At 40.5% G+C, this 120,394-nt stretch overlaps 1 protein-coding gene across 1 annotated transcript; it reads right to left on the bottom strand.

Annotated features, from left to right (window-relative positions):
• Positions 1–34,710: 34,710 nt before the first annotated feature.
• On the bottom strand, positions 34,711–94,812 carry LOC128643315 (EH domain-binding protein 1-like). Its single transcript, XM_053696252.1, has 4 exons — positions 94,315–94,812; positions 69,275–69,453; positions 36,747–36,883; positions 34,711–35,327 (listed from the first exon to the last, which is right to left on the bottom strand). Exons 1-4 carry the CDS (start codon positions 94,330–94,332, stop codon positions 35,206–35,208), a joined length of 456 nt encoding a protein of 151 aa, XP_053552227.1. The 5' UTR covers positions 94,333–94,812; the 3' UTR covers positions 34,711–35,205.
• Between the last annotated feature and the right edge of the window lie 25,582 nt (positions 94,813–120,394).

Below are 120,394 nucleotides of genomic sequence, written 5' to 3'. Positions count from 1 at the left end.
TTGGACTTACTTGCTTCCATAGTAAACTTAAGAGATTCATGTGCCGAATTAAGTTTTGATACAAATTGTATCAAGCCATCATCACTACCAGTCCAAACAAAGAAGACGTCATCTATGTAACGGTACCAGCCTAAGACAGATTTTTTATAGTCTTCATCTTTATAGACCACATCCTCCTCAAACTTCCCTACAAATAAGTTTGCATATGTAGGTGTTACGTTTGAGCCCATGGCTGTTCCTTGTTTTTGGACATAGAATGTATCTTCAAAATAGAAAATTTTTTCATATAAAATGATCTTTAAGAGATCTTTGATAAGTCTCCTTTCATTCGGTGAATACAAATTGTCCCCTTCTCTAAGAAATAGAATACTCCCTCTATTCCTAATTCATGAGGAATCGAGGTATAGAGACTGGCTATTGTCCATTGTGACCAGTTTGGCTATTCATAGGGGACCACCAATGGAGATACTCTTCCACGAAAGTCAGTCGTGTCCTGTAAATACGAACTTAAATAACCTAATAAAGGTCTGATGAGTTGATCTACGAATACTTGCTAATGGTTGGAACATTGAATCCGTACCCGCGACAATAGTCGACCGGGAGGATCAATAAGTCTTTTATGTATTTTTGGGTAAATACATAAAATACCGGTATAATCGGAATGTTCTTTTGATCAGAATTTCGCCTGTTTCTTAGTAATTATATCAGAGGCTAAAGCTTCCTCAATTATCTTGCTAATTTTGTTCTTTTACCCTCGGTGAAGGGTCAGCCGTCAATTTAGCAATAATTCTCTGTATCCTGTAATTGGCGGAGGACCTCCTCCTTATATTTGTTCTTATGCATGATAACCAGGGCACCCGCCCTTGTCGACTGGATTCAGGATCAAGTCCTCATTTTTCTGAATGGATATCAGTGCTAATTTCTCTTGTTTGGAGATGTTTAGACTTCATTTTTGTGCGGAAATTTCTTTTAAATTTTTCAAAATCTTTTTTAATTAGGGTAATATATGCTTCAACTGAAGCATTCGTGTGGGGAGGATTAAAAGTACTCTTGGGTCTAATATTTTGTACATGGAATTGAAAGGGACTGGTAGGCTCAGTGATGTTAACGTCTCCTAGGGGAGGAAACACCGGAGATACAACATACCAGATCTCAACCCGACAGAATCGGAGGGAGCAGAGAGTTTAGTAGTTAACATATCAGGGATTGAGATAAGTGAGGCAATCAAAGGGGTATTACAAAAGGGATTATCCTTTGTCCCTACTACAACCCAGACTTTTTTGAATTAGAATGTGATCTTCATCGTTTTTTTAGGAACTTGAGATTAAAGAGTTCTTCTTTGCGAACAAAGGAGACGTTAACATCACTGAGCCTACCAGTCCCTTTCAATTCCATGTACAAAATATTAGACCCAAGAGTACTTTTAATCCTCCCCACACGAATGCTTCAGTTGAAGCATATATTACCCTAATTAAAAAAGATTTTGAAAAATTTAAAAGAAATTTCCGCACAAAAATGAAGTCTAACATCTCCAAACAAGAGAAATTAGCACTGATATCCATTCAGAAAAATGAGGACTTGATCCTGAAGCCAGCTGACAAGGGCGGTGCCCTGGTTATCATGCATAAGAACAAATATAAGGAGGAGGTCCTCCGCCAATTACAGGATACAGAGAATTATGCTAAATTGACGGCTGACCCTTCACCGAGGGTAAAGAACAAAATTAGCAAGATAATTGAGGAAGCTTTAGCCTCTGATATCATTACTAAGAAACAGGCGAAATTCCTGATCAAAGAACATCCGATTATACCGGTATTTTATGTATTACCCAAAATACATAAAAGACTTATTGATCCTCCCGGTCGACCTATTGTCGCGGGTACGGATTCAATGTTCCAACCATTAGCAGTATTCGTAGATCAACTCATCAGACCTTTATTAGGTTATTTAAGTTCGTATTTACAGGACACGACTGACTTTCTGTGGAAGATATCTCCATTGGTGGTCCCTATGAATAGCCAACTGGTCACAATGGACATAGCCAGTCTCTATACCTCGATTCCTCATGAATTAGGAATAGAGGGAGTATTCTATTTCTTAGAGAAGGACAATTTGTATTCACCGAATGAAAGGAGACTTATCAAAGATCTCTTAAAGATCATTTTATATGAAAAAAATTTTCTATTTGAAGATACATTCTATGTCCAAAAACAAGGAACAGCCATGGGCTCAAACGTAGCACCTACATATGCAAACTTATTTGTAGGGAAGTTTGAGGAGGATGTGGTCTATAAAGATGAAGACTATAAAAAATCTGTCTTAGGCTGGTACCGTTACATAGATGACGTCTTCTTTGTTTGGACTGGTAGTGATGATGGCTTGATACAATTTGTATCAAAACTTAATTCGGCACATGAATCTCTTAAGTTTACTATGGAAGCAAGTAAGTCCAAAGTGAGCTTTTTAGACACCATGATATCGATCACAGATCAGAAACTCAGAAGTGATTTATTCTCCAAAGAAACGGATCGGAATAATACCTTACGGTATGAAAGTTTCCATCCCCCTTCTCTGATTAAGAACCTCCCATTAGGCCAATTACTGCGGACTAAAAGGATTGTGGATGATCCAGGAATTTGCCTACAGAGACTGGATGAAATGTCTAAAAAAATTTTAGACAGAGGATATCCAGTGCATATTCTGGAAGATAACATGAATAAAGTACTGAACATTGACAGGGCTAGTTTATTGAGTAAGACTACTCGTGAAGTTAAAAAAATTTCAGTGCCCTTTGTGAGTCATTTTGGTTCACATAGCAAGGTCTTCAAAAGGATAATCTTACAACATTGGCACCTGTTAAGGGAGGATACACAGGTGGGCAAGATCTTTAAAGAGACTCCACTATTCTCTTTTCGGAGAAATAAAAACCTGAAAGATGAATTAATACGGGCTGATTGGGGTTCCATGAGAAAACCAACTACAATTAATAAGAAAGGCTCCTTTTCTTGCATGAACTGTGCCCTCTGCCATTCTATGTTACAAGGGGATCATATTACCCACCCCTTATCAGGTAAAAGGATTCCGATCAATGGCAGGTTCTCCTGCAATTCTAAATATGTTATATATGTTATTAAGTGCCCATGTGGCCTAGCATATGTAGGAGAGACCACACAGACTGTCCGTGATAGGATACGCCAGCATAAAGCAGCCATAGGCAAGGATGACGAGGATGCACCTGTGGCCCATCATTTCACCCGATTGGCACACAACAAGAGCCAATTAAGGTTTCAAGTGATTGATGGGGTCTCCCCCTTACGGAGGGGAGGTGACAGACAGAAAATACTATTCCGTAAGGAGGCATTATGGATTAAAAAATTGGATACCATGGTCCCTAGAGGTCTTAATAGAGACATTTCCTGGGGAAATTTTATCTGAGCTTTTCAATAGTTCTTAATTGGCGAATTTCCTTCTCTGAATATGTCCTCTCTAAAAGATGAAAAACTGAAGAGAGGTAGGAAAGGGTATGAAGAATTGCGATGCTTTGGACATGAAAATCCAACAATACACATGGTATAGAGCCATGATAAAGGTTCAAACAAATTATAACTTGTGGACACTTAGATCCAATAACGGTAGTCCTGCGATATCTACGTAGGATGTATGGGAGCTAGTTTCCTTTGGATAGAATTAACCATCTATCCTATAAATACGTTGAAGCAGAATCGATGACATAAGGGCAGTTCCTTCTGTAGGACTCATTTGTTATAGAAATTAGAACTGCGAGAAACACATAGAATAGGGTAGGAAAAGGCTCTTTGAGACCCTTGGGATATGCTTTGTCTGAGCCGATTAATTGATTCTTTGGACAGAGAGATGCAATAATGTACATGGTCCGGATATACACTAACTCTAGTAGTTTCTTTTATATGATTCATTTGTTAGAAATATCATATTTGTGAGAATCAGCATAGAATAGGGTCAGAAAGAGGGCCTTTGAGACATGCGTTGCCTTAACCGACTGCATATAGTCTCCCTAATTTTTTACACAAATAGGATATCCCGTAGCGGGACCCCCGGTATTGAACAAATTACACTCAATATGAAATATTAACTTATACTGATTAAACACGCTGTGCGCGGAATATTGATGAGAGGGAATGTTTCGTTTAAGGTACAGCGGTTGGATCTTGAAGGTGTCATATATTGACATATTCTCACTGGGGAGTTATGTGGAGCCTATTTAGTACCTGCTCGGCAGCGATCACCAGCTATTCGTGAGTCTTAGATTCATTCGTTTTCTATCTCAGCAATGCTTTCACAAACACGAGTGTAGAATGTGACGTTAGAGTGGGGGTGTGTATGCGAGTAGCCAATGAGATTACTATTGATTCTATTTAAGTCACACCTCCACCCCATTACCTGTAAATTCCTTGAGAAAGGGGCGGAGTCCCGAAACGCGCGTCGGAACGAGGAGACGCCACCACAGCTACCTGGATATCGTGCTATCTAAGCCACAGAAATTGCGAGGTGAGACTAGATACCCATACGGGGGGCCCATAGAAACCACACTGAAGACAGAGAGTCTCACGGCACTATCGACATATGCACATATACGCTGAAGGAGGTAACACCACTGTTCAAGCATTTGCTTTGTTTACAACACATTCACAACACATTAATGGTCACGAACTGCCACGAGGGTATGAGATACTCGCAGTTTTGGTGAAAAGGAAAATGTGGAGTGTGATATATCCTCTGCTATAAAGGGACAGTGCACAATACCGTGAGTGAAGTGTGAAAAGGGTGTGTGTTTGGGCCGTTAATACGTTCACAGCTCCCCGCAACATAATGTATGGCCAGTAGCACGTCAGGTTAAAGGGACATCTGAACCAAAAGATTTCAACAATTACAAGATTTGTCACTATAGCCGTTACCAGCATTCACTATGATGGATTACAAATACCATAATATATCATGTCTCCTGTGACCACCTTTATACAGTGGCAAGTAGACAAATTGCTGATGGTTTCAAACAGATACATATTGTTACAGCTGGAGGCTTTATAACGAATGAGACATTCTTGTTTTGGGAGTTGCCACAATTAATACGAGACACTCTTGGTTAATATAATACTACAGAGTTGAAGATTGAGTGGACACTCGCAATGGTTCTTGATCCTTTGAGGTCCTGAGTGGGTGGTGTCGTAATATTCACTCTCTGGGGACGCCCTGGGAGTGACATTGCATTTATTTTTCTGATGATTGTTTTTGCTTTGATGTTTTTCTTTATTTTGATGAGGGTTAGATACGAATGTGTTTGGTGGATGGGGTATGTGTGGATTTGAGTGAACTTACACCTGATGTTTCCTTGATACTCATGATTGCTTTTTGTGAAAGATCAATTTTGATCATATCTTTTGTTGAAGAATAAAACTTTTTGACTCTAAGACTCAGTGGCTGGGAATTTTGAAATTTTGTACTATTATTCAGTCTTTGACCGGACTTTATCCCGTGCCTGAGCGCACTAACTAGAAAGGGTGGTGCGGTCACACTTTATGGTATACATAAATATATATGTATATACAAATAGTAACACATAAATATATATGTATATACACATAGTAACACATAAATATATATGTATATACACATAGTAACAAATAAATATATATGTATATACACATAATAATGCATACATATATAAGTATATACACATAATAACACATAAATATATATGTATATACACATAGTAACACATAAATATATATGTATATACACATAGTAACACATAAATATATATGTATATACACATAGTAACACATAAATATATATGTATATACAAATAGTAACACATAAATATATATGTATATACAAATAGTAACACATAAATATATATGTATATACACATAGTAACAAATAAATATATATGTATATACACATAATAATGCATACATATATAAGTATATACACATAATAACACATAAATATATATGTATATACACATACTAACACATAAATATATATGTATATACACATAGTAACACATAAATATATATGTATATACACATAGTAACACATAAATATATATATGTATATATATATACACAGTAACACATAAATATATATGTATATAATGTATATACACATAGTAACACATAAATGTATATGTATATACACATAGTAACACATAAATATATATGTATATACACATAGTAACAAATATATATATATGTATATACACATACTAACACATAAATATATATGTATACACACATAGTAACACATAAATATATATGTATATACACATAGTAACACATAAATATATATATGTATATACACATAGTAACACATAAATGTATATGTATATACACATAGTAACACATAAATATATAGGTATATACACATAGTAGCACAAAAATATATATGTATATACACATAGCAGCACATAAATATATATATATGTATATATACATAGTAACACATAAATATATATGTTTATACACATACTAACACATAAATATATGTATATACACATAGTAACACATAAATATATAGGTATATACACATAGTAGCACATAAATATATATATGTATATATACATAGTAACACATAAATATATATGTCTATACACATACTAATACATAAATATATATGTATATACACATAGTAACACCTAAATATATATGTATATACACATAGTAACACAAATATATATGTATATACACACATATGAAACACATAAATATATATGTATATACACATAGTAACACATAAATATATATGTATATACACATAATAACACATAAATATATATATGTATATACACATAGTAACACATAAAACATAATTTATGTAAGAACTTACCTGATAAATTCATTTCTTTCATATTAGCAAGAGTCCATGAGCTAGTGACGTATGGGATATACATTCCTACCAGGAGGGGCAAAGTTTCCCAAACCTCAAAATGCCTATAAATACACCCCTCACCACACCCACAAATCAGTTTAACGCATAGCCAAGAAGTGGGGTGATAAGAAAAAAAGTGCGAAAGCATAAAAAATAAGAAATTGGAATAATTTTGCTTTATACAAAAAAATCATAACCACCACAAAAAGGGTGGGCCTCATGGACTCTTGCTAATATGAAAGAAATGAATTTATCAGGTAAGTTCTTACATAAATTATGTTTTCTTTCATGTAATTAGCAAGAGTCCATGAGCTAGTGACGTATGGGACAATGACTACCCAAGATGTGGATCTTCCACGCAAGAGTCACTAGAGAGGGAGGGATAAAATAAAGACAGCCAATTCCGCTGAAAATAATCCACACCCAAATTAAAGTTTAAATCTTATAATGAAAAAAACTGAAATTATAAGCAGAAGAATCAAACTGAAACAGCTGCCTGAAGTACTTTTCTACCAAAAACTGCTTCAGAAGAAGAAAACACATCAAAATGGTAGAATTTAGTAAAAGTATGCAAAGAAGACCAAGTTGCTGCTTTGCAAATTTGATCAACCGAAGCTTCATTCCTAAACGCCCAGGAAGAAGAAACTGACCTAGTAGAATGAGCTGTAATCCTTTGAGGAGGAGTTTTACCCGACTCGACATAGGCATGATGAATTAAAGATTTTAACCAAGATGACAAAGAAATGGCAGAGGCCTTCTGACCTTTCCAAGAACCGGAAAAGATAACAAATAGACTAGAAGTCTTTCGGAAATTCTTAGTAGCTTCAACATAATATTTCAAAGCTCTAACTACATCCAAAGAATGCAATGATTTCTCCTTAGAATTCTTAGGATTAGGACATAATGAAGGAACCACAATTTCTCTACTAATGTTGTTAGAATTCACAACCTTAGGTAAAAATTTAAAAGAAGTTCGCAACACCGCCTTATCCTGATGAAAAATCAGAAAAGGAGACTCACAAGAAAGAGCAGATAATTCAGAAACTCTTCTAGCAGAAGAGATGGCCAAAAGAAACAAAACTTTCCAAGAAAGTAATTTAATGTCCAATGAATGCATAGGTTCAAACGGAGGAGCTTGAAGAGCCCCCAGAACCAAATTCAAACTCCAAGGAGGAGAAATTGACTTAATGACAGGTTTTATACGAACCAAAGCTTGTACAAAACAATGAATATCAGGAAGATTAGCAATCATTCTGTGAAAAAGAACAGAAAGAGCAGAGATTTGTCCTTTCAAGGAACTTGCAGACAAACCTATATCCAAACCATCCTGAAGAAACTGTAAAATTCTCGGAATTCTAAAAGAATGCCAGGAAAAATGATGAGAAAGACACCAAGAAATGTAAGTCTTCCAGACTCTATAATATATCTTCCTAGATACAGATTTATGAGCCTGTAACATAGTATTAATCACAGAGTCAGAGAAACCTCTTTGACTAAGAATCAAGCGTTCAATCTCCATACCTTTAAATTTAAGGATTTGAGATCCTGATGGAAAAAAGGACCTTGCGACAGAAGGTCTGGTCTTAACGGAAGAGTCCACGGTTGGCAAGAGGCCATCCGGACAAGATCCGCATACCAAAACCTGTGAGGCCATGCTGGAGCCACCAGCAGAACAAACGAGCATTCCTTCAGAATCTTGGAGATTACTCTTGGAAGAAGAACTAGAGGCGGAAAGAGATAGGCAGGATGATACTTCCAAGGAATTGACAATGCATCCACTGCTTCCGCCTGAGGATCCCTGGATCTGGACAGATACCTGGGAAGTTTCTTGTTTAGATGAGAAGCCATCAGATCTATTTCTGGAAGTCCCCACATTTGAACAATCTGAAGAAATACCTCTGGGTGAAGAGACCATTCGCCCGGATGTAACGTTTGGCGACTGAGATAATCCGCTTCCCAATTGTCTATACCTGGGATATGAACCGCAGAAACTAGACAGGAGCTGGATTCCGCCCATACCAGTATTCGAGATACTTCTTTCATAGCCAGAGGACTGTGAGTCCCTCCTTGATGATTGATGTATGCCACAGTTGTGACATTGTCTGTCTGAAAACAAATGAACGATTTAGAAGAGGCCATGACTGAAGAGCTCTGAAAATTGCACGGAGTTCCAAAATATTGATTGGTAATCTCACCTCCTGAGATTCCCAAACCCCTTGTGCTGTCAGAGACCCCCAAACAGCTCCCCAACCTGTCAGACTTGCATCTGTTGAAATTACAGTCCAGGTCGGAAGAACAAAAGAAGCCCCCTGAACTAAACGATGGTGATCTGTCCACCACGTCAGAGAGTGTCGTACAATCGGTTTTAAAGATATTAATTGAGATATCTTTGTGTAATCCCTGCACCACTGGTTCAGGATACAGAGCTGAAGAGGTCGCATGTGAAAACGAGCAAAGGGGATCGCGTCCGATGCAGCAGTCATAAGACCTAGAATTTCCATGCATAAGGATACCGAAGGGAATGATTGAGATTGAAGGTTTCGACAAGCTGAGATCAATTTTAGACGTCTCTTGTCTGTCAGAGACAGAGTCATGGACACTGAATCTATCTGGAAACCTAAAAAGATTACCCTTGTCTGAGGAATCAATGAACTTTTCGGTAAATTGATCCTCCAACCATGATCTTGAAGAAACAACACAAGTCGATTCGTATGAGATTCTGCTAAATGTGAAGACGGAGCAAGTACCAAGATATCGTCCAATTAAGGAAATACCACAATACCCTGTTCTCTGATTACAGACAGAAGGGCACCGAGAACCTTTGTAAAAATTCTTGGAGCTGTTGCTAGGCCAAACGGCAGAGCCACAAACTGGTAATGCTTGTCTAGGAAAGAGAATCTCAGAAACTGATAGTGATCTGGATGAATCGGAATATGCAGACATGCATCCTGTAAATCTATTGTGACATATAATGCCCTTGCTGAACAAAAGGCAGGATAGTCCTTATAGTTACCATTTTGAATGTTGGTATCCTTACATAACGATTCAATATTTTTAGATCCAGAACTGGTCTGAAGGAATTCTCCTTCTTTGGTACAATGAAGAGATTTGAATAAAACCCCAGCCCCTGTTCCAGAACTGGAACTGGCATAATTACTCCAGCCAACTCTAGATCTGAAACACATTTCAGAAATGCTTGAGCTTTCGCTGGATTTACTGGGACACGGGAAAGAAAAAATCTCTTTGCAGGAGGCCTTATCTTGAAGCCAATTCTGTACCCTTCTGAAACAATGTTCTGAATCCAAAGATTGTGAATTGAATTGATCCAAATGTCTTTGAAAAAACGTAATTTGCCCCCTACCAGCTGGGCTGGAATGAGGGCCGTACCTTCATGTGGACTTGGGAGCTGGCTTTGGTTTTCTAAAAGGCTTGGATTTATTCCAGACTGGAGATGGTTTCCAAACTGATACCGCTCCTGTGGGTGAAGGATCAGGCTTTTGTTCCTTATTGTGACGAAAGGAACGAAAACGATTATTAGACCTAAATTTACCTTTAGATTTTTTATCCTGTGGTAAAAAAGTTCCTTTCCCTCCAGTAACAGTTGAGATAATAGAATCCAACTGAGAACCAAATAATTTATTACCCTGGAAAGAAAGGGAAAGCAAAGTTGACTTAGAAGACATATCAGCATTCCAAGTTTTAAGCCATAAAGCTCTTCTAGCTAAAATAGCTAGAGACATATACCTGACATCGACTCTAATGATATCAAAGATGGCATCACAAATAAAGTTATTAGCATGTTGAAGAAGATTAACAATGCTATGAGAATTATGATCTGTTACTTGTTGCGCTAAAGCTTCTAACCAAAAAGTTGAAGCTGCAGCAACATCCGCTAAAGATATAGCTGGTCTAAGAAGATTACCTGAACATAAGTAAGCCTTTCTTAGAAAGGATTCAATCTTCCTATCTAAAGGATCCTTAAAGGAAGTACTATCTGCCGTAGGAATAGTAGTACGTTTAGCAAGAGTAGAGATAGCCCCATCAACCTTAGGGATTTTGTCCCAAAACTCTAATCTGTCAGATGGCACAGGATATAATTGCTTAAAACGTTTAGAAGGAGTAAATGAATTACCCAAATTATTCCATTGCCTGGAGATTACTTCAGAAATAGCATCAGGGACAGGAAAAACTTCTGGAATAACTACAGGAGATTTAAAAACCTTATTTAAACGTTTAGATTTAGTATCAAGAGGACCAGAATCCTCTATTTCTAATGCAATTAAGACTTCTTTACGTAAAGAACGAATAAATTCCATTTTAAATAAATATGAAGATTTATCAGCATCAACCTCTGAGACAGAATCCTCTGAACCAGAGGAACCATTATCAGAATCAGAATGATGATGTTCATTTAAAGATTCATCTGAAAAATTAGAAGTTTTAAAAGACCTTTTACGTTTACTAGAAGGAGGAATAACAGACATGGCCTTCTTAATGGATTTAGAAACAAAATCTCTTATGTTAACAGGAACACTCTGAGTATTAGATGTTGATGGAACAACAACAGGTAATGTGACATTACTAAAGGAAATATTATCTGCATTAACAAGTTTGTCATGACATTCATTACAAACAACAGCTGCTAAATGCTTTTGGCGCCAAAAAATGATGCCACATCCGGAACGCCGACACTTTTGGCACAAAAAAACGTCAAAAATGACGCAACTTCCGGCGACACGTATGACGCCGGAAACAGAAAAAAAATTTTGCGCCAAAAAAGTCAGCGCCAAGAATGACGCAATAAAATGAAGCATTTTCAGCCCCCGCGAGCCTAACAGCCCACAGGGAAAAAAGTCAAATTTTAAGGTAAGAAAAAAAATTGATTTATTCATATGCATTAACCCAAATATGAAACTGACTGTCTGAAATAAGGAACGTTGAACATTCTGAGTCAAGGCAAATAAATGTTTGAATACATATATTTAGAACTTTATATAAAAGTGCCCAACCATAGCTTAGAGTGTCACAGAAAATAAGACTTACTTACCCCAGGACACTCATCTACATGTAGTAGAAAGCCAAACCAGTACTGAAACGAGAATCAGTAGAGGTAATGGTATATATAAGAGTATATCGTCGATCTGAAAAGGGAGGTAAGAGATGAATCTCTACGACTGATAATAGAGAACCTATGAAATAGACCCCGTAGAAGGAGATCATTGAATTCAAATAGGCAATACTCTCCTCACATCCCTCTGACATTCACTGCACGCTGAGAGGAAAACCGGGCTCCAACCTGCTGCGGAGCGCATATCAACGTAGAATCTAGCACAAACTTACTTCACCACCTCCATAGGAGGCAAAGTTTGTAAAACTGATTTGTGGGTGTGGTGAGGGGTGTATTTATAGGCATTTTGAGGTTTGGGAAACTTTGCCCCTCCTGGTAGGAATGTATATCCCATACGTCACTAGCTCATGGACTCTTGCTAATTACATGAAAGAAATATATATATGTATATACACATAGTAACACATAAATATATATATGTATATACACATAGTAACACATAAATATATACATGTATATACACATAGTAACACATAAATATATATGTATATACACATATGAAACACAAATATATATGTATATACACATATGAAACACATAAATATATATGTATATACACATACTAACACATAAATACTCTACATATGTATATACACATATTAAACACATAAATATATATGTATATACACATATCAAACACATAAATATATATGTATATGCACATATTAAACACATAAATATGTATGTATATACACATATGAAACACATAAATATATATGTATATACACATATTAATACATAAATATATATGTATATACACATATCAATACATAAATATATATGTATATACACATATCAATACATAAATATATATGTATATACACATACTAACACAAATATATATGTACAGTATATACACATAGTAACAAATAAATATATATGTATATACACTTAGTAACACACACACATATATATATATATATATATATATATATATACATACAAAACACGGTGGGGTCAGCACTCTCAGGCCGGACCGGATACACATCCTATGACCCTGCAACATGCACAGCCCTGGGTGCAAACCAGCACTCTCAGGAAGCTGCACTGTCACCAGAGCCACAGGCAGTTAACCCCAGTCAGGCCTGGGTGCAAGGCCCAAACAGGGAAAATTACAAAAAAATAATACATTCATATAACACAGAAAAAGTCTAGCACTCACTCACAAGCTCTCAACTAAGATAAAAACAAAATTTATGCTTACCTGATAAATTTATTTCTCTTGTGGTGTATCCAGTCCACGGATTCATCCATTACTTGTGGGATATTCTCCTACCCAACAGGAAGCTGCAAGAGGATCACCCACAGCAGAGCTGTCTATATAGCTCCTCCCCTAACTGCCACCTCCAAGTCATTCGACCGAAGACAAGCAAGAGAAAGGAGAAACTATAGGGTGCAGTGGTGACTGTAGTTTAAAAATAAAAAACACCTGCCTTAAAAGGACAGGGCGGGCCGTGGACTGGATACACCACAAGAGAAATAAATTTATCAGGTAAGCATAAATTTTGTTTTCTCTTGTAAGGTGTATCCAGTCCACGGATTCATCCATTACTTGTGGGATACCAATACCAAAGCTATAGGACACGGATGAAGGGAGGGACAAGGCAGGTGCTTAAACGGAAGGCACCACTGCCTGTAAGACCTTTCTCCCAAAAATAGCCTCTGAAGAAGCAAAAGTATCAAATTTGTAGAATTTAGAAAAAGTATGAAGCGAAGACCAAGTCGCCGCCTTACAAATCTGTTCAACAGAAGCCTCATTTTTAAAGGCCCATGTGGAAGCCACCGCTCTAGTGGAATGAGCTGTAATTCTTACAGGAGGCTGTTGGCCAGCAGTCTCATAAGCTAAGCGGATTATACTTCTTAACCAAAAAGAAAGAGAAGTTGCTGAAGACTTTTGGCCTTTCCTCTGTCCAGAGTAGACAACAAACAATGCAGATGTTTGACGAAAATCTTTAGTAGCTTGTAAATAAAACTTTAAAGCACAAACCACGTCAAGATTGTGTAATAGACATTCCTTCTTTGAAGAAGGATTAGGACACAGTGACGGAACAACAATCTCTTGATTGATATTCTTATTGGATACCACCTTAGGAAGAAACCCAGGTTTGGTACGCAAAATTACCTTATCTGCATGGAAGATCAGATAAGGGGAATCACACTGCAAGGCAGATAACTCTGAAACTCTTCGAGCCGAAGAGATAGCTACCAAGAACAGAACTTTCCAAGATAAAAGCTTGATATCTATGGAATGCAGAGGTTCAAACGGAACCCCTTGAAGAACTTTAAGAACTAAATTTAAACTCCATGGCAGAGCAACAGGTTTAAACACAGGCTTGGTTCTAACTAAAGCCTGACAAAACACCTGAACGTCTGGAACATCCGCCAGACGCTTGTGCAAAAGAATAGACAGAGCAGAAATCTGTCCCTTTAAGGAACTAGCTGACAATCCCTTCTCCAATCCTTCTTGGAGAAAAGACAATATCCTGGTAATCCTGACTTTACTCCATGAGTAACCCTTGGATTCACACCAATGAAGATATTTACACCATATCTTATGATAGATTTTCCTGGTGACAGGCTTTTGAGCCTGAATTAAGGTATCAATGACCGACTCAGAAAAACCACGTTTTGACAAAATCAAGCGTTCAATCTCCAAGCAGTCAGACGCAGAGAAATTAGATTTGGATGTTTGAAGGGACCTTGAAGTAGAAGGTCCTGCCTCAGCAGCAAAGTCCAAGGTGGAAAGGATGACATGTCCACCAGATCTGCGTACCAAGTCCTGCGTGGCCACGCAGGAGCTATCAAAATCACCAAAGCTCTCTCCTGCTTGATCTTGGCAATCAGACGAGGGAGCAGAGGAAATGGTGGAAACACATAAGCCAGGTTGAAAGACCAAGGTGCTGCTAGAGCATCTATCAGCGCTGCCTTGGGATCCCTGGACCTGAACCCGTAACAAGGAAGCTTGGCGTTCTGACGAGACGCCATGAGATCCAGTTCTGGTTTGCACCAAAGTTGAATCAACTGTGCAAACACCTCCGGATGGAGTTTCCACTCCCCCGGATGAAAAGTCTGTCAAGTTAGAAAATCCGCCTCCCAGTTCTCTACTCCTGGGATATGGATAGCTGATAGATGGCAAGAGTGAACCTCTGCCCATAGAATTATTTTTGAAACCTCCAACATTGCTAGGGAACTCCTTGTTCCCCCTTGATGGTTGATGTAAGCTACAGTCGTGATGTTGTCCGACTGAAATCTGATGAACCTGACCGCAGCTAGCTGAGGCCAAGCCTGAAGAGCATTGAATATCGCTCTTAGTTCCAGAATGTTTATCGGAAGGAGTGTCTCCTCCTGAGTCCACAAGCCCTGAGCCTTCAGGGAGTTCCAGACTGTCGTTACTATTGTCCAATCTGGCCTGCGGAAGGTCATACCCTTGGACAGATGGACCCGAGATAACCACCAGAGAAGAGAATCCCTGGTCTCTTGATCCAGATTTAGTAGAGGGGACAAATCTGTGTAATCCCCATTCCACTGACTGAGCATGCAGAGTTGCAGCGGTCTGAGATGTAGGCGGGCAAACGGCACTATGTCCATTGCCGCTACCATTAAGCCGATTACTTCCATACACTGAGCCATTGAAGGGCGAGAAGTAGAATAAAGAACATGGCAGGAATTTAGAAGTTTTGACAACCTGGCTTCTGTCAGGTAAATCTTCATTTCTACAGAATCTATCAGAGTTCCTAGGAAGGAAACTCTTGTGAGAGGGGATAGAGAACTTTTTTCTTCGTTCACTTTCCACCCATGTGACCTCAGAAATGCCAGAACAATGTCCGTGTGAGACCTGGCAACTTGAAAAGTCGACGCCTGTATCAGAATGTTGTCTGAGTAAGGGGCTACTGCTATAGCCCGCGGCCTTAGGACCGCTAGAAGGGACCCTAGAACCTTTGTAAAGATTCTTGGTGCTGTGGCCAACCCGAAGGGAAGAGCCACAAACTGGTAGTGCCTGTATTGACCCTCCTGGGTCATAGGAAGGATGGTTCGAATAGTCTCCATCTTAAAGGATGAGACTCTGAGAAATTTGTTTAAGATCTTGAGATCTAAGATTGGTATGAATGTTCCTCTTTCTTGGGAACAACAAACAGATTTGAATAAAAGCCCTGTCCCTGTTCCTCCTGCGGAACTGGGTGGATCACTCCCATAACTAGGAGGTCTTGAACACAATGTAAGAATGCCTCTAGTGAGAGATGAAATCTCCCTTTTGGGGGAGGTTTTGAATTCCAGAAGATAACCCTTGGACACAATTTCCAATGCCCAGGGATCCTGGACATCTCTTGCCCAAGCCTGGGCGAAGAGAGAGAGTCTGCCCCCTACTAGATCCGTTTCCGGATCGGAGGCTGCTCCTTCATGCTGTCTTAGAGGCAGCAGCAGGCTTCTTGGCCTGTTTCCCCTTGTTCCAAGCCTGGTTAGGTCTCCAGACCGGCTTAGACTGGGCAAAAGTTCCCTCTTGTTTTGTGTTAGAGGAAGTTGAAGCTGCGCCACTCTTGAAGTTTCGAAAGGGCCGAAAACTAGACTGTTTGGTCCTTAATTTGTTGGACCTGTCTTGAGGAAGGGCGTGACCTTTTCCTCCAGTGATGTCAGAAATGATCTCCTTCAGTCCAGGCCCGAATAGGATCTGTCCTTTGAAGGGAATGTTGAGAAGTTTAGACTTTGAAGTCACGTCAGCTGACCAGGATTTAAGCCATAGCGCCCTACGCGCCTGAATAGCAAAACCTGAATTTTTAGCCGTTCACTTGGTTAAATGAACAACGGTGTCAGAAACAAATTAATTGGCTAGCTTAAGGGCCCTAAGCTTGTCAATAATAACTTCCAACGGGGTTTCAACCTATAGAGCCTCCTCTAGGGACTCAAACCAGAAAGCCGCGGCAGCAGTGACTGAGGCAATGCATGCAAGAGGCTGGAGAATAAAACCTTGTTGAAAATTTTTTTTCTTAAGGTAACCCTCTAATTTTTTATCCATTGGATCTAGAAAAGCACAACTGTCCTCGACAGGGATAGTGGTACGCTTAGCTAGAGTAGAAACTGCTCCCTCCACCTTAGGGACCGTCTGCCATAAGTCCCGTGTAGTGGCGTCTATAGGAAACATCTTTTTAAAAACAGGAGGGGGAGAGAACGGTACACCTGGGCTATCCCATTCCTTAGTAATAATTTCAGAAAACCTTTTAGAGATTGGAAAAACATCAGTGTAAGTAGGTACTGCATAGTATTTATCCAATCTACATAATTTCTCTGGGACTACAATAGTGTGACAGTCATCCAGAGTTTCTAAAACCTCCCTGAGCAATACGCGGAGGTGTTCAAGCTTAAATTTAAATGAAGACATATCAGAATCAGGTTGAAGTATCTTCCCTGAATCAGAAAAATCACCCACAGATTGAAGCTCCCCTGCTTCAGCTTCATTATATTGTGAGGGTGTATCAGAGATAGCTACTAAAGCGTCAGAGAGCTCTGTATTTATTCTAGTCCTAGAGCTGTCTCGCTTTCCTTGCAATCCTGGCAGTTTAGATAATACCTCTGTAAGGGTATGATTCATAACTGCCGCCATGTCTTGCAAGGTATACGCAATGGGCGCGCTACTTGGCGTCCCCTGAGCGGGATTTATAGGATCTGACACGTGGGGAGAGTTAGACAGCATAACTTCCTCCATGTCAATTTCTTCTGGTGATAAATTTTTTAAAGCCAGAATATGGTCTTTGTAATCTATAGTAAAATCAGTGCATTTGGTACACATTCTAAGAGGGGGTTCCACAATGGCTTCTAAACATAATGAACAATGAGTTTCCTCTATGTCAGACATGTTTAAACAGACTAGTAATGAGACCAGCAAGCTTGGAAAACACTTTAATAACTGTGAACAAGCAAAAAATAAAAACGGTACTGTGCCTTTAAGAGAAAAAAACAATCACAGAAACTGCTAAAACAGTGAAAAAAGCAGTAAATCTTATGAAATTACAGTGTGTATAATAGGCTGAAAGAGCATTGCACCCACTTGCAAATGGATGATTAACCCCTTAGTTTCAAAACCGGATCAAAAAAACGATATAAACGTTTTTAAACAGTCACAACCAACTGCCACAGCTCTACTGTGGCCCTACCTGCCCATACAATGACTTTGGAAGGCACAAAAAACCCTTAGAGAGGGCCTATATGTTCAGGGGACTCCTTCAGGGAAGCTGGATGTCTCAAGCTGCAAAAACTAATGGAAAAACATAATTTATGCTTACCTGATAAATGTATTTCTCTTGTAGTGTATCCAGTCCACGGATCATCCATTACTTGTGGGATATTCTCCTTACCAACAGGAAGTTGCAAGAGGATCACCCACAGCAGAGCTGCTATATAGCTCCTCCCCTAACTGTCATATCCAGTCATTCGACCGAAAACAAACAGAGAAAGGAGAAACCATAGGGTGCAGTGGTGACTGTAGTTTAATTAAAATTTAGACCTGCCTTAAAAGGACAGGGCGGGCCGTGGACTGGATACACTACAAGAGAAATAAATTTATCAGGTAAGCATAAATTATGTTTTCTCTTGTTAAGTGTATCCAGTTCACGGATCATCCATTACTTGTGGGATACCAATACCAAAGCTAAAGTACACGGATGATGGGAGAGACAAGGAAGGATTAAGCGGAAGAAACCACTGCCCGAAGAACCTTTCTCCCAAAAACAGCCTCCGAAGAAGCAAAAGTATCAAATTTGTAAAATTTTGAAAAAGTGTGAATAGAAGACCAAGTCGCAGCCTTGCAAATCTGTTCAACAGAGGCCTCATTTTGAAGGCCCATGTGGAAGCCACAGCTCTAGTAGAATGAGCTGTAATCCTTTCAGGGAGCTGCTGTCCAGCAGTCTCATAGGCTAGGCGTATTACGCTCCGAAGCCAAAAGGACAGAGAGGTTGCCGAAGCTTTTTAACCTCTCCTCTGTCCAGAGTAAACGACAAACAGGGAAGATGTTTGACGAAAATCCTTAGTAGCTTGTAAGTAAAACTTCAAGGCACGGACTACGTCCAGATTATGTAAAAGACGTTCCTTCTTTGAAGAAGGATTAGGACACAATGATGGAACAACAATCTCTTGATTGATATTCTTGTTAGAAACCACCTTAGGTAAAAACCCAGGTTTGGTACGCAGAACTACCTTATCTGCATGAAAAATCAGATAAGGAGAATCACATTGTAAGGCAGATAGCTCAGAGACTCTCCGAGCCGAGGAAATAGCCATCAAAACAGAACTTTCCAAGATAAAAGTTTAATATCAATGGAATGAAGGGGTTCAAACGGAACTCCTTGAAGAACTTTAAGAACCAAGTTTAAGCTCCACGGAGGAGCAACAGGTTTAAACACAGGCTTAATTCTAACCAAAGCCTGGCAAAATGCCTGAACGTCTGGAACCTCTGCCAGACGCTTGTGCAAAAGAATAGACAGAGCAGAAATCTGTCCCTTTAAGGAACTAGCTGATAATCCTTTGTCCAAGCCCTCTTGGAGAAAAGACAATATTCTAGGAATCCTAACCTTACTCCATGAGTAATTCTTGGATTCACACCAATAAGGATATTTACTCCATATCTTGTGGTAGATTTTCCTGGTAACAGGCTTTCGTGCCTGTATTAAGGTATCAATGACTGACTCGGAGAAGCCACGCTTTGATAGAATCAAGCGTTCAATCTCTATGCAGTCAGTCTCAGAGAAATTAGATTTGGATGATTGAAAGGACCTTGTATCAGAAGGTCCTGTCTTAGAGGCAGAGTTCATGGTGGAAAGGATGACATGTCCACTAGGTCTGCATACAAAGTCCTGCGTGGCCACGCAGGTGCTTTCAGAATCACCGATGCTCTCTCCTGTTTGATTTTAGCAATCAGTCGAGGGAGCAGAGGAAACAGTGGAAACACATAAGCCAGGTTGAAGAACCAAGGCGCTGCTAGAGCATCTATCAGCGTCGCTTCTGGGTCCCTGGACCTGGATCCGTAACAAGGGAGCTTGGTGTTCTGGCGAGACGCCATGAGATCCAACTCTGGTTTGCCCCAACGATGAATCAATTGAGCAAACACCTCCGGATGGAGTTCCCACTCCCCCGGATGGAAAGTCTGACGACTTAGAAAATCCGCCTCCCAGTTCTCCACGCCTGGGATATGGATTGCTGACAGGTGGCAAGAGTGGGACTCTGCCCAGTGAATTATTTTTGAGACTTCTAACATCGCTAGGGAACTCCTGGTTCCCCCTTGATGGTTGATGTAAGCCACAGTCTTGATGTTGTCCGACTGAAATCTGATGAACCTCAGTGTTGCTAACTGAGGCCAAGCCAGAAGAGCATTGAATATCGCTCTTAACTCCAGAATATTTATTGGAAGGAGTTTCTCCTCCTGAGTCCACGATCCCTGTGCCTTCAGGGAGTTCCAGACTGCACCCCAACCTAGAAGGCTGGCATCTGCATCTGTCCAATCTGGCCTGCGAAAGGTCATAACCTTGGACAGGTGGACCTGAGACAACCACCAGAGAAGAGAATCTCTGGTCTCTTGATCCAGATTTAGTAGAGGGGACAAATCTGTGTAATCCCCATTCCACTGACTCAGCATGCATAATTGCAGCGGTCTGAGATGTAGGCGCGCAAATGTCACTATGTCCATTGCCGCTACCATTAAGCCGATTACCTCCATACACTGAGCCACCGAAGGGCGCGAAATGGAGTGAAGAACACGGCAAGCATTTAGAAGTTTTGATAACCTGGACTCCGTCAGGTAAATTTTCATTTCTACAGAATCTGTAAGAGTCCCTAAGAAGGAGACTCTTATGAGTGGGGATAGAGAACTCTTTTCCTCGTTCACTTTCCACCCGTGCAACCTCAGAAATGCCAGAACTATATCTGTATGAGACTTAGCAACTTGAAAGTTTGACGCCTGTATCAGGATGTCGTCTAGATACGGAGCTACCGCTATGCCTCGCGGTCTAAGAACCGCCAGAAGTGAGCCCAGAACCTTTGTAAAGATTCTCGGGGCTGTAGCCAACCCGAAGGTAATGCCTGTCTAGAAAGGCAAACCTTAGAAACCGATGATGGTCTTTGTGAATCGGTATGTGAAGGTAGGCATCCTTTAGGTCCACTGTGGTCATGTACTGACCCTCTTGGATCATGGGTAGGATGTTCCGAATAGTTTCCATTTTGAAAGATGGAACTCTGAGGAATTTGTTTAAGATCTTTAGATCCAAAATTGGTCTGAAGGTTCCCTCTTTTTTGGGAACCACAAACAGAATTGAATAAAAACCCTGTCCTTGTTCCGTCCGCGGAACTGGATGGATCACTCCCATAATTAGGAGGTCTTGCACACAGCGTAGGAATGCCTCTGTCTTTATCTGATTTGCAGATAGCCTTGAAAGATGAAATCTCCCTTGTGGAGGGGAAGCTTTTAAGTCCAGAAGATATCCCTGAGATATGATCTTCAACATCTCTTGCCCATGCCTGGGCGAAGAGAGAAAGTCTGCCCCCTATTAGATCCGACGCCGGATAGGGGGCCGTTCCTTCATGCTATCTTAGAGGCAGCAGCAGGCTTTCTGGCCTGCTTGCCTTTGTTCCAGGACTGGTTAGGTTTCCAGGCCTACTTAGATTGAGCAAAAGTTCCCTCTTGCTTTGAAGCGGAGGAAGTTGATGCTGCACCTGCCTTGAAATTTCGAAAGGCACGAAAATTAGACTGTTTGGCCTTTGATTTGGCCCTGTCCTGAGGAAGGGTATGACCCTTACATCCAGTAATGTCAGCAATAATTTCCTTCAAACCAGGCCGGAATAAGGTCTGCCCCTTGAAAGGAATGTTGAGTAATTTAGACTTCGAAGTCACGTCAGCTGACCAGGATTTAAGCCATAGCGCCCTACGCGCCTGGATGGCGAATCCGGAATTCTTAGCCGTTAGTTTAGTCAAATGAACAATGGCATCAGAAACAAATGAGTTAGCTAGCTTAAGTGTTCTAAGCTTGTCAATAATTTCAGTCAATGGAGCTGTATGGATGGCCTCTTTCAGGGCCTCAAACCAGAATGCCGCCGGGGCCGTGACAGGCGCTATGCATGCAAGGGGCTGTAAAATAAAACCTTGTTGAATAAACATTTTCTTAAGGTAACCCTCCAATTTTTTATCCATTGGATCTGAAAAAGCACAACTGTCCTCAACCGGGATAGTGGTACGCTTTGCTAAAGTAGAGACTGCTCCCTCCACCTTAGGGACCGTCTTCCATAAGTCCCGTGTAGTGGCGTCTATTGGAAACATTTTTCTAAATATAGGAGGTGGGGAAAAGGGTACACCGGGTCTATCCCACTCCTTGCTAATAATTTCTGTAAGCCTTTTAGGTATAGGAAAAACATCAGTACACACCGGCACCGCATAGTATTTATCCAGCCTACACAATTTCTCTGGTACTGCAACTGTGTTACAGTCATTTAGAGCAGCTAATACCTCCCCAAGCAATACACGGAGGTTCTCAAGCTTAAATTTAAAATTAGAAATCTCTGAATCAGGTTTCCCCAAATCAGAGACGTCACCCACAGACTGAAGCTCTTCGTCCTCATGATCTGCATATTGTGACGCAGTATCAGACATGGCCCTTATAGCATCTGCGCGCTCTGTATTTCTCCTAACCCCAGAGCAATCGCACTTGCCTCTTAATTCAGGCAACCTGGATAATACCTCTGACAGGGTATTATTCATGATTGCAGCCATGTCCTGCAAGGTAATCGCTATGGGCGTCCCTGATGCAATTGGCGCCATTTTAGCGTGCATCCCCTGAGCGGGAGGCGAAGGGTCTGACAAGTGGGGAGAGTTAGTCGGCATAACTTCCCCCTAGTCAGAATCTTCTGGTGATATTTCTTTTATAGTTAAAGACTGATCTTTACTGTTTAAGGTGAAATCAATACATTTAGTACACATTCTCCTATGGGGCTCCACCATGGCTTTCAAACATAATGAACAAGTTGTTTCCTCTGTGTCAGACATGTTTAAACAGACTAGCAATGAGACTAGCAAGCTTGGAAAACACTTTAAACAAGTTTACAAGCAATATAAAAAACGTTACTGCACCTTTAAGAAACACAAATTTTTGCCAAAATTTGAAATAACAGTGAAAAAAGGCAGTTACACTAACAAAATTTTTACAGTGTATGTAACAAGTTAGCAGAGCATTGCACCCACTTGCAAATGGATGATTAACCCCTTAATACCAAACACAGAATAATAACTGACAAAAACGTTTTTTTTGTTTTTTTTTTTTAAATAGTCACAACAACTGCCACAGCTCTACTGTGGCTTGTTACCTCCCTCAAAAACGACTTTGAAGCCTTTTGAGCCCTCCAGAGATATCCTGGATCATGCAGGAAGAAGCTGGATGTCTGTGTCTGTAATTTTTGCTGCACAAAAAAAACCCTCCCACTCATATTACAACAGTGGAAAGTCAGGAAACTGTTACTAGGCAGAATTCAAGCCAGCCATGTGGAAAAAAACTAGGCCCCAATAAGTTTTATCACCAAACATATATAAAAACGATTAAACATGCCAGCAAACGTTTTATATTACATTTTTATAAGAGTATGTATCTCTATTAATAAGCCTGATACCAGTAGCTCTCACTGCATTTAAGGCTTTACTTACATTAGTTCAGTATCAGCAGCATTTTCTAGCAAATTCCATCCCTAGAAATATATTAACTGCACATACCTTATTGCAGGATAACCTGCACGCCATTCCCTCTCTGAAGTTACCTCACTCCTCAGAAAATGTGAGAACAGCCATGGATCTTAGTTACTTCTGCTAAGATCATAGAAAACGCAGGCAGATTCTTCTTCTAAATACTGCCTGAGATAAACAGTACAGTCCGGTACCATTTAAAAATAACAAACTTTTGATTGAAGAATAAACTAAGTATAAAACACCACACTCCTCTTACGACCTCCATCTTGGTTGAGGCTTGCAAGAGAATGACTGGATATGACAGTTAGGGGAGGAGCTATATAGCAGCTCTGCTGTGGGTGATCCTCTTGCAACTTCCTGTTGGTAAGGAGAATATCCCACAAGTAATGGATGATCCGTGGACTGGATACACTTAACAAGAGAAATAGGCCCCTCCCAACCTGTACTCACAGTGAGAGGGCCTTAAAAAACTATCCCTAGGCAAAATCTAGTCAGCCATGTGGAAAAACTGGGCCCCAGAATAAAGTTTTATCACCAATATGAAATAAACGTTTATACACCTCAAGCAAACGTTATATCTATTCAGTAATGTGAGCAAATAATAAAAATATTACCCTTTACAGCAAGCATGATACCAGTCGTTATTAAATCACTGTAATCAGGCTTACCTTAAATAAATCCAGTATTGTCAGCATTTTCTAGCATATCATTTCTCTAGAAAAATTTAAAACTGAACATACCTTAGAGCAGGAGACACTGCACGCTATTCCCCCAGCTGAAGTTACCCATCTCTTAAGTTATGTGTGAGAACAGCAATGGATCTTAGTTACAACCTGCTAAGATCATCAAAGACCACAGGCAGACTCTTCTTCAACTTTCTGCCTGAGGCTAAAATAGTACAACTCCGGTACCATTTGAAAATAACAAACTTTTGATTGAAGATAAACTACATTAATGCAACACATCTCTCTAGCTACTTCCCTTGTTGAGAGCTGCAAGAGAATGACTGGGAGGTGGCAGTTAGGGGAGGAGCTATATAGACAGCTCTGCTGTGGGTGATCCTCTTGCAGCTTCCTGGTGGGAAGGAGAATATCCCACAAGTAATGGATGAATCCGTGGACTGGATACACCTTACAAGAGAAAAGCAGCAATGGAAGAGTTAGTTACCACATCTGGCCAAATGGGAAAAGACCAGGTACCTCATCACGGTCTCTTCCAAAAAAACCTGGGTCCCTAAACAGCAACACAATGCAGGCTCACAATCAAACAACTGTGAGATTACATAAGCCTGTGCACCCTCCATTTTTTCACAGTTGCTTCTTTTCACAGTTGTTTGATTGTGAGCCTGCATTGTGTGGCTGTTTAGGGACCCAGGTTTTTGGAAGAGACCTTGACGAGGTACCTGGGCTTTTCCCATTTGGCCAGATGCGGTAACTAATTCTTTCATTGCTGCTTTTTATCTTAGTTGAGAGCTTGTGAGTGAGTGCTAGACTTTTTCTGTGTTATATTAATATATACATATATATATATATATATATACACACACACATAGTAACACATAAATATATATATACACATAGTAACACATAAATATATATATGTATACACATAGTAACACATAAATATATAAGTATATACACATAATAACATATAAATTTATATGTATATACACATACTAACACATATATATGTATATACAAATATTAAACACATATATATATATACATATATGAAACACATAAATATATATGTATATACACATAATAATACATAAATATATATGTATGTACACATAGTAACACATAAATATATAGGTATATACACATAGTAGCTCATAAATATAAATGTATATACACATAGTAACACATACATATATATGTATATACACATATTAACACATAAATATATATGTATATACACATAGTAACACATAAATATATATGTATATACACATAGTAACACATAAATATATATGTATATATACACATAGTAACACATAAATATATATGTATATACACATAATAACACAAATATATATGTATATACACCTAGTAACACATAAATATATATGTATATACACATAGTAACACATAAATATATATGTATATACGCATAGTAACACATAAATATATATGTATATATACATAATAACACAAATATATATGTATATACACATAGTAACACATAAATATATATGTATATACACATAGTAACACATAAATATATATGTATATACACATAATAACACATAAATATATATGTATATACACATACTGACACATAAATATATATGTATATACACATATTAACACATAAATATATATGTATATACACATAGTAACACATAAATATATATGTATATACACATAGTAACACATAAATATATATGTATATGCACATAGCAACACATAAATATATATGTATATACACATAATAACACAAATATATATGTATATACACATAATAACACATAATATATGTATATACACATAGTAACACATAAATATATGTATATACACATAGTAACACATACATATATCTTTATATACAGGGAGTGCAGAATTATTAGGCAAATGAGTATTTTGACCACATCATCCTCTTTATGCATGTTGTCTTACTCCAAGCTGTATAGGCTCGAAAGCCTACTACCAATTAAGCATATTAGGGGATGTGCATCTCTGTAATGAGAAGGGGTGTGGTCTAATGACATCAACACCCTATATCAGGTGTGCATAATTATTAGGCAACTTCTTTTCCTTTGGCAAAATGGGTCAAAAGAAGGACTTGACAGGCTCAGAAAAGTCAAAAATAGTGAGATATCTTGCAGAGGGATGCAGCACTCTTAAAATTGCAAAGCTTCTGAAGCGTGATCATCGAACAATCAAGCGTTTCATTCAAAATAGTCAACAGGGTCGCAAGAAGCGTGTGGAAAAGGCGCAAAATAACTGCCCATGAACTGAGAAAAGTCAAGCGTGCAGCTGCCAAGATGCCACTTGCCACCAGTTTGGCCATATTTCAGAGCTGCAACATCACTGGAGTGCCCAAAAGCACAAGGTGTGCAATACTCAGAGACATGGCCAAGGTAAGAAAGGCTGAAAGACGACCACCACTGAACAAGACACACAAGCTGAAACGTCAAGACTGGGCCAAGAAATATCTCAAGACTGATTTTTCTAAGGTTTTATGGACTGATGAAATGAGAGTGAGTCTTGATGGGCCAGATGGATGGGCCCGTGGCTGGATTGGTAAAGGGCAGAGAGCTCCAGTCCGACTCAGACGCCAGCAAGGTGGAGGTGGAGTACTGGTTTGGGCTGGTATCATCAAAGATGAGCTTGTGGGTCCTTTTCGGGTTGAGGATGGAGTCAAGCTCAACTCCCAGTCCTACTGCCAGTTTCTGGAAGACACCTTCTTCAAGCAGTGGTACAGGAAGAAGTCTGCATCCTTCAAGAAAAACATGATTTTCATGCAGGACAATGCTCCATCACACGCGTCCAAGTACTCCACAGCGTGGCTGGCAAGAAAGGGTATAAAAGAAGAAAATCTAATGACATGGCCTCCTTGTTCACCTGATCTGAACCCCATTGAGAACCTGTGGTCCATCATCAAATGTGAGATTTACAAGGAGGGAAAACAGTACACCTCTCTGAACAGTGTCTGGGAGGCTGTGGTTGCTGCTGCACGCAATGTTGATGGTGAACAGATCAAAACACTGACAGAATCCATGGATGGCAGGCTTTTGAGTGTCCTTGCAAAGAAAGGTGGCTATATTGGTCACTGATTTGTTTTTGTTTTGTTTTTGAATGTCAGAAATGTATATTTGTGAATGTTGAGATGTTATATTGGTTTCACTGGTAAAAATAAATAATTGAAATGGGTATATATTTGTTTTTTGTTAAGTTGCCTAATAATTATGCACAGTAATAGTCACCTGCACACACAGATATCCCCCTAAAATAGCTATAACTAAAAACAAACTAAAAACTACTTCCAAAACTATTCAGCTTTGATATTAATGAGTTTTTTGGGTTCATTGAGAACAGGGTTGTTGTTCAATAATAAAATTAATCCTCAAAAATACAATTTGCCTAATAATTCTGCACTCCCTGTACACATAGTAACAAATAAATATATATGTATATACACATAGTAACACATAAATATATATGTATATACACATAGAAACACATAAATATATATGTATATACACATAGTAACACATAAATATATCTTTATATACACATAGTAACACATAAATATATATGTATATACACATAACACATAAATATATATGTATATACACACAATAACACGTAAATATATATGTATATACACATAGTAACATAAATATATATGTATATACACATAGTAACACATAAATATATATGTATATACACATAGTAACACATAAATATATATGTATATACACATAGTAACACATAAATATATATGTATATACACATAGTAACACATAAATATATATGTATATACACATAGTAACACATAAATATATATGTATATACACATAATAACATAAATATATATGTATATACACATAGTAACACATAAATATATATGCATATACACATAGTAACACATAAATATATATGTATATACACATAGTAACACATAAATATATATGTATATACACATAGTAACACATAAATATATATGTATATACACATAGTAACACATAAATATATATGCATATACACATAGTAACACATAAATATATATGTATATACACATAGTAACACATAAATATATATGTATATACACATAGTAACACATAAATATATATGTATATACACATAATAACATAAATATATATGTATATACACATAATAACACATAAATATATATGTATATACACATAATAACACATAAATATATATGTATATACACATAATAACACATAAATATATATGTATATACACATAGTAACACATAAATATATATGTATATACACATACTAACACATAAATATATATGTATATACATATAATAATACATAAATATATATGTATATACACATACTAACACATAAATATATATGTATATACACATAATAATACATAAATATATATATGTATATACACATAGTAACACATAAATATATATGTATATACACATAATAACACATAAATATATAAGTATATACACATAGAAACACATAAATATATATGTATATACACATAATAACACATAAATATATATGTATATAAACATAGTAACACATAAATATATATGTATATACACATAGTAACACATAAATATATATGTATATACACATACTAACACATAAATATATATGTATATACACATAGTAACACATTAATATATATGTATATATACATAGTAACACATAAATATATATGTATATAAACATAATAACACATAAATATATATATATATACACACATAATAACACATAAATATATATATATATGTATATACACATAGTAACACATAAATATATATGAATATACACATAGTAACACATAAATATATATGTATATACACATAATAGCACATAAATATATATGTATATACACATAATAACACATAAATATATATGTATATACACATAATAACACGTAAATATATATGTATATAAACATAATAACACATAAATATATATGTATATACACATAGTAACACATAAATATATATATGTATATACACATATAAACACATACATATATATGTATATACACATAATAGCACATAAATATATATGTATATACACATAATAGCACATAAATATATATGTATATACACATAATAACACATAAATATATATGTATATACACATAATAACACGTAAATATATATGTATATAAACATAATAACACATAAATATATATGTATATACACATACTGACACATAAATATATATGTATATACACATAGTAACACATAAATATATATGTATATACAAATAGTAACACATAAATATATATGTATATACACATAGTAACACATAAATATATATGTATATACACATAGTAACACATAAATATATATGTATATACACATAATAACACATAAATATATATGTATATACACATAGTAACACATAAATATATATGTATATACACATAATAACACATAAATATATATATGTATATACACATAATAACACATAAATATATATGTATATACACATAGTAACACATAAATATATATGTATATACACATAGTAACACATAAATATATATATATATGTATATACACATAGTAACACATAAATATATATGAATATACACATAGTAACACATACATATATATGTATATACACATAATAACACATAAATATATATGTATATACACATACTAACACATTAATATATATGTATATACACATAATAACACATAAATATATATGTATATACACATACTAACACATAAATATATATGTATATACACATAGTAACACATAAATATATATGTATATACACATAGTAACACATAAATATATATATATATACACATACTAACACATAAATATATATGTATATACACATAGTAACACATAAATATATATGTATATACACATAATAACACATAAATATATATATGTATATACACATAATAACACATAAATATATATGTATATACACATATTAACACATAAATATATATGTATATACACATAGTAACACATAAATATATATGTATATACACATAATAACACATAAATATATATGTATATACACATAGTAACACATAAATATATATGTATATACACATAATAACACATAAATATATATGTATATACACATAGTAACACATAAATATATATGTATATACACATAATAACACATAAATATATATGTATATACACATAGTAACACATAAATATATATGTATATACACATAGTAACACATAAATATATATGTATATACACATAGTAACACATAAATATATATGTATATACACATAGTAACACATAAATATATATGTATATACACATAGTAACACATAAATATATATGTATATACACATAGTAACACATAAATATATCTGTATATACACATAGAACACATAAATATATATGTATATACACATAGTATCACATAAATATATATGTATATACACATACTAACACATAAATATATATATGTATATACACATAATAACACATAAATATATATGTATATACACATAGTAACACATAAATATATATGTATATACACATAATAACATAAATATATATGTATATACACATAATAACACATAAATATATATGTATATACACATAATAACACATAAATATATATGTATATACACATAATAACACATAAATATATATGTATATACACATAGTAACACATAAATATATATGTATATACACATACTAACACATAAATATATATGTATATACATATAATAATACATAAATATATATGTATATACACATACTAACACATAAATATATATGTATATACACATAATAATACATAAATATATATATGTATATACACATAGTAACACATAAATATATATGTATATACACATAATAACACATAAATATATAAGTATATACACATAGAAACACATAAATATATATGTATATACACATAATAACACATAAATATATATGTATATAAACATAGTAACACATAAATATATATGTATATACACATAGTAACACATAAATATATATGTATATACACATACTAACACATAAATATATATGTATATACACATAGTAACACATTAATATATATGTATATATACATAGTAACACATAAATATATATGTATATAAACATAATAACACATAAATATATATATATATATACACACATAATAACACATAAATATATATATATATGTATATACACATAGTAACACATAAATATATATGAATATACACATAGTAACACATAAATATATATGTATATACACATAATAGCACATAAATATATATGTATATACACATAATAACACATAAATATATATGTATATACACATAATAACACGTAAATATATATGTATATAAACATAATAACACATAAATATATATGTATATACACATAGTAACACATAAATATATATATGTATATACACATATAAACACATACATATATATGTATATACACATAATAGCACATAAATATATATGTATATACACATAATAGCACATAAATATATATGTATATACACATAATAACACATAAATATATATGTATATACACATAATAACACGTAAATATATATGTATATAAACATAATAACACATAAATATATATGTATATACACATACTGACACATAAATATATATGTATATACACATAGTAACACATAAATATATATGTATATACAAATAGTAACACATAAATATATATGTATATACACATAGTAACACATAAATATATATGTATATACACATAGTAACACATAAATATATATGTATATACACATAATAACACATAAATATATATGTATATACACATAGTAACACATAAATATATATGTATATACACATAATAACACATAAATATATATATGTATATACACATAATAACACATAAATATATATGTATATACACATAGTAACACATAAATATATATGTATATACACATAGTAACACATAAATATATATATATATGTATATACACATAGTAACACATAAATATATATGAATATACACATAGTAACACATACATATATATGTATATACACATAATAACACATAAATATATATGTATATACACATACTAACACATTAATATATATGTATATACACATAATAACACATAAATATATATGTATATACACATACTAACACATAAATATATATGTATATACACATAGTAACACATAAATATATATGTATATACACATAGTAACACATAAATATATATATATATACACATACTAACACATAAATATATATGTATATACACATAGTAACACATAAATATATATGTATATACACATAATAACACATAAATATATATATGTATATACACATAATAACACATAAATATATATGTATATACACATATTAACACATAAATATATATGTATATACACATAGTAACACATAAATATATATGTATATACACATAATAACACATAAATATATATGTATATACACATAGTAACACATAAATATATATGTATATACACATAATAACACATAAATATATATGTATATACACATAGTAACACATAAATATATATGTATATACACATAATAACACATAAATATATATGTATATACACATAGTAACACATAAATATATATGTATATACACATAGTAACACATAAATATATATGTATATACACATAGTAACACATAAATATATATGTATATACACATAGTAACACATAAATATATATGTATATACACATAGTAACACATAAATATATATGTATATACACATAGTAACACATAAATATATCTGTATATACACATAGAACACATAAATATATATGTATATACACATAGTATCACATAAATATATATGTATATACACATACTAACACATAAATATATATATGTATATACACATAATAACACATAAATATATATGTATATACACATAGTAACACATAAATATATATATGTATATACACATAATAACACATAAATATATATGTATATACACATAGTAACACATAAATATATATGTATATACACATAATAACACATAAATATATATGTATATACACATAGTGACACATAAATATATATGTATATACACACAGTAACACATAAATATATATGTATATACACATAGTAACACATAAATATATATGTATATACACATAGTAACACATAAATATATATGTATATACACACAGTAACACATAAATATATATGTATATACACATAGTAACACATAAATATATATGTATATACACACAGTAACACATAAATATATATGTATATACACATAGTAACACATAAATATATATGTATATACACATAATAACACATAAATATATATATGTATATACACATATTAACACATAAATATATATGTATATACACATAATAACATAAATATATATGTATATACACATAATAACACATAAATATATATGTATATACACATAGTAACACATAAATATATATGTATATACACATAGTAACACATAAATATATATGTATATACACATACTAACACATAAATATATATGTATATACACATACTAACACATAAATATATATGTATATACACATAGTAACACATAAATATATATGTATATACACATACTAACACATAAATATATATGTATATACACATAGAAACACATAAATATATATGTATATACACATAATAACACATAAATATATATGTATATACACATAACACATAAATATATATGTATATACACATAATAACACATAAATATATATGTATATACACATAACACATAAATATATATGTATATACACATAGTAACACATAAATATATATGTATATACACATAACAACACATAAATATATATGTATATACACATAGTAACACATAAATATATATGTATATACACATAATAACACATAAATATATATGTATATACACATAATAACACATAAATATATATGTATATACACATACTAACACATAAATTTATATGTATATACACATAATAACACATAAATATATATGTATATACACATAGTAACACATGAATATATATGTATATACACATAGTAACACATAAATATATATGTATATACACATAGTAACACATAAATATATATGTATATACACATAGTAACACATAAATATATATGTATATACACATACTAACACATAAATATATATGTATATACACATAGTAACACATAAATATATATGTATATACACATACTAACACATAAATATATATGTATATACACATAGTAACACATAAATATATATGTATATACAGTAAGCATATACATATATATTTACAGGGAACACACAGTTCCCATAGACCGCAATGTAAAGGAACTTTTCAGTGCTGTTTTTTTTTTGGTTTTTTTTTAAACAAGCTTTATTGTAAGAAAGAGTACCATACAACAATGGCAGTAATAAAAGATACATTGACAATTATTGTTCTGTAATGGATGTGTAATACCCCTGCCGTGTCGTACGGCTTTAGTCCTTGATAAATTCATCATAATATAGTCCAGTATCTTTAGGATAGAGGTGGGATTGGAATTCCATGATTTTGAGCTTGTTATACAACAGTTTTCATTTTTATGACAAGAACAACATTGGTATTCTTAATAATAACTCTAAGGGGTAGATTTATGAAAGTGCGAGCGGACATGATATGATGTAGCGCATTTATCATTGCACCAGCAGTTCTTGTGAAGCATTGTGAAGCATTGACTGCGTTTCCCTTCTTCTGTTTTAGTGCAGTAATTTTATTAAAAAATAAAGATGCTACAATTATTATTTTTTTAATAAAATACATGAACGGACTTCTATTAGTGTCTTTTTATCGTTGCATACTAATATAAATACACCATTGACAGGCACATGACCATGTTAAACAAGAGGAGAAGGGTAAAAAGAGAAAGGCAGAGAGACAGTTTACCTGAGAAGACTTCGGAAATTATGTTTTTAACATAACCTAGAGAAAAGAGAGCACAGAGAGAGATAAAAGAAAGGTTTTAAAGAAAAGATAAAAAGTGCGATAAAGAAAAGAGACAGAAAAGTAACATGACTGAAATTATTTTCTTTTGGAAGCTGTTACTGTTGGGGTAAAACCCGTTACAAGGTAGAAAGTGACCGGTTGAGGGATATGTGGTCACACAAGGGTCACAATTATCTCAAATTTACTGGATGAAATGTGACAAACATGGCTGACACTCACAGGGACTGCCATCAAGAAATTATTGAAATAAGGGGCTGGCCTATGATATACGAGGTGCTCCCCATAGGAAGTAATGACGTTTCCTGGAAAGGGGAACTTCTCTAGGGAGGGGGAAGTTAGCAGAGGACACAGTATAAAAACTAAATACTGCAGCTAATACACATCAGATTACACTGCTGTCAGTGTACAGTAACTTAATGTTGTCGCTATTTTTGTATGCATGTGTTTTCTGTTAGGTTAATAAGCGTTTTTCCGTATTTGACACATTTTCGACTACTCTTTTTTAGTTAGCAAGATAAAACAGCAAGATCTGCAGGTGAAAAATGTTTAGTTTAGAGAATATGCCAGACCTTAAAGGGACATAAAAATCCCAAATTTTTTCTTTCATGATTCAGAGAGACAATACAATTTTCCACTTTACTTCTATTATCAAATTTGCTTCGTTCTCTTGTTATTCTTTGAGATACCTAGGTAGATGTCTGAAGCACCACATGACAGGAAATAGTGCTCCCCTCTAGTGCTCTTGCAAAACTCCTGCCATATAGTGTTCCAGACAAGTGCCCCCTCCCAAACTTACCTTCCTGCTTTTCAACAAAGGATAACAAAAAAACAAAGAAACATAGGTTATAAAAATACATTGGAAAGTTGTTTAAAATTGTATTTTCTATATGAATCATGAATAAAAACAATGGGGTTTTATTTCCCTTTAAGTAGAAATTTCAGCTGTGAACACGGAAGTCCCCAAACAGAGGTTAGGAAACTCATTTCACAATAAGGATAACATTATGCTTTGTAAGTATGGATTTCACAGCATTTGTTTTTTTGCATGCGCGGTTAGTTTAATTAAATATCAACTGCGTGCATTAAATTTAAAGTTATTTCTGTGTAATTTCAACACAAATTTTCCATTAAATACAATTTTTTGCAGAACAATTTTTTTTAATGCGATTTAACTTTTTTTTCAAAATTTAATTAATTAAATTTTTAAATTATGATTTTTGTAAGCCCTATTGTAATGTGTGAGTGACCTGTTGTCCTCAAGATAAAAACTGCCTTGATAGAATTCCTCTACAGGCTTCATAGTACTGGTCAGATTCCTTAGAATATCTCAGAAGCCCAGAGAACTTTAGATAACTGCGCTAAAAGTGTCTGAAGTCGTTAAGGGGGATAGTTCACCTCGATAAATATTCCCTAGAGGATTCCTGCCGGGTCGTGGCTTCTCGTCATCTTCATCATCATTAAAGTCATCGAGATCAGCGATATCAGTGGGCTTCAGACTCAGAAGGCTGGCAATGCTTTGCATATCATCATCACTGAAGAAAAGGACCAAAGATCAGAAATGTAACCACATCACCGTATGAAAAAACACGGGGTGCTTTACAATGCATTAAACTCACTGTTTTAAAGGCATTTTCCTATTTCAGAGCAAACACCAATTGAAAACTTCCATGAGTATGTATATGAAACCAATCAGAGCCCAGATAAAAATGTGCTTGTGCAGTGCTGTAAACATTCACTGTGCTTGTAGAAATGCATACAGAAAGAAAGGCGCTCTACCAGGGACGAACAACAGCTTGGTAGCTTGTCCTATGGCGACTTAAAAACCCAGAAGCAGCCTCTTTTAGCCCAGTTGTGCTTTTCGCAGAGAAGAACTTTCCTGTATACAATAATGTACAGTATAGGTACTGAAGAATGCAAAACACGCTTAAGTCTCTGGTGAGTGGGAAAAGCACGATTAGAGGAAATCTAAGCAGCTTAATTACTTTACACTATGCTTAATCAGACATAATAAGGGGATTTAGTGTTTAAAGCTGATTTAATTATCATAAGAATAAACAATAATAGGTTTTAACACAATCAGACAATAAATAATTGTTTACACCAATAAAAACACAAACCCAATAGGACCACAGAACCAAGGACATTAGTAATGCAGTGATTGGTCTTTATAGATCCCGGCCATGTGGATCCAAGAACCTTAAAGGGATATTCCAGCCAAAATTGGAAACCACAAAGGTGCATTTCGGTATTGAACAGAAGCATTTTTGTAATATACATTCATTAGCAAAAATGCTTCTAATAAAAGCTTTAGCTGTTTCAAACGTGTATTTAAGTATGCACCGTGCACCAGCATTTTACACAAGGCACTTACTCAGAGAGCCTAAAATGCTTGTACCATCTGGTAATGACTCAAAATGTTAACACTAAAACAGTGATAACTAGAAGCATTTTTGCCAATACCTGTATATTGCAAATAAGCTTCTATTTAAAGATGCAATAAATCTATGTGCATTTAAATTTTGACTGGAATGTCCCTTTAACTACATAGTCTATGATACAGATACATTATCCTTACTATTACTACAATTAGTGCAGAAACCAAATCATTACCGTACTGAACCTACACACAAAACAGTGAAAACTAAGGTGTTAATTGTGTTCATCTGGACATTAGCAGTTAAAAACAACTGTTGGTAAAAATAACACCATATGGCAGTTTACAAAGCTGTTGGACTTTCATTTGGGTTCGGCATACCAAACTAGAAACGATCATTTGTGCACAGTTCACACTGAGCTCATTAATAGCTTGTTGTGTGCAGCCGTTAATGGCATCAGATTTTTAGAGCCCCTGGAAATTTGACCTAAGTGTTACAAAGTTATCATCACCACTGTAAACTACACCTAAGTGTCCTAAAGTTATCACCACTGGAAACTAGACCTAAGTGTCCTAAAGTTATCATCACCACTGGAAACTAGACCTAAGTGTCCTAAAGTTATAATCACCGCTGTAAACTAGACCTAAGTGTCCTAAAGTTATCATCACCACTGAAAAATAGACCTAAGTGTCCTAAAGTTATCATCACCACTGGAAACTAGACCTAAGTGTCCTAAAGTTATCATCACCACTGGAAACTATACCTAAGTGTCCTAAAGTTATCATCACCGCTGTAAACTAGACCTAAGTGTCCTAAAGTTATCATCACCACTGAAAAATAGACCTAAGTTTTACAAAGTTATCATCACCACTGAAAACTACACTTAAGTGTTATAACGTTATCACCACTGGAGACTAGACCTGAGTGTTATAAAGTTAGCACCACTGGAGGCTAGACCCGAGTGTTATAAAGTTATCACCACTGGAGACTAGACCTGAGTGTTATAAAGTTATCACCACTGGAGACTAGACCTGAGTGTTATAAAGTTATCACCACTGGAGACTAGACCTGAGTGTTATAAAGTTATCACCACTGGAGACTAGACCCGAGTGTTATAAAGTTATCATTATCACTGGAAACTAGACTTATGTGTAATAAAGTTATCACAATCACTGGAAACTACACTTAAGTGTTATAAAGTTATCACCACTAGAGACTAGACCTAAGTTTTACAAAGTTACCATCACCACTGAAAACTACACTTAAGTGTTATAACGTTATCACCACTAGAGACTAGACCTGAGTGTTATAAAGTTATCACCACTGGAGACTAGATCTGAGTGTTACAAAGTTATCATTATCACTGGAAACTAGACTTATGTGTAATAAAGTTATCACCATCACTGGAAACTAGACCTAAGTGTCCTAAAGTTATTATCACCACTGGAAAATAGACCTAAGTGTTACAAAGTTATCATCACCACTGGAAACTAGACTTAAGTGTTATAAAGTTATCAGCACTGGAAACTAGACCTGAGTGTTATAAAGTTATCAAGAAAAGGAAAGTGTGGAGTGATATGTAGATAGGACTCAACTAGCTTCCCCAAATCTGATATGCTCCCAATATCAGATGTATAGAAATGTGCAAGTAGTGATGGGTGTGGGGAGCGCTCTAAAAGAGCTGTGAGTATAAACTATGATTTGAAGTGTGTATACACTGTGATAGAATGTGTATGGATTTACCAAATATAATTTCTTTGAATAAATATAATTACTTTGAATCATAAATTTTTGTGTGGTTCTGGTGTTATATAGTGTCTCTCCAAAAAATGTGAACAAATAAACAATCAAAAACAAAACGTTGATTCTTAAAATTCTTCAAGGACAATTTTATAAAATCCTTCTATTTATTCAAAATGTGTATGCTCGGTGTATTATCACTGTACCTTTAGATAAATTGATGTGCCTCTAAATAAATTGATACACAAATTGTGCTTCAAAATGGATAGACCAACAAATCGTTATGAATTTGAAACGTGATGAATTTAAAACGTGATGAATTTAAATGAATAAACAAACAAATCGTGATGAAAAAAATTACTTAACTTCTAGATGAATAAACAAACAAATCGTGATAAATTTAAAAAACTTTACTAAGATAAAAAACAGTATAAGATCGTTTCAATCGTATTTTATGGTTATACCATACAATGAATCTGTTTAGAGCATGTGGGGGTACATCTTTATCGTAAAACAATGCTAAAAGTTCGGATTTTTAATCCTTATGGTGGAAGTTCGGATTTGTAATCCTTATGGTTTTCTTAAGTTGTGGCCACAACCAATTTTAAAACAGTTAAAATCCAAATGTAGTACTGTGCTGTTGTTAATTTTGCAGTTTATTCTCCCCCTAACCGGACCTCTGATATTCCTTACCTCCGTGTTTTCTTTGTATTACCTTGGGTTCTGGGAAGAGTGCTTTTTGTAAGTAGGTCGAGTTCTCCAAGCGGCTTTGCCGCTGTTTGAATTTCCTCCGCAACTACTTCCTACCCTGATGTGCGTGTGACGTTGACGTTGTACACGGAGGACCAATCAGGCAACCGGATCGTGGGGGGAGTGTTTCTTGTACTGGAGCCAATCTTTCCACACTCGATGTCAGGTTTTCTACGCGTTTCAGCGCCGTAACTTGCGCCTTTATCAAGACTGTCAAGATACAGTCTTGATAAAGGCGCAAGTTACGGCGCTGAAACGCGTAGAAAACCTGACATCGAGTGTGGAAAGATTGGCTCCAGTACAAGAAACACTCCCCCCACGATCCGGTTGCCTGATTGGTCCTCCGTGTACAACGTCAACGTCACACGCACATCAGGGTAGGAAGTAGTTGCGGAGGAAATTCAAACAGCGGCAAAGCCGCTTGGAGAACTCGACCTACTTACAAAAAGCACTCTTCCCAGAACCCAAGGTAATACAAAGAAAACACGGAGGTAAGGAATATCAGAGGTCCGGTTAGGGGGAGAATAAACTGCAAAATTAACAACAGCACAGTACTACATTTGGATTTTAACTGTTTTAAAATTGGTTGTGGCCACAACTTAAGAAAACCATAAGGATTACAAATCCGAACTTCCACCATAAGGATTAAAAATCCGAACTTTTAGCATTGTTTTACGATAAAGATGTACCCCCACATGCTCTAAACAGATTCATTGTATGGTATAACCATAAAATACGATTGAAACGATCTTATACTGTTTTTTATCTTAGTAAAGTTTTTTAAATTTATCACGATTTGTTTGTTTATTCATCTAGAAGTTAAGTCATTTTTTTCATCACGATTTGTTTGTTTATTCATTTAAATTCATCACGTTTTAAATTCATCACGTTTCAAATTCATAACGATTTGTTGGTCTATCCATTTTGAAGCACAATTTGTGTATCAATTTATTTAGAGGCACATCAATTTATCTAAAGGTACAGTGATAATACACCGAGCATACACATTTTGAATAAATAGAAGGATTTTATAAAATTGTCCTTGAAGAATTTTAAGAATCAACGTTTTGTTTTTGATTGTTTATTTGTTCACATTTTTTGGAGAGACACTATATAACACCAGAACCACACAAAAATTTATGATTCAAAGTAATTATATTTATTCAAAGAAATTATATTTGGTAAATCCATACACATTCTATCACAGTGTATACACACTTCAAATCATAGTTTATACTCACAGCTCTTTTAGAGCGCTCCCCACACCCATCACTACTTGCACATTGTTATAAAGTTATCATTATCACTGGAAACTAGACCTAAGTGTTATAAAGTTATCACCATCACTGGAAACTAGACCTAAGTGTTATAAAGTTATCACCATCACTGGAAACTAGACCTGAGTGTTACAAAGTTATCATCACCACTGGAAACTAGACTTATGTGTTATAAAGTTATCATTATCACTGGAAACTAGACCTAAGTGTTATAAAGTTATCACCACCACTGGAAACTAGACCTGAGTGTTACAAAGTTATCATCACCACTGGAAACTAGACTTATGTGTTATAAAGTTATCACCATCACTGAAAACTAGACCTAAGTGTTATAAAGTTATCACCACCACTGGAAACTAGACCTGAGTGTTAGAAAATTATCACCATCACTGGAAACTAGACATAAGTGTTATAAAGTTATCACCACTAGAGGCTAGACCTAAGTGTTATAAAGTTATCACCACTGGAGGCTAGACCTAAGTGTTATAAAGTTAGCAACATCACTGGAAACTAGACCTAAGTGTTATAAAGTTATCACCACTGGAGGCTAGACCTAAGTGTTACAAAGTTATCACCATCACTGGAAACTAGACCTAAGTGTTATAAAGTTATCACCACTGGAGGCTAGACCTAAGTGTTACAAAGTTATCACCATCACTGGAAACTAGACCTAAGTGTTATACAGTTATCACCACTGGAGGCTAGACCTAAGTGTTATAAAGTTATCACCATCACTGGAAACTAGACCTAAGTGTTATACAGTTATCACCACTGGAGGCTAGACCTGAGTGTTACAAAGTTATCGCCATCACTGGAAACTAGACCTAAGTGTTATAAAGTTATCACCACTGGAGGCTAGACCTGAGTTTTATAAAGTTATCACCATCACTGGAAACTAGACCTAAGTGTTATAAAGTTATCACCACTGGAGGCTAGACCTGAGTATTATAAAGTTATCACCATCACTGGAAACTAGACCTAAGTGTTATAAAGTTATCACCACTGGAGGCTAGACCTGAGTGGTATAAAGTTATCACCACCACTGGAAACTAGACCTAAGTGTTATAAAGTTATCACCACTGGAGGCTAGACCTGAGTGTTATAAAATTATCACCACTGGAGGCTAGACCTAAGTGTTATAAAGTTATCCCCACTGGAGGCTAGACTTAAGTGTTATAAAGTTATAACCATCACTGGAAACTAGACCTAAGTGTTATAAAGTTATCACCATCACTGGAAACTAGACCTGAGTGTTATAAAGTTATCACCATCACTGGAAACTAGACCTAAGTGTTATAAAGTTATGACCATCACTGGAAACTAGACCTAGGTGTTATAAAGTTATCACCACTGGAGGCTAGACCTAAGTGTTATAAAGTTATCACCAATAGAGGCTAGACCTGAGTGTTATAAAGTTATCACCTCTGGAGGCTAGACCTAAGTGTTATAAAGTTATCACCATCACTGGAAAATAGACCTAAGTGTTATAAAGTTATCACCACTGGAGGCTAGACCTAGGTGTTATAAAGTTATCGCCACTGGATGCTAGACCTGAGTGTTATAAAGTAATCACCACTGGAGGCTAGACCTAAGTGTTATAAAGTTATCACCATCACTGGAAAATAGACCTAAGTGTTACAAAGTTATCATCACCACTCAAAACTACACTTAAGTGTTATAAAGTTATCACCACTGGAGACTAGACCTGAGTGTTATAAAGTTATCACCATCACTGGAAACTAGACCTAAGTGTTATAAAGTTATGACCATCACTGGAAACTAGACCTAAGTGTTATAAAGTTATCATCACCACTCAAAACTACACTTAAGTGTTATAAAGTTATCACCACTGGAGACTAGACCTGAGTGTTATAAAGTTAGCATTATCACTGGAAATTAGACTTATGTGTAATAAAGTTACCACCATCACTGGAAACTAGACCTGAGTGTTACAAAGTTATCATCACCACTGGAAACTAGACCTGAGTGTTATAAAGTTATCACCATCACTGGAAACTAGACCTAAGTGTTATAAAGTTATGACCATCACTGGAAACTAGACCTAAGTGTTATAAAGTTATCACCACTGGAGGCTAGACCTGAGTGTTATAAAGTTATCACCATCACTGGAAACTAGACCTAAGTGTTATAAAGTTATCACCATCACTGGAAACTAGACCTAAGTGTTATAAAGTTATCACCATCACTGGAAACTAGACCTAAGTGTTATAAAGTTATACAATATATAATAAAGATAGAAAAAATACCAGGGTATATAAGATTACCCTAGAACAGCAAGGGATAAATAAACGGCACACATAAGAGACTTTCAAAAATTTATTAATAATAAGTTCCCAAAATACACTTCAGTATATAGCAATATCTTATCTGTCAATTTCAGTCACCACTAAAGACAGCAAAATCTAAAACATTTAAAGTGCACTGAGACCTAATTCTTTCCCTATACTATAAATCTCAGAAAAAACATCATAAACAATCAGGGGTTAGCCAGAAAACTTATGTTTATAATGAATTGTACATAGAATCTAATGTTTATAAGACATATATAGTAGGTAGGAAAAATACATGTTATATATATGGCTGCAGTCCAAACAGGGGTGAACTATATTGTATATAGAAAAGCGCTTTTTTCCTTTTTGGTATATACCAGGGAATCTCCTCTTAAGGCAAATGGATATGCCGCAGTTAGTGCTGCTGTATAGGGAGTCTCTAGCAAGTATAGCAATTCAGTTGGAAAACACAGCATATACTTAGCTTAAGTCCTCCGGTTTTTGTTGCTTCCACTTTTCTTCTGCTTGCAAGCACCTGTGATGATTGCTTGGCGTGTGACGTCAACAGACAGTGGGAGTGGTGTAGCGTCACCAGGGACTGTGAGTGGCTGTAAACGGAAGGATCCAGTTGAATCAATCTTTACGTTGTCAGTTTTGCCAAGAGCTTTGACAAAAGGCTGTATCACAATGTTATATGTATGTTCACCTATCGTATAGGCACATCTTCCATTGCACTCCAATAGCACACTCCTCAAACCACTTACTCCACTGTCGGAGTCACACCAGGAAAATTCGTAGCTCACTTGAAATGTACAGCTGCATGTATAGAGCCAAAATGTCTCTGAAGAAACATGAGATTCAGGGAATAGGTCTAGTCAGGTGCACTAGAAATTCTGGCCCACGGTACATTCGACAGGTACCTGGGTTCTCATAAACACATAGTGCCAACGCACGTTTCTCCCCCACCTCCAGTATGTGTTACAGGGGATCATCAGGGCATATAGAGTCCTCAATGGACTTCCTCTTTTATGCAGATATCTAATTGCTTACAGGTGTTTTTTCCCAAGTATCCTTGCAACACCTTAAAGCTGTATCACTTTTAACCCTGTATCAAAAAGCCTCTCAAAACTCAAAATTGTGTTAGAAAGTAATAGCTACATATATGTTGGTTCAACCTAATTCCTGGTTACCCCCAATACTTTCAATTACACAACAGAAGAGAGATAGAAATTACTCTCTATCCTGGCGCACACTTCAAACAGATGTTTATTATATTTAAAACGAATGAAAATTTATAAAAAGTGGACAAATTCAAGCTTATCATTTAAACCTTTTGGGAACCTAGTTCCCAGTCTGTAGATCCATTTCGCCTCTTTTTGCAGGAGGACCCTATCATTATTGCCACCACGTCCATTTGTGATGCCTTTATCTATTATGATAAATTTCAATGAATCTACATTTTTATTATGTACATTACAAAAATGCCTAGCAACGTTAGTTTCTCTGGAGTGGAGAATATCGTCTCTGTGCTCCTGTACTCGGTCCTTCACCAATCTTTTCGTTTTTCCAACATAGAAGACCGGACAGGAGCACCGCAGTTGAAAACTGTCATTAAATCAAGAAAATTGTCCACTTTTTATAAATTTTCATTCGTTTTAAATATAATAAACATCTGTTTGAAGTGTGCGCCAGGATAGAGAGTAATTTCTATCTCTCTTCTGTTGTGTAATTGAAAGTATTGGGGGTAACCAGGAATTAGGTTGAACCAACATATATGTAGCTATTACTTTCTAACACAATTTTGAGTTTTGAGAGGCTTTTTGATACAGGGTTAAAAGTGATACAGCTTTAAGGTGTTGCAAGGATACTTGGGAAAAAACACCTGTAAGCAATTAGATATCTGCATAAAAGAGGAAGTCCATTGAGGACTCTATATGCCCTGATGATCCCCTGTAACACATACTGGAGGTGGGGGAGAAACGTGCGTTGGCACTATGTGTTTATGAGAACCCAGGTACCTGTCGAATGTACCGTGGGCCAGAATTTCTAGTGCACCTGACTAGACCTATTCCCTGAATCTCATGTTTCTTCAGAGACATTTTGGCTCTATACATGCAGCTGTACATTTCAAGTGAGCTACGAATTTTCCTGGTGTGACTCCGACAGTGGAGTAAGTGGTTTGAGGAGTGTGCTATTGGAGTGCAATGGAAGATGTGCCTATACGATTGTCAGGATATACATCTCTGCCATATACACTATCCTTGGTTGTACTGTCCCTTTAAGGATCACTGCTTCTCATACCTGTCTCCACCCTATTTAAGGCACACCTGTTTCACTCATTCTTTGCTTAGTATTGTTATACACTTCAATTGCCTAGCCAGTTTTGTCTGAACTCTGCTCACTCAAATTTGCTACCAGCAAGTTTTTCTTTGGATTCAAGTTTTCTCACGAACTTTGCTGCTGTTGCTTTTTACTTGCAACCTTCAGTTTCCTCTGAAACTCCTGTGATTTACTAACCTCCACTTCAATTGTTTTCTTACAATTACCTTGGACGCTACTGCTCCTGTCTCAGCACTTCCACGGAGCTCCGCAACTACCGCGGTGACGTCACACGCCAGCTGCTCTCTCTCTCGCTACTCAGCTCTAGCCTGCTCTTCCGACTACGCTGTAAGTGTTACTACTTCTGACTCTCAGCCTTGATATGTGCCAGCACTATAACGCTTACCATTATAATATTCTCAAAATGCATATGTCTTCTTGTCAGTGTTCTTTTGTTTATTAACATTGTTCCAACCTTCGCATATATCTACTCTCATATGTGAAGCTCCAAGTTTACTTACACAAGCCTGCTGACACTTCATATAATTACTGATCGTTCATTCTGACCATTTATCTCCTATAAATTTGGGTATTCTGATTAACATCTTACCGGAGGAACTGTGTTTCATGTTTTCACTGCAGACTAGAGTGTAGCCACTCTTTTCAGCCTGCAATAGGGTTAACATAGCGAATCTCCTCCTTTACATTAATTACAGCCTGCTGATACAGGAAAGCCGCCTTCACACATCCTGTGACTATTGTGGTTTTCAGTATCTTCTTGCTACATACACTCTCTATTGTTGCCACCTTCCATCTCAGCAGTTGTGATTCACCTGACCTGTTCAAAATACTGTGTCTTTATTTTAGATTTCCTAAACGAGTGTGACAGAATACTAAGCCCTTTTAAAACCTATGGATCCAGCTGAGATTAACACTCACATGCAGGCATTAACACAAAGAGTAGATTTGTTAACAAATGGTTTAAACGCATTAAAAGTGGAGAATGATAACCTTAAAGCATACATTAGGGATGTAGTAGACAAAAGAACACCTATATATGAACCCCAGGTTAGTCCTCCAGATTGTTTCCATGGAGACAGGACTCTCTACAGAGAGTTTAAAAATGCATGCCTGTTATTGTTTGCTTTGAGACCTCATACCTACCCAAACGATAGGATTAGAGTACTCACGACCATATCTTACCTTAGAGGTGAACCCCGTACATGGGCAAACACTTACTTTGAGAATAATGAAGAGATATTGAATTCTTTGGATAATTTTTTTGTCTCAATGGATCAATTGTATGAGGATCCATACAAACAGCTTACAGCTGAAAACGCCATGCGTGGCCTTAAGCAAAAGAAGAGGGTAGTCGAAGACTACATCACAGAATTTAAAAAATGGGCAAAGGACTCTCAATGGAACAATCTGTCCCTTAGGAACCAGTTCAGACTCGGCCTCTCTGAGGGAATAAAAGACGAGTTGTCTCGCACAGATATCCCAGATACCTTAGAAGACCTCATGTCACTTAGTATTACAATAGATAGGCGCCTCAGGGAAAGGTACCAAGAAAAGACTGGGCATGACTCTAACCCTAGGAAAACTTCCTACCCCACACATGCCTCTTCCTTACACAAAAACACCCCTGAACCCATGGACATTGCCTTCATCAAAGGTCCTCTGTCTCCTCAAGAGAAGCTCAGACGTCGTTCCAATAATCTATGCCTGTACTGTGCCTCTGACGAACACACTGTGAAAGACTGCCCTTCTCTCCTAAAACAAAACAAGGGTAAGACCTTAACAGACTTTTATTGTTGTACTACTCAACAGAGTTCAGTTACTTACATAAAAATCCCTCTTCTGTTACAGTGGGAACAACTTCGTCTTCACGCCACCGCGATAATTGATTCTGGTGCCACGGCTTCTTATATAGATAAGGAATTTTGCACTGTAAATAAAATACCACTGATGCAGAAACAGTCTCCTGTTTATTTGAGAGGGATAGATGGAAAAAATATTTCTTCTGGGCCTGTTGAATTTCATACCATACCCCTACTTGTGGTCTCTCATGATCAGCATAGAGAATATCTCTCTTTCGATGTAATAAATTGCCCGGTCTCTCAGGTGGTTTTGGGGATGCAATGGTTGCATGCACACAACCCCCAGATAGACTGGTCCAATTCCACACTTAATTACAATTCATCATACTGCCAAAGTACTTGTCTCCCCAGTACAGTATTACAAATTTCTGACACTCCGGACATACCACCCATACCAGAGGTTTATAGCGATTTTTCTGATGTTTTTAGCAAAAAGGAGGCAGAGAGTCTGCCTCCACATAGAAAATACGACTGCCCCATAGACATACTCCCTGGGTCAGAGATCCCGATTGGGCACATATTTCCCTTATCTCATACTGAGCTAAAACACCTAAAGACATATTTAGAAGAGAACCTTAGAAAAGGGTTCATCCGACCCTCGACCTCGCCGGCTGGGGCCGGAATATTTTTTGTTAAAAACAAAGACGGCACTCTTAGACCTATAGTCGATTACCGTCAGCTAAATAAAATTACGGTAAAAAACCGCTACCCTTTACCCCTCATACCAGAGCTTATTGAGAGACTAGAGGGAGCTAAGTTTTTTACAAAATTGGATTTAAGGGGTGCTTACAACCTTCTCCGAATAAGATCAGGAGACGAATGGCTGACTGCGTTCCGAACCCGTTATGGTTTATTCGAGTACGTAGTCATGCCATTCGGGTTGTGTAATGCGCCTGCTGCTTTTCAGCACTTAATAAATGATCTTTTTAGAGACCTCCTTGATGTCAACATAGTCATATACTTAGATGATATTCTCATCTACTCTAAAACTTTAGAACAGCACATTCTACATGTGAGGCAAGTTCTTTCCCGGCTTAGAAGCAATTTCCTCTATGCAAAAGCTGAAAAATGTGTTTTCAATTCCCAGACCATATCTTTCCTTGGATATGAAATATCCCCTTCAGGAATTTTTATGGAGAATAAAAAAATTGAAGCAGTACTGAACTGGCCTACCCCAAAGACCAGACGCCAGGTTCAATCCTTTATGGGTTTCGCAAACTTCTACCGTAAGTTTATCAAAGATTTTTCTAAACTGGCAACTCCTCTAACCACACTCACAAAAGTCAAGATTCCATTCAAGTGGACTCAAGACTGTCAATCAGCTTTTAATACACTCAAACAGAAATTCACCAGTGCACCCATTCTACGTTTTCCTGACCCAAAACTTCAGTTCATTTTAGAGGTTGATGCATCCAACTTCGCAATTGGAGCAGTACTATCACAACGGGAGAATCTAGATAAACCTCTCCATCCTGTCGGTTTTTATTCCAGGACCTTAAACATCTCTGAACAAAACTATCCTATCGGGGATAAAGAACTACTTGCAATTAAACTATCCCTGGAACATTGGCGACATCTTTTAGAGGGTACTACCTACCCTACTCTCATCTATACTGATCACCGTAACCTTCAGTATTTAAAAACCTCCCGAACACTCACCTCCCGTCAAGTTAGATGGAATTTGTTTTTCTCACGTTTTAATTTCCTTATTACCTATCGACCTTCAACAAAAAATCAGAAAGCTGATGCACTTTCTCGCATACCACCTGAGTCCATCTCACAACCATCTCAACAAAGTATAATTCCTTCGGAAAATTTCCTCTGTTTCACATACGACACCAGGCCTATTATTCATACCGAACAACAGAAGGATTCTTTAAAACCACTACAGGAACTACAGTTGAAGTCCGATGGATGTTATTATCATGGCTCCCGTTTATACATTCCTCCCATACTCCGTCTACCTCTGCTGGAATCATTACATGACTCTCCACTCGCTGGTCACCCTGGTATAAAAAAGACCCTGGAATTAGCGAAAAGGAGTTATTGGTGGCCAAATATGACTGCCGATGTATCCCAACATGTCCACTCCTGCAGCATTTGTACCATATCAAAAAGGAATAAACAACCACCATATGGTCTTTTACTGCCTTTACCTACTCCTAAGACACCGTGGTCCGAAATTGCTCTCGATTTTATAGTCGACCTACCTCTTTCCTCAAGGAACAACACCATCATGGTTGTAGTGGATCTTTTCACAAAAATGTGTCATTTTATCCCGTACCATAAACTACCTACTTCAATAGAAACTGTTCAGCTTCTTATTTCTAATGTCATCAAGCTGCATGGCCTGCCAAAGACCGTTTTAAGTGACAGAGGCACTCAATTCTCCAGTAAACTCTGGTCGGAGTTCTGCAAACTCTTCCATATTGACAGGCGGCTTACAACCGCATACCATCCCCAGTCAAATGGACAGACCGAACGCTGTAACCAATGGCTGGAACAATTCCTAAGGTCTTTTTGTTCTTCTGAACAACATCTTTGGGCGGACTTACTACCATACGCTGAATTTTGCTATAACAACACCTTACATGCCACCACTAATCAAACTCCATTCTACTCAAATTACGGATTTCATCCAACATTCCAATTGTATCCTACTCAAGATTCTTCTTCTCCTTCAATCGCTGAGCTTTCCCAAAGCATTTCCTCGAATTTCACTCGTATTGAATCCTCCATTGAAAACGCAAAAAGGCTCTATAAACGGTACTACGACAGACGCAGGACAGCTCCTCCAAAATATGAAGTAGGTGACTTGGTATGGCTTTCTACAAAACATTTACGTATGAACACTCCATGCAGGAAGTTATCCCCACTCTTTGTTGGTCCTTATCCCATAGCTCATATCGTCAATGCCAATGCTGTTCGTCTCACCCTACCTCCTACTATGAAAATCCACCCGACATTTCATGTCTCCCTTCTGAAACCTTACCGGGCAGTGAGGGGTTCCGCCTCATCTTCTTCTCTTCCTCTGGTTTCTGTCGACCCTGATATCGAATATGAGGTTCAATCCATCAAAGATTCCCGCATGATGAATGGGGTTTTACAGTACCTGGTAAGCTGGAAGGGTTACCCACCTGATGAGGATTCTTGGGAACCCTCTGTTAACATCTCCGCACCCAGGTTGGTGTCTCGTTTTCATCAACGGAATCCCGACTCTCCTGGACCCTGAGCTCCGGAGTCGCTCTTTGAAGGGGGGATCCTGTCAGGATATACATCTCTGCCATATACACTATCCTTGGTTGTACTGTCCCTTTAAGGATCACTGCTTCTCATACCTGTCTCCACCCTATTTAAGGCACACCTGTTTCACTCATTCTTTGCTTAGTATTGTTATACACTTCAATTGCCTAGCCAGTTTTGTCTGAACTCTGCTCACTCAAATTTGCTACCAGCAAGTTTTTCTTTGGATTCAAGTTTTCTCACGAACTTTGCTGCTGTTGCTTTTTACTTGCAACCTTCAGTTTCCTCTGAAACTCCTGTGATTTACTAACCTCCACTTCAATTGTTTTCTTACAATTACCTTGGACGCTACTGCTCCTGTCTCAGCACTTCCACGGAGCTCCGCAACTACCGCGGTGACGTCACACGCCAGCTGCTCTCTCTCTCGCTACTCAGCTCTAGCCTGCTCTTCCGACTACGCTGTAAGTGTTACTACTTCTGACTCTCAGCCTTGATATGTGCCAGCACTATAACGCTTACCATTATAATATTCTCAAAATGCATATGTCTTCTTGTCAGTGTTCTTTTGTTTATTAACATTGTTCCAACCTTCGCATATATCTACTCTCATATGTGAAGCTCCAAGTTTACTTACACAAGCCTGCTGACACTTCATATAATTACTGATCGTTCATTCTGACCATTTATCTCCTATAAATTTGGGTATTCTGATTAACATCTTACCGGAGGAACTGTGTTTCATGTTTTCACTGCAGACTAGAGTGTAGCCACTCTTTTCAGCCTGCAATAGGGTTAACATAGCGAATCTCCTCCTTTACATTAATTACAGCCTGCTGATACAGGAAAGCCGCCTTCACACATCCTGTGACTATTGTGGTTTTCAGTATCTTCTTGCTACATACACTCTCTATTGTTGCCACCTTCCATCTCAGCAGTTGTGATTCACCTGACCTGTTCAAAATACTGTGTCTTTATTTTAGATTTCCTAAACGAGTGTGACAACGATAGGTGAACATACATATAACATTGTGATACAGCCTTTTGTCAAAGCTCTTGGCAAAACTGACAACGTAAAGATTGATTCAACTGGATCCTTCCGTTTACAGCCACTCACAGTCCCTGGTGACGCTACACCACTCCCACTGTCTGTTGACGTCACACGCCAAGCAATCATCACAGGTGCTTGCAAGCAGAAGAAAAGTGGAAACAACAAAAACCGGAGGACTTAAGCTAAGTATATGCTGTGTTTTCCAACTGAATTACTATACTTGCTAGAGACTCCCTATACAGCAGCACTAACTGCGGCATATCCATTTGCCTTAAGAGGAGATTCCCTGGTATATACCAAAAAGGAAAAAAGCGCTTTTCTATATACAATATAGTTCACCCCTGTTTGGACTGCAGCCATATATATAACATGTATTTTGCCTACCTACTATATATGTCCTATAAACATTAGATTCTATGTACAATTCGTTATAAACATAAGTTTTCTGGCTAACCCCTGATTGTTTATGATGTTTTTTCTGAGATTTATAGTATAGGGAAAGAATTAGGTCTCAGTGCACTTTAAATGTTTTAGATTTTGCTGTCTTTAGTGGTGACTGAAATTGACAGATAAGATATTGCTATATACTGAAGTGTATTTTGGGAACTTATTATTAATAAATTTTTGAAAGTCTCTTATGTGTGCCGTTTATTTATCCCTTGCTGTTCTAGGGTAATCTTATATACCCTGGTATTTTTTCTATCTTTATTATATATTGTATATTTACTATAAGGGTGGCACCATTTAGAGCAAATTAGCAATATTACCTACTCTCTCACACCCCCTACATTTTTTTGTTATAAAGTTATCATCACCACTGGAAACTAGACCTGAGTGTTATAAAGTTATCACCACCACTGGAAACTAGACCTAAGTGTTATAAAGTTATCACCACCACTGGAAACTAGACCTGAGTGTTATAAAGATATCACCACTGGAGGCTAGACCTAAGTGTTATAAAGTTATCACCATCACTGGAAACTAGACCTAAGTGTTATAAAGTTATCACCACTGGAGGCTAGACCTGAGTGTTATAAAGTTATCACCATCACTGAAAAGTAGACCTGAGTGTTATAAAGTTATCACCATCACTGGAAACGAGACCTAAGTGTTATAAAGTTATCACCACTGGAGGCTAGACCTGAGTGTTATAAAGTTATCACCATCACTGGAAACTAGACCTGAATGTTATAAAGTTATCACCATCACTGGAAAATAGACCTAAGTGTTATAAAGTTATCACCACTGGAGGCTAGACCTACGTGTTATAAAGTTATGTCATGACCCAGCCTGGAATTGAACCTGGGACCTGTTTCTATTTCTGCTGCTGTTCTTTCCCAGCCTGTTGTCTTGCCTCTCTGCCACCAGATGGCTTGATCACAGGCTAAGAATATTGGGTTTTTCGGTTTGCTGCAACTTTGGCTCTCTGGCTTCACCTACTTACCAGCTGAAACAAACCAGATAATCGGTAGCCTGCTATATCTGGGAGGTTTGCTGGCAGTTCTGGGCCTTGACATTGAGTGTTATACTCTGAAAGAACCTCTGGTCCTGTTTCCTGAGTGAAATACAGATTTGTTGGATTTCCTGGTTCCTGATTTCTGCTTCATTTCCTGACTACTCTTCTGGATATTCCCTTGGCACTGTGTTTCGTTTTTGGACTGATTTCCTGGCAATTGATCTTGCCTAATTCTCTATTTCCTAAAGACTGACTCAGGTACTTTTGCTTGCTTGTTACCTGATACTATAGAGTTCCAGTTTGCAGTCTATGCAAGTTTCCTGTTTGTTACTACAGTGTTCCAGTCTACAGCATATGCAAGTATCCTGTATGTTATTACAAAGCGCAGCATTCCTGCCTGTTATTACACAGTTCCAGTCTACAGCATATGCAAGTATCCTGCCTGTTATTACAAACCTTTGCATTCCTGCCTGTTATTACACAGTTCCAGTCTACAGCATATGCAAGTATCCTGCCTGTTATACAAAGCACTGCATTCCTGCCTGTTATTACACAGTTCCAGTCTACAGCATATGCAAGTATCTTGCCTGTTATGCAAAGCACTGCATTCCTGCCTGTTATTATACAGTTCCAGTCTACAGCATATGCAAGTATCCTGCCTGTTATACAAAGCTCTGCATTCCTGCCTGTTATTACACAGTTCCAGTCTACAGCATATGCAAGTATCCTGCCTGTTATACAAAGCACTGCATTCCTGCCTGTTATTACACAGTTCCAGTCTACAGCATATGCAAGTATCCTGCCTGTTATACAAAGCACTGCATTCCTGCCTGTTATTACACAGTTCCAGTCTACAGAATATGCAAGTATCCTGCCTGTTATACAAAGCGCTGCATTCCTGCCTGTTATTACACAGTTCCAGTCTACAGCATATGCAAGTATCCTGCCTGTTATTACAAAGCACTGCATTCCAGCCTGTTATTACACAGTTCCAATCTACAGCATATGCAAGTATCCTGTCTGTTATTACATAGATCTGTATTCCTATCTAATACTACAGCCTATAGACATTGCCCTGCATATCTCTGCATTGCTAATTATCCTATAAATAAAACCATCACCTTTATTTCCTAAAACCTTGTACCTGTTTAATTATGCCAAAAAGGAAAGACACACGCAGACAAAACACAACTTTAACCCCAGAACCTGACACCTCTGCACAACAGCTCCCACCTCCTGAACCTGCTCCCTTGCAGAGTATGACAAGTTATCACCACTGGAGCCTAGACCTGAATGTTATAAAGTTATCACCATCACTGGAAATTAGACCTGAGTGTTATAAAGTTATCATTATCATTGGAAACTAGACCTAAGTGTTATAACGTTATCACCATCACTGGAAACTAGACCTCAGTGTTATAAAGTTATCACCATCACTGGAAACTAGACCTAAGTGTTATAAAGTTATCGCCACTGGAGGCTAGACCTGAGTGTTATAAAGTTATCACCACTGGAGGCTAAACCTAAGTGTTATTAAGTTATCACCATCACTGGAAACTAGACCTGAGTTTTATAAAGTTATCACCATCACTGGAAACTAGACCTAAGTGTTATAAAGTTATCACCATCACTGGAAACTAGACCTAAGTGTTATAAAGTTATCACCATGACTGGAAACTAGACCTAAGTGTTATAAAGTTATCACCACTGGAGGCTAGACCTGAGTGTTAAAGTTATCACCATCGGGGCGGTCCTAGGATCTGTAGTGGCACGCTTGGCGTAGGCGCACATAAGGAGCGCTGAGGCGAGGGACACGCAGGAGAACGCTGTCAGCGGATCCGGCGGAAGAGATCGAGAGACGGGAGACCAGTGCAGAGAGACGGAAGTGGCGTTCGGAATCCACAGCCGACGGCGGACAGTCTCACTCCCTGGCCCCCGCAAGCGGCTAGATCTCTTGCTTGGCAGGATGGGAGGTTGAGGAGAGGCGGCTGAGAGAGAAAACAAGGTAGTGGATATTGGCTTGGCGCACTGATCCCCCCCCGATAGGCAGCAGTAAGTGTTTGTTCCCTCCCAAACTTGCTGATATATTTGTGGGGGAAGGGATTATTTTTGCTCAGCTATTGCCCTCCTCAAGCACTCACATTCTGTGCCGCGAGAGTGGTCACCAATAAGGCGACTTGCTAGGACTTAAGCCATAGATAACATCAATGGCTACTAAAGCCCCAGGAATTTAGGGCTGTGGAATGATAAGGGTTGTCTCCCCCCCCCCCCCCATCAGCTATAAGCTTAAGCTCAGAAGTCAAGAATTTAAAGCAGTAAAATTACTAGCACATTATAGCCCAAAAAGCACACTGGAAGAACAGACACCCGGCCATCACAGAAATCAGCGTGCTGGGTTGCTGTTAAAAGGTCCAGCCTGCTCCCAAAGGCACACAGGAGTGCCGCTATGCTTGTGAGTACCACTCTGAAGACTAATTAAGGATATATGTACTGGTTATGATAGAGTCACACATATGTGGTCTGTATTATGTCTCCCTTTCTCATTTATGTACTGGAGGAACACAGATATACTGCGTCTGAGGTCAGCGTGCTGGACTGCTGTAAAAGGTCTAGCTTGCAACAATTGGCACAAGAGAGTGCCGCTGTCTTTGTGAGTACCCTGTAACTACTTTGTACATATTTTATGACTGCCTTTCTATCGGATTTACACAGGGTTCTGTTTTCTTGTCCCCCTTGTATGTTTACTCACACTTGGAAGAACGCCAACATTTTCCAGGAGATAGTCAGCATGCTGAACTGCTGCTAAAGGTTCAGCCCGCATCTACTAGCACACCTGGGTGCCATTGGAACATGTGAGTACCCTGTATGGCCTTAGTCTAGGTCCATGTGGCGCCCCCTTTCTTTTTTGTCCCAACAGAATCGCTGGAGCAGAGATTGAGGAACACTCAGGTCATGGATAAGGACTCTCCTTAAAATCTCAGAGGAAATATCTAGGGGAAGAAAGAATACCTACTTGCTACTAAGTCTATTGGGACATTTGGGACTGTGCTGGCACGGAATCTAATTAAGTATCACACTTATTTTATGCAAGTTTTGAAGGACTGTCAGATTTTTTGTTCTTGTTTATTCACTGATTCAGAGTAATGCACTGTATAACTATTGTATGCTAGTTAGGAAGATAGTATATTGGGGTAAGTCGAATATTTTTTTACACATTAGAATTTATAGCACAATTACACACACAAATAGCCATCTGCTATTGGAAACAGCGGGACATGTTGGATTGAATTTGTTTGGAACCTAATTAAGTATTATACTTTTTTACTTTGTACGGTATATGCACTGAGGGATTATTATACCTATTGTATTCGTTCGCATATCGGTTTTGAATTATGCACTATATACATCAGTCAGGAGGATAGCACTTGGGGGTAAGTTGGGAAAAGGAGGAAAGGAAGAGAAATTGTTATTTTTTTCTTTTTTTCTAAGCTCTGTTTAAATACTAGAATACATATAGTAACTCTGAAGATAAAAGAGGAGAGGGTAGCAGGAGCACTGCAGCTGCTAAAAGGCTAATAAAAAGGAGGATAGTGATAGAGGGAGACATAAGTACTAGGAAGTCATATAGGGAAGGTAGGAACAGTTGTGCCACGTCTCTTATGGATAAATATATCTCAGTGACCTCTGGCATTAAAGCAGTAAATATGACAGGGAGAAGGCAACAAGAGAAAAAGCAACCCAGACGAAGTACAAAACTAAGCTCAGAAACCTCGCAGGAGGTGGGGCCTGATTTGATAACAAATACTGAGTTGTTGAAACAAATGAGCGCACTTTTTATGCCTAAGTTTGATGCTATACAGAACACTATAGAGTCAATATCGCAGGAAACAAAACAAATATTGGCTAGGGTAGGCCTAGTGGAACAGCGCATCTCAGATCTAGAGGACAGGGATATTGAGAAGGATCAGGAATTAATAGGAATACGGAAGCAGGTTAAATTCTTAACTGATAAAGTGGAGGATCTCGAAAACAGATGGAGGAGAAATAACTTGAGAATAATTGGTATATCTGAAACCCTTCTAGAAAAGGATTTGTTACACTTTGCAGCGGTTCAGCTACCCTCTATACTATGTATATCTGAGGGAGAGCAAGCTTTATCAGTTGAACGGGCACATAGGATCAGGGTCTTCAGGCAGCAGGAGGAAGGTAAGGATAGATCTAGACCTATTATTATTATTAAGTACTTAAACTTTCAGGACAAGGTTAAGATACTAAGAGCCTTCAGGCTTCAAAAGAATGTTATGTATCAAAATAAGAAATTTCTCGCTTGAGACCTCCATCAGGAGAAAACAGTGTGCGCCCCTATGCTCTCGCTTAATACAGGAAGGCAGATCAGTTAGGCAATCTGAATATGGAATTGTTAGATAAAGACGAAGGGGGGGGGGGGAGGGTGAGGGAGGGATGCGTGACAGAGTATGGGTGTATAGGTTACTCTTGTTTTCTCTTTTTTTTTTTTTCCTCTTCCTTCTCCTTTCTCTCGCTTTCTCTCGTTCATGGATTCACCTCCACTGTATAAGCGACAATGACTGGGAAGTATAACATAGGCTCATGGAACGTGGGGGGCTTCACCTCACCGATTAAAAGGAAGATGGTCTTACAATATTTGAATAAACTAAAGGTAGATATAGGTATATTGCAGGAAACACATTTGAATGGTATAGAAAGTCAGAAATTAAGATGGGGATGGGTAGGGGAGGTAGTGTGCGCCCCGGGTAATCGGAGGAAGAAGAGAGTGGCTATTTTGTTCAGGAAGAACATACAATACCAGATTCTCAAAAAGGAAATAGATCCCCATGGCAGGTTCATTATTTTGAAGGTGGAAATTGGGGGAAAAATAATCATACTGTGTAACGTATATATGGTCCAAATGAAAAGAAAGGCCCTTTTGGAACTCGTTGCAAACCAAATTGGCAAGATTAGGACAGAACATTGTAATAGGAGGAGACCTAAATATGGTGGCATCTGAAATTATTGATAGGAAAAGGACGGGGATTAGGGAACAATTGGGAAATAGGGATTCTAGAATTTTTAAAAAACTGTGTTACAACTTGGATTTATTGGATATTTGGAGAAATAACTTCCTGGATACCCAAGAATATACTTGTCTGTCTAAAGCACATAAATCATTCTCGCGGATCGACATGTTTTTAATTAGTAAAAACCTATTCTCTATAGTTCAAAAGATAACAATTACCCCAATTACAATATCGGATCATGCACCAATACTGCTACGTTTAGTAGCAAACGGTAACAGCTCACCTGGGAATAAAAAATTTTTTCCGAAATACTTATACACAAATCTCAGATTTCTAAATTTTTTATGTAGTAAATGGGACGAATATGTTCTCAACAATAAAGATTCAGTTAAGAGTAAGGAAATATTTTGGCAGGCCTTTAAGGCCTTGATTCTTGGTGAAATTTTGGCCTTTCTTGTTAGAAGAAAGAGAATAAATAACAAGTATTGGATGCAACTCACTAATCAAATAGCGAATAAATATCAAAGGTATTTGCAAAACAATAGCAATGAGAACTGGAAGCAATACGTAGATGCCAAAAAACAGAGGGATGCTTGGTGTGTTCTAAAAGAGACACAATCTGAAATTAAAAGGAACAGTAAATTTATGTCTTATGGTAATAAAACTGGGAAATTTTTGGCCAATATGGTTAAGTCTCAAAAAGGATGTAAGCCTATAACAATGATTAAAGTCAAGGACAAAATAGTTAGTCAGCCCTCAGAAATCATTCAGGAGTTTCAACAGTACTTTAAAAAATTGTATGGGGATAGGGAGGTAGACCAAGAGGAAAAACAGAATTTATGCTTACCTGATAAATTACTTTCTCCAACGGTGTGTCCGGTCCACGGCGTCATCCATTACTTGTGGGATATTCTCTTCCCTAACAGGAAATGGCAAAGAGCACAGCAAAAGCTGTCCATATAGCCCCTCCTTGGCCCCCCCAGTCATTCGACCGACGGTTAGGAGAAAAAAAGGAGAAACTATAGGGTGCCGTGGTGACTGTAGTGTATAGAGAAAGACATTTTTCAAACCTGATTAAAAAACCAGGGCGGGCCGTGGACCGGACACACCGTTGGAGAAAGTAATTCAGGTAAGCATAAATTCTGTTTTCTCCAACATTGGTGTGTCCGGTCCACGGCGTCATCCATTACTTGTGGGAACCAATACCAAAGCTTTAGGACACGGATGAAGGGAGGGAGCAAATCAGGTTACCTAAACGGAAGGCACCACGGCTTGCAAGACCTTTCTCCCAAAAGCAGCCTCCGAAGAAGCAAAAGTATCAAATTTGTAAAATTTGGCAAAAGTGTGCAGAGAAGACCAAGTCGCTGCCTTACATATCTGATCAACAGAAGCCTCGTTCTTGAAGGCCCATGTGGAAGCCACAGCTCTAGTGGAGGGAGCTGTGATTCGTTCAGGAGGCTGCCGTCCGGCAGTCTCATAAGCCAATCGGATAATGCTTTTCAGCCAGAAAGACAGAGAGGTAGCCGTAGCTTTTTGTCCTCTCCTCTTACCAGAGTAAACGACAAACAAAGATGAGGTTTGTCTAAAATCCTTAGTTGCTTCTAAATAGAACTTTAAAGCACGAACTACATCTAAATTGTGTAACAAACGTTCCTTCTTTGAAACTGGATTCGGACACAGAGAAGGAACAACTATTTCCTGGTTAATATTCCTGTTAGAAACAACTTTCGGAAGAAAACCAGGCTTAGTACGCAAAACGACCTTATCTGCATGGAACACCAGATAGGGTGGATTACACTGCAAAGCAGATAATTCAGAAACTCTTCTTGCAGAAGAAATAGCAACCAAAAACAGAACTTTCCAAGATAGTAACTTAATATCTATGGAATGTAGAGGTTCAAACGGAACCCCTTGAAGAACTGAAAGAACTAAATTTAGATTCCAAGGAGGAGTCAAAGGTCTGTAAACAGGCTTGATTCTGACCAAAGCCTGTACAAAAGCTTGTATATCTGGCACAGCTGCCAGTCGTTTGTGTAACAAGACAGATAAAGCAGAAATCTGTCCTTTTAGAGAACTCGCTGACAATCCCTTATCCAAACCGTCTTGAAGAAAGGACAGGATTTTAGGAATTTTAATCTTACTCCAGGAGAATCCCTTGGATTCACACCAACAGATATATCTTTTCCATATTTTATTGTAAATCTTTCTAGTCACAGGTTTTCTGGCTTGGACCAGAGTATCTATCACAGAATCTGAAAACCCACGCTTGGATAAAATCAAACGTTCAATTTCCAAGCAGTCAGCTGTAGAGAAACTAGATTTGGATGTTCAAATGGACCTTGTATTAGAAGATCCTGTCTCAAAGGTAGCTTCCATGGTGGAGCCGATGACATATTCACCAGGTCTGCATACCAAGTCCTACGCGGCCACGCAGGAGCTATCAGAATCACTGAGGCCTTCTCCTGTTTGATCCCGGCTACAAGCCTGGGGAGGAGAGGGAACGGTGGAAACGCATAAGCTAGGTTGAACGACCAAGGCGCCACTAATGCATCCACTAGAGTCGCCTTGGGATCCCTGGATCTGGACCCGTAGCAAGGAACCTTGAAGTTCTGACGTGATGCCATCAGATCCATGTCTGGAATGCCCCATAATTGAGTCAACTGGGCAAACACCTCCGGGTGGAGTTCCCACTCCCCCGGATGGAAGTCTGACGACTCAGGTAATCCGCCTCCCAGTTGTCTACTCCTGGGATGTGGATTGCAGATAGGTGGCAGGAGTGATCCTCCGCCCATTTGATGATTTTGGATACCTCTCTCATCGCCAAGGAACTCTTTGTTCCCCCCTGATGATTGATGTAAGCTACAGTCGTCATGTTGTCCGACTGGAATCTTATGAATCCGGCCTTCGCTAGTTGAGGCCAAGCCTGGAGAGCATTGAATATTGCTCTCAGTTCCAGTATGTTTATCGGAAGAAGAGACTCTTCCCGAGACCATAGACCCTGAGCTTTCAGGGAGTCCCAGACCGCGCCCCAGCCTAATAGACTGGCGTCGGTCATGACAATGACCCACTTTGGTCTGCGGAAACTCATTCCCTGAGACAGGTGATCCTGGGACAACCACCAACGGAGTGAGTCTCTGGTTATCTGGTCTACTTGAATCTTTGGGGACAAGTCTGTATAATCCCCATTCCACTGCTTGAGCATGCACAGTTGTAATGGTCTTAGATTAATTCGAGCAAAAGGAACTATATCCATTGCTGCCACCATCAACCCTACGACTTCCATGCACTGAGCTTTGGAAGGCTGTAGAATAGAGAGAAGAACTTGACAAGCGTTTCGAAGCTTTGACTTTCTGACTTCTGTCAAGAAGATCTTCATTTCTAAAGAATCTATTATTGTTCCCAAAAAGGGAACTCTTGTCGACGGATACAGGGAACTCTTTTCTACGTTCACCTTCCACCCGTGAGATCTGAGAAAGGCTAGAACGATGTCTGTATGAGCCTTTGCCTTGGAAAGAGACGACGCTTGAATTAGAATGTCATCCAGGTAAGGTGCCACTGCAATGCCCCTTGGTCTTAGAACCGCTAGAAGGGACCCGAGCAATTTTGTGAAAATTCTGGGAGCAGTGGCTAGTCCGAATGGAAGAGCCACGAACTGATAATGTTTGTCCAGAAAGGTGAACCTTAGGAACTGATGATGATCTTTGTGGATAGGAATATGTAGATACGCATCCTTTAAATCCACGGTAGTCATGTATTGACCCTCCTGGATTGCAGGTAAAATTGTTCGAATGGTTTCCATTTTGAACGATGGTGTATCACTCTCATCTTTAACAGGTCTTCTACACAATGTAAGAATGCCTGTTTCTTTATTTGGTTTGAAGATAAGTGAGAAATGTGGAACCTTCCCCTTGGGGGTAGTTCCTTGAATTCTAGAAGATAACCCTGAGAGACTATAGTGCCCAGGGATCCTGAACATCTCTTGCCCAAGCCTGAGCAAAGAGAGAGAGTCTGCCCCCTACTAGATCCGGTCCCGGATCGGGGGCTACCCCTTCATGCTGTTTTGGTAGCAGCAGCAGGCTTCTTGGCTTGTTTACCCTTGTTCCAGCCTTGCATTGGTTTCCAAGCTGGTTTAGTCTGGGAAGCGTTACCCTCTTGTCTAGAGGCTGAAGTTGCGAAAGGAACGAAAATTTGACTTATTCTTAGCCTTGAAAGGCCTATCTTGTGGGAGGGCATGGCCCTTTCCCCCAGTGATATCTGAAATAATTTCCTTCAATTCTGGCCCAAAAAGGGTCTTACCTTTGAAAGGAATATTAAGCAATTTTGTCTTGGAAGATACATCCGCCGACCAAGACTTTAGCCAGAGCGCTCTACGCGCCACAATTGCAAACCCTGAATTTTTCGCCGCTAATTTCGCTAACTGCAAAGCGGCATCTAAAATAAAGGAATTAGCTAACTTAAGTGCGTGAATTCTGTCCATGACCTCCTCATATGGAGTCTCCCTACTGAGCGACTTTTCCAGTTCCTCGAACCAGAACCACGCCGCTGTAGTGACAGGAATAATGCACGAAATAGGTTGAAGGAGGTATCCTTGCTGTACAAAAATCTTTTTAAGCAAACCCTCCAATTTTTTATCCATAGGATCTTTGAAAGCACAATTGTCCTCAATGGGAATGGTCGTGCGTTTGGCTAGTGTAGAAACCGCCCCCTCGACCTTAGGGACTGTTTGCCATGTGTCCTTCCTGGGGTCAACCATGGGAAACAATTTCTTAAATATAGGAGGAGGGACAAAAGGTATGCCTGGCTTCTCCCACTCCTTATTCACAATGTCCGCCACCCTTTTAGGTATCGGAAAGGCATCAGGGTGCACCGGGACCTCTAGGAACTTGTCCATCTTGCACAATTTTTCTGGGATGACCAGATTGTCTCAATCATCCAGAGTAGATAGCACCTCCTTAAGTAATGCGAGGAGATGCTCTAATTTAAATTTAAATGTCACAACATCAGGTTCTGCCTGCTGAGAAATTCTTCCTGTATCAGAAATTTCTCCATCTGACAAACCATCCCTCACTGCCACTTCAGACTGGTGTGAGGGTATGACAGATAAATTATCATCAGCGCCTACAGCGCTCTACAGTGTTTAAAACAGAGCAATCGCGCTTTCTCTGAAATGCTGGCATTTTGGATAAAATATTAGCTATGGAGTTATCCATTACTGCCGTCAATTGTTGCATAGTAACAAGCATTGGCGCGCTAGAAGTACTAGGGGTCGCCTGCGCGGGCATAACTGGTATAGACACAGAAGGAGAGGATGCAGAACTATCCCTACTTCCTTCATCTGAGGAATCATCCTGGGCAACTTGACTAAATGTGACAGTGCTGTCCTTACTTTGTTTGGACGCTATGGCACAATTATCACATACATTTGAAGGAGCAACCACCTTGGCCTCCATACATACAGAACATGACTTATCTGAAGGTACAGACATGTTAAACAGGCTTAAACTGGTTAATAAATCACAAAAAACGTTTTTAAACAAAACCGTTACTGTCTCTTTAAATGTTAAACAGGGCACACTTTATTACTGAATATGTGAAAAACTATGAAGGAATTATCCAAACTTTACCAAAATTTCACCACAGTGTCTTAATGCATTCAAAGTATTGCACCCCAATTTTGAAGCTGTTAACCCTTAAAATGCGGAAACCGGAGCCGTTTTGCAATTTAACCCCACTACAGTCCCAGCCACAGCCTTTGCTGCGACTTCACTTATCCCAGGGGGGTATACGATACCAATTCCAGCCTTCTAGAAACGTTTTCTGTGGATTCCAGACCCACACACATGCAGCTGCATGTACTGCACTCAAAAGAAACTGCGCAATAATGGCGCGAAAATGAGGCTCTGCCTACTACAGAGAAAGGCCCTTCCTGACTGGGAAGGTGTCTTGACTAGTGCCTGGCGATAAAAACGTCCCCCAAATATTAAAAAGTTTGAAATCCACTTCAAAACCTTAATAATAACTTAGTTCACTCATACATCCAGACCAAACTGGATTTATGAAAGGTAGAACATTAGTTAAAAATCTCAGGAAGTTGGAGGTAGTGATAAGTTATTGTGACATGACAATCAAAGAAGGCCTATTCTCAGCAAAAGATGCAGCAGTAATAACCATAGATACACAGAAGGCCTTTGATTCTCTGATCTGGGACCATATGTTCATAACACTAGAGAAGTTTGGATTCAGAGGTAACTTTGTAAATGTTCTCTCTATGCTGTACACTGCACCCATAGCTGCGTTAGTTGTCAACTCTATAGTGTCAGATAAATTTTTCTTGCAACGGGGTACAAGGCAGGGGTGTCCCATTTCACCCCTGCTCTTTAATTTATCGTTGGAACCACTGGCTATATATTTTCGGGAAAGGTTGGAGGGAATTGATATTGGTGGCTCTAAAATTCAGCAAGCTATATATGCAGATGATCTCCTCATCTTTAAGCAAAATTTGGAAAATAACTTATACCTGATCATTGATATCCTGGATAGATTTCAGTCCTTTACAGGATTTGCAATCAATAAGGATAAATCGGAAATACTGTGGCTAATAAAGGGTAGAAACCCACCTGCAACTCCGTTTAAAGAGGCAAAAGAATACATTACGTATTTAGGAATTAAGTTTGCATCAGACCCGAGGAACTGGTATAAATTAAATTTTCCAACACTTATTAGTTCCCTCGAGAAAAATATAGAGAAGTGGTTGAACCTACCTCTATCTCTGACTGGTAGAGTTCAGCTAATCAAAATGATTTCACTACCCAAATTTTTATATACATTTCAAGCACTGCCACTTTTATTATTGAAAAAAGATAATTAATAAAAATATAAGACGATTTATTTGGAAGGATAGAAGGTCCAGAATAGCATTTAAACGTATGTGTGCAAGGAAGGAGGGGGGGGACTAGCCATTCCGGATATAGAGGCATATAACATAGCGGCTAATATAAAGTATGTTATCGATTGGTTCCAAGGAACAAACAACTTCTCGATGTATGATGTGGAGGAAGGGCTGGTTGCGCCTTTTTCCCTCAAAGCTCTTGCTCACATGCCCACATCCAAGATCCCTAAAGAGCTAAGACAATTAACAATTATAAATCAGCCAATTAGAGCTTGGAGGAAATTTTGTGCAAAAATAGGCTTTGACTATAGGGCCTCCCCTTATTTAACTATAAGGGGGAACCCAGATTTCCTGGCAGGGTACGATTCGTTAAGATTTGGAACTTGGACGGAGGCAGGGATTAGTTACATGATTCAGTTGGTTAATTTAGAGGAAAATAGAGTGAAAACCTTTGATGAATGTAAATGCGAATTTGGGATTCTCAATTCCCAGTTCTTTGCCTACCTGCAAGTTCGTCATTATGCCGAGCAAATTTTGAAAAGAGCAAATCTGGACTGGCAAAATAAAGTCTTAAAAAATATATTACTTTTATTCAGAATAGGGAAACTCTCTATCTCGCCGATTTATACCTCAATGCTAAGTAATCAAGAGCAGAGTAACGTCAGATACCTCACTTTAATCTGGAAAGACCTTTTTGATAGGGAGTCAGAATCAGAGATACTGACAAGCTCTATTAGGAGGGCAGCCAAAGCCATGAGCGGGGAATACTATAGAGAACAACAATTTAAGATCTTGTATAAATTTTATAGTACTCCCAAGCTGAGATCATATTGGTCTAATGAGAGGGAGACCCTAATATGTGTCAGATGCAAATTTTGCTTAGCAAACCTCATTCACTTGTTATGGTCATGCCCAGTAATACAGAGATTTTGGGGTAAAATTTCATTCTGGGCCTCCAAAATCTTTAAGAGTTATATACATCTCAATAGGCAGAATGTGTTTTTCTTAACATCATTAGAGGAAGTGGGGGAGATCTCCCTCCTACTAAATACGGCTATTCTTATAGGTAGGAAAATAATTTTGAAAAACTGGCAGTCTCAGAAAGAACCCAAGTTTTCCGAATTTAAGAATGGGGTAGTTCATCAACTATTCTTAGAACATGCTAAAATACAAATGGAAATGGAGGTTAATATAGAGAGATTTTTTGATAAATGTGGAAAATTCATCAAAACACTTGATAACAAAACTCAGAAATGAATTATATCTCCTTTCAGGGACTCTTTATTTATGCAGGAAGCAAACTTAAGGGGGGACTGGCTATCCGTAATATAGTATTATATATAAGAGGGGGGGAGGGAAGGGAGAGGAAATTTACTTTTTCTCTTTTTTGTGTGTTTTTTTTTTTTTTCTTTTTTCCTCTTCTTCTTGTGTCTTTTGTGGATGGTTGATGGAGAATGAATGATAAGGGAATATGAGAACTAGCTAAGAGTAGATCATAATGCACAGTATAAGATGAAGGAATTTAAAGACAAGATGAAGGGAATTGCTCTCAATGTTCATTATACAACAAAGTGAGTTGGTTTATATAGGAGTTAGTGTTTTCCCCTCTCTTTTTTCTTTTCTTTTCTGTAAATACCTTCTCCTTACATTTGGCCTGGAAGTATTCCTATGTGGGTTTTGTAGGAAATCAAAAAAGTTTTGAGTTTTTTTTTTCTTTTTTTTTTTTTTTTTATGGGATGCGCCCTGCGTGGCAAGACAACATCTGGCCCTGTGTGGCACAGAAAACATTGAATTTCTTTACCTTTAATGTTTATATGTAATGTTATATATTGCTGGCAATAAATAAATATAAAAAAAAAAAAAAAAAAGTTATCACCATCACTGGAAACTAGACCTGAGTGTTATAAAGTTATCCCCATCACTGGAAACTAGACCTGAGTGTTATAAAGTTATCATTATCATTGGAAACTAGACTTATGTGTTATAAAGTTATCAACATCACTGGAAACTAGACCTGAGTGTTATAAAGTTATCATTATCATTGGAAACTAGACCTAAGTGTTATAAAGTTATCAACATCAGTGGAAACTAGACCTGAGTGTTATAAAGTTATCATTATCATTGGAAACTAGACCTAAGTGTTATAAAGTTATCACCATCACTAGAAACTAGACCTAAGTGTTATAAAGTTATCACCATCACTGGAAACTAGACCTAAGTGTTATAAAGTTATCACCATCACTGGAAACTAGACCTAAGTGTTATAAAGTTATCACCATCACTGGAAACTAGACCTGAGTTTTATAAAGTTATTACCATCACTGGAAACTAGACTTAAGTGTTATAAAGTTATCAACATCACTGGAAACTAGACCTAAGTTTTATAAAGTTATCATTATCATTGGAAACTAGACCTAAGTGTTATAAAGTTATCACCACTGGAAACTAGACCTGAGTGTTATAAAGTTATCATCACCACTGGAAAATAGACCTGAGTGTTATAAAGTTATCATCACCACTGGAAACTAGACCTAAGTGTTATAAAGTTATCACCACTGGAAACTAGACCTGAGTGTTATAAAGTTATCACCACTGGAAACTAGACCTGAGTGTTATAAAGTTATCACCACTGGAAACTAGACCTGAGTGTTATAAAGTTATCACCACTGGAAACTAGACCTGAGTGTTATAAAGTTATCACCACTGGAAACTAGACCTGAGTGTTATAAAGTTATCATCACCACTGGAAACTAGACCTGAGTTTTATAAAGTTATCACCATCACTGGAAACTAGACCTGAGTTTTATAAAGTTATCACCATCACTGGAAACTACACCTGAGTGTTATAAAGTTATCACCATCACTGGAAATGAGACGTAAGTGTTATAAAGTTATCACCATCACTGGAAACGAGACCTAAGTGTTATAAAGTTATCACCATCACTGGAAATTAGACCTAAGTGTTATAAAGTTATCACCATCACTGGAAACTAGACCTAAGTGTTATAAAGTTATCACCACTGGAGGCTAGACCTAAGTGTTACAAAGTTATCGCCACTGGAGGCTAGACCTGAGTGTTACAAAGTTATCGCCACTGGAAACTAGACCTGAGTGTTATAAAGTTATCACCATCACTGGAAACTAGACCTAAGTGTTATAAAGTTATCACCATCACTGGAAACTAGACCTGAGTGTTATAAAGTTATCACCATCACTGGAAACTAGACCTGAGTGTTATAAAGTTATCACCATCACTGGAAACTAGACCTGAGTGTTATAAAGTTATCACCATCACTGGAAACTAGACCTGAGTGTTATAAAGTTATCACCATCACTGGAAACTAGACCTGAGTGTTATAAAGGTTTGCTTTAGGTTTGAAATAATTTCCAGGGCAAGGAAATGCAATGTGACATCTCAAGCAATTATCATTAGACTATATAGCATCACAGAACTTGAATATCGATTGTGTCTAAAGCTCAACACAGTAATGGCACTTTCATTTACAGCTTAATCGTTATTGTATTACATTCACAACTAAAACTCTACACTGAACATTGTAAGTCCTCTGAATTATGATCTTTTAACCAAAGTAAAAGAGACTCAAGTTAATTGACTCACGTAGCTTTGCCCTCTCGCAACAGAGTGCAAGTGATGCTGAGAGTCAGCATGGCTGACACCACCTTGACAGATCGAGGAGTGAACGTTAGCTTTATTTCTCGTGGCGCAGGGGACACAGCTGCATATTTGCGCAGGTCAATAGGGGCAACAGCCAGTAGCTTTTTATGTCCACGTGACTCCTGTAGAGCAGGAAAAAAAAGAAAATTAATCAAAAGTTAAGTAAGTCACCGATCAGAATATAAGAGAATAGACCGATAGCTAAATGTTATTATAAGGGTGTTATTTGGTAACAAACATATTATACATAGGTAATTATCTGTACATTATTACAGTGAAAACAAGACACATTTTCTATATTTGGATACTGGCTGTTACTTTTTTTTGTTTCTTTTATTTGAGGAACAGCTCGGTGCATCATTGGTCATATACGATAACCAATATGTCTGACTAAGACAGTTAATAAACAATACAAACACACAATTTCCAAAGGTAGAGAGCGCTTAGCTCCAATGTCCAATATGTAACAGTCTTACTTGTATGTAAAATGATAGTATATCACAGCAATTGATCTCTTCAATAAAGTGCTCAGTGCGGGTGTAGTAGACACAGGGTTTCTTACTACAGCTTTCTTAACAATCAGGCCATTTGTCCGACGGCCAAGTTCCAAAACTACTCCTCCAGTCTGAAAGCGCAACAGAGAAACACCCCACAATAGTGTAATAAGTCAATAGATCGCTTGTCACGATCAGGATGAAAAAGGCAACAATTACAGTGTGTCCTGTGTGTGTATATATATATATATATATATAAAACAAAGCTGATGAGCCCAGCACACTATAAAGTTCCAACCACCGTGGTGCTCTTCAAATCAAATAACAGTCATGCAGGTTTCAGGAAAAGCACTCCTCCGGATTTTAACAAACATAAACATTTATTGGTATAAACGTTTTCGGGATTTATGTTGTATCTGAGGACGGGGGCAACCTCGAAAACGTTTATACCAATAAATGTTTATGTTTGTTAAAATCCGGAGGAGTGCTTTTCCTGAAACCTGCATGTCTATATATACTGTATATATACATAATATATATATTTATATATATATATATATATATATATTCACTATCGTGTCACATCGAAGTTTGGCTCCTCCTTGAGTTTCCTCCTAGTGTTTTTCTTTAAGGTGGACATATATCCTGGCTACACACAGGACACGCTGCAATTGTTACCTTTTTCCTCTTGACCGTGACAACAAGCGATGAGCGTTCTAACAGCGCATGCGCGCATTTGTTTGAGCAGCAAATTCCGACACTACAGCTTCCAAGTCAGAATCTGCTCCCTCTGACTGCGCATGATACTGAATGACATAATCACATTCCACACATTCCTATTTAACATATGTGGAGTGCAATTACGTCATACAGAGCATGCGCAGTAAGAAGGAGCAGATTCTAATAGAACACCGGTGTTCTAAAATAAGTTGTCTACCGCATAGGAATGTGTATACCACGTCACTTCCAGTGACGTGAATCAGCTGCTGGAGGCTTGTGGCGCTCACTGCGCATGCTCTAGAGGCCCAACCTCATTAAAACAGCTGATTTAAACTACGCAACGGGTAGCAATGAAGAGCGCAGCTGCATGACGCGCCAGTGTAGGCGGAGGAGATGGCAGCAGTTACCCATCGGTATAGGCTGACTGACAGCAAACTGGGAGTGACAGCAACAAGCAGCTGTTTAAGGCAACTTATTTTAGAACAACGGTGATAACATGGGGCATATCCAGCTGTGTGGCACTTGCCTGATGCGATGCAGCCAAACACCCCACACTCTTCACGGATACCCAGCTCCTCAAACTCCAGTGCACACAAGTGGGACTCCAATCTGAATGAGCCCTCACTTCCTGAGCGAGTAGTAAGGTGAATGGCAGGGTGCAAACATCACCCCGGGGCCGCTGTGTATGGGAGGAGGGGGAGACAGAAAAAGAGGACTCTTGGGACAAAACTGGGACCGAGAGTAAAAACAAACAGAATATATAGATAAGTGTAATTTATTAGAGCAGGCTTGTTGTAATATAAAAGGTAAGTTTGTTGATGCAGGGACTTTTACGTAACAGAAGATGTAAAAGGACCTAAAATGTAGCGAACATGCTTCTCCTGATTTAGGTCTGCTCATGAAACAGTATACATCTGGATTATGGAAGTTTCTTACAGACGTAACTATTGGAAACAGCTGTTTGTAGGAGGTTGGGCCTCTTGCGCATGCGCACCCCTCCAGCAGCTAATTACACGTCACCGGAAGTGACGTGATGGACACATTCCCATGGTAGACAACTTATTTTAGAACACCGGCTCGGAACATCAAACAGCTGAGAGACTGTTGTGGAGTGGACTCCTTTCTGCGGTTCCTATTTTGGATACTATGAGCTTGTATTTTTCTGTTTATGAGTAGATTAGTGTATGTAATAAACCTCATTTTTGCTTGACATATTCACTTATTGTGGGGTGTTTCTCTCTTGCGCTTTCAGACTGGAGTAGTAGTTAATAAATAATGTATCTAATAAAAAAATGGTCAGTTATTTTGTGTGGCTTTAGGGCTTCAGGGTGTGGAAGTGTTTTTAATTTTTGACCACACCCCATATACAGTGTCGCTCTCTTAGTAACCCCAATTTTAGATCACCATATGGAGAGTCCAGCACGATTATCCAACAGTGGGTGAATTCTATTTGTTGTAAAGATCACTAGGACCCAATGCTATTGCTGGAATGTGGAAATCAATGATTAGTATAACAGTGAACAAATAGGGAGACATTTATTTGCATGCATCACTAAAAGTTATGGATAGGGTAATAAATACAGGCTGGCATCATTAGATGTTATGGATAGGGTGAAACACACAGATTGGCATCATTAGTTGTCATAGATAAGGTGACACACACAGGCTTGCATCATTAGATGTCATGGATAGTGTGACACACACAGGCTTGCATCATCAGATGTCATGGATAAGGTGACACACACAGGCTTGCATAATCAGATGTCATGGATAAGGTGACACACACAGGCTAGCATCATTAGATGTCATGGATAAAGTAACACACACAAGCTAGTATAATTAGATGTCATGGATAGATTGACACACACAGGCTAGCATCATTAGATGTCATGGATTGGGTGACACATACAGGCTTGCATCATCAGATGTCATGGATAAGGTGACACACACACAGGCTAGAATCATTAGATGTCATGGATAGGGTGACACACACATGCTAGCATCATTAGATGTAATGGTTACTGTGACACATACAGGCTTGCATCATTAGATGTCATGGATAGGGTGACACACACATGCTAGCATCATTAGATGTAATGGATACGGTGACACATACAGGCTTGCATCATTAGATGACATGGATAGGGTGGCACACATAGGCTTGCATCATCAGATGTCATGGATAAGGTGACACACACAGGCTTGCATCATCAGATGTCATGGATAAGGTGACACACACAGGCTAGCATCATTAGATGTCATGGATAAAGTAACACACACAAGCTAGTATAATTAGATGTCATGGATAGATTGACACACACAGGCTAGCATCATTAGACGTCATGGATTGGGTGACACATACAGGCTTGCATCATCAGATGTCATGGATAAGGTTACACACACAGGCTAGAATCATTAGATGTCATGGATAGGGTGACACACACATGCTAGCATCATTAGATGTAATGGTTACGGTGACACATACAGGCTTGCATCATTAGATGTCATGGATAGGGTGACAGACACATGCTAGCATCATTAGATGTAATGGATACGGTGACACATACAGGCTTGCATCATTAGATGACATGGATAGGGTGGCACACATAGGCTAGCATCATTAGATGTCATGGATAGGGTGACACACACAGGCTAGCATCATTAGATGTCATGGATAGGGTGGCACACACAGGCTACCATCATTAGATGTCATGGATAAGGTGACACACACAGGCTTGCATCAATAGATGTCATGGATAGGGTGACACACACAGGCTAGCATCATTAGACGTCATGGATAGGGTGACACACACAGGCTAGTATCATAAGATGCCATGGATAGATTGACACACACAGGCTAGCATCATTAGATGTCATGAATAGGGTGACATACACAGGCTAGCATCATTAGATGTCATGGATAAGGTGACACACACAGGCTAGCATCATTAGACGTCATGGATAGGGTGACACACACAGGCTAGTATCATAAGATGCCATGGATAGATTGACACACACAGGCTAGCATCATTAGATGTCATGAATAGGGTGACATACACAGGCTAGCATCATTAGATGTCATGGATAAGGTGACACACACAGGCTAGTATCATAAGATGCCATGGATAGATTGACACACACAGGCTAGCATCATTAGATGTCATGGATAGATTGACACACACAGGCTAGCATCATTAGATGTCATGGATAGGGTGACATACACAGGCTAGCATCATTAGATGTCATGTATAGGGTGACATACACAGGCTAGCATCATTAGATGTCATGGATAAGGTGACACACACAGGCTAGTATCATAAGATGTCATGGATAGATTGACACACACAGGCTAGCATCATTAGATGTCATGGATAGGGTGACACACACAGGCTAGTTCAAAACAATAGGGAATAGGGAGAGAAAAGGGGAAAAGAAGGGGATTAACTAGCACTCTTTCCTAATTAATGAATAACTAGGCTGACTATATCAGCTCACTCAGGTATATAAATTAAATAAGTTAAAAACCAAACTTTAATTAAATGTATTAAAATGGGTAAAGTACAAATCATCTACCCTTAAATAACACACAACCACTACCCATCACCTATGAGAATAAATTAGACCCACTGAAAACCATCCCCCTGTATTCCTGGCCGATAACTGGAATCGTCGGCTTCAGGTGCCAGGGATAGTAAAATCAGTAATCTAGCTGAGTACAAATGCGTTTCGGACACTAACACGGCCTTTTTCAAAGTATATCTTATTGCGGTGAAAGACAAACTGATTGTCGAAGACTCAGGGCTTTTAAACCCCATTGAAAGGCCAGACACGATCACGCCTCTTTATTGACCTATCAGATGAGTTCTGCCTCCGTAGGATGGAGGCGTGCTAGGGATTGGTGCCAATCATATTAGATTCAACATGCTGTGTTGTTTAGCCAATGATCTCTAACTTAGCATACACACCCATACGCTCTTACCATCTCATTGGGAGTAGTATATGTGGGCGTAAACTTGAGTAAGAAATATGTTATGTATTGGCAATACTAGTTGAATGGATACAGTACATGGCAAACGTGAGTGCTTGGTAAACATGGGAAACTTGACATGCACCTTATTAAAATGCACCTTTCAGTGAATTCTTGACCAGCTTTCACACAGATCGCTATTTTTCAATCTTATTATGAAGGGCAATTTTACTGTAGCAGGTTGCATAACACAGTAAATGATTATTTAGTATTACGGATCCTATCTGCGAGTGAAATATTAATGGTTAAACATCCAATCCCACGCACGCACAAATAAACTTACTATACCAAAACAGGCTAAAATGTTTGTTTATATTAGTGTTGTGATGATTGGTAACCAAATGATTTCACAATATTCAGGGTGCATATCAGAGGTTTAAACTTTCTAACTAATATATATATAAATGGAGCTATCAGTCCAAACCATTGTATTAATTATGAATTGTGGTAAAAAGTTATTTATATAACTTCCCCTACGAATAATAAACACTGAGTACATGTGCCAAAGTGATGTCAGTGGAGGTTTGATGTAAACAATAATTGTATATTTAAAAGACCCATATATTCATTATGTACGTGAAGTGAACGTGTTAATGATACACATACTCTGTATGCGTCGAAAGATCACTAAATTGGCAATATATTAATATCGACATAATCTATATACCTCTATTTCCCTGGGACAATGAATTTGTATCAGTGAAATTAAATGTGGTGAAAATTAATAAGCATGTCACATCTCCATATGTGGATAATGAAATTTCCATAAAATTAATTCAATGATGGATGTAAACTCCTATTAAATATATTATTCTATAGAAAGACCCAAAAGATATTATTTTCGTTCAGACCATAGGGCATAACGGATTGTAGTTTGAATATCCATTTCGCTTCTTTCTTTAATAGTACTTGCTCAGTATCACCCCCTCTGATACCTGTTTTGTATGATTCTAAGCCCCAACATTTGAAGGTACTAGTGTTGCCGTTATAGCATTGTAAAAAACATAAATTATGCTTACCTTATTATTTAATTTCCATCTGTGGGAGGAGAGTCCACGGCTTCATTCATTACTTGTGGGAATTAAGAACCTGGCCACCAGGAGGAGGCAAAGACACCACAGCCAAAGGCTTATATATCTCCCCCACTTCCCTCATCCCCCAGTCATTCTGCCAAGGGAACAAGGAACAGTAGGAGAAGTATCAGGGAATAAATGGAACAAAAATAAATTTTGGTCCGCCCACCGGAGAAACGGGCGGGAGCCGTGGACTCTCCTCCCACAAATGGAAATGAAATTATCAGGTAAGCATAATTTATGTTTTCCATCTTAATGGGAACAGAGTCTACAGCTTCATTCATTACTTGTGGGAAACAATTATCCAAGCTCTAGAGGACACTGAATTAAAAAAAACAGGAGGGCAAAAGGAGGCGAACCCTAAATTGAGGGCACCACAGCCTGCAAAACCTTTCTCCCAAAAGCTGCTTCCGCCGAAGCAAAGACATCAAATTTGTAAAATTTAGCAAAAGTATGTAAGGAGGACCAAGTAGCCGCCTTACAAATTTGCTCCATTGAGACCTCATTCTTAAAGGCCCATGAAGAAGCCACAGCCCTAGTTGAGTGAGCTGTAATCTTCTGAGGAGGCTTACGTCCCGCTGTCTCATAGGCCAAGTGAATAATGCTCCTCAACCAAAAAGAAGTGGAAGAGGCCCTCTGCTCCTTGCGCTTCCCCGAATACACCACAAATAAGGACGAAGTCTGTCTGAATTCCTTTGTGGCCTAAAGATAGAATTTCAAGGCTCGAACCACATCCAAATTATGAAGTAACCTTTCATTTGAAGAAGAAGGGTTAGGACATAAGGAAGGAACTACTATTTCCTGATTGATGTTACAATTCGACACAACCTTGGGAAGAAATACCAACCCAGTGCGAAGAACAGCCTTGTTGGCGTGAAAAATCAGGTAAGGAGGCTCACATTACAAGGTCGCCAACTCAGAGACTATGCGTGCCGATGCAATAGCCAATAGGAATAGAACCTTCCAGGAAATAATTTTAATGTCAAGCGACAAGCTGGTCCTCCACACCTTATGATAGATGCACAGAGTAACCAGTTTTCTGGCTTGAATGAGAGTATCAATCACTCTTTCAGAAAAAAACCTCTCTTGGCTAGGACTAAGCGTTCAATCCCCACGCAGTCAGCTTCAGAGAATCAAGATTTTGATGTAGAAAGGGACCCTGAACCAGCAGATCTCTGCGACAGGGTAACCTCCATGGAGGAGACGATAACATCCCCACCAGATCGCAAGTCACATCCTCTGTGGCCACAACAGAGCAATTAGAATAGCCGAAGTTTGTTTCTGCTTGATGGGGCCACTACTCGAGGTAGAAGTGGTAATGGTGGAAATATGTAGACTAGGTTGAACTTCTAAGGCACCGCTAAGGCATCTCTTAGCTCTGCCTGGGTATCCCTAGACCATGGCCCATATATGAGTAGCTTGAAGATGAGTCTGGACGCCATGAGATCTATCTCTGGCGTCCCCCATCTGATGCAGATCTCCACAAACACTTTGCGATGGAGAGACCATTCCCCCGGGACGACCCCAGAAAGGGCCAAGCATTCAGAGTGTTGAAGATCGCTCAAAGTTCCAGGATATTGATTGGGAGAAGCAACTCCTTTCAAGTCCACCCGCCCTGTGCCTTCCTGGCACCCCAAACAGTTCCCCATCCTGACAGACTTGCGTCAGTGGTCACAATCTCCCAGGATGGTCTCAAGAAGGATGTCCCCTGGGACAATTGGTCCGGACAGATCCACCAAGAGAGGGTTTCCCTCGTTCGGTTGTCGAGAGAGATCTGTTGGGATAGATTTGAGTGATCGCCGTTCTATTGTCTCAACATGCACAACTGAAGAGGACGGAGATAGAACCTGTTGTATGGAATGACATCTATGCTGGATACCATGAGCCCAACCACCTCCATACACCGGGCCACAGATGGCCTTGAGGAGGTCTGAATGGCAAGACTGCTGGATGCAATCTTGCAACGTCTCTGATCTGTCAGGAAAATCTTCATGGATATGAAATCTATCATCGTGCCCAAAAATTCCACTCTGTTGCTGGGACCCAGGGAACAATTTCCTACGTTTATCTTCCATCCATGGGATCGAAGGAGAAGAAGAGCCCTTGAATAATCCTCTGCAAGACTGCAGGGTGGAGCCTGGACCAGGATGTCGTCCAGAGAAGGTACCACTGCAATACCTCTGGCTCTCGCCACAGCAAGCATGACTCCCAGAACCTTCATAAAGACTCTTGGGGCAGTCGCCAGGCCAAACGGTAGGGCCACAAACTAGAAGTGTTGGTCCAGAAAGGCAAATCTTAGGAACCTGAAGTGATCCTTGTGGATTGGCACGTGAAGGTAAGCATCCTTCAAATCTATTGTAGTCATGAACTGTCCCACTTGAACTAGGGGCAGAATAGACCTGATCATCTGCATCTTGAACGATGGGACCGACAGAAACTTGTTTAGGTACTTTAGGTCTAGAATCGGACGAAACGTGCCCTCCTTCTTTGGGATCACGAAAAGGTTTGAATAATACCCCAGAACTCTTTCCGCCAGAGGTACTGGTACGATTACCTCGAGAGAGGAGCGATCCCTTATGCACTCCAGAAAGGGGTCTCTCTTCTCTGGTCTTGATGATATGTTTGACAAGAGGAATCTGCCCCTGGGCGGAAGAGTCTTGAACCCTATCCTGTAACCCTGGGAGATGACCTCCAGAAATCAAGGGTCCTGAACATCTCTCATCCAGGCCTCCGCAAAAAGATAGTCTGCCTCCTACGCGATCCATATTGTCTCGGCTGGTTTTTTTGCTCTGCTTGGCCTTGTTCCAAGAATGAGCTGGCTTCCATGATCCCTTGGACTGCTCGGTTTTCACGGCAGGTTGCTGGCGTTGGAACTTGTCTGAACGAAAGGGACGAAAAGTACACCCCTTAGGTTTAGTCTTCTTATCCTGCGGTAGGAAAGCACCGTTGCCTCCCAGGCCCAGACTAAAAAGAACTTTCCCCTGAAAAGGGAGGGATAGTAATCTAGACTTGGAAGTCATGTCCACAGACCATGACTTCAACCACAGAGCCCTACGGGCTTGAACAGAAAAACCTGATGTCTTGGCATTCAGGCGAATAATCTGCATATTTACATCACAGATGAATAACTTAGCTACCCTTAAGGCCTTAATTCATTCCTGTATCTCCTCGAGGGGAGTCTCCACCTCCACCATAGCTGATAGAGTGTCACACCAGTAGGTAGCAGCCCCAGTCACCGCAGCGACCGCCACTCCCGGTTGAAAAACGAACCCTGTGAGCTGAAACATCTTTCTCAACATGGATTCCAATTTTTTTGTCCATGGGCTCCTTGAACGAAGAGCTATCTTCGAGCGGGATAGTTGTGCGCTTAGCGAACGTGAAGATAGCACCATCCAACTTAGGATTGGCCCCCCCGAGCTCAAGCTGAGAGTCCGGAACTTAAAACTATTAGCCATCTTAACGGGGACCAGGAATGTCTGAGGCACCACCCTGTCCTCGTAAAACCTATCTAGCTTAGGGATTGAAGGTTCCTCCGGTATTTTCGGTTCCAGAATCTCTAACGTAGCAAGCACCTCTTTCAACAGAAAGCACAAATGCTCCATCTTAAACTTAAAGTCTGGCTCCTCTGCAGCCGGAGGTCTAGATGTCGCCAATTCCAATCCAGAGAGAGCGTCCTCAGAAGAGTTGGATTCATCTTCATCAGCGGATAATCTATCAGAGACATCCAACGGAGTAGATGACCCCTGGGATGGATAGCTATGTTTCACCTTTTGCTTGCACTTAGCAAGGCGTGGTAAGGCATTGAAGGCCATGGAGACCGCCATTTGTAAGTGCTCAGCGAAATCTGGCGGCCAAAGAGCCCCTCCCCGGGAGGATTAGTAGTGCCCTGGGGAGCTGCATGTGTAATCGGAGATGAATGTAGGGAACGCACCTCGCGGGACGGAGAACCCTTTAGAGGTGGACGGCTCAGTTGTACTAAATATCTTTTTCTTTTTAGATACTGCAATATTATCAAAGCATGTGGAACATAGTTGAGCAGGCGGATCCACCGGAACCTCCTCACGATAAACAAAGGAATTAGATTTGGTTAAAGAGGGAGTACCCTCTAACATATCAGAGTCCTCCATAGCTTGCACCTTTATTATGGACTAGATAGAAATTAAACGGCACCTTTATACCCGAATGGCCGAAGCACTCACCACCTCCTACAGAGAAAACTCTTCGTCTCCTGCAACCGCCGGTCAATGAAAGAGGAAGTTAAAGAGGCCACACCGGGTCACATGGAGTGCCATGCAGGACCACCCCTGCACTATTGAAAAAACGCGCCAAAAAAAGTCTGCGTCGTATCTCTCTAAGGAAACCAGATTGTTCACACATTGACAGAGCCTCATCTCACACATGTCGCAGCATAAAACACAATAAAGAATATTATGCATAAATCCCCCCCTGTTCAATAATCCCCTTTCTGAGGATATTAACCCTTGATTCTATACAGATAAAAGGAGACACACTGTGACCCTGTCTTCTGGTGTTATCAAATGTGTAAAATGAAACAATCTTACCAGAATCTTTGCAGTGGAACAGGAACACTGCCTTCAAGTGTGATAGGGTAGTAGCATCGCTCCTAACATGGACCTGAGTGCAGAAAGCAGGCAGCGAAACTTGTCAATGCTGATTGCTTATGGAGCTGTTAATCTGAATCGGGATAGTTTCGCAAAAAGACTCTCCCTGCATCTCCGGACTCTAACTTTCATCTAAGCTCTCACTGAGAGGCTGACAGAACTACTTAAAAAGCCAGTCCCATTCTGAAGAGTACTACCATCCATAAGAGACTACTCTGAATCTTCCAACACTTCTCTGCCAACCTCCTGTGACGAATAGCAAAGAATGACTGGGGGATGAGGGAAGTGGGGGAGGTATTTAAGCCTTTGGCTGGGGTGTCGTTGCCTCCTCCTGGTGGCCAGGTTTTTAATTCCCACAAGTAATGAATGAAGCCGTGGACTCTCCTCCCATTAAAATGGAAAATGTCTAGCTACGCTGGTAATCTTTTTCTTATTTTCCACATCTTTACGTGCAGTCCTAATGTTACTTAAGTGTTCTGTCATTCTGGTGCCCATACATCTGGTAGTCATTCCTACATATAACAGATTGCAAGTGCATGATAAGCAGTATATCACATTTGTGCTTTTACATTTTACTGACAATGATTGCCTTTGTTCTTAACCATATCCTGGCACAAGCTATAGATCCCTTGTATAAAGGTGTTTTTTTAGTGTTCCTGACTGGGTGCTTCACTGAAAAAAGCTAATATGTGTAAATGCAATGAGGGCTGAGCAAGTAAAAACAACTCTAGCATAGTAGTGTGAAATGGGCCAGCAGCAAAAGGGTTAATATGAACGTCCCAATGTGACAAAATAAATTGTTCTAGTTCCTTAAAGCATTTTGTCTTTAAACAAATTCCCCTTTTTATTGTTTGTGAAAGTGAGTCACTCCAAATGAGGATACAGCTGATGAGCAAATCAAGCATATGTGCGTATGCTCCATTCACTGACCATATTTTCATCTGTGTTTAAAGGGACATTCCGGTCACAATTTAAATGCACATAGATGAATTACATCTTTGAATATAAACATATTTGCAATATAAATGTATTAGCAAAAATGCTTCTAGTAAAAGTTATCAGTGTTTTAGTATTAACATTTGTCTGTGCCCATGCACGTGAAGCATAGCTAGATATTCTCAGTGCACCAGCATTTTATATACTGCAGCTGCGCAGAGCACCAGTGGGGCTTGTATCATGTCAGCAAATTACAAACTGAGTCATTACCAGATGGCACAAGCACCTTAGGCTCTCTGAGCCGGTGCTGTGTATAAAATGCTGGTGCACGGTGCATACTTAAATACACTTTTGAAACAGTTATAACTTTTGCTAGAAGCATTTTTGTGAATACCTGTATATTACAAACATGCTTCTATTCAAAACTGAAATGCACCTGGTACTTTCCAAATTTGTCTGGAATGTCACTTTAACTTTTTTGAAGAAGTTTAACATGTCTATACTATAATTGCACTTGTAACGAGTCTGTCGCCGTCATCAGTTGTGTGCACAGCCAAACGAATCCACCTGGGCTGAGATTACATATGCGGCATCCCCTGCACAAAGTATTAACAAACCACATGCCCGAAGTATTAACAAAAACACCTAACCGCCCGCACCAAACCGCCCAACCACACAGAGTATTAACAAAAACACCTAACCGCCCGCACCAAACCGCCCAACCACAAGGAGTATTAACAAAAACACCTAACCGCCCGCACCAAACCACCCAACCACACAGAGTATTAACAAAAACACCTAACCGCCCGCAATAAACCGCCCAATCACACAGAGTATTAACAAAAACACTTAACCGCCCGCACCAAACCGCCCAACCACACTGAATATTAACAAAAACACTTAACCGCCCGCACGAAGTATTAAACAGCCCGCACAAAGTATTAACAAACCACATGCCCGAAGTATTAACAAAAACACCTAACCGCCTGCACCAAACCACCCAACCACACAAAGTATTAACAAAAACACCTAACCGCCCGCACCAAACCACCCAACCACATGTAGTATTATCAAAAACACCTAACCACCCGCACCAAACCGCCCAACCACACAAAGTATTAACAAAAACACCTAACCACCCGCACCAAACCGCCCAACCACACAAAGTATTAACAAAAACACCTAACCACCCGCACCAAACCGCCCAACCACACGAAGTATTTACAAAAACACCTAACCACCCGCACCAAACCGCCCAACCACACAAAGTATTAACAAAAACACCTAACCGCCCGCACCAAACCGCCCAACCACATGAAGTATTAACAAAAACACCTAACCACCCGCACCAAACCGCCCAACCACACAAAGTATTAACAAAAACACCTAACCGCCCGCACCAAACTGCCCAACCACACGAAGTATTAACAAAAACACCTAACCGCCCGCACCAAACCGCCCAACCACATGAAGTATTAACAAAAACACCTAACCGCCCGCACCAAACCACCCAACCACACAAAGTATTAACAAAAACACCTAACCGCCCGCACCAAACCACCCAACCACATGAAGTATTAACAAAAACACCTAACCGCCCGCACCAAACCGCCCAACCACATGAAGTATTAACAAAAACACCGAACCGCCCGCACCAAACCACCCAACCACACAAAGTATTAACAAAAACACCTAACCGCCCGCACCAAACTGCCCAACCACATGAAGTATTAACAAAAACACCTAACCGCCCGCACCAAACCATCCAACCACACGAAGTATTAACAAAAACACCTAACCGTCCGCACCAAACCGTCCAACCACACGAAGTATTAACAAAAACACCTAACCGCCCGCACCAAACCGTCCAACCACACGAAGTATTAACAAAAACACCTAACCGCCCGCACCAAACCGTCCAACCACACGAAGTATTGACAAAAACACCTAACCGCCCGCACCAAACCGTCCAACCACAGGAAGTATTAACAGAAACACTTAACCGCCCGCACAAAGTATTAAACGGCCCGCACACACGTAGTATTAACAAAAACATCTAACCACCCACACAAAGTATAAAACCAACAGCCCGCACAAAGTTTTAACAAAAACACCTAACTACCCGCACAAAGTATTAACAAACCGTCCGCACGAAGTACGAACGCAATATGTACCTCTCAACCGCCACCGCCCCACAACAATAACTAAATAAAATGTATTAACCTCTAATCCGCCATTCACCCACATCGCAATCTAATAAAGTGATTAACCCCTAATCCACCATTTATTCACAACGCAAATAACCAAATTAAAATATTAAGCCCTAAACCGCAAACCCCCCACAACGCCAAATACCCAATTACACTATTAACCCCTAAACCGCCAAACCCCACAATGCTAAGAATTAATCTAATCGCTATGCCCCCTAATTTAACACCCCCTAAATAAACCCTAATTACATAAAATAAAAAAAGACCATCTTCTTAATAAATTAATTAAAAAGTACCAAAAGTACCAAAATCCTAACTTAAAAATAAAATAAAAAACCTAACATTACACTACAAAAATCTAATATTACAAAAAGCAAAAAAAAATAATCTAAAATTGCAGAAAAAATAAACAAAATTATTTAAAATCATTTTTTAAACCTAATCTAATACCACTATAAAAATAAAAAAAGCCCCCTCCAAAATAAAAACACCCCCTAATCTAACACTACACTACCAATAGCCCTTAAAGGGACATGAAAGACAAATTTTTTCTTTCATGATTTAGACAGAGCATACAATTATAAACAACTTTCTAATTTACTTCTATTATCTATTTTGCTTCATTCTCTTGCTATTCTTTGCTGAAAAGCATATCTAGATATTCTTAGTAGCTGCTGATTGGTAGCTCCACATAGATGCCTCCTCTGATTGGTTCACCATGTGCATCGCTATTTCTTCATTAAAGAATATCTAAAGAATGAAGCAAACTAGGTAATAGAAGTAAATTGGAATGTTGTTTAAAATTATATTCTCTACCTTAATCATGAAAGAAAATGTTTGGGTATAGTGTCCCTTTAAAAGGGCCTTTTGTAGGGCATTGCCCTAAAGTGATCAGCTCTTTTACTTAAATAAAGTACCAATTACCCCTAAAAGTAAACGCCTCACCCACCAAACCCCCCAAAATAAAAAACCTAACATTAAAAAAACCTATGCTACCCATTGCCCCTAAAGGGGCATTTCTATGGGCATTGCCCTTAAAAGGGTAATCAGCTCTTTTGCTGCCCAGTAAAATAAAAAATCCCTAATCTAAAACAAAACACCCCAATTTTTTTTTTTTACCTAAATCTAACCCCGAAATAGGTACTCACCATTTCTGAAGTCCGGAGGTGAAGGTCTTCTTCCGGGCAGCTCCATCTTCATCCAGCGCGGGGGACATCTTCTATCTTCATCTGGAGCGAAGGAGGCGCAGAGTTGAGGTGGCCGCAGAGCAGGAACGGCCAATAGGATTTCAGTAGCTCTCATTCTATTGGCTGATTTGAAAATTTCAGCCAATAGGAACGCAAGGTACCCTAAATATAAAACGGATACCTTGCAGTCAATCTTTAGTGTGCGGCGCCGATGGCATGAAGAGGATCCTCCACGCCGTTCTTGCTCAGCGACCGCTGTTCATGCTCCGCGGCCACCTCCGCTCCACGCCGCCTTTGCTCCGGATGAAGACAGAAGATGTCCGCACGCTAGATGAAGATGGAGCTGCCTGGAAGAAGACCTTCACCTCCGGACTTCAGGAATGGTAAGTAACTATTTCAGGGTTAGACTTAGGTTGTTTTTTTGGGGTGGGTTTATTTTTTAGATTAGGGATTTTTTATTTTAATGGGCAGCAAAAGAGCTGATTGCCCTTTTTACGGCAATGCCCATACAAATGGCCCTTTAGGGGCAATGGGTAGCTTAGGTTTTTTTATTTTGGTGGTTTTGGTGGGGGGCGGGGATTACTTTTAGGGGGTAAGTTGTACTTTTTTTTTAAAAGTAAAAGAGCTGTTTGCTTTAGGGCAATGCCCTACAAAAGGTCATTTTAAGGGCTATTGGTAGTTTAGTGTTAGATTAGGGGGTGTTTTTATTTTGGGGAGGCTTTATTTGTTTTTAAAGGGTTATTAGATTAGGTTTAACTTTCATTATTTTGGATCATTTTGTTTATTTTATTGTAATTTTAGATGTATTTATTTTTTGAAATATTAGAAGGCTAGATTACGAGTTGTGCGTTATGAGTGAAAAAGCATTGTTATGGCTCTTTTTCACTAACGCTGCTATTACGAGTCTTGTAAGTACCGCTGTACCGCACACTTTTTTGGCCGTTACACAACGTAACTACCGCACTTTTCAAAAAGTCATTTTTCAATGGGACTTCCACAGCGCCGGTATTACGAGTTTGCCTGCCCGGCCAAAAAGTGAGCGGTACAGCCTATAACTACAAGATCTGAATCAATTGAAAATCAGTAGTTATGAATTTTATGTTACAAAGCTGTACCATAAAACTCATAAAAAAACTGCTACAAAGTACACTAACACCCATAAACTACCTATTAACCCCTAAACCGAGGCCCTCCCGCATCGCAAACACTAAAATACATTTATTAACCCCTAATATGCCGCTCCGTACATCGCCGCCACTATAATAAACATATTAACCCCTAAACCGCCGCACTCCCGCATCGAAAACACTAGTTAAATATTATTAACCCCCTAAACTGCTGCCACCAATGTCGTCACCACCGACATTCACTTATTAACCCCTAATCTGCTGTCCCCAAAATCGCCGCCAGCTAACTACACTTATTAACCCTACTCTGCTGCCCCCAAAGTCGCCGCCACTATACTAAAGTTATTAACCCTTAAACCTAACCCCAAGTCTAACCCTAACCCTAACGTAACCCTAACACCCACTAACTTTAACATAATTAAAATAATTCCAAATAAAAATTACAATTAATACCTAAATTATTCCTATTTAAAACTAAATAAATACTTACCTTTAAACTAAAACCTAAGATAGCTACAATAGAACTAATAGTTATATTGTATCTAGCTTATGTTTTATTTTTATTTCACAGGCAAGTTTGTATTTATTTTAACTAGGTAGACTAGTTAGTAAATAGTTAACTATTTACTAACTACCAAGCTAAAATAAATACAAAGTTACCTGTAAAATAAAACCTAACTTGTCTTACAGTAAAACCTAACCTTACACTAAAATTAAATAAATTAAATTAAAAAAAAGAAATTATCTAAATTACAAAAAATAATAAACACTAAATTACACAAAATAAAAAAGAAATTATCAAATATTTAAACTAATTACACCTAATCTAATAGCCCTATCAAAATAAAAAAGCCCCCCCAAAATAAAAAAACCTAGCCTACACTAAACTGCCAATGGCCCTTGAAAGGGTCTTTTGAGTGGCATTGCCCCAAAGAAATCATCTCTTTTACCTGCAAAAAAAAAAATACAACCAACCCCCCAACAGTAAAACTCACCACCCACACAACCAACCACCCCCCAAATAAAAACCTACCTAAAAAAACCTAAGCTCCCCATTGCCCTGAAAAGAGCATTTGGATGGGCATTGCCCTTAAAAGGGCATTTAGCTCTTTTACGGTGCCCAAAGTCCCTAATCTAAAAATAAAACCCAGCCAATAAACCCTTAAAAAACCTAACACTAACCCCCGAAGATCCACTTACAGTTTTTGAAGACCGGACATCCATCCTCATCTAGCCAGGAGAAGTCAGGACAGAAGTCTTCATCCAGACGGCATCTTCTATCTTTATCCTTCTGACGCGGAGCGGCTCCATCTTCAAGACATCTGGCGCGGAGCATCCTCTTCTTTCGATGGCTATTGAAGAATGAAGTTTCCCTTTAAATGACGTCATCCAAGATGGCGTCCCTTAAATTCTGATTGGCTGATAGAATTCTATCAGCCAATCAGAATTAAATGGTAAAAAATCCTATTGGCTGATGCAATCTGGCTGAGAGTTTTTTTATTTTAATTTAATCTTAGTTTTTTATGTAATGTTAGGTTTTTTTTATTTTAATTTTAAGTTAGGATTTTTCTATTTTGGTACTTTTTAACTAATTTATTATGAAAATAGTTTTTTTATATTTTAAGTAATTGGGGTTACCTTAGGGGGTGTTAGGTTAGGGGGCTTAGTGATTATTTTAATTCTTAGCGTTGTGGGGAGATGGCGGTTTAGGGGTTAACAGTGTAATTAGGTAGTTGGCGCTGTGGGGGGTTTGCGGTTTCAAAGTTAATAGTGTAATTCGGTAGTTGGCATTGTGGGTTGTTTGGGGGTTTAGGGGTTAATATTGTAATTAGGTTATTTGCGCTGTTGGTGAATATCGGATTAGGGGTTAATCACTTTATTAGGTAGATTGCGATGTGGTGAATGGCGGATTAGGGGTTAATAAATGTATTATGTACTTTGCGATGTGGGGGATGGCGGATTAGGGGTTAATACATTTTATTTAGCGCAGGTGTGTGGGACCGCTGCACTACAGAAAATGGCCCGTTTATACAGGCTTTACCACTAGTAGAAAAATAATGGAATTTGTTTAACAATATACACTTCATTATCCCTTACAATTTGAGAAACTCATTGTAGATTTAAGTAACGTGTGTCTCACTGTGCAGTGATTCTCACAGCAAAAATGGCCGTCCTTATTTGGTTGAATTTTTATTGAGTATTCGTCAGCCCATAAGCCAGGACATAGTTCCTCATTTAAGCCGCTACACTGCAAACTAATAAAGCTAAAAATACTCTGTGCTTCAAATTGCATAAATTTTCTGTTCCCTCTGTTTCCTTTCTGATAAACCTTTGCAAATTCCTTTTTTTTTTTTTTAGTATCTGGCAACTTTGTTTTTGTGGATCTGAGTTTATTGTATAAAAACACTTTTTAAACATGATATTAAAATATTGTTAACTAGTACATGATTGTATATGATGCTGGAAATGTTTAGAAATACATTTCCTATTAAAAGACACAAAGTAATAGCGACTAGAAAGACAAAACAATACTGATTATTTAACGCAATAATTTGCAACCTCAAGGAAGTGCCTTGGCTGTTTAATGTGAACGATTCGTTGATGACTATCATTAAGTCCTGTTTAAATAGGGAACATAATGATTAGTGTGTGAACATTTGCGCAATGAGCTGTGCTTCCGTCTCTAGTGAGACCATTATCATACGAATTGCGTATTACTAAAAAGAAGCGTACATTATGTGAGTGCCTGGCTATAAAGCACAATGCCTAAAATGACAAACAGAAAGCCATTCATTACTGTAATATATTAGAAATGTTTATAGATATAAAACTGATTTCATTGTCAACCTGGACTTGTCATGTGCTGCTAATACCTCTTCCTATACACCCAGCATCTACTGACCTTACCTGCTGCTAATACCTCTTCCTATACACCCAGCACCTACTGACCTTACCTGCTGCTAATAACTCTCCCTATACACCCAGCACCTACTGACCTTACCTGCTGCTAATACCTCTTCCTATACACCCAGCACTTACTGACCTTACCTGCTGCTAATACCTCTCCCTATACACCCAGCATATACTGACCTTACCTGCTGCTGATACCTCTTCCTATACACCCAGCATCTACTGACCTTACCTGCTGATGATACCTCTTCCTATACACCCAGCATCTACTGACCTTACCTGCTGCTAATAACTCTTCCTATACACCCAGCACCTACTGACCTTACCTGCTGCTAATACCTCTTCCTATACACCCAGTACCTACTGACCTTACCTGCTGCTAATACCTCTTCCTATACACCCAGTACCTACTGACCTTACCTGCTGCTAATAACTCTTCATATACACCCAGCACCTACTGACCTTACCTGCTGCTAATAACTCTTCCTATACACCCAGCACCTACTGACCTTACCTGCTGCTAATATCTCTTCCTATACACCCAGTACCTACTGACCTTACCTGCTGCTAATAACTCTTCCTATACACCCAGCACCTACTGACCTTACCTGCTGCTAATATCTCTTCCTATACACCCAGCAACTACTGACCTTACCTGCTGCTAATACCTCTTCCTATACACCCAGCACCTACTGACCTTACCTGCTGCTAATACCTCTTCCTATACACCCAGCACCTACTGACCTTACCTGCTGCTAATACCACTTCCTATACACCCAGCACCTACTGACCTTACCTGCTGCTAATACCTCTTCCTATACACCCAGCACCTACTGACCTTACTTGCTGCTAATACCTCTTCCTATACACCCAGCACTTACTGACCTTACCTGCTGCTAATACCACTTCCTATACACCCAACACCTACTGACCGTACCTGCTGCTAATACCTCTTCCTATACACCCAGCACCTACTGACCTTACCTGCTGCTAATACCTCTTCCTATACACCCAGCACCTACTGACCTTACCTGCTGCTAATACCTCTTCCTATACACCCAGCACCTACTGACCTTACCTGCTGCTAATACGTCTTCCTATACACCCAGTACCTACTGACCTTACCTGCTGCTAATACCTCTTCCTATACACCCAGCACCTACTGACCTTACCTGCTGCTAATACCTCTTCCTATACACCCAGCACCTACTGACCTTACCTGCTGCTAATACCTCTTCCTATACACCCAGCACCTACTGACCTTACCTGCTGCTAATACCTCTTCCTATACACCCAGCACCTACTGACCTTACCTGCTGCTAATGCCTCTTCCTATACACGAAGTACCTACTGACCTTACCTGCTGCTAATACCTCTTCCTATACGCCCAGCACCTACTGACCTTACCTGCTGCTAATACCTCTTCCTATACACACAGCACCTACTGACCTTACCTGCTGCTAATACCTCTTCTTATACACCCAGCACCTACTGACCTTACCTGCTGCTAATACCTCTTCCTATACACCCATCACCTACTGATGTTACCTGCCGCTAATACCTCTTCCTATACACCCATCACCTACTGATGTTACCTGCTGCTAATACCTCTTCCTATACACACAGCACCTACTGACCTTACCTGCTGCTAATACCTCTTCCTATACACCCAGCACCTACTGACCTTACCTGCTGCTAACACCCAGCACTTACTGACCTTACCTGCTGCTAATACCTCTTCCTATACACCCATCACCTACTGATGTTACCTGCCGCTAATACCTCTTCCTATACACCCATCACCTACTGATGTTACCTGCTGCTAATACCTCTTCCTATACACACAGCACCTACTGACCTTACCTGCTGCCAATACCTCTTCTTATACACCCAGCACCTACTGACCTAAACTGCTGATCAATTTCATTGTTTACCCACCTGCAAATCATGTAAAATAATAATTCACAAGTCTATCATTAACCTTTGAGTTTTTCTATCCTAAAGGCAAACTACATCACAAATGTTTGACAAAACCATTTTTTATATCACTCATTTTTTGCTTTACCTACTCCTTTTGGAACCAATGATTATATTGTTTCCAAAAAAGCAAAAACAAAACCCCACACCTTCCCCTGAAGCTCATTAGCCGTATTACTGCTGAAGATGTTATACAAAACAGACACCAACTGATCCGGGCAATGCATTAGTGATCCCCCTCCTCTGAATACACTAATGAAACACTTATGTCTATCACATACAATCTGCATGGAATTCCTGCTTTTGTGTTCTTCAGATGAATGACCTTCATTTGCCTCTAAAAACTCTCCCTAGAATGCTTGTAAACAAACTATAGGCTCTCACCATACGATACCTACAACGTGCTCTCCACCGTTAGTCATTCCTGTGTTATTCTATGTAACTGATTCACTAAAGCTCCCTCCAGCCTCTCCAGCTGCACCAGTTCCTATGTTATTCTATGTAACTGATTCACTAAAGCTCCCTCCAGCCTCTCCAGCTTCACCAGTTCCTGTGTTATTCTATGTAACTGATTCACTAAAGCTCCCTCCAGCCTCTCCAGCTTCACCAGTTCCTATGTTATTCTATGTAACTGATTCACTAAAGCTCTCTCCAGCCTCTCCAGCTTAACCAGTTCCTATGTTATTCTATGTAACTGATTCAATAAAGCTCCCTCCAGCCTCTCCAGCTTCACCAGTTCCTTTGTTATTCTATGTAACTGATTCACTAAAGCTCTCTCCAGCCTATCCAGCTTCACCAGTTCCTGTGTTATTCTATGTAACTGATTCACTAAAGCTCCCTCCAGCCTCTCCAACTTCACCAGTTCCTTTGTTATTCTATGTAACTGATTCACTAAAGCTCTCTCCAGCCTATCCAGCTTCACCAGTTCCTGTGTTATTCTATGTAACTGATTCACTAAAGCTCCCTCCAGCCTCTCCAGCTGCACCAGTTCCTTTGTTATTCTATGTAACTGATTCACTTAAGCTCCCTCCAGCCTCTCCAGCTTCACCAGTTTCTATGTTATTCTATGTAACTGAATCACTAAAGCTCCCTCCAGCCTCTCCAGCTTCACCAGTTCCTATGTTATTCTATGTAACTGATTCACTAAAGCTCATTCCAGCCTCTCCAACTTCACCAGTTCCAATGTTATTCTATGTAACTGATTCACTAAAGCTCCCTCCAGCCCCTCCAACTTCACCAGTTCCTATGTTATTCTATGTAACTGATTCACTAAAGCTCCCTCCAGCCCCTCCAGCTTCACCAGTTCCTATGTTATTCTATGTAACTGATTCACTAAAGCTCCCTTCAGCCTCTCCAGCTTCACCAGTTCCTATGTTATTCTATGTAACTGATTCACTAAAGCTCCCTCCAGCCTCTCCAGCTTCACCAGTTCCTATGTTATTCTATGTAACTGATTCACTAAAGCTCCCTCCAGTCTCTCCAGCTTAACCAGTTCCTATGTTATTCTATGTAACTGATTCACTAAAGCTCTCTACAGCCTCTCCAGCTTCACCAGTTCCTATGTTATTCTATGTAACTGATTCACTAAAGCTCCCTCCAGCCTCTCCAGCTTCACCAGTTCCTATGTTATTCTATGTAACTGATTCACTAAAGCTCCCTCCAGCCTCTCCAGCTTCACCAGTTCCAATGTTATTCTATGTAACTGATTCACTAAAGCTCCCTCCAGCCTCTCCAGCTTCACCAGTTCCTATGTTATTCTATGTTACTGATTCACTAAAGCTCCCTCCAGCTTCACCAGTTCCTATGTTATTCTATGTAACTGATTCACTAAAGCTCCCTCCAGCCTCTCCAGCTTCACCAGTTCCTATGTTATTCTATGTAACTGATTCACTAAAGCCCCCTCCAGCCTCTCCAGCTTCACGAGTTATTATGTTATTCTATGTAACTGATTCACTAAAGCTCCCTCCAGCCTCTCCAGCTTCACCAGTTTCTATGTTATTTTATGTAACCGATTCATTAAAGCTCCCTCCAGCCTCTCCAGCTTCACCAGTTCCTATGTTATTCTATGTAACTGATTCACTAAAGCCCCCTCCAGCCTCTCCAGCTTCACCAGTTTCTATGTTATTTTTTATTTTATTTTTTTAAATAATTTTTTATTGAGGTTTAAAAATCAAAGAAACAAAAAACATCAGGCATGATGAAATACAACCCACATATACCAATGAATAGAAAACCTAGCAAACAAGATGCTGAAATATAGCAAGTCTGTTACATCATGAATATGCCAGAAAAGAAAATACCATAAATAAACCTCACATTTCCTATTTTAGTTACATAAAAAGAGTAAATTTTAAACCTTGTATTCCGAAAAAAAATAAAAATAAGAGCTAATCATAACGCAAAAATTAAACACAGATATTAACTTATTACTGAAAGATCTTAGGTTAGGTGAGATCCTTCTCTCACCAACCATAGTTCGGCCCTATATAATAACATAACAGGGAAGGAGGGAAAGGGAAAAAAAAAAAAAAAAAAAAAAAAGCTCCCTCCAGCTTCACCAGTTCCTATGTTATTCTATGTAACTGATTCACTAAAGCTCCATCCAGCCTCTCCAGCTTCACCAGTTCCTATGTTATTCTATGTAACTGATTCACTAAAGCCCCCTCCAGCCTCTCCAGCTTCACGAGTTATTATGTTATTCTATGTAACTGATTCACTAAAGCTCCCTCCAGCCTCTCCAGCTTCACCAGTTTCTATGTTATTTTATGTAACCGATTCATTAAAGCTCCCTCCAGCCTCTCCAGCTTCACCAGTTCCTATGTTATTCTATGTAACTGATTCACTAAAGCTCCCTCCAGCCTCTCCAGTTCCTATGTTATTCTATGTAACTGATTCACTAAAGCTCCCCTCAGCCTCTCCAGCTTCACCAGTTCCGATGTTATTCTATGTAACTGATTCATTAAGGTTCCCTCCATCCTCTCCAACTTCACCAGTTCCTATATTATTCTATGTAACTGATTCACTAAAGCTCCCTCCAGCCTCTCCAGCTTTACCAGTTCCTATGTTATTCTATGTAACTGATTCACTAAAACTCCCTCCAGCCTCTCTCGCTTCACCAGTTCCTATGTTATTCTATGTAACTGATTCACTAAAGCTCCCTCCAGCCTCTCCAGCTTCACCAGTTCCTATGTTATTCTATGTAACTGATTCACTAAAGCTCCCTCCAGCCTCTCCAGCTTCACCAGCTCCTATGTTATTCTATGTAACTGATTCACTAAAGCTCCCTCCAGCCTCTCCAGCTTCACCAGTTCCTATGTTATTCTATGTAACTGATTCACTAAAGCTCCCTCCAGCCTCTCCAGCTTCACCAGTTCCTATGTTATTCTATGTAACTGATTCACTAAACCTCCCTCCAGCTTCACCAGTTCCTATGTTATTCTATGTAACAGATTCACTAAAGCTCCCTCCAGCCTCTTCGGCTTCACCAGTTCCTATGTTATTCTATGTAACTGATTCACTAAAGCTAGAAAACAAGGTCTCTTTAAAAACAAATTATTTCAGTACAGAGGAATTGGGTCTATGTGCTTGTCAGCCTTCATTGGTTTCTTTATAAATGGGGTAAGAGGAGATGGTGATACAATATACAAAGTGAGTCAGACACTACGCAGAGGCTAAAAGAGAATTAAGATCCGGTACAAACCCCTTCAATCTGGAACATCCATTCCTTCTCTTCAAAGTGATCAGACTGTGGGTCCTGCAAGACAAAGATAAAGATAAAACGCCTGGATCTGTCTCTAGCCCATCATCTGGTCAGCCCTGATTCTAATCACACACAGCAGGTTAAATGTCCCCTCTTCATTACCCTCCTCACTCATGTTAGCTTCCTCTTAATTACCCCCCTCACTCATGTTAGCCCCCTCTTCATTACCCTCCTCACTCATGTTAGCTTCCTCTTCATTACCCTCCTCACTCATGTTAGCTTCCTCTTCATTACCCTCCTCACTCATGTTAGCTTCCTCTTCATTACCCTCCTCACTCATGTTAGCTTCCTCTTCATTACCCTCCTCACTCATGTTAGCTTCCTCTTCATTACCCGCCTCACTCATGTTAGCTTCCTCTTCATTACCCGCCTCACTCATGTTAGCTTCCTCTTAATTACCCCCCTCACTCATGTTAGCCCCCTCTTCATTACCCGCCTCACTCATGTTAGCTTCCTCTTCATTACCCCCCTCAATCATGTTAGCTTCCTCTTCATTACCCCCCTCACTCATGTTAGCTTCCTCTTCATTACCCGACTCACTCATGTTAGCTTCCTCTTCATTACCCCCCTCACTCATGTTAGCTTCCTCTTCATTACCCCCCTCACTCATGTTAGCTCCCTCTTCATTACCCCCCTCACTCATGTTAGCCCCCTCTTCATTACCCGCCTCACTCATGTTAGCTTCCTCTTCATTACCCCCCCTCACTCATGTTAGCTTCCTCTTAATTACCCCCCTCACTCATGTTAGCCCCCTCTTCATTACCCTCCTCACTCATGTTAGCCCCCTCTTCATTACCCTCCTCACTCATGTTAGCTTCCTCTTCATTACCCGCCTCACTTATGTTAGCTTCCTCTTCATTACCCGCCTCACTCATGTTAGCTTCCTCTTCATTACCCTCCTCACTCATGTTAGCCCCCTCTTCATTACCCTCCTCACTCATGTTAGCCCCCTCTTCATTACCCTCCTCACTCATGTTAGCTTCCTCTTCATTACCCGCCTCACTTATGTTAGCTTCCTCTTCATTACCCGCCTCACTCATGTTAGCCCCCTCTTCATTACCCTCCTCACTCATGTTAGCTTCCTCTTCATTACCCACCTCACTCATGTTAGCTTCCTCTTCATTACCCGCCTCACTCATGTTAGCTTCCTCTTCATTACCCGCCTCACTCATGTTAGCTTCCTCTTCATTACCCGCCTCACTCATGTTAGCCCCCTCTTCATTACCCGCCTCACTCATGTTAGCTTCCTCTTCATTACCCGCCTCACTCATGTTAGCCCCCTCTTCATTACCCGCCTCACTCATGTTAGCTTCCTCTTCATTACCCTCCTCACTCATGTTAGCCCCCTCTTCATTACCCTCCTCACTCATGTTAGCTTCCTCTTCATTACCCGCCTCACTTATGTTAGCTTCCTCTTCATTACCCTCCTCACTCATGTTAGCTTCCTTTTCATTACCCTCCTCACTCATGTTAGCTTCCTCTTCATTACCCTCCTCACTCATGTTAGCCCCCTCTTCATTACCCTCCTCACTCATGTTAGCCACCTCTTCATTACCCTCCTCACTCATGTTAGCCCCCTCTTCATTACCCTCCTCACTCATTTTAGCCCCCTCTTCATTACCCGCCTCACTCAAGTTAGCTTCCTCTTCATTACCCTCCTCACTCATGTTAGCTTCCTCTTCATTACCCTCCTCACTCATGTTAGCCCCCTCTTCATTACCCTCCTCACTCATGTTAGCCACCTCTTCATTACCCTCCTCACTCATGTTAGCCCCCTCTTCATTACCCTCCTCACTCATTTTAGCCCCCTCTTCATTACCCGCCTCACTCAAGTTAGCCTCCTCTTCATTACCCTCCTCACTCATGTTAGCTTCCTCTTCATTACCCGCCTCACTCATGATAGCTTCCTCTTCATTACCCCCCTCACTCATGATAGCTTCCTCTTCATTACCCCCCTCACTCATGTTAGCCTCCTCTTCATTACCCTCCTCACTCATGTTAGCCTCCTCTTCATTACCCTCCTCACTCATGTTAGCTTCCTCTTCATTACCCGCCTCACTCATGTTAGCTTCCTCTTCATTACCCACCTCACTCATGTTAGCTTCCTCTTCATTACCCGCCTCACTCATGTTAGCCCCCTCTTCATTACCCGCCTCACTCATGTTAGTTTCCTCTTCATTACCCTCCTCACACATGTTAGCTTCCTCTTCATTACCCGCCTCACTCATGTTAGCCCCCTCTTCATTACCCGCCTCACTCATGTTAGCCCCCTCTTCATTACCCTCCTCACTCATGTTAGCCCCCTCTTCATTACCCGCCTCACTCATGTTAGCTTCCTCTTCATTACCCGCCTCACTCATGTTAGCTTCCTCTTCATTACCCGCCTCACTCATGTTAGCTTCCTCTTCATTACCCTCCTAACTCATGTTAGCTTCCTCTTCATTACCCTCCTCACTCATGTTAGCCTCCTCTTCATTACCCGCCTCACTCATGTTAGCTTCCTCTTCATTACCCTCCTCACTCATGTTAGCTTCCTCTTCATTACCCGCCTCACTCATGTTAGCCCCCTCTTCATTACCCGCCTCACTCATGTTAGCTTCCTCTTCATTACCCTCCTCACTCATGTTAGCCCCCTCTTCATTACCCTCCTCACTCATGTTAGCTTCCTCTTCATTACCCGCCTCACTTATGTTAGCTTCCTCTTCATTACCCTCCTCACTCATGTTAGCTTCCTTTTCATTACCCTCCTCACTCATGTTAGCTTCCTCTTCATTACCCTCCTCACTCATGTTAGCCCCCTCTTCATTACCCTCCTCACTCATGTTAGCCACCTCTTCATTACCCTCCTCACTCATGTTAGCCCCCTCTTCATTACCCTCCTCACTCATTTTAGCCCCCTCTTCATTACCCGCCTCACTCAAGTTAGCTTCCTCTTCATTACCCGCCTCACTCATGTTTACTTCCTCTTTATTACCCTCCTCACTCATGTTAGCCTCCTCTTCATTACCCTCCTCACTCATGTTAGCTTCCTCTTCATTACCCGCCTCACTCATGATAGCTTCCTCTTCATTACCCCCCTCACTCATGTTAGCCTCCTCTTCATTACCCTCCTCACTCATGTTAGCCTCCTCTTCATTACCCTCCTCACTCATGTTAGCTTCCTCTTCATTACCCGCCTCACTCATGTTAGCTTCCTCTTCATTACCCACCTCACTCATGTTAGCTTCCTCTTCATTACCCGCCTCACTCATGTTAGCCCCCTCTTCATTACCCGCCTCACTCATGTTAGTTTCCTCTTCATTACCCTCCTCACACATGTTAGCTTCCTCTTCATTACCCGCCTCACTCATGTTAGCCCCCTCTTCATTACCCGCCTCACTCATGTTAGCCCCCTCTTCATTACCCTCCTCACTCATGTTAGCCCCCTCTTCATTACCCGCCTCACTCATGTTAGCTTCCTCTTCATTACCCGCCTCACTCATGTTAGCTTCCTCTTCATTACCCGCCTCACTCATGTTAGCTTCCTCTTCATTACCCTCCTCACTCATGTTAGCTTCCTCTTCATTACCCTCCTCACTCATGTTAGCCTCCTCTTCATTACCCGCCTCACTCATGTTAGCTTCCTCTTCATTACCCTCCTCACTCATGTTAGCTTCCTCTTCATTACCCGCCTCACTCATGTTAGCTTCCTCTTCATTACCCGCCTCACTCATGTTAGCTTCCTCTTCATTACCCGCCTCACTCATGTTAGCTTCCTCTTCATTACCCGCCTCACTCATGTTAGCCCCCTCTTCATTACCCGCCTCACTCATGTTAGCTTCCTCTTCATTACCCTCCTCACTCATGTTAGCCCCCTCTTCATTACCCTCCTCGCTCATGTTAGCTTCCTCTTCATTACCCTCCTCACTCATGTTAGCTTCCTCTTCATTACCCTCATCACTCATGTTAGCTTCCTCTTCATTACCCGCCTCACTCATGATAGCTTCCTCTTCATTACCCGCCTCACTCATGTTAGCTTCCTCTTCATTACCCACCTCACTCATGTTAGCTTCCTCTTAATTACCCCCCTCACTCATGTTAGCTTCCTCTTCATTAACCGACTCACTCATGTTAGCCCCCTCTTCATTACCCGCCTCACTCATGTTAGCTTCCTCTTCATTACCCTCCTCACTCATGTTAGCTTCCTCTTCATTACCCGCCTCACTCATGTTAGCTTCCTCTTCATTACCCGCCTCACTCATGTTAGCTTCCTCTTCATTACCCGCCTCACTCATGTTAGCTTCCTCTTCATTACCCTCCTCACTCATGTTAGCTTCCTCTTCATTACCCGCCTCACTCATATTAGCTTCCTCTTCATTACCCGCCTCACTCATGTTAGCTTCCTCTTCATTACCCGCCTCACTCATGTTAGCTTCCTCTTCATTACCCGCCTCACTCATGTTAGCTTCCTCTTCATTACCCGCCTCATTCATGTTAGCCCCCTCTTCATTACCCGCCTCACTCATGTTAGCTTCCTCTTCATTACCCTCCTCACTCATGTTAGCCCCCTCTTCATTACCCTCCTCACTCATGTTAGCTTCCTCTTCATTACCCTCCTCACTCATGTTAGCTTCCTCTTCATTACCCTCATCACTCATGTTAGCTTCCTCTTCATTACCCGCCTCACTCATGTTAGCATCCTCTTCATTACCCGCCTCACTCATGTTAGCTTCCTCTTTATTACCCGCCTCACTCATGTTAGCTTCCTCTTCATTACCCGCCTCATTCATGTTAGCTTCCTCTTCATTACCCACCTCACTCATGTTAGCTTCCTCTTCATTACCCCCCTCACTCATGTTAGCTTCCTCTTCATTACCCGCCTCACTCATGTTAGCTTCCTCTTCATTACCCGCCTCACTCATGTTAGCCCCCTCTTCATTACCCTCCTCACTCATGTTAGCTTCCTCTTCATTACCCTCATCACTCATGTTAGCTTCCTCTTCATTACCCGCCTCACTCATGTTAGCTTCCTCTTCATTACCAGCCTCACTCATGTTAGCTTCCTCTTCATTACCCGCCTCACACATGTTAGCCCCCTCTTCATTACCTTCCTCACTCATGTTAGCCCCCTCTTCATTACCCGCCTCACTCATGTTAGCTTCCTCTTCATTACCCGCGTCACTCATGTTAGCTTCCTCTTCATTACCCGCCTCACTCATGTTAGCTTCCTCTTTATTACCCGCCTCACTCATGTTAGCTTCCTCTTCATTACCCGACTCACTCATGTTAGCCCCCTCTTCATTACCCGCCTCACTCATGTTAGCTTCCTCTTCATTACCCTCCTCACTCATGTTAGCTTCCTCTTCATTACCCGCCTCACTCATGTTAGCCCCCTCTTCATTACCCTCCTCACTCATGTTAGCTTCCTCTTCATTGACCGCCTCACTCATGTTAGCTTCCTCTTCATTACCCGCCTCACTCATGTTAGCTTCCTCTTCATTACCCGCCTCACTCATGTTAGCCCCCTCTTCATTACCCTCCTCACTCATGTTAGCCCCCTCTTCATTACCCTCATCACTCATGTTAGCCCCCTCTTCATTAACCACCTCACTCATGTTAGCTTCCTCTTCATTACCCGCCTCACTCATGTTAGCTTCCTCTTCATTACCCTCCTCACTCATGTTAGCTTCCTCTTCATTACCCGCCTCACTCATGTTAGCTTCCTCTTCATTACCCGCCTCACTCATGTTAGCTTCCTCTTAATTACCCCCCTCACTCATGTTAGCCCCCACTTCATTACCCTCCTCACTCATGTTAGCCCCCTCTTCATTACCCTCCTCACTCATGTTAGCTTCCTCTTCATTACCCGCCTCACTCATGTTAGCTTCCTCTTCATTACCCTCCTCACTCATGTTAGCCCCCTCTTCATTACCCTCCTCACTCATGTTAGCCCCCTCTTCATTACCCTCCTCACTCATGTTAGCTTCCTCTTCATTACCCGCCTCACTTATGTTAGCTTCCTCTTCATTACCCGCCTCACTCATGTTAGCCCCCTCTTCATTACCCTCCTCACTCATGTTAGCTTCCTCTTCATTACCCACCTCACTCATGTTAGCTTCCTCTTCATTACCCGCCTCACTCATGTTAGCTTCCTCTTCATTACCCGCCTCACTCATGTTAGCTTCCTCTTCATTACCCGCCTCACTCATGTTAGCCCCCTCTTCATTACCCGCCTCACTCATGTTAGCTTCCTCTTCATTACCCGCCTCACTCATGTTAGCCCCCTCTTCATTACCCGCCTCACTCATGTTAGCTTCCTCTTCATTACCCTCCTCACTCATGTTAGCCCCCTCTTCATTACCCTCCTCACTCATGTTAGCTTCCTCTTCATTACCCGCCTCACTTATGTTAGCTTCCTCTTCATTACCCTCCTCACTCATGTTAGCTTCCTTTTCATTACCCTCCTCACTCATGTTAGCTTCCTCTTCATTACCCTCCTCACTCATGTTAGCCCCCTCTTCATTACCCTCCTCACTCATGTTAGCCACCTCTTCATTACCCTCCTCACTCATGTTAGCCCCCTCTTCATTACCCTCCTCACTCATTTTAGCCCCCTCTTCATTACCCGCCTCACTCAAGTTAGCTTCCTCTTCATTACCCGCCTCACTCATGTTTACTTCCTCTTTATTACCCTCCTCACTCATGTTAGCCTCCTCTTCATTACCCTCCTCACTCATGTTAGCTTCCTCTTCATTACCCGCCTCACTCATGATAGCTTCCTCTTCATTACCCCCCTCACTCATGTTAGCCTCCTCTTCATTACCCTCCTCACTCATGTTAGCCTCCTCTTCATTACCCTCCTCACTCATGTTAGCTTCCTCTTCATTACCCGCCTCACTCATGTTAGCTTCCTCTTCATTACCCACCTCACTCATGTTAGCTTCCTCTTCATTACCCGCCTCACTCATGTTAGCTTCCTCTTCATTACCCGCCTCACTCATGTTAGCCCCCTCTTCATTACCCGCCTCACTCATGTTAGTTTCCTCTTCATTACCCTCCTCACACATGTTAGCTTCCTCTTCATTACCCGCCTCACTCATGTTAGCCCCCTCTTCATTACCCGCCTCACTCATGTTAGCCCCCTCTTCATTACCCTCCTCACTCATGTTAGCCCCCTCTTCATTACCCGCCTCACTCATGTTAGCTTCCTCTTCATTACCCGCCTCACTCATGTTAGCTTCCTCTTCATTACCCGCCTCACTCATGTTAGCTTCCTCTTCATTACCCTCCTAACTCATGTTAGCTTCCTCTTCATTACCCTCCTCACTCATGTTAGCCTCCTCTTCATTACCCGCCTCACTCATGTTAGCTTCCTCTTCATTACCCTCCTCACTCATGTTAGCTTCCTCTTCATTACCCGCCTCACTCATGTTAGCTTCCTCTTCATTACCCGCCTCACTCATGTTAGCTTCCTCTTCATTACCCGCCTCACTCATGTTAGCTTCCTCTTCATTACCCGCCTCACTCATGTTAGCCCCCTCTTCATTACCCGCCTCACTCATGTTAGCTTCCTCTTCATTACCCTCCTCACTCATGTTAGCCCCCTCTTCATTACCCTCCTCACTCATGTTAGCTTCCTCTTCATTACCCTCCTCACTCATGTTAGCTTCCTCTTCATTACCCTCATCACTCATGTTAGCTTCCTCTTCATTACCTGCCTCACTCATGATAGCTTCCTCTTCATTACCCGCCTCACTCATGTTAGCTTCCTCTTCATTACCCACCTCACTCATGTTAGCTTCCTCTTAATTACCCCCCTCACTCATGTTAGCTTCCTCTTCATTAACCGACTCACTCATGTTAGCCCCCTCTTCATTACCCGCCTCACTCATGTTAGCTTCCTCTTCATTACCCTCCTCACTCATGTTAGCTTCCTCTTCATTACCCGCCTCACTCATGTTAGCTTCCTCTTCATTACCCGCCTCACTCATGTTAGCTTCCTCTTCATTACCCGCCTCACTCATGTTAGCTTCCTCTTCATTACCCTCCTCACTCATGTTAGCTTCCTCTTCATTACCCGCCTCACTCATGTTAGCTTCCTCTTCATTACCCGCCTCACTCATGTTAGCTTCCTCTTCATTACCCGCCTCACTCATGTTAGCTTCCTCTTCATTACCCGCCTCACTCATGTTAGCTTCCTCTTCATTACCCGCCTCATTCATGTTAGCCCCCTCTTCATTACCCGCCTCACTCATGTTAGCTTCCTCTTCATTACCCTCCTCACTCATGTTAGCCCCCTCTTCATTACCCTCCTCACTCATGTTAGCTTCCTCTTCATTACCCTCCTCACTCATGTTAGCTTCCTCTTCATTACCCTCATCACTCATGTTAGCTTCCTCTTCATTACCCGCCTCACTCATGTTAGCATCCTCTTCATTACCCGCCTCACTCATGTTAGCTTCCTCTTTATTACCCGCCTCACTCATGTTAGCTTCCTCTTCATTACCCGCCTCATTCATGTTAGCTTCCTCTTCATTACCCACCTCACTCATGTTAGCTTCCACTTCATTACCCCCCTCACTCATGTTAGCTTCCTCTTCATTACCCGCCTCACTCATGTTAGCTTCCTCTTCATTACCCGCCTCACTCATGTTAGCCCCCTCTTCATTACCCTCCTCACTCATGTTAGCTTCCTCTTCATTACCCTCATCACTCATGTTAGCTTCCTCTTCATTACCCGCCTCACTCATGTTAGCTTCCTCTTCATTACCAGCCTCACTCATGTTAGCTTCCTCTTCATTACCCGCCTCACTCATGTTAGCCCCCTCTTCATTACCTTCCTCACTCATGTTAGCCCCCTCTTCATTACCCGCCTCACTCATGTTAGCTTCCTCTTCATTACCCGCGTCACTCATGTTAGCTTCCTCTTCATTACCCGCCTCACTCATGTTAGCTTCCTCTTTATTACCCGCCTCACTCATGTTAGCTTCCTCTTCATTACCCGACTCACTCATGTTAGCCCCCTCTTCATTACCAGCCTCACTCATGTTAGCTTCCTCTTCATTACCCTCCTCACTCATGTTAGCTTCCTCTTCATTACCCGCCTCACTCATGTTAGCCCCCTCTTCATTACCCTCCTCACTCATGTTAGCTTCCTCTTCATTGACCGCCTCACTCATGTTAGCTTCCTCTTCATTACCTGCCTCACTCATGTTAGCTTCCTCTTCATTACCCGCCTCACTCATGTTAGCCCCCTCTTCATTACCCTCCTCACTCATGTTAGCCCCCTCTTCATTACCCTCATCACTCATGTTAGCCCCCTCTTCATTAACCACCTCACTCATGTTAGCTTCCTCTTCATTACCCGCCTCACTCATGTTAGCTTCCTCTTCATTACCCTCCTCACTCATGTTAGCTTCCTCTTCATTACCCGCCTCACTCATGTTAGCCCCCTCTTCATTACCCGCCTCACTCATGTTAGCCCCCTCTTCATTACCCTCCTCACTCATGTTTGCTTCCTCTTTATTACCCGCCTCACTCATGTTAGCTTCCTCTTCATTACCCGCCTCACTCATGTTAGCTTCCTCTTCATTACCCGCCTCACTCATGTTAGCTTCCTCTTCATTACCCGCCTCACTCATGTTAGCTTCCTCTTCATTACCCGCCTCACTCATGTTAGCTTCCTCTTCATTACCCTCCTCACTCATGTTAGCTTCCTCTTCATTACCCTCCTCACTCATGTTAGCCTCCTCTTCATTACCCGCCTCACTCATGTTAGCTTCCTCTTCATTACCCTCCTCACTCATGTTAGCTTCCTCTTCATTACCCTCCTCACTCATGTTAGCCCCCTCTTCATTACCCTCCTCACTCATGTTAGCTTCCTCTTCATTACCCACCTCACTCATGTTAGCTTCCTATTCATTACCCTCCTCACTCATGTTAGTCCCCTCTTCAGTAACCTCCTCCATCATGTTAGCTTCCTCTTCATTACCCACCTCACTCATGTTAGCTTCCTCTTCATTACCCGCCTCACTCATGTTAGCCTCCTCTTCATTACCCTCCTCACTCATGTTAGCCCCCTCTTCATTAACCTCCTCCATCATGTTAGCTTCCTCTTCATTACCCACCTCACTCATGTTAGCTTCCTCTTCATTACCCGCCTCACTCATGTTAGCTTCCTCTTCATTACCCGCCTCACTCATGTTAGCTTCCTCTTCATTACCCGCCTCACTCATGTTAGCTTCCTCTTCATTACCCGACTCACTCATGTTAGCCCCCTCTTCATTACCCGCCTCACTCATGTTAGCTTCCTCTTCATTACCCTCCTCACTCATGTTAGCTTCCTCTTCATTACCCGCCTCACTCATGTTAGCTTCCTCTTCATTACCCGCCTCACTCATGTTAGCTTCCTCTTCATTACCTGCCTCACTCATGTTAGCTTCCTCTTCATTACCCGCCTCACTCATGTTAGCTTCCTCTTCATTACCCGCCTCACTCATGTTAGCCCCCTCTTCATTACCCGCCTCACTCATGTTAGCTTCCTCTTCATTACCCTCCTCACTCATGTTAGCCCCCTCTTCATTACCCTCCTCACTCATGTTAGCTTCCTCTTCATTACCCTCCTCACTCATGTTAGCTTCCTCTTCATTACCCTCGTCACTCATGTTAGCTTCCTCTTCATTACCCGCCTCACTCATGTTAGCTTCCTCTTCATTACCCGCCTCACTCATGTTAGCTTCCTCTTCATTACCCGCCTCACTCATGTTAGCCCCCTCTTCATTACCCTCCTCACTCATGTTAGCCCCCTCTTCATTACCCTCATCACTCATGTTAGCCCCCTCTTCATTACCCTCCTCACTCATGTTAGCCCCCTCTTCATTACCCGCCTCACTCATGTTAGCCCCCTCTTCATTACCCTCCTCACTCATGTTAGCTTCCTCTTCATTACCCGCCTCACTCATGTTAGCTTCCTCTTCATTACCCGCCTCACTCATGTTAGCTTCCTCTTCATTACCCGCCTCACTCATGTTAGCTTCCTCTTCATTACCTGCCTCACTCATGTTAGCCCCCTCTTCATTACCCTCCTCACTCATGTTAGCCCCCTCTTCATTACCCTCATCACTCATGTTAGCCCCCTCTTCATTACCCTCCTCACTCATGTTAGCTTCCTCTTCATTGCCCTCATCACTCATGTTAGCTTCCTCTTCATTACCCACCTCACTCATGTTAGCTTCCTCTTCATTACCCGCCTCACTCATGTTAGCTTCCTCTTCATTACCCTCCTCACTCATGTTAGCTTCCTCTTCATTACCCGCCTCACTCATGTTAGCCCCCTCTTCATTGCCCGCCTCACTCATGTTAGCCCCCTCTTCATTACCCTCCTCACTCATGTTTGCTTCCTCTTTATTACCCGCCTCACTCATGTTAGCTTCCTCTTCATTACCCGCCTCACTCATGTTAGCTTCCTCTTCATTACCCGCCTCACTCATGTTAGCTTCCTCTTCATTACCCGCCTCACTCATGTTAGCCCCCTCTTCATTACCCGCCTCACTCATGTTAGCTTCCTCTTCATTACCCGCCTCACTCATGTTAGCTTCCTCTTCATTACCTCCCTCACTCATGTTAGCTTCCTCTTCATTACCCGCGTCACTCATGTTAGCTTCCTCTTCATTACCCTCCTCACTCATGTTAGCTTCCTCTTCATTACCCGCCTCACTCATTTTAGCCCCCTCTTCATTATCCTCCTCACTCATGTTAGCTTCCTCTTCATTACCCACCTCACTCATGTTAGCTTCCTCTTCATTACCCTCCTCACTCATGTTAGCCCCTTCTTCATTACCCTCCTCACTCATGTTAGCTTCCTCTTCATTACCCACCTCACTCATGTTAGCCCCCTCTTCATTACCCTCCTCACTCATGTTGGCTTCCTCTTCATTACCCACCTCACTCATGTTAGCTTCCTCTTCATTACCCTCCTCACTCATGTTAGCCCCCTCTTCATTACCCTTCTCACTCATGTTAGCTTCCTCTTCATTACCCACCTCACTCATGTTAGCTTCCTCTTCATTACCCTCCTCACTCATGTTAGCTTCCTCTTCATTACCCACCTCACTCATGTTAGCTTCCTCTTCATTACCCTCCTCACTCATGTTAGCCCCCTCTTCATTACCCTCCTCACTCATGTTAGCTTCCTCTTCATTACCCACCTCACTCATGTTAGCCCCCTCTTCATTACCCTCCTCACTCATGTTAGCTTCCTCTTCATTACCCACCTCACTCATGTTAGCTTCCTCTTCATTACCCTCCTCACTCATGTTAGCCCCCTCTTCATTACCCTCCTCACTCATGTTAGCTTCCTCTTCATTACCCACCTCACTCATGTTAGCTTCCTCTTCATTACCCTCCTCACTCATGTTAGCCCCCTCTTCATTACCCTCCTCACTCATGTTAGCTTCCTCTTCATTACCCGCCTCACTCATGTTAGCTTCCTCTTCATTACCCGCCTCACTCATGTTAGCCCCTTCTTCATTACCCGCCTCACTCATGTTAGCCCCCTCTTCATTACCCGCCTCACTCATGTTAGCTTCCTCTTCATTACCCGCCTCACTCATGTTAGCCCCCTCTTCATTACCCTCCTCACTCATGTTAGCTTCCTCTTCATTACCCAGCTCACTCATGTTAGCTTCCTCTTCATTACCCGCCTCACTCATGTTAGCTTCCTCTTCATTAGCCACCTCTTCATTACCCGCCTCACTCATGTTAGCCCCCTCTTCATTACCCTCCTCACTCATGTTGGCTTCCTCTTCATTACCCACCTCACTCATGTTAGCTTCCTCTTCATTACCCTCCTCACTCATGTTAGCCCCCTCTTCATTACCCTTCTCACTCATGTTAGCTTCCTCTTCATTACCCACCTCACTCATGTTAGCTTCCTCTTCATTACCCTCCTCACTCATGTTAGCTTCCTCTTCATTACCCACCTCACTCATGTTAGCTTCCTCTTCATTACCCTCCTCACTCATGTTAGCCCCCTCTTCATTACCCTCCTCACTCATGTTAGCTTCCTCTTCATTACCCGCCTCACTCATGTTAGCCCCCTCTTCATTACCCTCCTCACTCATGTTAGCTTCCTCTTCATTACCCACCTCACTCATGTTAGCTTCCTCTTCATTACCCTCCTCACTCATGTTAGCCCCCTCTTCATTACCCTCCTCACTCATGTTAGCTTCCTCTTCATTACCCACCTCACTCATGTTAGCTTCCTCTTCATTACCCTCCTCACTCATGTTAGCCCCCTCTTCATTACCCTCCTCACTCATGTTAGCTTCCTCTTCATTACCCGCCTCACTCATGTTAGCTTCCTCTTCATTACCCGCCTCACTAATGTTAGCCCCCTCTTCATTACCCGCCTCACTCATGTTAGCCCCCTCTTCATTACCCGCCTCACTCATGTTAGCTTCCTCTTCATTACCCGCCTCACTCATGTTAGCCCCCTCTTCATTACCCTCCTCACTCATGTTAGCTTCCTCTTCATTACCCAGCTCACTCATGTTAGCTTCCTCTTCATTACCCGCCTCACTCATGTTAGCTTCCTCTTCATTAGCCACCTCTTCATTACCCGCCTCACTCATGTTAGCCCCCTCTTCATTACCTGCCTCACTCATGTTAGCTTCCTCTTCATTACCCGCCTCACTCATGTTAGCCCCCTCTTCATTACCCTCCTCACTCATGTTAGCCCCCTCTTCATTACCCTCCTCACTCATGTTAGCTTCCTCTTCATTACCCTCCTCACTCATGTTAGCCCCCTCTTCATTACCCTCCTCACTCATGTTAGCCCCCTCTTCATTACCCGCCTCACACATGTTAGCCTCCTCTTCATTACCTGCCTCACTCATGTTAGCTTCCTCTTCATTACCCGCTTCACTCATGTTAGCTTCCTCTTCATTACCCGCCTCACTCATGTTAGCTTCCTCTTCATTACCCGCCTCACTCATGTTAGCTTCCTCTTCATTACCCGCCTCACTCATGTTAGCTTCCTCTTCATTACCCGCCTCACTCATGTTAGCTTCCTCTTCATTACCCGACTCACTCATGTTAGCTTCCTCTTTATTACCCTCCTCACTCATGTTAGCTTCCTCTTCATTACCCGCCTCACTCATGTTAGCTTCCTCTTCATTACCCTCCTCACTCATGTTAGCCCCCTCTTCATTACCCGCCTCACTCATGTTAGCTTCCTCTTCATTACCCTCCTCACTCATGTTAGCCCCCTCTTCATTACCCTCCTCACTCATGTTAGCCCCCTCTTCATTACCCTCCTCACTCATGTTAGCCCCCTCTTCATTACCCTCCTCACTCATGTTAGCCTCCTCTTCATTACCCGCCTCACTCATGTTAGCTTTCTCTTCATTACCCGCCTCACTCATGTTAGCCCCCTCTTCATTACCCTCCTCACTCATGTTAGCCTCCTCTTCATTACCCTCCTCACTCATGTTAGCCCCCTCTTAATTACCCTCCTCACTCATGTTAGCTTCCTCTTCATTACCCGCCTCACTCATGTTAGCTTCCTCTTCATTACCCGCCTCACTCATGTTAGCTTCCTCTTCACTCATGTTAGCCCCCTCTTCATTACCCGCCTCACTCATGTTAGCTTCCTCTTCATTACCCGCCTCACTCATGTTAGCTTCCTCTTCATTACCCGCCTCACTCATGTTAGCTTCCTCTTCATTACCCGCCTCACTCCTGTTAGCTTCCTCTTCATTACCCGCCTCACTCATGTTAGCTTCCTCTTCATTACCCTCCTCACTCATGTTAGCCTCCTCTTCATTACCCGCCTCACTCATGTTAGCTTCCTCTTCATTACCCGCCTCACTCATGTTAGCCCCCTCTTCATTACCCTCCTCACTCATGTTAGCATCCTCTTCATTACCCGCCTCACTCATGTTAGCTTCCTCTTTATTACCCGCCTCACTCATGTTAGCTTCCTCTTCATTACCCGCCTCACTCATGTTAGCTTCCTCTTCATTACCCGCCTCACTCATGTTAGCCTCCTCTTCATTACCCTCCTCACTCATGTTAGCCCCCTCTTCATTACCCGCCTCACTCAAGTTAGCTTCCTCTTCATTACCCGCCTCACTCATGTTAGCTTCCTCTTCATTACCCTCCTCACTCATGTTAGCTTCCTCTTCATTACCCGCCTCACTCATGTTAGCTTCCTCTTCATTACCCGCCTCACTCATGTTAGCTTCCTCTTCATTACCTGCCTCACTCATGTTAGCTTCCTCTTCATTACCCTCCTCACTCATGTTAGCTTCCTCTTCATTACCCACCTCACTCATGTTAGCTTACTCTTCATTACCCCCCTCACTCATGTTAGCTTCCTCTTCATTACCCAACTCACTCATGTTAGCCCCCTCTTCATTACCCGCCTCACTCATGTTAGCTTCCTCTTCATTACCCTCATCACTCATGTTAGCTTCCTCTTCATTACCCTCCTCACTCATGTTAGCTTCCTCTTCATTACCCGCCTCACTCATGTTAGCTTCCTCTTCATTACCCGCCTCACTCATGTTAGCTTCCTCTTTATTACCCTCCTCACTCATGTTAGCTTCCTCTTCATTACCCGCCTCACTCATGTTAGCTTCCTCTTTATTACCCTCCTCACTCATGTTAGTTTCCTCTTCATTACCCGCCTCACTCATGTTAGCTTCCTCTTCATTACCCCCCTCACTCATGTTAGCTTCCTCTTCATTACCCACCTCACTCATGTTAGCTTCCTCTTCATTACCCTCCTCACTCATGTTAGCTTCCTCTTCATTACCCTCCTCACTCATGTTAGCTTCCTCTTCATTACCCACCTCACTCATGTTAGCTTCCTCTTCATTACCCGCCTCACTCATGTTAGCTTCCTCTTCATTACCCTCCTCACTCATGTTAGCTTCCTCTTCATTACCCGCCTCACTCATGTTAGCTTCCTCTTCATTACCCTCCTCACTCATGTTAGCCCCCTCTTCATTACCCTCCTCACTCATGTTAGCCCCCTCTTCATTACCCGCCTCACTCATGTTAGCCTCCTCTTCATTACCCTCCTCACTCATGTTAGCTTCCTCTTCATTACCCGCCTCACTCATGTTAGCCCCCTCTTCATTACCCGCCTCACTCATGTTAGCCCCCTCTTCATTACCCTCCTCACTCATGTTAGCTTCCTCTTCATTACCCGCCTCACTCATGTTAGCTTCCTCTTCATTACCCTCCTCACTCATGTTAGCCCCCTCTTCATTACCCGCCTCACTCATGTTAGCCCCCTCTTCATTACCCTCCTCACTCATGTTAGCTTCCTCTTCATTACCCGCCTCACTTATGTTAGCTTCCTCTTCATTACCCTCCTCACTCATGTTAGCTTCCTTTTCATTACCCTCCTCACTCATGTTAGCTTCCTCTTCATTACCCTCCTCACTCATGTTAGCCCCTCTTCATTACCCTCCTCACTCATGTTAGCCACCTCTTCATTACCCCCTCACTCATGTTAGCCCCCTCTTCATTACCCCCTCACTCATTTTAGCCCCCTCTTCATTACCCCCTCACTCATTTAGCTTCCTCTTCATTACCCGCCTCACTCATGTTTGCTTCCTCTTTATTACCCTCCTCACTCATGTTAGCCTCCTCTTCATTACCCTCCTCACTCATGTTAGCTTCCTCTTCATTACCCGCCTCACTCATGATAGCTTCCTCTTCATTACCCCCTCACTCATGTTAGCCTCCTCTTCATTACCCTCCTCACTCATGTTAGCCCCCCTCTTCATTACCCTCCTCACTCATGTTAGCTTCCTCTTCATTACCCGCCTCACTCATGTTAGCTTCCTCTTCATTACCCACCTCACTCATGTTAGCTTCCTCTTCATTACCCGCCTCACTCATGTTAGCTTCCTCTTCATTACCCGCCACACTCATGTTAGCCCCCTCTTCATTACCCGCCTCACTCATGTTAGTTTCCTCTTCATTACCCTCCTCACACATGTTAGCTTCCTCTTCATTACCCGCCTCACTCATGTTAGCCCCCTCTTCATTACCCGCCTCACTCATGTTAGCCCCCTCTTCATTACCCTCCTCACTCATGTTAGCCCCTCTTCATTACCCGCCTCACTCATGTTAGCTTCCTCTTCATTACCCGCCTCACTCATGTTAGCTTCCTCTTCATTACCCGCCTCACTCATGTTAGCTTCCTCTTCATTACCCTCAACTCATGTTAGCTTCCTCTTCATTACCCTCCTCACTCATGTTAGCCTCCTCTTCATTACCCGCCTCACTCATGTTAGCTTCCTCTTCATTACCCTCCTCACTCATGTTAGCTTCCTCTTCATTACCCGCCTCACTCATGTTAGCTTCCTCTTCATTACCCGCCTCACTCATGTTAGCTTCCTCTTCATTACCCGCCTCACTCATGTTAGCTTCCTCTTCATTACCCGCCTCACTCATGTTAGCCCCCTCTTCATTACCCCCTCACTCATGTTAGCTTCCTCTTCATTACCCTCCTCACTCATGTTAGCCCCCTCTTCATTACCCTCCTCACTCATGTTAGCTTCCTCTTCATTACCCTCCTCACTCATGTTAGCTTCCTCTTCATTACCCTCCTCACTCATGTTAGCTTCCTCTTCATTACCCGCCTCACTCATGATAGCTTCCTCTTCATTACCCGCCTCACTCATGTTAGCTTCCTCTTCATTACCCACCTCACTCATGTTAGCTTCCTCTTAATTACCCCCTCACTCATGTTAGCTTCCTCCTTCATTACCGACTCACTCATGTTAGCCCCCTCTTCATTACCCGCCTCACTCATGTTAGCTTCCTCTTCATTACCCTCCTCACTCATGTTAGCTTCCTCTTCATTACCCGCCTCACTCATGTTAGCTTCCTCTTCATTACCCGCCTCACTCATGTTAGCTTCCTCTTCATTACCCGCCTCACTCATGTTAGCTTCCTCTTCATTACCCTCCTCACTCATGTTAGCTTCCTCTTCATTACCCGCCTCACTCATGTTAGCTTCCTCTTCATTACCCGCCTCACTCATGTTAGCTTCCTCTTCATTACCCGCCTCACTCATGTTAGCTTCCTCTTCATTACCCGCCTCACTCATGTTAGCTTCCTCTTCATTACCCGCCTCATTCATGTTAGCCCCTCTTCATTACCCGCCTCACTCATGTTAGCTTCCTCTTCATTACCCTCCTCACTCATGTTAGCCCCCCTCTTCATTACCCTCCTCACTCATGTTAGCTTCCTCTTCATTACCCTCCTCACTCATGTTAGCTTCCTCTTCATTACCCTCATCACTCATGTTAGCTTCCTCTTCATTACCCGCCTCACTCATGTTAGCTTCCTCTTCATTACCCGCCTCACTCATGTTAGCTTCCTCTTCATTACCCGCCTCACTCATGTTAGCTTCCTCTTCATTACCCGCCTCATTCATGTTAGCTTCCTCTTCATTACCCACCTCACTCATGTTAGCTTCCACTTCATTACCCCCACTCATGTTAGCTTCCTCTTCATTACCCGCCTCACTCATGTTAGCTTCCTCTTCATTACCCGCCTCACTCATGTTAGCCCCCTCTTCATTACCCTCCTCACTCATGTTAGCTTCCTCTTCATTACCCTCCTCACTCATGTTAGCTTCCTCTTCATTACCCGCCTCACTCATGTTAGCTTCCTCTTCATTACCAGCCTCACTCATGTTAGCTTCCTCTTCATTACCCGCCTCACTCATGTTAGCCCCCTCTTCATTACCTTCCTCACTCATGTTAGCCCCCTCTTCATTACCCCCTCACTCACTGTTAGCTTCCTCTTCATTACCCTCCTCACTCATGTTAGCTTCCTCTTCATTACCCGCCTCACTCATGTTAGCTTCCTCTTTATTACCCGCCTCACTCATGTTAGCTTCCTCTTCATTACCCGACTCACTCATGTTAGCCCCCTCTTCATTACCAGCCTCACTCATGTTAGCTTCCTCTTCATTACCCTCCTCACTCATGTTAGCTTCCTCTTCATTACCCGCCTCACTCATGTTAGCCCCCTCTTCATTACCCTCCTCACTCATGTTAGCTTCCTCTTCATTACCCCTCACTCATGTTAGCTTCCTCTTCATTACCTGCCTCACTCATGTTAGCTTCCTCTTCATTACCCGCCTCACTCATGTTAGCCCCCTCTTCATTACCCTCCTCACTCATGTTAGCCCCCTCTTCATTACCCTCATCACTCATGTTAGCCCCCTCTTCATTAACCCCTCTCTCATGTTAGCTTCCTCTTCATTACCCTCCTCACTCATGTTAGCTTCCTCTTCATTACCCTCCTCACTCATGTTAGCTTCCTCTTCATTACCCGCCTCACTCATGTTAGCCCCTCTTCATTACCCGCCTCACTCATGTTAGCCCCTCTTCATTACCCTCCTCACTCATGTTTGCTTCCTCTTTATTACCCGCCTCACTCATGTTAGCTTCCTCTTCATTACCCGCCTCACTCATGTTAGCTTCCTCTTCATTACCCGCCTCACTCATGTTAGCTTCCTCTTCATTACCCGCCTCACTCATGTTAGCTTCCTCTTCATTACCCGCCTCACTCATGTTAGCTTCCTCTTCATTACCCTCCTCACTCATGTTAGCTTCCTCTTCATTACCCTCCTCACTCATGTTAGCCTCCTCTTCATTACCCGCCTCACTCATGTTAGCTTCCTCTTCATTACCCTCCTCACTCATGTTAGCTTCCTCTTCATTACCCTCCTCACTCATGTTAGCCCCCTCTTCATTACCCTCCTCACTCATGTTAGCTTCCTCTTCATTACCCACCTCACTCATGTTAGCTTCCTATTCATTACCCTCCTCACTCATGTTAGTCCCCTTCAGTAACCTCCTCCATCATGTTAGCTTCCTCTTCATTACCCCCTCACTCATGTTAGCTTCCTCTTCATTACCCGCCTCACTCATGTTAGCTCCTCTTCATTACCCTCCTCACTCATGTTAGCCCCTCTTCATTAACCTCCTCCATCATGTTAGCTTCCTCTTCATTACCACCTCACACTCATGTTAGCTTCCTCTTCATTACCCGCCTCACTCATGTTAGCTTCCTCTTCATTACCCGCCTCACTCATGTTAGCTTCCTCTTCATTACCCGCCTCACTCATGTTAGCTTCCTCTTCATTACCTGACTCACTCATGTTAGCCCCCTCTTCATTACCCGCCTCACTCATGTTAGCTTCCTCTTCATTACCCTCCTCACTCATGTTAGCTTCCTCTTCATTACCCGCCTCACTCATGTTAGCTTTCTCTTCATTACCCGCCTCACTCATGTTAGCTTCCTCTTCATTACCTGCCTCACTCATGTTAGCTTCCTCTTCATTACCCGCCTCACTCATGTTAGCTTCCTCTTCATTACCCGCCTCACTCATGTTAGCCCCTCTTCATTACCCCTCACTCATGTTAGCTTCCTCTTCATTACCCTCCTCACTCATGTTAGCCCCCTCTTCATTACCCTCCTCACTCATGTTAGCTTCCTCTTCATTACCCCCTCACTCATGTTAGCTTCCTCTTCATTACCCTCCTCACTCATGTTAGCTTCCTCTTCATTACCCGCCTCACTCATGTTAGCTTCCTCTTCATTACCCGCCTCACTCATGTTAGCTTCCTCTTCATTACCCGCCTCACTCATGTTAGCCCCCTCTTCATTACCCTCCTCACTCATGTTAGCCCCCTCTTCATTACCCTCCTCACTCATGTTAGCCCTCTTCATTACCCCTCACTCATGTTAGCCCCCTCTTCATTACCCGCCTCACTCATGTTAGCCCCCTTCATTACCCTCCTCACTCATGTTAGCTTCCCTTCATTACCCGCCTCACTCATGTTAGCTTCCTCTTCATTACCCGCCTCACTCATGTTAGCTTCCTCTTCATTACCCCCTCACTCATGTTAGCTTCCTCTTCATTACCTGCCTCACTCATGTTAGCCCCCTCTTCATTACCCTCCTCACTCATGTTAGCCCCTCTTCATTACCCTCATCACTCATGTTAGCCCCCTCTTCATTACCCTCCTCACTCATGTTAGCTTCCTCTTCATTGCCCTCATCACTCATGTTAGCTTCCTCTTCATTACCCACCTCACTCATGTTAGCTTCCTCTTCATTACCCGCCTCTCACTCATGTTAGCTTCCTCTTCATTACCCTCCTCACTCATGTTAGCTTCCTCTTCATTACCCGCCTCACTCATGTTAGCCCCTCTTCATTGCCCGCCTCACTCATGTTAGCCCCCTCTTCATTACCCTCCTCACTCATGTTTGCTTCCTCTTTATTACCCGCCTCACTCATGTTAGCTTCCTCTTCATTACCCCCTCACTCATGTTAGCTTCCTCTTCATTACCCGCCTCACTCATGTTAGCTTCCTCTTCATTACCCGCCTCACTCATGTTAGCCCCTCTTCATTACCCGCCTCACTCATGTTAGCTTCCTCTTCATTACCCGCCTCACTCATGTTAGCTTCCTCTTCATTACCTCCCTCACTCATGTTAGCTTCCTCTTCATTACCCGCGTCACTCATGTTAGCTTCCTCTTCATTACCCTCCTCACTCATGTTAGCTTCCTCTTCATTACCCCCTCACTCATTTTAGCCCCCTCTTCATTATCCTCCTCACTCATGTTAGCTTCCTCTTCATTACCCACCTCACTCATGTTAGCTTCCTCTTCATTACCCTCCTCACTCATGTTAGCCCCTTCTTCATTACCCTCCTCACTCATGTTAGCTTCCTCTTCATTACCCACCTCACTCATGTTAGCCCCCTCTTCATTACCCTCCTCACTCATGTTGGCTTCCTCTTCATTACCCACCTCACTCATGTTAGCTTCCTCTTCATTACCCTCCTCACTCATGTTAGCCCCCTCTTCATTACCCTCCTCACTCATGTTAGCTTCCTCTTCATTACCCACCTCACTCATGTTAGCTTCCTCTTCATTACCCTCCTCACTCATGTTAGCTTCCTCTTCATTACCCACCTCACTCATGTTAGCTTCCTCTTCATTACCCTCCTCACTCATGTTAGCCCCCTCTTCATTACCCTCCTCACTCATGTTAGCTTCCTCTTCATTACCACCTCACTCATGTTAGCCCCTCTTCATTACCCTCCTCACTCATGTTAGCTTCCTCTTCATTACCCACCTCACTCATGTTAGCTTCCTCTTCATTACCCTCCTCACTCATGTTAGCCCCCTCTTCATTACCAACCTCACTCATGTTAGCTGCCTCTTCATTACCCACCTCACTCATGTTAGCTTCCTCTTCATTACCCTCCTCACTCATGTTAGCCACCTCTTCATTACCCTCCTCACTCATGTTAGCTTCCTCTTCATTACCCTCCTCACTCATGTTAGCTTCCTCTTCATTACCCGCCTCACTCATGTTAGCCCCTTCTTCATTACCCGCCTCACTCATGTTAGCCCCTCTTCATTACCCTCCTCACTCATGTTAGCTTCCTCTTCATTACCCGCCTCACTCATGTTAGCCCCCTCTTCATTACCCTCCTCACTCATGTTAGCTTCCTCTTCATTACCCAGCTCACTCATGTTAGCTTCCTCTTCATTACCCGCCTCACTCATGTTAGCTTCCTCTTCATTAGCCACCTCTTCATTACCCGCCTCACTCATGTTAGCCCCCTCTTCATTACCCTCCTCACTCATGTTAGCTTCCTCTTCATTACCCACCTCACTCATGTTAGCTTCCTCTTCATTACCCTCCTCACTCATGTTAGCCCCCTCTTCATTACCCTCCTCACTCATGTTAGCTTCCTCTTCATTACCCACCTCACTCATGTTAGCTTCCTCTTCATTACCCTCCTCACTCATGTTAGCTTCCTCTTCATTACCCACCTCACTCATGTTAGCTTCCTCTTCATTACCCTCCTCACTCATGTTAGCCCCCTCTTCATTACCCTCCTCACTCATGTTAGCTTCCTCTTCATTACCCACCTCACTCATGTTAGCCCCCTCTTCATTACCCTCCTCACTCATGTTAGCTTCCTCTTCATTACCCACCTCACTCATGTTAGCTTCCTCTTCATTACCCTCCTCACTCATGTTAGCCCCCTCTTCATTACCCTCCTCACTCATGTTAGCTTCCTCTTCATTACCCACCTCACTCATGTTAGCTTCCTCTTCATTACCCTCCTCACTCATGTTAGCCCCCTCTTCATTACCCTCCTCACTCATGTTAGCTTCCTCTTCATTACCCCCCTCACTCATGTTAGCTTCCTCTTCATTACCCGCCTCACTCATGTTAGCCCCCTCTTCATTACCCGCCTCACTCATGTTAGCCCCCTCTTCATTACCCCCCTCACTCATGTTAGCTTCCTCTTCATTACCCGCCTCACTCATGTTAGCCCCCTCTTCATTACCCTCCTCACTCATGTTAGCTTCCTCTTCATTACCCAGCTCACTCATGTTAGCTTCTCTTCATTACCCCCTCACTCATGTTAGCTTCCTCTTCATTAGCCACCTCTTCATTACCCGCCTCACTCATGTTAGCCCCCTCTTCATTACCCGCCTCACTCATGTTAGCTTCCTCTTCATTACCCGCCTCACTCATGTTAGCCCCTCTTCATTACCCTCCTCACTCATGTTAGCCCCCTCTTCATTACCCTCCTCACTCATGTTAGCTTCCTCTTCATTACCCTCCTCACTCATGTTAGCTTCCTCTTCATTACCCTCCTCACTCATGTTAGCCCCCTCTTCATTACCCGCCTCACACATGTTAGCCTCCTCTTCATTACCTGCCTCACTCATGTTAGCTTCCTCTTCATTACCCGCTTCACTCATGTTAGCTTCCTCTTCATTACCCGCCTCACTCATGTTAGCTTCCTCTTCATTACCCGCCTCACTCATGTTAGCTTCCTCTTCATTACCCGCCTCACTCATGTTAGCTTCCTCTTCATTACCCGCCTCACTCATGTTAGCTTCCTCTTCATTACCCGACTCACTCATGTTAGCTTCCTCTTTATTACCCTCCTCACTCATGTTAGCTTCCTCTTCATTACCCCCTCACTCATGTTAGCTTCCTCTTCATTACCCTCCTCACTCATGTTAGCCCCCTCTTCATTACCCGCCTCACTCATGTTAGCTTCCTCTTCATTACCCTCCTCACTCATGTTAGCCCCCTCTTCATTACCCTCCTCACTCATGTTAGCCCCTCTTCATTACCCTCCTCACTCATGTTAGCCCCCTCTTCATTACCCTCCTCACTCATGTTAGCCTCCTCTTCATTACCCGCCTCACTCATGTTAGCTTCCTCTTCATTACCCGCCTCACTCATGTTAGCCCCCTCTTCATTACCCTCCTCACTCATGTTAGCCTCCTCTTCATTACCCTCCTCACTCATGTTAGCCCTCTTAATTACCCTCCTCACTCATGTTAGCTTCCTCTTCATTACCCGCCTCACTCATGTTAGCTTCCTCTTCATTACCCGCCTCACTCATGTTAGCTTCCTCTTCACTCATGTTAGCCCCCTCTTCATTACCCGCCTCACTCATGTTAGCTTCCTCTTCATTACCCGCCTCACTCATGTTAGCTTCCTCTTCATTACCCGCCTCACTCATGTTAGCTTCCTCTTCATTACCCGCCTCACTCTGTTAGCTTCCTCTTCATTACCCGCCTCACTCATGTTAGCTTCCTCTTCATTACCCTCCTCACTCATGTTAGCCTCCTCTTCATTACCCGCCTCACTCATGTTAGCTTCCTCTTCATTACCCGCCTCACTCATGTTAGCCCCCTCTTCATTACCCGCCTCACTCATGTTAGCATCCTCTTCATTACCCGCCTCACTCATGTTAGCTTCCTCTTTATTACCCGCCTCACTCATGTTAGCTTCCTCTTCATTACCCGCCTCACTCATGTTAGCTTCCTCTTCATTACCCGCCTCACTCATGTTAGCCTCCTCTTCATTACCCTCCTCACTCATGTTAGCCCCTCTCATTACCCGCCTCACTCAAGTTAGCTTCCTCTTCATTACCCCCTCACTCATGTTAGCTTCCTCTTCATTACCCTCCTCACTCATGTTAGCTTCCTCTTCATTACCCGCCTCACTCATGTTAGCTTCCTCTTCATTACCCGCCTCACTCATGTTAGCTTCCTCTTCATTACCTGCCTCACTCATGTTAGCTTCCTCTTCATTACCCTCCTCACTCATGTTAGCTTCCTCTTCATTACCCACCTCACTCATGTTAGCTTACTCTTCATTACCCCCCTCACTCATGTTAGCTTCCTCTTCATTACCCAACTCACTCATGTTAGCCCCCTCTTCATTACCCGCCTCACTCATGTTAGCTTCCTCTTCATTACCCTCATCACTCATGTTAGCTTCCTCTTCATTACCCTCCTCACTCATGTTAGCTTCCTCTTCATTACCCGCCTCACTCATGTTAGCTTCCTCTTCATTACCCGCCTCACTCATGTTAGCTTCCTCTTTATTACCCTCCTCACTCATGTTAGCTTCCTCTTCATTACCCCCTCACTCATGTTAGCTTCCTCTTTATTACCCTCCTCACTCATGTTAGTTTCCTCTTCATTACCCGCCTCACTCAGTTAGCTTCCTCTTCATTACCCCTCACTCATGTTAGCTTCCTCTTCATTACCCACCTCACTCATGTTAGCTTCCTCTTCATTACCCTCCTCACTCATGTTAGCTTCCTCTTCATTACCCTCCTCACTCATGTTAGCTTCCTCTTCATTACCCCCCTCACTCATGTTAGCTTCCTCTTCATTACCCGCCTCACTCATGTTAGCTTCCTCTTCATTACCCTCCTCACTCATGTTAGCTTCCTCTTCATTACCCGCCTCACTCATGTTAGCTTCCTCTTCATTACCCTCCTCACTCATGTTAGCCCCCTCTTCATTACCCTCCTCACTCATGTTAGCCCCCTCTTCATTACCCGCCTCACTCATGTTAGCTTCCTCTTCATTACCCTCCTCACTCATGTTTAGCTTCCTCTTCATTACCCGCCTCACTCATGTTACCCCCTCTTCATT

This window comes from Bombina bombina, unplaced genomic scaffold (genome assembly GCF_027579735.1).
Source record: "Bombina bombina isolate aBomBom1 unplaced genomic scaffold, aBomBom1.pri scaffold_982, whole genome shotgun sequence".
NCBI classification, from domain to species: domain Eukaryota; kingdom Metazoa; phylum Chordata; class Amphibia; order Anura; family Bombinatoridae; genus Bombina; species Bombina bombina.
The sequence above is the reverse complement of the archived record's forward strand: the minus strand, read 5'-3'. Positions and strand labels throughout refer to the sequence as shown.

Coding starts and splice junctions, on each gene's coding strand:
- LOC128643315 (XM_053696252.1), bottom strand. Junction 36,884..69,274: donor TTGCGAGAGGGCAAAGCTAC/GTGAGTCAATTA, acceptor CCTTTTCTTCAG/TGATGATGATATGCAAAGCA. Junction 35,328..36,746: donor TCTAGGGAATATTTATCGAG/GTGAACTATCCC, acceptor TCTTTTCTCTAG/GTTATGTTAAAAACATAATT.